The sequence below is a fragment of the Sus scrofa genome, chromosome X (genome assembly GCF_054392235.1).
Source record: "Sus scrofa isolate SSC_HxYL_T2T_F1_AM1 chromosome X, Sscrofa_HxYL_maternal_Yorkshire_Landrace_v2.0, whole genome shotgun sequence".
NCBI lineage: Eukaryota > Metazoa > Chordata > Mammalia > Artiodactyla > Suidae > Sus > Sus scrofa.
Genome location: NC_139401.1, coordinates 128,133,876 through 128,278,054, shown reverse-complemented (window position 1 = coordinate 128,278,054; position 144,179 = coordinate 128,133,876).

Here is a 144,179-nt window from a genome sequence, read left to right as displayed (position 1 = left end):
CTTGCCTAATTTGTTCTTGCTAAGAATTCCGGTAATATTTGAATAGGAATGGTAAGAGTGGGCAGTCTTTTCTTGTTCCTGATCTTAAAGTAAAAGTTTTCAAACTTTCATCACCGAGTATGATGTTAGCCACAGGCTTATCTTATATTGCTTTATTATGTTGAGGTATGTTTCTAAACAAGCCATCAGATTGTCACTATTAATCTGTTTAGATTCTATTTCTTCATGACTCAATTTTTGTAGGTTGTATGTTTCTAGGAATCTGTCCAGTTCTTCTAGGTTATTTGATTTGTTGGTATATAATTGTTTATAGTAATCTCATGATATTTTCTATTTCTGTGTTACCATTTAAAATGTCTCCTCTTTCATATTTGATTTTATTTTAGTTTTCTCTCTTTTGCTCCTTAATCTGGATAAAGGTCTGTCAATTTTGTCTTTTCCAAAAACCGCTCTTAGTTTTGTTGATCTTTTCTAATTTTTTTCTGGCCTTTATTTCATTTACTTCCACTCTGATCTTTGTTATTTCTTCCTTCTGCAAACTTCAGGCTTAGTTTGTTCTTTTTCTAGTTCTGAGAGGTGTAAAGTGAGATTATTTGAGGTCTTTATTTACTTAATGTAGACCTTTATTACTATGAACTTCCCTCTTTGAATGCTTTTGTTATATCTCATGAAATTTGGTATGTTGTATTTCCATTTTCATTTGTTTCAAGATATTTTTTTTATTTTGCTTTTGATTTCTTCTTTGACCTATTGCTTGTTCAGGAATGTGTTTTTTAATGTCCACGTATTTGTGAATTTTCAAATTTTTCTCCTATCACTGACTTCTTGTTTCATACCATTGTTGTTGGAAAAGAGGTGTATGATTTCAGTCTTCTTAAATTTGCTTATTTTGTGACCTAACATATACTCTATCCCAGAGAATGAATGAATCTCCATTTCTTTTTCTTTTTTTTTTTTTTGTCTTTTTAGGGCTGCACCTGCGGCATATGGAGGTTCCCAGGCTAGGGGTCAAATCAGAGCTGTAGCCACTGGCCTATGCCAGAGCCACAGCAACGCTGGATCCGAGCCGCGTCTGCAACCTACACCGCAAGCAGCTCACGGCAACACTGGATCGTTAACCCACTGAGCAAGGGCAGGGACCGAACCCGCAACCTCATGGTTCCTAGTCGGATTCGTTAACCACTGCACCACGACGGGATCTCCTGAATCTCCATTTCTTTGGGGTTATTTACTGAATGTTTATTGTGTTCCTTTGGTGGTGTCACATTTCCTGATTTCCTCATGATCCCTGTAGCATTATGTGGGTTTCTATACGTTAGAAGAACCAATCATCTCTTCCAGACCTTTTTGACTGACTTTGGTAAGGAAGGAACATCTGCAAGTGGAAGCAGGCTTGAGCCTGCTGTGATCTCAAGTCTAGTGATGTGATGTGCCACATTCAGGGACATAGGGAGGCCCTGGGCCAGGGGTGTGTTGTGTCTCATTGGCTCAGGCACTTGGGGTCCTACATCAACAAGTTTTGATCCTTGGTGAGAGCTATGGAGAATCTACAGTGGCTACAAGGGCTATTGGGGTCCTTAGCAGTGCCCTAAGGTCCAGCAACTTGGAATCAGTGCATGTGGTAGTGGTGGCTGGTGTGTGCACATGCTTTTCTGCACAGACAGCCTACAGGTACCTGCAAGGTGGTGGGGGCCAGTTGCAGACGGTCATGAAGTGGCATGGCCCAGGCCAGGGTCAACTGCGGGTGACTGAGTAGGGTCCTAATTTTCAAGTAGGAAATTTACTTGAATTTCTAATAGACATTTTAAATCTACCTGAAATTTTGATTTCCCATGTGCAACCTATTTGACCTTAAGTTTTCCCCGTCTCTGTCAATGGCAGTTTTATCCTCCCATTTGTTTGGACCAAAAACCTTGGAATCATCTGTTAAAATGAGAAATTTTTCCACTAGAGACAGGTTCTGTGATTGAAGGCCTAGAAATTGACTGAAATTGGTAGGTTAACAGGATAAAAGACCGAGTTTATTCATATGCATATGGCAGCACACAATTGAAATAGCTAGCTCGGTAATTAGAGTTAGGGGTTTATATACCTGACTTAATAGGGAAAATGAAACAGGGAGAAAAGACTTCTTTGAGAAGATCAAATGACTTCTTGGAAAAACAAGTGGGCTTTTAGAGAAACAAATGGCAGATAAGGTGGTTTGCAGTAATATTTGTTTACGCAGGTGTGAGTGGTGGTCTTTGTTTTTTCCTTAGCAAGAAAAATTATAAAGGATGGATTTATGTCAATTTTTATCCTCTGTCTCTTTCCTGGGAGTCATGCTACTCCAAAAGTGATGCAGTCTCACTCCCAGAAGTTTCTGCTTTAGTCAGATAAACTCTGGAAAGTTCCAGATAAACTCTGAAAAGTCTTCTTTCTATATCTGTATCTCCAATGTCTGCAATTAAAATAATCTTCATACTAACTCTTAGTGTCCAAGTGGTCCCCCCACATGTGTAATTCTTTTTTCTCTCATATTCCCTGTCTAATCTGTAAGCAAATCATGCTTGGTTTATCTTCAAAATGTATCCAAAACCTGAAAAACACTCACTAGCACAATTCTCGTCCGCAATGAAATCATCTTTCTTTCTAACTATTCCTCCTTATTTTGCCCTTGCCCTGTCCTCTTCCTACAAGTCTATACTCCATCCATAAATAAGAACAGTTATTTTAAAACATGATTATATCTTTTATTTCCTCACGATCTTCCAAAGGTTTCCCATCTTATTCTGAGTAAAATCCAAACTTCTTATGAGAACCTACTTGGCCCTATGTGATCTTTCCACAAATTACCTGTCTGACCTCATATCCCAGCATAGTTCTCTTGTATCACTTATTAATTATACTGGGCTCCTTGTTGTGGTCTGTCACTTGCTCTTTCCAGTACTCTAACTGCTCTTCTCCCAGATGGAAGGCTCCTTTCACTTATTTTCTTCAGGTTTCTGATAGACTGTGAAACATATTTTTCACACGAGAGAAAGATAAAATGATCCATAATATTTACACCTTCAGAGATGAATAAAGAAAAAAAAAACCAAACAAACCTGGAAATAGCCAAATAGGGAAATGAGTAAAGATATGAGCAGGAAGTTCAGATTTTTGAAAGTTCAAACAATATTATAACAATCTGTTCCACCTTTCTTGTAAATGTCTGTTAATGTGGAAAAATTTTCAAATTTAAATAATCATCCATAAAATTTAAATAATCACCTAAAATTAAATACTGTGCATCCATTTAATCAGATAATATAGATCTATTTAAATGTTCATAGGAGAACAATATGTGAAATATTCATTTATCTTAATAGGCCTTAAGTGCACATCTGTTTTGTTCATCATATTATGTTCCTCTGAGTTTTTTTCTATGGTGGTGTGAAATATCAAGATTCTTTTGATGGATGCAATTTGGGATTAGATTGGTTTTTTGCCCTTTGTGATCAGTCCTTGGGCCTACCATTTTGTTAGGATAAGGATTTATCAATCTTTATTTATTTGAAATTTATGCCCCAAAAGCTTTGTAAAGAACTTGTGGAAAGTTAAAATCAAATGTTTAAAGCAACTAATTTTTTTTTAAAGAATCAGAGAAAGAAAGGTCAGAATAGCATAGAGGCAAGAGATACAAAGTTGCACTTAGTTTTATACTTAACCATTCAGTTTATCTCTAGGCTTCCTGAAAGCCAAGGCAGAAGAGGAAATAAATTTTTAAAATAGAAACAAAATTTCCTGGAAAGCTTGTCTACCCAGTGGAATTGAGAGCCTCAATTGTAAGAATGGAAGGAAAAATGCTTTACACATTGTGAAGTTCCATATGAATATAAAGAATTGATTTGACTGAGTCTGAAAATTCTTAACTCATCTTTCTTTGGGAAACTACTAAATGGGCCTTCCATTGGTTATGAATTACCCTTTATGAACTTAATACAGTAAAGAAAATCTTTGTATAGTCTCTTGGGCTCATTCTTTTAGCTACTCACCAGATTCGCTTTGCTCTTTCAATCAGTAGCTATATGTCCAATTATATCAGGGACTAATTTGCACATTAAATAAAAAATCTTGAAAAAGATATCAGTGATTTGTATAGCCATTTAAATGAATCTAATTTATGGATGAAATTTGTCAAATTTAAAATTTAGTGATTATCCTCAAGTTGTTGGTTTTGACACTTAAAATTCTTACACCTTGTTAATATCATGGTGCTTATGACTTCACTTGTGGGTGGTATGCTTAGATATGTTGGAATCACTGAAGACTCTCAATTATGAAATTTGATTAGTAGAAGAGGAAAACCAGTTAGATCTTGACTTGATTTTTAGGCATTTTCTTCTTTCAACATGAGGCTCCCAAGAGGTGTTCTACAGTTTGGGAAGAATAATGTTAAACAATGTTTGAAGCAGTTAAGAGCTTTTCTTTAAACTGTGCACAGAAGTCATTAGAAAAGTTTGCCTGAATAGCATACTTTTATGAAAAGGCTGATTCTTTAGACTCCCTTCTCTTATTAACCAGCTGTGTGGGACCTTGAGTGAGGATATTATTAATTGCGAGTCAGTTCTGCTTAGGTAGAACTGAGACAATAATGGTCCAGCCTTAAAGGGTTGTTGTGAAGATTTAATGAGGTAATACCTATAAAGGGCTTGGGATGGTACCTGAATGCTCATATTCAATAAATATTAGCTGGTAATAATAGCAGTATCACATCAGTCAGAACACCACAGGCCATGCTGCAGGAGCCTTCTCTTTTATCAGCTTTGTGTGAGAACAGTTTTTGCCAAAGGAAGGCCTCCAAAGAAACTGGTGCCTGGAGTTGCTTTGCAAGTACAGAAAGAAAGAGTAAGAAAAGTCAGAGAGGTTTCTTAAAGATAGTCACTGAGGAAATAACAATCATTCAGTCCACAAGGACTTAAAATGGGAGTCGTTAAAAGCCAGGCAGAGGTAGAGTGGAATAGGGGTAAATATGAGAATTATGGGGTTGCCCTCACTATCACTTTAGAAGTGTTTAGCTCTACCTCCCAGGGCCTGGATGAGGCAGGTAGGCTTAAAAGTGTAGGGACAAATCTATTTCTTCTGATAGATGTTTTCTACATTTCTGTTTAATGGAAAAGAACAGCTAGTGGCCAGAGACTGAAAATGCCTAGAAAAAAGGATAACTGATAGCATAAGTTTCTAGAAGAGGCACAAATGAAGATATTCCAGGGTCAGGTGGAGAAATTGGTCTTAGAGTAAAAGCAGAACTGCTCTTGCTTTGAGATAATTGGGAAGAATAATAAAAATAAGTGAACATATAGGGAGATTGTGAATTAAGTGAGAAGATAATGGAGCTTACTCTGGATAGCTTCCATCTAAATAAGCAGCAATGTCAGCTCCTAGTGGGCTGGCAGGAACCTGGGGAGGTTTGGAACAACAACTGTGGAGAATGTTACACAAGGTCACCATGAGATAAGAAAAGGATGAGGGATTGTTGAGCATCAGGAAAGACCTAGTTGAAATTAAATCACAAGTCTAGTAGTCTAGTCAGGCTTCCAGTGGAATTCATGATTTTCTCCAACTCAGTATTTTGCAGTGGTTTGTGTTTATTAGCAGTTTTTCATATGGCTGATACAGAAATAAAAGTTAAGTAAATGGCTGTCGGAGTTTAAACTGCCAAGGAGAGGATAAAGAAAAATTGAGAGTAGAAAGTGAGAGTCCATAGGGGATAAGTTTAAGAACAGAAGTTAAGAGAGGAATTAAAAATCTTAATGACTATTTTGGCTTTCACTGATTATTTTATAGTGCAGTACTTTGGAAACTTAATTAGAATGCTTAAAAAGAAGAATTGCAAAAGGAATTAGCTTCTCAGATAGTTTACATGCTGAGGTATAACTTTTCCTTTAAAAAGGCAAATGATTGAGATAGGCCATCTGGTTAAACTTATTTTCTTATCAATTAAAGTAAGAATTAGTAAGTAGACTAACTGAGCCAGACTTACCAACAAATAGAGAATGATATACGAGTACTGTGAACAGAACTTAGATGGTGGAATTATTTAAACTGCAATAGATACTTTGGAAATAAATCAAACAAGTTTTAGTGAATTCTTTCAACAGTATATGTAAGATAACTATCTTTCCAAAAGATTTTACTTATACCGTACCCAGCTTTATTCTAATGGCTGCAGGTAATACAAAGATATTTTAAGGCTTAGACCCTGATGCTATGAGTTGACAGTGTAACTGGGAAGACAAAACCAATATGCATGTAGATCATGACCAACTAATATGTGACCTGTTATTAACAATAAATGCAATAGATATTAAAGAATGCCTTAGATGTTCACAATACTTAAAGAGTTGATAAACCTCTTTTATGTAATGATTTCATTTCTCCTTCCCAATAATCCTTAGAGGTGGTAATGTAGTTATTATTGCTGACTAATAAACTATCTTGCATCTTAATGGCATAAAACAACCATTTTATTACATTCAAGGATTCTGCGGGTCAGGAATTTGGACTGGGTTTGGCTACACATTTCTCATGCCTTGTGGGATCTCTTACACAGTTGCTATCACATGTTGTCTCATCAAGGCCCTATTGAGTTAGATGTCCAAAGTGGCTCACTTATATGGCTGGCAGTTTGATGTTGGCTACTGGCTGGAATCTCAGCTGAGGTTTAGACAGTGGGTCAATTAGACTGTATATGTGGCTTGTATGTCTTCACAGCATGGTGGCCTCAGGGTAGTCAGTATTCTAACATGGCAGCTCAGGGCTCAAGTTCAACTGAGCCAGCAGAGAGGGGAGAAGGTACAGGCCTTTTATGACTTAGTGTTGGATATCACACAGCATCCCTTCTGCTCTGCTCTCTGTTGAAGCAGTCACAAGCCTGCCCATATTCAAGGGGAGGGAGATAGACTCTATCTCTTAATGAGAAGAGTGTCAAAGAATTTGTAGCCTTTTTTTAAAAAGGAGCCACGGGTATTTATTATTACCTCTACTCACAGATGAAGTGAGCGACGCTCAGAAATGTTAAATAACTTGCCTAGTATCACACAGCAGTAAATGGCAAAGCCCAGACTTGAAGCCAGGCCCTTTGACGCTAAGTCCAGTACTCTTGCCGTTACAATATTCTTTATCCTGAGAAGTCAGTATTGGCAATAGCCATGAGAAAAGACTTTTTGGAGGATATGGGGCTTTGCCTATGACCTTAATACTGAGGCCTATCTGATTACCTAGAAGAAAGAATGAAAAGTATTTAAGAAAGAGAAGACAGTGAGAATATGATGACAGATAATTCAACCACCAAAGACCTAATATAATACATTCCTTGTAAACCTACTTCTTCCACTATATTTAGTGGCTCAAGGCAGAAACTAAAAGTCCTTTCCTCTTTTCTCTATTTTTCCCCCACATAATATCAATACCAAGTGTTGCTTATTTCAGTCTCTTCTTAGTTCTAAAATATGTCCTTGGTAATCCTTCTCTTTCTTAGTGTAGTCCTATTAAATCTTTCATCTAGACTAGGGGTTGGCAAACCATGGCCCGTGGATGAATGGTGACTCACCACCTCTTTTCCTATGTCCAGCAAGCGAAGAATAGTTTTTACGTTTTCAAATGCTTGAAAAAATTAAAATAAGAATAATATTTTTGATACATGAAAGTATGTAAAATTCATATTTCAGTGCCCATAAATGAAGTGTTATTGGAACATAGTAATGCATGTTCATTAATATATTGTCTATGGCTGCTTTTCTACTACAAGGGAAGAATTGAGTAGTTGTGAAGAAAACTGTATGGCCTGAAATGGCTAAAATATTAACTTATTTGGCCCTCTACAGATATAATTTGTCCTTCCCAATTCCAAAGCACTATAAGAGTATCATAACCGGTTACCCCAACTATGGTCTTGTCCTCCTCTGAATCAGTCTCCGCAGTACAGCCATAGTGATCTATATGTAATAAGGTCATGCCTATGCATTAAAGACTTCACTGCCTTGACATTGCTTAAAGAATAAAGGCTGAAATATGACAGCTTTAGGATGGCACACAAGGCTTTCCTTGATACGATGCCTGCTTACTTTTTCAGCCTTATTTTTAGGTACATCTTTTGTGAAATGTTTTGTATTAATAAACTGATTGTCATTTCCTACACATCCTACCAAGTTTCATGCCTTCACTCATGGTATTCCCTCATCCTGGAACACCTTTCTTCTCCATCTTCAAGTTAATTCCTGTTAGCCATTTAAGATTCAGTTCAAGTCTTATCTCTTCGGGGAAAACATTTCTGAAACTATACCCTCACCCCATATACATTCAAGCAAGTGATTCCAGTTGAGAGGCTGTTGTTGTAAATATATTAAATAATAAAAGGCCTGAACAAAATGCTGAATGTTCTAATGGACAGTATTAGTTGAATGCAAAGGAAATTTTGAAAGAATAAATCATAGGTCTTATTAAAAAGGAATAGAAGACAAAGAATAGTGTGAAGATATATCCAAATTATCCAGCCTGGGAAACAGTAATGATAATGACACCATAATGACAAAGGAGCCTTCTAGCAATCAGCCATAGCACTGTGCCCAGAACAAGAGGATTTTCTGTAATGGCTGAATTCTTTTGAAGAGCAAATGGAAAGGGAAAGAAAAGCTATTTTCAAGGAAAAGATGAAATTCCTTTTGGATATATTGAGTGTGAAAATGTGGTAACCAAACAGATATGTCTTGTTGGGGTGGAAAATCATCATTCTAAATCGTGAATAAGAGGCTAAGTCCTCAAAGCTCCATGAGGACAAAAACTATATTTACCTTATCTAGGGGTGTTATTTTCAGAACTTACTTGAAGGTCACTTCCTAGGCCAGTGTTCTCAACCTCAGCAGGCAATGAGAAACACGTGTAGAAGTTTTTTTGTTGTTTGTTTTGTTTTAATATAGTTGTCTGGGTCTCATAGCAGACTTATTGTTTTAGAATTTTCAATGGTGGGGCTCAGAAATTTTTAGTTCTTGGAAACTCCACAGGTAATTATAATGCACAATGTTAAGAATCATTACAGTAGAAGTAATTTGAAAAAAAAAGAATCATTGTAGTAGGTGCTCAGTAAATATTTATTGAATACGTGGAAGATTAAATTCATTCATTCATTTTGCCTCTAGAATGGGATAAGAGGAAAAGATTTCTTTCTGATGTAGCTATAACATGAGAGAGTAGATCTAGATGAAAAGAATGACAAATACTATAAAAGGGGAATAAAATACCAGCCAAAATGAGAGAAAGATAATAGAGGAGATTTTAATAGTAGCCTCTTGTCTCATAGCTTATTTTTTAGTGAAAAGGTGATAAAACAAAACTTGTCTCTACTGTCCTTTCCTTTGACACACAGCAAGTCAAGCTTTAGGGTTGGAATGGAGCATCAAAATGCTATCACCATTACTGTAGGCTCCATTTAAAGTGCTTACCTTCTGTTCATGGGCCCCATATAACATCTTTATTATGTGTATGGTAAGGCAATTGTCTCCTACCTAATATCAGTAATCGCTTCCTGAAAATCAGGCATCCAACGTAAAACACTAACGAGAAGCCTAGTTCACAATATTTTTTCTTAGCTTTATTTATTTACTTATTTATTTTAGGGCTGCACCCATGGCATATATAGGTTCCCAGGCTAGGGGTCGAATCAGAACTGTAGCTGCAGGCCTACAGTACAGCCACAGCCACGCGGGATCCAAGCTGTGTCTGTGACCTATACCATAGTGCAACACCGGATCCGGATCCTTAAACCCCCTGAGTGAGGCCAGGGATCGAACCTGCATCCTCATGGATACTAGTTGGGTTTGTTAACTGATGAGCCCCGACAGGAACTCCAGCATAATTTATTTTTAATACTGAATTACTAAAAAATGCATACATATATCTTGACATTCAGTCCCTAAATATGTCATTGTATAACTCTTTACTCATTTGGTGAATGTTTAATGGAGGAAATATGATTTTTTATATATACTCTTTTAAAAATTGTTTTCCATTATGGTTTATTATAGGACATTGAATATAGTTCCCTGTGCTATACAGTAGGACTTGTTTTTCCCCTCCATGTATAATAGCTTACATCTGCTAACCCCAACCCCCCACTCCATCCCTCCCCCAAACCCCTCCCTCTTGGCAACCACAAGTTTCTTCTCTATGTCTGTGAGTATGTTTCTATTCTGTAGATAGGTTCGTTTGTGTCATATTTTAGATTCCACATATAAGTGATATCACATGGTATTTGTCTTTGTGACTTAGTATGAAATTTCTGGTTGAACAATGTGCAGCTCTTAAAACTAATAAAATATTATGAAGTCAGTTAACACTGTAACACCCAAAAATTAATAATAATTTTCTAGTATCATCTAATAATCACCCCGTCTTTAAATTTACTACTTTTTGCAAAAAGTTCTTTATAGCCAGGATCTTATTCAAGAGCACATATTTTATCTGCATGCTATGTTTTTTAATCCCTTTAATACTAGAGCAATGACACAAATAGCTAAAGGAATCTGTTCTGCTGTACATGCCAATTCCTGAATTTGTGCCCTTGAGGTGTTGTTTTTTTTTTTTTTTTTTAATGTTTAACAGCTTTGTCATGATAAAGTTGACATACATTAAAGGGAACTTTGTTTGAAGTGCACAACTTGATGAATTTGGACATAAATACACATCAATGATCAAGATAAGGAATATATTCATTGGAATTCCCATTGTGGTTCAGTGGATTGAGAACCCGACTAGTATCCATGAATATTTAGGTTCGATCCCTGGCCTTGCTCAGTGGGTTAAGGATCTGGGTTTGCCGCGAGCTGTGGTGTAGGTAGCAGACGTGGATCGGATCCCATGTTCCTGTGGCTGTGGTATAGATTGGCAGCTGCAGCTCTAATTGGACCCTTAGTCTGGGAACTTCCATATGCTGCAGGTGCGGCCATAAAAAGAAAAATAATGATAATAATAAAGAATATATGCACCATCCCTCAATTACTCATGTTCCTTTGTTATCCTTCTCTCTTGCCTGTCTCTGATCCTGCCTGGTTCCCAGGCAGTCACTGATGAACCTGCTTTCTGTCACCATTGATTAGTTTGCATTTTCTAAAATTTTATATCATGGAATCATGAGTTAAATATGATTTTTTGGTATAGTTCCTATTATTCAGCAGAATTATTTGGAGGTCCATCCATTTCATTGTGTACAACAGTTCATTGCTTTTTGTTGATGAGAAGTACACTGATGCATAAATACATCATAATGTGTTTATCCATCAACCTGTTGATGTACATTTGGTTGTTTCCAATTTTTTACTATTACAGAGAAAGCTGCTGTGAACATTCTTGTACAAGTCTGTAAATGTGTGTTTTTGTTTTTCTTAGATAGATAGCTAAAAGAGAAATTTATGGGTCATATGCAATCTGTGTTTGACTTTTTTAAAACCACCAAACTATTTTGCAGAGAGGCTGTATCATTTCACACTGTCACTAGTAGCACATGAGAGCTCCCCTTGCTCCACATCCTTACCAACACCAACAGTAGATATAATCAGTCTTTCAAAATTTTATGCATTCTAGTGGGAATATAGGAGGATCTCAATGTGTTTTTCATTTAAATGTCCCTAAAGACAAATGATATCGAATATTTTTCATGTCCTTATTTAATATCAACCTATTTTTATTGAAATATCTGTTCAAATATTTTATCCATTTAAATTGGGTTGTATATATTCTAATTTTTATATATAGAGTGAGATATAAGTTATTTGTTGCAAAATGTTTTGCAGATATTTTCTCCTGTTTGGGAGTCACCTTTTCATTTTCATTTCAGTGTCTTGAAGATTAAAAAATCATATATTGATTAATTCCAATGTATTGATTTTTTTCCTTTTATGAAGCTTTCTTTGTGTTTTGTGTGGTACTTGAGAAATCTTTAGCAAACAAATTGACTATAATTTCCTTTTACATTTTCTTTTAGAAATTTCATTGTTTTGCTTTTACTTAGATACATGAATTATTTTGAGTTAGCTTTAGTACATGGTATGGAGTAAGGGTTGAGGTTCATCAATTTTTCGCATGGCAGTCAAATTGTCCCAGCATCATTTTTTGAAAATATTAACAATTCCCAACTGAATTAACTTGGCATCTTTGTTGAAAATCAATTGACTATGTGTGTGTGGATCTACTGCTGTACTCTCTATTATATTTCATATATATGTATGTATATATGTATCAATCTTTATGCCAGTGTGGTATTCCTTGATTAGTATAACTTTATTAATAAATATTGCAGTCTGATAAATTGAGCTCTTCAAATTTTTTCTTACTTTTCAAAATTATTTTGACTATTCTAGGTCCTGTGAATTTGCATACAAATTTTAGAATCATCTACCCAATTTTTTTTAAATGTGTGTTTGGATTTTGATCAGGATTATCAGGATTGTTTGAGTCCATAGATGAAGTTGAGGAAAATTGACATCCTAACATCACTGAGTCTTTCAGTTCATGAACACAGTCTGTCTCTCCTTTATTTAGATCTTACTTTGCTTCATGAATGTTTTATAGTTTTCATTGTACAGGTCTTGCATATTTTTGTCAAATTCATCCTTCAATATTTTTGTGCCATCGTTAATGGTCTAATTTATAAAATTTCAATTTCTGATTGTTTATTCTACTACATAGAAATGCTTTGTTCTGTAGTTGTTAGGATTTACTATAAAGATGATCATGCTATCAGAAAATGCAGTTTTATGGAGTTCTTGTTATGGCTCAGCAGTTAAAGAGCCTGACTAGTATCTATAAGGACGTGGGTTCAATCCCTGGCTTTGCTTAGTGGATTAAGGATCCCGCATTGCTGTGGCTGTGGTGTAGGCCGGCAGCTGTAGCTCCGATTCAACCCCTAGCCTGGGAATGTCCATATGCTGTGGGAATAGCCATAAAAAGACAAAATACAAAAAGAAAGAAAGAAAGAAAGAAAAGAAAGAAAGAAAGAAAGAAAGAAAGAAAGAAAGAAAGAAAGAAAGAAAGAAAATGGAGTTTTACTTATTTTCCAGTCATTATGCCTTTTATTTGTTTTTCTAACCTGATTTCACAGCCAGAACTTCAGTACAATGTTGAATAAAACTGGTCAGAATAGACATTCATGGTTTGTCTTTTTCTAGCCTTATGGCTAAGGGTATTAGTCAGGGCTTGTCAGAGAAACAGAACCAACAGATGTGGGGTGTGTGTGTGTGTGTGTCTGTGTATGTGTGTGGAGAGAGAGAGAGCATGCTATATATGTATATACATAGAGAGAGAGAGAGAGAGATTTAAAGAATTGTCTCATGCAATTGCATGGCCAGGAAAGTCCAAAATCTGCAGGGCATACTAGCAGACTGAAAATTCTAGCAGGAGTTGTTTCAGCTTGAGTGTGAAGACAGTTAGGGAGACAGGATTCCTCTTCCTTGGAGGACCTCAGGGATTTTTTTAAATCTTGAGGCCTTCAACTGATTGGATGAGGCCAAACCACATTATGGAAGGTAATCTCCTCTTCTCAGAATCTACTGATTTGAATGTTAATCATACACACACCCCTTCACAGTGACACCTAGGTTGGTGTTTGAGTAAACAACTAGGCCACATGGATGAGCCAAGTTAACTCATAAAATAAAGCATTCTGCTTTTTATAATATTAATTATAGTTTTTCATAGATGCTGTTTATCTGGTTAAGGAAGTTCTTATCAAGTTCCTTCAAGTTGGCTTAGAATTTGTTCTAAGAATGTCTGTTTGATTTTCATGTGGTTTTTATAAATCTTTTTATATAATCATATGATTTTTCTTCTTAGTCTAAAAATATGGTGAGTTATATAAACTGATTTTTAAATCAGTTTTTAAACATTATAATCCTGGAATAAACCCCATTTATTCATGATGGCATTATCCTTTTTATATATTGGTGGATTCCATTTGCTAAAACTTTGTCAAATATTTTTCTGTCTATATTCCTAAATAGTATTTGTCTGTAGTTTTTTTTTTTCTTTTAAATGTCTTTTTTTCTGGTCTTGGTAACAGGTTAATGTTGACTTCAAGGAACATGTTCTTCCTCTTTAACTCTCAGGCAATGTTTTCTTTAGAATTGGCATTATTTCTTTGTTAAATATTTGGTAGAATTCCCCAGTGAAGCCAAATGTGCTTTTTTTTTTTTTTCCATCTTTTAAAAAATACTTTATTTTTAAGAGCAGTTTTAGTTAGCAAAATTGAGAGGAAGTTACAGAGATTTCCCATATATACCCTTCCCCCTTCAAAAATGCAAAATCTCCCTCATTATCAGTATCACTCACCTGAATGGTTCTTTTCTTTTAAACCAAGGACGAACTTTTACACTGATAGTATACTACCGTGTGGGATATTGTAATGGGGAATACACAGCATTAAGAATTTGTCAAAACTCATAGAAGTTTACAGAAGTTGGAGTGAGTGAACATTAATATATATAAATTTTGAAAGTCAGTTAGGAGATTGGAAGATCCCAAAATGAAATGTGTAATGTGACCAAAAAATCTAAATGTGTTACAAATATATGACGCAACCTTACTGAATGGGCTGGTTGGAAGAATAAGCTGTAAGTGATTTTAGAAGTAAGTGGATTCTGTAAGTCTAAAGGTAAAAGGAACTGTACATAAGAATTGTATTTGAAAAAATCCTATTTGATAAAGTTGGTTCCCATTCTGGTACATGTAGCAATTCTGAAACCAATTTACATGTTTACTGCAAATGAAAAATTAAGTAGATGGATGGTTGATGTTGGGATTCTGATTTTTTAATGTTAGAGTAGTAGGTTAGCAATAAGCAAGGGAAGGAGGCTACAATCATCCATTTGGTAGAATATTACAGTTGGAGCCATCAATATGGACTCATGTTTAGCTTAATATATATACAGATGATTACATACCAAAGTATTTATAGATGTGTATGTATACATGTATTAGTATACACAGTTACACCTTGTTTTGTCTGTTGAAGGCCTTTGATGCCTTTAGTAGCAGTGAGCACATCTAGTTCACCTAGTTGCCAAGATCTTGGTTTCTGATAGTATTCTCAAAAAAAAAAAAAAAATGATCTAGGGTTCCTTAGAGAAAAGGCTGATTCTAGGACTGTTCCAAGGAATATACAAGATGAACCTGGGACATATTATAGTGGCAGAAATAAAGAATGCGCTAAAAAAAGAACAACACAATGAATGATGGGGATATGTCAAAGGGACACAGGAGCCAAATGAAATGGCCAAAGCTGGAACAACTTCAGAAATGAATAAATTAGTATTGAATTATAACCCAAAATATAAAATAAATACCTATGAGTCTATATTTACATAAATGAGTGGTTTGAATAAATGCATTTGGGGGGGAAAAAGACAAATCTCTCATGCAGAAGAATTCCAAATAATTTATGTAGATTATCTGCCTTTAAGGATTTGGCCGTAACTCCATACTCTTTATTTTATTTATTTATTTATTTTTTTTGTCTTTTTGCTATTTCTTAGGCCGCTCCCGCGGCATATGGAGGTTCCCAGGCTAGGGGTCGAATCGGAGCTGTAGCCACCGGCCTACACCAGAGCCACAGCAACGCGGGATCCGAGCCACGTCTGCAACCTACACCACAGCTCACGGCAACGCCGGATCGTTAACCCACTGAGCAAGGGCAGGGACCGAACCCGCAACCTCATGGTTCCTAGTTGGATTCGTTAACCACTGCGCCACGACGGGAACTCCTTTATTTTTTTTTTTAAGTTTTATTGAAGTATAGTTAATTTACAAGGCTATGATAATTTCTGCTATACAACAAAGTGGCCCATTCATACATATACACATATCCAGCCTCTCTGATTCTTTTCCCACATAGATTATCACAGAATACTGGGTAGAGTTCTCTGTGCTAAACTCCATACTCTTTAAATGTGAGTTGTGCATAGTGACTTTCTTCTGAAGATTGCATCATGTAAAGGAATAAAAAAAGGGAATCATTTTACAATGGAGAATACTTATAAGCCATACCTCATCCAGGTGATCAAGGTTAACCTCAACATTAAGTCATGTTGCTAGTATATACCCATGATATGATGTGGTGAGAATGGCAATTTGCCTCTGTGGTTGAACTCTCCAAAATGCATTACCTAAGTTTAATCATGAGGGAGACACCAGACAAATAGTGATTGAAGGACATTTTACCGAGTATTTAAACAGTACTCCTCAAAACTGTCAAGGTCGTCAAAAAACATGGAAAGTCTGAGAAACTGCCACAGCACAAGAAGCCTAAGAAGGTATGACCAGTAAATGCAATGTGGCATCCTGATGGGATTCTAGGGAAAACAGAAAGTCTGAGTAAAGTATAAACTTTAGTTGATAATAATGTATTAATACTGGTTCATTAATTTTGACAAATATTCCATACTAATGTAAACCTAGAAATCCCACTTCTGGGTATTATACTAAGTGAAATAAGTCAGTCACAAGAAAGACAAATTCTGCATGATTCCACGTATATGCAGTATCTAAAGTGATCAAACTCATGAAAACAGAATAGTGGTTGCCAAAGGCTAGGAGAGGAGGAGAAATGGAGAGTTGCTATCCAATAAGTGTAAATATCAATCATGCAAGATGAAAAATTTCTAGAGATCTTTTGTACAAGTGTACATACAGTTAACAATACTGTAATGGACACTTACAAAGTATTAACAGATTTATATTATGTATTTGTATGAATAGAAAAGCAAATATGGTTTAATTCACTTTAAAAATGGATACATGTGCTATTATTTTTAATGGGAGAATGGGATGATACTGTGTTTTCAAAGCAAATAAAAAATAGACAGGAGTTCCCATTGTGGCTCAGCAGTTAATGAACCTGACTAGCATCCATAAGGATGAGGGTTTGATCCCTGGGCTCGCTCAGTGGGTTAAGAATCCGGCGTTGCCATGAGCTGTGGTGTAGGTTGCAGACGCGGCTCGGATCCCACGTTGCTGTGGCTCTGGTGTAGGCCAGTGGCTACAGCTCCGATTGTTCCCCTAGCCTGGGAACCTCCATATGCCGCAGTGCGGCCCTAAAAAGACAAAAAAAAAAAAAAAAAAAAAAAGCAATCTGAAGTCAGTCATTCGGTATTTTTTTACTATTTTACATGAATTAGGTTCTATATATATAAATGATAAAAAGTCCAGTACCTACCCTGGAAGTGTAGTCTAGTGGGGAAGACATATAAGGAGAAAACAGTACCATGTGTTAAGTGCTGTGAGAGAGGGATGCAGCATGATGTACTGGGAGTGAAGAGAAGGGCATCCTGACCAGACTTAGGGAAAAGCAGGAAACACTTTCCAGAGGAGGTGATACTTAAGTTGAATCTTAAATAATGAGTATTTTCAGGTGGGAAATGATAGAATGCAGTGCCAGACAGTGGGACAGCGCGTGTGAAGCCACAGAGGCGTGAAATACCATTAGAAATCAGATGAACTGAAATATGTGTCAGAGAGTATGTAGAGAATGAGTCCAGAGACATGCAGAAAAAGGGTGGATTATGGGAAACTCTGAAAAAGATTGGTAGTTTTTTTCCATAGGGGTGACTTCTGAGGATAACAGCTAGAAATTATGACCTAGTTAGAGAAACACTGAGGTTAAGATGTCTATGTTTATGACACATCTAAAAAATCATAGTTACATATCTCTGTAACCATGTAAATAGAATTAACATACTACCAAGCATAGGATCATAATAAGGATGTTTAATTTAACTCTGTGCCCTGTGGAAGGAGCTCAAAATGTTCATTAAATATGAGTGGGACTAAGAAATGTACACAGAGGCAGAAGGGAAATTTTTTTATAAGAGAAATGGAATCGTGTTGGATAACAAAAAGCAAATGGTGATTTATGCTAGTTACCAGTGAGTATTTTGGAAAGGAAAAGCAGAGAAAAGATGACAAAGTGAAATTGTAAGATTTTAAACATTCAGAGATGAAGACAGAATGGTTATAATAGAAATTAAGATAGACAATGATTTTAAAATACTCTCAGGCAAGGTTAGGAGAGGAGGCAACAGGGACTCAAAGAGCTGAAAAAATATTAATAGAATGTAAAGGATGGATGTCCTGGATGGATACATTTTATTCTTTGTGCAGAAGTAGAGGATGGCTGGATATCATAAAAAGATAAATTTGCTAAGCTGAGGAGAAATAGATATGGATCAAAAGAATAGAAAACCAGAAGGGTAAAGCAATCATATAAAAAATTGTTTTGTGATACGTGTTTAAAGCAAAATTACTTCCTTCATTAAGGTGTTGAGTTGAAATAGTGTTTGAATAATTAAGTATACTCTAATAATTATTTTGAGCTTGATCGACATACTCTGTTCTGGCAGAGAGAGTATATGTTTGAGTCCAACATATCAGCAAATCGTGTGAACATCACTGATTAAAATCTTCAGTTTGAAGTAAAAACAAAAATCTCTCTTTAAGCAAAGAGGATTTCAACTGTTCAGTGTTAAATAGAAAGTAGATATGGAAAATGATCATTGAAATTTACTTTAAACTGTGTTGGAATACCACAAACACTAGATTTAATTACATTGTAAAAAGTGTTTTGTATTATTTACTCTTTAAAAGTCAAGTTTTAGGAATTCCTGCTGTGGCACAGTGGGTTAATGATCTGATGTTATCTCTATGGCAGCACAGGTTCAATCCCCAGACCAGTGCAGTGGGTTAAGGATCTGGCATTGCTGCAGCTATGGTGTAGGTCACAATTGTGGCTTGAATTCAATCCCCCTGGCCTGGGAACTTCCATATGTTGCAGGTGCGGCCAAAAAAAGAAAAATGAAAATTTAAAAAAAATCAATTTTACCTTAAATTTGAGATTAAACTCAGAGTGAAATCTTACTTGTAGATCATTATACAATTATTTTGATGTTGTATCTAATATTTTAAGGGCATAACATTTGAGTCTAAGTAGCTTTCCTATTGTTTAATAGCGCCACCATGTAGGAAAATACAGTTGTTGAACTTAGATTAATAATAAAGGAAATAAAAGTTACAGGTTTTTAATGCTATCAGTAATTTCAGGGGAGTTCCTGCTGTGGTGCAGTGGGTTAAGAATCTAACTGCAGCAGCTCAGGTCACTGATGAGGCATGGGTTTGAGCCCCGGCCTGGCACAGTGGATTTAAGGATCCAGTTTTGCCACAGCTGTGACATAGGTCACAGCTGCAGCTAGAATTCAATCCCTGCCACAGAAACTTCCATATGCTATGGGTGTGGTCAAAACAAAAACAAAAGAAAACAATTTTAGACCTCAATATCTCAAAGGAAAATCAATGAAAAGTTCACCTGAAGAGATACATTTAACTGTTTATGACATATGTCATTGGTTCCCCCCCCCACCTTTTTTTTATTTGCTTTTTAGGGCTGTACCCATGGCATATGGAGGTTCCCAGGCCAGGGGTCAAATCAGAGCTACAGCTTCCAGCCTAAGCCATAGCCACAGCCACAGCCACAGCTACGGGATCCGAGCCACATCTGTGACCCACACCACAGCCCACGGCAACGCAGGATCCTTAACCCACTGAGCAAGGTAAGGGATGGAATCCACATCCTCATAGAGACTAGCTAAGATCTTAACCCACTAAGCTACAGGGGAAACTCCTCAATGAAATATTTTGAACATTGCTTTGTGGAAGTGGATGTATAGAGCTGTACATTGCTGAATTTGTCCAGGTCAGTAAGCATTAATTAGGTTAGTGCAGAAACAGATAAACCCCCAAACAGTGACTTAGCATAATAGTTTATTTCTTATTCACATTATAGTCTGATTCACGTTAAAATCTGATTCACACTGGCCTCCATCACTGGCCAGTATGGCCTCTAAGGTTGCATTGACGTGGAAAGAGAAGTCTGGGTTTTAACCATCTCAGCCTGGAAATGACACATTCGCTTAGACTCACAGTCCATTAGGCCAGAATTATTTCTGTGTTTCCCAACTAAATGCAAAGAGGGTGGAAATTGTAGCGGAGCTTATGAAATATTTGGTAAGCACTAACTCTCTCCAGCTTCCAATCTTGGAGACTGGACGGACCCCCTCAAAATCAGTTTGGATGTCAGAACTAATGATGTCAGCCACCGTGGGCATGTGAAAACATTTATTACTCACATGTTTCTGAAGAGAGCAGGGCAGGCACCCATGCAGGTCTGAGAATGGCTTGAGTGGCTTGAGAAAGAGTGGGAGCAAGTGGCCCTGACTATTATTGTGACAAAGGAGGGAGCCAGCGTGGGGCAGAAAGAGAATAAGGAGGTGGGGCTTGAAAGCTGTTAGCAGTCAAACGACATGAATGGAGTAAGGCTCTTTATTACACCAGGGAATGAATTACTTCATTATTTCTCCCAGTTGTTAACTTTAATCCAGTTCTAAAAGCATTCTAAGCACATTTTATGTGCTGTGCTAGGCACTCTCAGTATATGATTATCATTCGGATAAATCTTCTACATTTAAATAATTAAAACTTTATTTTTCCGTTGCTGCCTTCTTTTATCCTTCTCAGCAAGAGCCATCAGTGGTCTTTACATGCAAGATAATTTTCTAAACCAATCCCAGCCAGGGAACAGAGTATATCAGTTAACTTCAGAATTTGGAGGAATCACAATTAGTCATCCCATCTTAGATCCAGCATTCGGTTTGTCAGGAACAACACTTGGTACCCACAGGTTCACTGAATCACCACATTTCTCCATTTCCTACTTTCTAAAGAGTTTGTGGTTTTGGTAACCCGTCTCAGTCTCTAGTGTTACTGTCCTTTCATCTTTTGTCTAGACTCCAGCAACAACTCTGACTCCTTGCCCGGTCCATTCTCTACATAGCTAAGCTCTCTGGCCACATCTCACTCCACCACCCCTTCCAGATCTCGTCCTAAGCCATGCTGACCTTTCCCTAGTTCTCAAAGACTCGGTCCTCTCCCTCCTCAGGGCCTTGGTACATGTTACTCCCTCTTACTAGAATGTTCTTTTTTCTCCTCTCTTCACTTGAGAAACTCTTCTCATCTTTTAATCTCAACTCCAATATCAGTTATTTAAGGAAATACTCCCTGACCTCCTATTGCCCTAGCCAGTCCCCCTTCTCACCATCTCTTACTACTCCCATTACTTCTTCATCATACTTGCATTGTATTGTATTTTTCTCTTTACTTGTCTGTCTTCTCTTCTATAGTGTGAGCTCCAGGATGCAGGGAGTCTAGGGCTTTAGCTATTTTATTCATCTTATATCCTCAGCACATAGACAACATCATAAGGTATACAATAATAGTAATTCAGTCCCCTGCTGGGACTGTATCCCTGCTCCAAACAAAGATGTGCCTTATATTTGAATTACTAATAACCATCACAAAATCTTGGACAGCATAAGTACACCATGAATATTTGCTCAATTGAACATCAATCTGTACTCTGCTGGGTTGTCTTCAGAAGCCTCAAATATCGTGTTTAGGAATTTGGTCTTTGTCCTAGAGAATTATTAAGGAGTCAGTGTATTTTAATAGAAGGGTGGTGTAGGCAAGCATGCACTTTAGAGAAACTACTCTGGTAGCAGTTGGAGGGAGGGGGTGACTGATCAAGTTAGCACAGAAGAGATGATGGGCTGAATATGAGCACTACCATGAGAATGTGACAGGAGAGGGCACAACTGAATTTTAGAAGCAGAATTTCTTCCAAATTAATTTGAGAAATCATATGAGGGTTATAGAACAACTTCAGAGTTCTTAATGTAACTAGGATGATAATATTTCCAAACTTTAGAAGAAAAATAATGCTACTAGACAAATTCTCATTATGCTTCTTCTTTGACTATTTTGCTAGGTAGATATAAACACTGATCTGCTTTCTTTTGTAATTGGTGTGGTCAGGTCAGTGTCTCTCCAGCACTCTAATGATGTTGGGGAATATTTTGTTGCCGCATGAAACTCCATGATCTAAAATATAGTTCAGAGAAAAAAAAGCAAGTTGTATTTCTCAGTGAGGCAAAATGGACAAAATCTGTTTCTTTTGAGAAGTTTTCTTTTTTTAAACCACTGTTAGTATCTCTGTATCACTAGAATGAAAATAGTGCAATTGTTCTTTGATTTAAGAGTTTTAATGCTCCTTTCATGGTAATTGTTAAAGAGATTCTAATATAAAGAAAAATGTATTATTTTTAAAATAGGGCTGCACCTGTGGCATATGAAACTTCCCAGGCTAGGGGTCAAATCGGAGCTGCAGCTGCTAGCCTGTGCCACAGCAATGAAGCATCTGAGGCGCATCTGTGACCTACACCACAGCTCATGACAACACCAGATCCTTAACCCTCTGAGCGAGGCCAGGGATTGAACCCACAACCTCATGGTTCCTAGTCAGATTCTCAACTCACGGAGCCACGATGGAAACTCCATATTTTAAAAAAATACTTAAATAACTTATGAAAATATCATAAACATGTTAAAGGAAAACAACTCAGTTATGTGAAATGGAAACCTATTTCTTCACAGTCATGGTTCATATTAGATGTAGGATTTTTTTTTTATAGATAATCAGCTTTCAGTGGAAATAAGGGGACTGAAAGAAAGACTGTAGACTTCCAGGTTAAGATTGTAGATTGACCATTAAAACGATAATAAAGGTATTTAAAGAATACAAATGCACATACTCAACAACAAAGATACCAAAGGAGGGAACATCAGAGGGCAGGTAACTTGGACACATTTTGGAGAAATAGAAAGCAGATGGAAGAGAAGTGATGTGTAGAAGAGACCTCAAGGAACAAGAGCCAATTTATTCCATGGAGGCCAGGAGAGACTTAGCATTTAGTGGTACCAGGAAAGAAATAGTCGTAGAAAAAAAGGGCAATAGACTGAAAATCTACATGCCTAACAGTTGACTTCTATCCTCACCCCCGCATAGAAGGGTCATTAGTAATGAAGCCAGTTCTAAGACCAGGCCATATATTTCCAAAGGTTATGTGCTTATCATCATACTTAGTGTCTTTCAGTATTCCTGAAGTATTTTATTTATTGAGGATATTTAATTAGACATCTTATTCTAGCCTCTGTTCTGTATCTCTAAGGTGCAGATAATAACTGTATCTTTTGTATTGTATTTTCATGAAGAATAAATGAGTTAATATGTATGAAACCAGTGTCTAGCATATAGGACATGATATATGATAGGCTACTTTTTAAATTATATGCTTCCATAAAGCAAGAAGATGCTATTAAAAAGAATAGAACAAAGTAAAGATCTTGAAAATGTGATAAATGAAATGTTTCAAATGAAATTCAATGGAAGAATTGAAGAGAATGCCAAGGATTCTTCCAGAAAGTAAAACAAAGACAAAGGCATGGGAAATAGGAAAGAAAATGTAAGAATCAGTTCAGTCAGTCTAACATCCAAGTAATAGGGGTTCCATAAAGAGACAACACAAAAAAATGGAAAAACAGAAATTATTAAGATATATAATATATAAATTACTAAAAAATTTGTATGTATGTAAATATACATGCATATATATATGCACATATATATAAATTGCTCATGCTTAAGTCTCGAGATTGAGAGAGCCTATTGAATACCCAGCAAATGAAAGAAAGAACCATATCAAGTCTCATGGTAAAATTTCCATACCCTGGGAAAAAAATTATGAGAAGACAGAAAAGAAGGTGATATCACAAAGATAGGCATCAAATGTTACCATACTTCTAAGCAATTCTAGATGCTAGTAAACAAGGATGTCGATGCCTCCAAGGTTCTGAGGAAAAATGAAATTCAATTTAGATTTCTGAACTCATCCAATGTAATATTCAAGTATGAAAGCCAACAAAAAAGTTTCAGAAATTAAAGGATTGCATTCACCTCCCCTGCACCCTTTCTTAAGAAGGAGCTAGAAGATGTGCTCTGGTATGCCAGGGGAGTCAAGCAAGGAGAAGATATGGATTCATGCACAGGGGACACAGTAGGGAATATTATGTGAGAAGCCCAGAATGACCACTGTGTCAGACAGAGGGCAGCCAGGCCAGACTAGAGCAAATGCTGGCAGATTCTAGGAATCTAGCCAAACGCAGATAACAGATGCACTGGTGATACAATAGAGAAGCTCAGAAATTTCCAGCACCAGCACATATGGCACATCAGAGTGCTAGATCTACCCCAGAGAAGGTAGCACCATTAAAAAGATCTACATTATTCAGTAGCCTCTAAAATGCTAAGCTTGGAAGTAAAACATAGAGGCCCATGACATTTAACAGCTAGGGACTCTCCTATTATACGTCTTAGCACAAAAGTCCCAAACTTTACACAGACATAAGTACAGTGGTTTGGGAAATAAACTCCCTGAGTGTCTTCCATTATGGCATTGGATAATAAAACACATGTGATTGTTAGAGAAAAACAGATAAGAAAGAAAGACAAACTGTTTTGGTGGAATAAGAAATCTAGTTTCAAGTACATGATTTGAAGTCATTAAGGTGACTTAAGAGAAAGTATTTTACTGAGAAACATCAGAAGGGAAGGTAAAAGATATGTAAGTGCTAAACTTCATTTGTCATTCTAGGAAGTTGATGGAAGATGTTTAAAGTTGATATATCAGGAGTTCCCACCGTGGCTCAGAGGCTGCAGATCCAATCCCTGGCCTTGCTAAGGATCCAGCTTTGCCATGAGCTGTGATGTAGGTCACAGATGTGGCTTGGATCCCACGCTGCTATGGCTGTGGTGTAGGCCAGCAGCTGCAACTCCAGTTAGACCCTCAGCCTGTGAACCACCATATGCCGTGGGTGTGGCCCTAAAAAGACAAATAATAATAATAAAGTTGATATATCAGTAAATATTATTTTAAGTCATATTTTGAGATAATAGAGGTAACACCAAAAAATTTTTTTCTTAATAGTTTACAATTAGTTGCCTCTGGAGAATAGAGCTGTGGATGGCAAAACCTTGGAAAGGGGACTCTTGCTCTTTATTCATTGAAAAGCTTTTTTGTACAGTTTGATTTTTTTACCCTGGCATGTAGTACTGGATGAAAATTAAAATGTCTGTTATACCTTATGGTAACAAATTTATAACTATATTCAGTATTTAAAATGTGAAAAATACAGAAAAATTAAAAAGAAAAACATTAACATATAGATGTATGTTATATGTTGAATTGTGTCCTCCCAAAATTCCTATGTTGAAGTTCTAACTCCCAGTATCTCAGTTTTTTTTTTTTTTTTTTTTTGTCTTTTTGCTATTTCTTGGGCCGCTCCCGCGGCATATGGAGGTTCCCAGGCTAGGGGTTGAATCGGAGCCGTAGCCACCGGCCTACACCAGAGCCACAGCAACGCGGGATCCGAGCCACGTCTGCAACCTACACCACAGCTCACGGCAATGCCAGATCGTTAACCCAGTGAGCAAGGGCAGGGACCGAACCTGCAACCTCATGGTTCCTAGTCGGATTCGTTAACCACTGCACCACGACGGGAACACTCCCAGTATCTCAGAATGTAACCCTACTTGCAGATAGGGCCTTTACAGAGGGAATCAAAGTCATTAGAGTGAGCCCTAATACCATATGGTTTATGTCATTATAAAAAAGGGGAAAATTGGGCACAGAGACAGACATTCAAGGAAGATAATGTGAAGAGACACAGGTAGAAGGCAGCCATGTATAAGTCAAGAGGAGAGGCCTAGAACAGAGTCTTCCTTCAGAACCTTCAGAAAGAACCAACCCTGCCCAGATGTTGATTTAAGATTTCTGACCTCCAGAATGATAAGTCAGTAAGTTTCTGAGTTTAAGCCATTCAGCTGTGGTACTTTGTAATGGCCATCCATGAAAATAAATACAATGTATGTCCTTTCATTCATTCAACAAATATTTATTGAACACATACAAATGTGTCAGGTACTGTTCTTGGCATTGGAGATGTAGAATTAACAAAACCAACAAAAGCCTTTCCCTTGTGGAGTTTGTATTAATATGGGATGGAAATAGATAATAAACAAGTAAAATATATAGTTTTCCAGATGGTTTCAATTGCTTTGGTAAAAATTAAAACAAAGAAGAGGATTGGGAACGTGGCAGTGTATGTGGAGAAAGTGGCGGTTTTAAATAGAGTTTCTCAAACAGGAACTTATGGAGAAGGTGACATTAGGCAAAAACTAGAAGGAGGTTAGGGATGAAGATATGAGGCTTTCTGGGGAAGAGTCCCTCCAGTCTTTGTTTCGATTGTATAGGTTTGTTTACGCAATCATTTGTAGTAAAGATGTGTTCCTATGTTTGAAACTTAAAACAATTCAAGGAATTCTTAAAAATTGTTTCCTTTGCAATGCAACACTCCAGACCCATTCCCCAATCTATCTTCAACAGTATAATTTTTTTTTTTGGCCACCCCTGTGGCTGTGGAAGTTACCAGGCCAGAGATCAAATCAGTGCCACAACAGTAGCCAGAGCCACAGCAGTGACAATGTTGACTCCTTAGCTGATTATTAGAATATCAACTATGAATATATGAAACTAATATATAGAAATGAACATATTTGTTATTGGGGAAAAAAGCCAAAATATTATAAACAATTTTCCTTGTCAATAATAGTTGTTCTTCTAAAATAGAATATGAATTAGCTAAATATTTGAACATGTAATAGTTCCAAGATTTTTTTAAATTATGAGCTGCTGTAGGAGTTCCCTAGTAGCCTAGTGGTTAAGGATCTGGCATTGTCACTGTTGTGGCTTGGATTACTGCTGTGGTACTTGTTCAGTCCCTTGCCTGGGAACTTCAACTTCTGCATGCCACAGTCATGACAAAAAAAAAAAAAAAAAAAAAAAAAAAAAAAAAAAGTGCTATGGAGTTAATTGTATCCTTCCAAAATCCACACACATTTTGAAGCTCTACCCCCCAATGTGATCCTATTTGGAGATGGGCCTTTGGGAGATAATTAGGGTTAGATGAGGTCACAAGGGTGGGGACCCCATGATGGGATTAGTTCCCTTATACAAAAGCAGGAGAGACACTAGAGGTTCTCTCTCTCTCTCTCTCTCTCTCTGCATGTATACATCTAGGAAAGGCCATGTAAGTACTTGCTGAGAAAGTGACCTGCTATACCATGGGAAAATAGTTTTCACCAGGAAACAAATCAAGCTGGCACCTTGATCTTGAGTTTCCAGCTGCCAGAACCATGAGAAATGAATTTCTTTTGTTTGATTATTTTGTGATGTCAGCCCCAGCTATATAAGACAAAAAGCCATGATGGGAATTTTTCTATTTTTTAACTTATTGGATTTGTTTTAGTATAAATTATTAGAAGTAAAAATGATATGTGTTAATATTTCTAGGGCTTTTAGACAAAGTACATTGCCAACTTTCCCTCCAAATAGTACCTTATATACTCTCAGCACAAACATATGCCTTTATGGTTCCACTGCTGATTTAAATTTGTCATTCTGTTTATATTTGAGAGGAGGTTAGTAAGTTAAATGCCTTATTTGAACATGTTCTTGGGTAATCATTTATTCACTGTCTATGATCAATATAACCCCCAAAATGTATTTATGTAAACCATCTTTAGACAGTGTCAGGAAAATCTGAACTAATGAGGAAGACACCCCATCACATTTTGTTTTTGTCTTTTTAGAGCCACATCCGCAGCATATGGAGGTCCCGGGCTAGAGGTCAAAGCAGAACTGTAGCTGCTGGTCTATGCCACAGCCATTGCAGTATAGATCTGAGCCACGTCTGCAACCTACACCACAGCTCAGGGCAATGCCCAGAAGCCATATTTGATAACCACAAAAATTTACATTTAGGCCAGATTAGTTATAATTGTGATTAGGATTCATCAAGTTCTATGTTCTCATTCTAGGAAAATGAGAGAGAGAATATAGTATGCAATCTAGAAGAAATATTGCCAAATTTTCCTGGCTTGTAAAATTGGTGCCAGAGTTCCCATCGTGGCTCAGCCGAAATGAACCCGACTAGTATCCATGAGGATGTGGGTTCAATCCCCGGACTTGCTCAGTGGGTTAAGGATCCAGGGTTGCCGAGAACTGCAGTGTAGGTCCCAGACATGGCTCAGATCCTGCTTTGCTGCGGTTGTGGCATAGGCCAGCAGCTGTAGCACTGATTCAGCCCCTAGACTGGAAACTGCCATATGCTGTGAGTATGGCCCTTAAAAAAAAAAAAATGGTGCCTCATTCAAATTTAATATGTTCTAATTGCCAACAACTATCTTACTAATGGGATGGGATTCTATGCATGAAGTAGGTGTGGAAAAGTACAGATGCCCTAAGAGTACAGAAGCAGGAGCCAATTGTTGTCAATTTGAGGATAGATCATTGAGAAACACAATGTATAACCTTTGGTAAGTCATTTCACTGCTTTAGGACTCAAGTCTCACCATTCATTAGTTCACTGCTTCCAAGCTTTTCCTAACCCTTCATAAGAAGATGTAGTGAGCAGTAAAACAATTGACAATTTCAGCCTTTTCTTCTACAAAAGTAAGACTACTAAAAATAATAGCAGGGAGTTCCCACTGTGGCTCAATGGGATCTGCAGCATCTTCGGAATGCTGGGACCCAGTTTCATTCCTCGGCACAGCACAGTGGGTTAAAAATCTGGCAGTGCCACAGCTGTGGCTTAGGTCCTAACTGTGGCTCAGCTCTGATTCCTGGCCCAGGGACTCCATATACTGCTGGGCGGCCAAAAAAATAAAATAAAATGATAGCAGAAGGCACTACTAATATGTCAAAAGTACAAAACAGGTTTGTTTGTGGGTTTTTTTGGTCTTTTTGCTATTTCTTGGGCCACTCCCGCGGCATATGGAGGTTCCCAGGCTAGGGGTCAAATCAGAGCTGTAGCCGCCGGCCTATGCCAGAGCCACAGCAACGTGGGATCCGAGCCGCGTCTGCAACCTACACCACAGCTCACGGCAACGCTGGATCCTTAACCCACTGAGCGAGGCCAGGGACCGAACCTGCAACCTCATGGTTCCTAGTCAGATTCGTTAACCACTGCGCCACAAGGGGAACTCCCAAAACAGGTTTTTTAAAGTATTCGAATTTGGCTACTAATAGTATAAATATCACTATTGTTGATCTTCCTACAGAAATTAATTCTGGATATAGCATCACATTAGGTTTTAATGTCTATACAGATCTACTACAAGCTAGAAAAAAAAAATGCCTCCTTAAATCGTTTTACCTAGACATCAAGTGCTACCAATAAATAGCTGTTTTCACCTCTGCAGATTATACCAGATTTAAACTTGTTGTATTCTTGAATTGTAAAATCTAGACCTTAATTAGCTAGAAATTTAAAATCTATTTTCTTATTCTGTGTATGTACCTGAGTTTTTATGTATTTCATATATGAAGAGTGTAAATAGTTCAGAGATTAAGGTTTGAAGTTACTGACTTGGTATGAAAACCCAGCTCTGTCACTTACTAGCTTTGTGACCGTGGACAAATTTCATAAACCCTATTTGGCTTAGCTTCTCATTTTTTAAAAAAAGAATAATAATATCAGTGACTGCTTTTTAAGGCTTCAGACAAGTATATTAATATATATGTAAGGTTCTAGGAATAATGCTTGGAACATTATATAAGTTTAGCTATCATTATTGTTGCTATTATTATCAGTATCTGTTTTTTTAAATAAAAAGCAAAGATTTAATCTTTTTGACCTTGGAAATCACATTTGAAAGTGTATAATTCTTCATTATAAAGATAATTGCACTGCTTGTAATAGTTCTCTCATTGGGAAAGCACACATCTGGGAAGCTTTAAAAGATGCAGTTTACAGGTCTAGATATGCCCATAGATATTTGTTTCAATATGGTCTTGGGTGGGTCCTCAACACTGGTGCTCTTATCAGCTCTGCAGGCCATATCAGTGTGCAGGCATAGCACAGCATTGCTGGTTCTAGGTGTTAGTTAAGTGAAAAGATCAGAGACCTAGTCTGTACTGTGATCAACATACAGGATGTCATAGACCCAATTCATTATCCCTTCCCTTCTGTAGTAATCCCAGTTGGGGATGGGAAATGTCTTAGGAAAACAGTGTCTCTTCAGATGTCAATATGTGTTCTTTAGAACAGAGAAAAGGTTCTGTGCACAATAAGTTTGGGAATGCGGAGGCAACAAAATTAAGATTTTATTTTTAAATCACAGAGATTCTTAGAGCTTTGAATATATTATTGTACACAGTAAAGTTTTAGAAGGGATGTTATATGCAGTGTTCCCAAATGTATTTGGAATTCTCAAGGAGCAAATAATCCTCTACCCTTCTAGGTTCATCTGGCTGGTCTAAGAATTAAATTAACATGAGACAGATGAAAAGGAGAAAGTCACACAGAAGTTGAATAACATGTATACTTAGGTGAGACCCAGGAAGACTGAATAACTCAACAAAGTTGCCAAAGCCATCAACTTAAATATCATCTTTAGCTAACGACAAAAGAGAATGTTGGGGTTAGTGGTTTAGGGCCTCAGAGGGGGAGGAAGGCAATTCACATGGAGATGGAAAAGCAAATATTTGGTAAATAAATGTTTGCTTGGTCGTCCAGAGAGGTTGGGACACAGAGAGAAATTTAACAAACCGACTTTGCTGAGTTCCTCAGTGTCTGCACACCTGGTTCATACTACAGTTATCCATGGCAATGCTTCTTTCCTGAAACAGGTCTTCTATCTACCCTACATTTTCTAGGCAGTTACAGGGAAGGGCAAAGCTTCTTCCTGAGTCTTTTGGGCCTTGATTGATTTCAGCTCAAATAATCCACATACCAAGGAGACATTTTGGGGTGGCAGATTTTGCTCCGCTACAGTATTAAACTATTTAGGAAGTGCCATGGGTAGAAAATGGGTCCCAGTCATTTAGAGTCTCATGGTATCTGAAGCCTTCCATAACTGTAATTATATTCTAGTATCAGTTGATTAAAAAAATAGTTAACAGAAAGATATGACTCAAATAATATGGTTAAATTTACTTGTATTTCCACCAAAATATCTGTGTCCATTTTAAACGTAGTGGTATCAGTTTTGTGTGTGTGATTCACATGATTCATTCATTTTACAGACCTGTTTCTTAGACACTTCATAGAATTTTGGATTTCTGCCAATAACTTCATGGTCCAAGTTCAGTAAACCAATATTTCTCAACTATCACTATACATTTAGAGCCACCTGGGAAGCTTTAAAAGATGCAGTTTACAGGTCTAGATATGCCCATAGATATTTGTTTCAATATGGTCTTGGGTGGGTCCTCAACACTGGTGCTCTTATCAGCTCTGCAGGCCATATCAGTGTGCAGGCATAGCACAGCATTGCTGGTTCTAGGTGTTAGTTAAGTGAAAAGATCAGAGACCTAGTCTGTACTGTGATCAACATACAGAATATCATAGACCCAATTCAGATGTTAAAAGTTGCTATAATATATGGTCTTACCTAGATGGCTTCTACTGCAGAATTTTGAGGAGAAAGGAAGAAGCTCAGGGATAAAATTGTATCAATGATAATCCAAAAGCATACTTTGTGAATTCAGAGATCTGCTGGATCAGAGAACTGTGACAACTTGCCTATGATTCACAAGACGAATCCTAAGTAAACCACAATATCCATAGCCCTCCAGGCATCACTTTTAAATTATGTTGTCTTATAGATGTATTAGAAAGGGCATTTTTGCTCTGCACCCTGTGTTGCCTAGCTCTACAGAGGTTTATAAACGTGTCCTAGTTGCCTTTGTGTAGGGAACATTCTTTAATTCTTATTTTCACATTTTTGTGCTATTTGTTCTTGTAAGTCAACTTATTTTTTAGCTATTTTATTAAGGTAAAATTGACCTACAATGAACTAAACATACTTAAAATGTGTAATTTGATAAGTAGGACTATGTCTATATTTGTGAACTTTTTCCTTCCTTGGCTTCCTTGAAACAGCGTTCTAATTTTTCTTCCCTATTCACTTCCAGTAAATCATTAAATCCTATGGATTCTACTTATGCTTTTTCTTTTTTTTGGCTGCACCTGTGGCGTGTGGAAGTTCCCAGGCCAGGGAACAAACCCAGGCCACAGCTGAGGCAACACTGGATCGTTAACCCACTGCACTGCAAGGGAACTTCCTACTTACACTTTTAAATCCATCTTCACCATACCATCCGCACTTCCTGCTGATCCTCATGTACCTTTGCTTTTAGGCAAATTGGTTGACTACAAGGTCCAGCAGGGATCTGTTAATGAGTAATTGAGATTGTGCATTCCAGCAAGGCACATCGATAAATAGTTCTAGACTCTAAATGAGTATATGATAATATGACAGTGATACTAAAATTTGATTGGTAATGACTAACATTTATCGAATACTCATGATGTGCCAAATATTGCACTAGGTACTTTACAAACTAATAAACAACTCTTTAAGTTGAGTGGCATCTCGGTTTTGAAGAATGAAATCAAGCCTAGAAAGGTTAAACAATTTGCAAAAGTTATACAGCTAGTACATCAAAGCTGGGATTTAAAGCCAGATCACCTCGATTTTGAATCCCATTCACCACACAAGAAATCTACCATGCTTAGTTATCACTACTTATAAAATGTTACTAATGGGGAAAAAATTTCCTTGCCAATGGAAAAACTAAAAAGTTTGTTTCATTTTAATACTATGATATATTATTATAATTCTAGAAAGGCAGTAATTTTTTTTCTGATTTAAGCCATGATTATTCTATCTACCCTATAGAAAACTGCAATCTTAAATTTAGCCAATGATGCAGTATGAAGGTAATTTACAAGATGGATAATTTCATAATAGATATATCAGCTTAAGTGCCTTAAAATTGGAAATTAGTTTTCCCATGGTAGAGGAATCAAAATGGAGTATAATATACATAGATGAGGAATAGCAGCTCACAGCCAAGCATCCCCAACTTTATTGAGAATAGTTTTCCCTTAAATTACTCTTGCAAAAGTCAGTAATAGAAGCCATTTGTTGCCAGAAATATATTTAGAGAAACTGCCATTTATTATAATTAAAGTGATTTATTTGCTTACTAGTTTATTTGGCTGAAGATTTTCTTGAAATTGAGGACAAACTGGAAATGTAATTTACCAATCTATACAGTATTACATCATATTTCATATTCTGAGGCTTTTAAAAATGTTTTTCAGATATCAGTGGTAAAAGAGCCTTCTTTATGCTAGTTATTGAAAATGTGGGTTATTTAAAGCAGGGCCTGGATGTCAGAATTCGTTCTAAAGCCATTGGTTCAGGATAGCCCTAGGAAATTTAATACTTATCACTCATGAAAGGATCAATGAGGAACTAAATTCCATGGCTCATCAAGTATTTTTCTATGTTGGTCACTTATCAACTTGAAGAAGGAAATTCCGAGATAGATGTTACACTGTACATGCTTCATAAGCAGAGGGATCAAGTTTGTTTGCTTGTTTGTTTTTTCATGATGGATTCATGAAGTTTCTAGGATCCCTGAGTTTGAAACTGGATGAAGCCATTTGTTAGCTATATGAGCTTGGGGAAATAATTTACTTCTCTTGGATGGAGGCTATCTCCTCACCTATAAAAAGAGCATAATAATAAACTCTCTTACAGGTTTGTTGTGAGGAAAAAAATGACTTGACTGCACATAGATTGCTTAGCAGAATATCTGACATATTTTAGTTGCCCGATAAAGAGTTGGTCTTGCCTACTGTAGTCGCTGGTATTTATCTACTCATCAATTATCTATCTTTTTCCTTGCTGGAGGAACTCCAACTTAGCTGCCATGTGCCCAGCTCCAGAGAATGAATTGTGATTAGCCTAAGCTGGTGTTCCTCAGTGGGGATGTTATTGGCATTTTTGAGTGGTTCCTTGTGTGGTTCTTTCCCCAGTATTACAGAATGTTGCACATTCCTGACACCAGGGCAATGCATACCAGTGTCGTTTTTCTATTGATACTGCTTTTTCTCTTCATGCTTTCCAATAAGAATATTGTATTAGGAGCAGTATAAGCTATCTTACAACCTTGAGGAGAAGGACAAAAGACAGACTGACCCAAGGTTCTGATATCTTATAACCACCAAACCAATGCTGTCTACCTATTCAAGAATATCACACTGTCTTAATTATGATACCTTTTATTATTTGAATTACTTTAAGCACTATACCTTTAATCCTCCCAATTTTTCTTCTTTGTGTTTGTCATAGTTATGCTTTCCCGTTCAACTTTCATATAAAGTTTAGATTACTTTTGTTAAGTTCCATTAAAAACCCAGTTAGACTTTTGATTTGAATTAATTGAAATTACAGATTAATTTAAGGAGAAGCAACATCCTTAAAATATTTTCTTCCAATCTATGAACATGATATCTCCTTCATTAAATTTGGCATGCTTTAATATCTTCCAATAAGGTTGTTTTTTATTTTTAGGTTTTGCGCATATTTAGATAAATCCCTGAATATCTTCATTTCTTCTGCTTTGTAAAAAAAACTTTTATTATCATTATGAAACATTTCAAATATATACAAAAGTAGAGATAATAACATGACTCACATGTATTTATCACCCAGCTTCAGTAAGTATCAAGTCCTTGTTTTTCATCTTTTGAATTATTCCTCTTCCAGTTGAATTATTTTGAAGCAAATTTCAGATCAGATAATTGAACATCAAGAAGAAGAAATCCAATGTATTGAAACATTCTAATTGCATTTTTTTGTTGTTGTTTGCTGCACCCACGACATGTAGAAGTTCCCACGCTAGGGAACAAACCCACACTACAGCATGGAACTTAGCCACTATAGTGACAACACCAGATCCCTAACCCATTGGACCACAAGGAAACTCCTCTAATTACTTTATTTGACAAGATTATTTCATAGGTAGTATTTTGTAATTCCGTAAATAGGCACATAGTATTTGATTTTCCAGGAGAGAGGATCAAGACGGTAGAGGAGTAAGACATGGCACTCACCTTGCTCCACAAACACATCCAAAAAACCACCTATATGTAGAACAATTCACTCAGAATATCTACTGAAAGATGGCAGAAGACCTGAATCCTCCAAAAGGGGTAAGAAACCCTCCACATAACTGGATAGAACAAAAGGGAAAAAAAGAGAGAAAAGAGAAAACAAAGGAATCAGGACAGGACCAGCACTCCTGAGAAGGAGCTGTGAAAGAGGAAAGGAATCTGCACCCTGGGAGGCCACATAACTGACAGGGAGATCATCTGAGACTGAGCAGGAACCTCAAGGCTTGGAGAAAAGTGCAGCAGCTGGATTGAGGAGGGCAAAGCAGAGAAAGAGCCACACGGACCATTGATACCACCACCCCAAGGCACCACAAACTGAGATGCTTGGGTAGGGGCTGGGCACTGAGATTCAAGCTCTGGAGGTCAGTTCCAGGGAGAGAACAAGGATTGGCTCTGGAGAGACAGCCTGAGGGGCTAGGGAGCGGTGCACCATGGGCTGGGGAATGGAGTGCCACAGCCGAGATAGCATGGGATGAGACCTGGGCCCACAGAGGCAAAGCACCATTGTCAGGGAGGTTGAGAAGAGGAAGGGTGGAACAACCATTAGAATATTGTTCTCTGCACATGGGCAGGTGCTCAGGTGGTGGAGAGTCTCTTGCGCAGGATGCAGGCAGTGGGGCAACTCTTCCATGGGCTACAGGCAGTGGGGGCAAACCACCACAGCCATCTCAGACTGCAGAGATGGGCATGGCCAGCTACCACTAGGGGTCCATAAAAAGTCACCACCTGCAGCACCAGTCACCTTAGACATAGGTGCAAAGGAGGGCACTGCAATCAAGCGCCACCTGTTGTTACTCTCATTCCAGTGGGAATGCATAAGTCATGCTGTTACCACAGCCACAGGCTCTGGGTGACACCTACACCTGCCTGAGGGTCACTGCCACTTCCCAGGACCCTGCACCAGGAGTAGCCTGTGCTACCTCCCCACAGATCCTTGCCACTTTAAAGGTCCCAGCATCCAGGCACTGGCTACAAACCCTGCCCACTGACTCCATCTCCCTGAAAACACATGCAGGCTGTAGATCAGCACACCATCTATCCAGAGGATAACAGCCTACACTCAACTGAGGAGAGAGAGAATAAGCATCCAAACCCAAAGCAGCCCTCATGCAAAAAGAAAGAAAGAAAGGAAGGAAGGAAGGAAGGAAGGAAGGAAGGAAGAAAGGAAGAAAGGAAGAAAGAAAGAAAGAAAGAAAGAAAGAAAGAAAGAAAGAAAGAAAGAAAGAAAGAAAGAAAGAAAGAAAGAAAGAAAGAAAAAATTAGTAAGCCCTCAAACTACCTGGGGCACTCTCACATATAAATAGCCCTCCAAGACTACAGTAGTTGTTTTCCCTAAACTCACAGAATAAGAAAAATATGAGCAAAATGAAAAAACTCAGGAACCATTCCCAGTTAAAAGAACAGGAGAATTCCCCTGAAGGAGCAAACAATGAAACAGACTTCTGCAGTCTAACAGACTCCAAGTTCAAAAAGGAGATTGTGACAATTCTGAAGGGATTAAGAGTGGATATGAAGGAATTAAGAGCAGATATGAACAGTAATGCAGATTACTTTAGGAAGGAACTAGAAAATATAAGGAGGAGTGAAGAAAAATTAGAAAATTCAGTTTCAGAGATGCAAACTGAGTTAAAGGCATTGAAGAGGAGAATGAATAATGCAGAGGAACAAATTAGTGACTTGGAAGATAGAATAATGGAAATTACAAAATCAGGACAGCAGATCAAAAACCAAATGAAAAAAACACGAAAGCAGGAGTTCTCGTCATGGCACAGTGGAAACAAATCCGACTAGAAACCATGAAGTTGCAGGTTCAGTCCCTGGTCTCGCTCAGTGGGTTAAGGATCCAGTGTTGCTGTGAGCTGTGGTGTAGGTCACAAACATGGCTTGGATCTGGCATTGCTGTGGCTGTGGTGTAGGCTGGAGGCTGCAGCTCCAATTGGACCCCTAGCCTGGGAACCTCCATATGCTACAGGTATAGCCCTAAAAAGATAAAAGACAAAAAAAAAAAAAAGAAAGTAATATAAGAGATCTACAAGATAATATTAAGTGGGACAGTCTGTGCATAAGGGATTCCAGAGGGAGAAAAAAGGAAAAGGGCATTGAAAATATCCTTGAAGAAATTATAGCTGAAAACTTTCCAAATCTAAAGGAAACAGATATCAAGATACAGGAAGCACAGAGTGCCCCAAACAAGTTGAACCCAAAAAGACCCACACAAAGACATATAACAATAGCAAAAGCTGTGAGTTCCTGTTGTGGCATAGTGGAAATAAGTCCGACTAGAAACCATGTGGTTGCAGGTTTGATCCCTGGCACCACTCAGTGGGTTAAGGATCCAGTGTTGCCATGAGCTGTGGTGTAGGTCACAGACGGGGCTCAGATCTGGTGTTGCTGTGGGTGTGGCACAGGCTGGCAGCTGTAGCTCTGATTAGACCCCTAGCCTGAGAACCTCCATATGCCACAGGTGTGGCCATAAAGTAAAATAAAATAAAATAAAAATGGCAAAAGTTAAAGGAGGGGATTCTAAAAGTAGCAGGAGAAAAACAAAGAGTTAATTAAAAGGGAACCCCCATAAGACTATCAGCTGATTTCTCTACAGTAACACTATAGACCAGAAGAGAGTGGCAAGATATATTCAAATTCCTAAAAGGGAAGAATTTGCAGCCTAGGATACTCTACCCACCAATAACATCATTTAAAATAGAAGGAGAAATAAATAATTTTTCTAACAAACCAAATCTGAAAGAGTACAGTAATACTAAACCCATCCTAAAAGAAATACTAAAGGGTCTCCTCTAAATAGGAAAGAAATAAGAAGATATAGGATGAAGGAAATCATAATTGGAAACTACTCACTTAAATAAGATAGTGTACAAATATAAAAGGAAAAAAATCTGTTTATAAAAGTGATGATAAACACAAGGGACAGCAAAAAGATAAACATGAAGATGTAAAAAGGACATCAAAATCATAAAATGTGGGGAAGGAAAATAAAACGTAGAAAGTCTTTTTTTTTTTTTTTTTTTTTTTTTTTAATGTGTTTGAGCCTGTATCAGGCTAAAGCAAGCAGATATAGGAAGGATTAACATACTTGAAAAACAGGGCAACCACAAATCAAAACCAAACAGTACAGGGAGTTCCCATTGTGGCTCAGTGGTAATGAACCAGACTAGTGACCTTGAGGACATGGGTTCGATCCCTGTCCTCGCTCAGTGAGTTTAGGATCTGATGTTGCCATGAGCTGTGGTGTAGGTTGCAGATAAGACTCAGATCTGGTATTGCTGTGGCTATGGCATAGGCCGGCAGCTGTAGCTCCGATTTGACCCCTAGCCTGGGAATTTCCATATGCCACAGGTGCAGCCCTAAGAAGACAAAAACAAACAAACAAACAAAAAAGCAAAAGTTAACAATAAATTCACAAAAAACTAAAAAGAATAGGATACAAGAGCCTACAATATGCTGCCCATAAGAGGGTCACCTTAGGTCAAAGGACACATAAAAATTGTAAGTGAGGGGATGGGAAAAGATGTTTCATGTGAAAGGGAATGACAGGAAAGCAGGAGTCACAATACTCATATCAGATAAAATAGACTTTAAAATTAAGCCCATAAAGAAAGACAAAGAACGACACTATTTAATGGTTAAAGGATTCATTCAAGAAAAGGATGTTACATTTGTCAATATATATGCCCCTAATACAGGAGCACCCAAATACATACAATAAATACTAACAGACATAAAAGGAGAAATTGATGGGAATACAATTATAGTAGGAGATTTTAACACTCCACTCACATCAATGTACCGATCTTCTAGACAGAAAATCAATAAGGCAACAGAGATCCTAAATAACACAACAGAAAAGTTAGACTTAATTGACATTTTCAGGGCATTACATCCAAAAAAATGAGAATATACATTCTTCTCAAGTGCACATGGAACATTCTCAAGGGTCGATCACATGATGGGGCACAAAGCTAACCTCAACAAATTTAAGAGTATAGAAATTATTTCAGGTATCTTCTCTGACCACAATGGCAAGAAACTAGAAATCAACTGCAGGAAAAGAAATGAGAAAAAACCTACTACATGGAGACTAAACAACATGCTACTAAAAAACCAGTGGGTCAATAAGGAAATTAAAAAATACCTCAAGACAAATGATAATGAAGACACAACCATTCAAAATATATGGGATGCCGCAAAAAGCAATGCTCAGAGGGAAATTCTTAGCAATACAGGCTTTCCTAAAAAAGAGGAAAAATCTCAACTCGATAACTTAACCCACCACCTAAATGAATTAGAAAAAGAAGAACAGACAACACCTAAAGTCAGCAGAAGGAAGGAAATCATAAAGATCAGAGAGGAAATCAATAAAATAGAGATTCAAAAAACAACGGAAAAAAATCAATAAATCCAAGAGCTGGTTCTTTGAAAGGGTAAACACAATTGACAAACCTCTGGCCAGACTCACAAAGAAGAGAGTGAGAACCCCCAAAACAAATAAGAAATGAAAAAGGATAAATCTCAACAAATACTACAAAATACAAAAAACCATAAGAGAATACTGTAAACAATTACATGCCAACAAATTTGACAACCAGGAAGAAATGGACAGCTTTCTGGAGGCCTGCAGCCTGCCAAAACTGAATCAAGAAGAAATAGATCATTTGAACAGACTGATCACTAGAAATAAAGTTGAATGTGTAATGAAAACACTCCTTACAAACAAAAGCCCAGGACTAGATGGTTTCACGGGTGAATTCTACCAAACATACAAAGAAGAACTTATATCCATCTTTCAGGAACCTTTCCAAAAGGTTAAAGAAGAAGGAACACTCCCACTTTCTATGAAGCCACCATCACTCTAATACCAAAACCAGACAAAGATAATACCAAAAATAGATGTATAGGCAAATATCTTTGATGAATATAGATGCAAAAATTCTCAATAATATTTTAGTGAACCAAATCCAACAAAACATAAAAAAGATCAGACACCACGACCAAGTGGAGTCTATCCCAAGTTCACAAGGATGGTTCAGCATACACAAATCAATCCATGTCATACACCATATTAACAAAAAAAAGTCAGAAACTTCATGTTCATCTCAATAAATGTAGAAAATGCATTTGACAAAATCCAACATCCATTCATGATAAAAACTCTTACCAAAGTGGGTAATATACCTTTAACATAATAAAAACAATTTGTGACAAACTCACAGCAAATATACTCAACAGAGAAAAGCCAAAAGTCTTCCCACTAAAAATATGTAACAAGACAAGGATTTCCACTCTCACCACTTTTATTCAAATAGTATTGGAATTCCTAGCCACAGCAATCAGACAAACAAAAAAAATAAAAGGTATTCAAATTGGAAGAGAAGTAAAGTTACCACTATGTGCAGATGACATGATACCATATATAGAAAACCCTAAGGACTCCACACAAAAACTACTTGAGCTGACCTATGAATTCAGTAAATTAGCAGAATATAAGATTAACATTCAGAAAGTGGTTGCATTTCTGTATACTAACAATGAGATATTAGAAAGGGAAGATAAAAATACAATACCTTTTAAAATCACACTCCAAAAAATTAAATACCTAGGAATAAACCTGACCAAGGGGGTGAAAGATTTATATGCTGAGAACTACCAAACATTAATCAAGGAAATTAAAGAGGATTGAAAGAAATGGAAAGATAATTCCATGCTCCTGAATTGGAAGAATTAATATTGTTGGCTTTACTACCCAGTGCAATCTACAGAGTCAAGGCAATCCCTATCAAATTACCTGTGGCGTTTTTCACAGAACTAGAACAAATAATCCAAAAATTTGTATGAAACCATAAAGACCCAGAATTGCCAAAGCAATCCTGAGAAACAAAAACCAAGCAGGAGGCATAACCCTCCCAGACTTCAGAAAATATTACAAAGCTACAGTAATCAAGACAGTGTGGTGCTGGTACCAAAACAGACATACAGACCAATGGAACAGAATAGAGACCAAGAAATAAACCCAGGCACCTATAGTCAGTTAATCTTCAACAAAGGAGACAAGAATATAAAATGGGAAAAAGTCTTTTCAGCAAATGAATGTAAATCAGTGTAACTATAACATATAAATCAGTGAAACTAGAACACACCATCACACCACCCACAAAAATAAATTCAGAATAACTTAAAGACTTAAACATAAGACAAGACACCATCAAACTCCTAGAAGAGAACATAGGCAAAACATTCTCTGACATCAACTGTATAAATGTTTTCTTAGACCAGTCTTGCAAGGCAACAGAAATAAAAACAAAAACAAACCAATGGGACCTAATCAAACTGACAAGCTTTTGCACAGCAAAGGAAACCTTAAAAAAAAAAAAAAAAAAAAAAAAAAAGACAGTCTATGGAATGGGAGAAAATACTTACCAATGATACAACTGACAAGGCCTTAATTTCCAAAATATGCAAACATATACAACTCAACAGCAAAAATCAAACAAAGCAATGGGTAAAAGACCTGAATAGACATTTTTCCAAAGAAGCCATACAGATGGCTAACAGGCACATGAAAAAATGATCAATATCACTATTTATTAGAGAAATGCAAATCAAAACTATAAGGTACCACCTCACACTGGTCAGAATGACTACCATTAATAAGTCTACAAATAACAAATGCTGGAGAGGGTGTGGAGAAAAGAGAACCCTCTCGCACTGTTGGTGGGAATGTAAATTTGTATAGCCACTATGGAAAACAGTATGGAGGTTCCTCAGAAAACTAAATATAGAACTACCATACAATCCCAAAATCCCACTCCTGAGTGTATATCTGGACATAAAAATTCATTCAAAAATATACATGCACCCTATGTTGATCACAACACTATTCACAATAGCCAGGACCTGGAAACAACCTAAATGTCCATCGACAGATAAACGGATTAAGAAGATGTGGTACATTTACACAGTGGAATACTACTCAGCCATAAAAAAGAACAAAATAATGCAGTTTGCAGCAACCTCGATGGAACTAGAGGTTCTCATATTAAGTGAACTAAGTAATAAAGAGAAAGACAAATACCATATGATATCGCTTACATGTAGAATCTAAAATATGGCACACATGAACCCATCTATAGAACAGAAACAATCTCATGAACATAGAGAACAGACTTGTGCCTGCCAAGAGGGAGGGAGAGAGAGTGGGATGGACTGGGAGGTTGGGGTTAGTAGGTGCAAACGATTACATTTAGAATCGATAAGCAATGACGTCCTGCTGTATAGCACAGGGAAGTATATCCAATCACTTGTGATGGAATATGATGGAAGATAATATGAGAAAAAGTCTGTGTGTGTGTGTGTGTGTATATATATGTATGTATGTATAACTGGGTCACTTTACTGTATGGCAGAAATTGACAGGACATTGTAAATCAAGTATAATAAAAATTTTTTTAATTTGATTTTCTGTTTTTTGTGATGTTAGCAGCTGTTGATTAGATTCATTACTTCTTTAAGGGTTGTGCAATGCTGATATTTAAATGTTTTCATTCATTCTACATTTATGAAGGGGATAACATTTTTAAAAAGAAACATTGTCTCATCATCTGCTTGTCAAGCAGGAGAGATTTGACCAGTGAAGAGATAATGATCCTTTTATAGATTCAGATACTCCATTACTTGGACAGGAAAAGTAGGATCAGCAAGTGTGTCAGCTCCCCACTTACCATCTTCCATGGGACAACACTGAAACAAAGGGACCAGATGACAGAACAAGTGATGGGACATCCAGTTGCCATCAGTCAATTTCACGCTGCAGCGAATGAGTTTATAGTCTGAAACTTAACTTTGATTTATAATTTTTTGACTTTTATACTGAAAATATTATTCTTAATATAACAATTTGCTTTATACATGTGTATATGTGTGTGTCTGAATATACATATGTATGTACACATACATATATAATTTGTCAGTATAAATACCAATACCAGTATCATTACTGAAAATGTCATTATTGCAAACATATAAAAATGAGTTGACAGTCTTTATTCTTAGGCTATATTCTACTAGGGATATAAATTCAAATTATTGTGTGGTTAAGTAACTGTCTCAATATGGACTTAGGTTATTTTTTTATGTTGCTCTTTACTTTTGATAATCATACTTTTCCCTTACTCATCTTTATATAATATTATTTTAGAATAGTTGAAACAAGTACACTCTTCCAAAGTCAAATATGCAAACTAAGATAATGAGAAAAGTGAACCTTCCATTCCAGATCTCTCCACCCTATTTCCTCTATTCCCTTATATGTAATTAACTTCTTTGATTATTTTTATACTGAGAGGGTTATTAATATAATATAGCTATTAGCGATGAGATCCTGCTATGTAGCACTGAGAACTATGTCTAGTCACTTATGATGGAGCATGATAATGTGAGAAAAAAGAATGTATACATGTATGTGTAACTGGGTCACCATGCTATATAGTAGAAAAAAAATGTATTAGGGAAATAAAAAAATACATAAAATATATATATAATATAGCTGTTAATATTCATATGCATGTTATAGTGGTTAACTTATACTATAACACTTTTTCTACCTTGCTTTTTTCAATTTACAGTATATCCTAGGAACCAATCCACAGTACTCTAGATGCATATTACTTATTCGTTTTTAGAGCTGGGTAATATTCCGTTATATGAGTGTACTATATGTAACCAATAATTTATGGGTTTTATTGATATTGTTAGTAGTATATTTTGAAGAATCATTATATTGCTTATGTAGCTTTAATGTCTAGAAATACAACAGACTTTTTTCCTTTAACAATATAGTCATATACCATGACACTTAATTTGTTCAAATATTCTTTTTAGTTTTCTATAGCCATCCCTTAGTATATGGAGAGGACTGGTTCCAGGACTCTAGGAGATACCAAAATCTATGGATATTCAAATCTCTTATATAAAATGGCACAGTGCAATGAATGCAGTCGTCCCTCCACATCTGTGGATGAAAAATCCATGGATGCAGAGGGTCAACTGTATATATATAATCCTATATGGCAACTTTACTTTTTTTTTTCAACATTTGTATTTCAAGGGTCCAGCAATTATATGAAAATGATAACATTGAATTTTGTGAGGAATGGAATTGGATCTGTGAGAATGTAACAAAGTTAGAATCCTCAAAGGGTTACAAGCTCAGTGAAATTGTGAAAAATAAGCAAAACTCTGTTTATATTCAAAGGGAGATGGGAAGGGTATTTGTATAGCTCAGCTTGGGCTAAGAGTAGAAAAACCTTCCCCTATGAATTTGTAACCATGGGCCTTTCCACATATTAACTCAAGTTTGAATTTTTACTACCTATTTCATCTGGGAACTACCCAGATAAATTAACATTAAAAACTTGCCCAAGTCCAGTGATGCTTCTAGGCAGAAGCAAAAGCAAAAGCAAAACTTCTCCGGAGGGATGCACATTCGTATGAGAACTCCCAAGATTTATCTTCTGAAGAGAGGTTACAACCTAAATGTCAGGGCATGTGAGGAAATATTTTACCACTGGGGAAGAGTCAGTAGTCACAACAAAGAGAAAAAATTAAACTCACAAGAACTTCAAATAATACATTTATCAGGTAGAAGTATAACATAAGCATGTTTAAAATGACACACAAAAAAGAAGTTGTCAGTACATTTCAAAATAATATATATGAGAGAGAGAGGAAGAGACCTTAATCATATTGATATGAAAAGATACTAATAGCACTTCTCAAAATAATTTTTGCAATTTTAGGTATAGCCATTTAAAAAACTGAATAGATGTTTTAAGGCAGCAGATTAACAAAAGATAAGGAAATAATTTTTTTAAATAGAAAGTTCATTCTGAAGAAATTCTCCAAAATAATATACAGGAGGTTAAAGAAACTCCAGCTATGGAGTAGAGATTTAAAGATTCTGAAAAAAGAATAATCTCTTCTGATATATATTCACTAGGGCTTCAAATATGATGAATATTTGAGGATATCAAATTTGAGATTGTGAATGTTTTCAACAATTGAAAACATTCTCAGATTCAAAAATATATCAAGTTCCATATAGTATTATATAAAAATAAATCCACACCTAGACACACTAAAATTAAATTACAGAATTATAAAAATCTAAGAGATAATCTTAAAACATAAACTCTTACCAAAGAACGGAAAAATGGAAATTAGACTAATAGTTGCCTCTCAATATCAATAATTTTAGCCAGATGACCATGAAACAGTATCTTCAAAATGTTAGGACCAAATAACTGTTGATCTAGAATTTTATACATATATAAAATATTGATCATAATTGGGAGCAAAATTAATACTTTTTAAGCTAAGGACTGAGAAAATTTTCTATTAACACACTATCGCTGAAATACTAAAAAGTGCACTTCATGAAGGAGAAAACTGAAGCCTGAAATAAATGAGACACAAGAAGAAATGATTAACAGAGAAAATTATCATTTTTTAATCTAAAGAAGCATTGACTCACCATTAATACTAAAAATGACTGAAATAGTCTATAGAAGTAATATGTCAAATATAAGGGTCACTTAAAGATTCAAATGATTTGAGTTGGCTTTGGTTGGAAACAACCAATTACTTTACTAAAAGAGCCTTAAACAGTTGGAAATAATTATTATTTTGCACATCAAGAAGTTCCAGAGGTCAGTAGTCCACAAGTTGGTGTAGCAGCTCAATTATACAACTGAGGACATAAGCTCCCTTCCTGATTGTGCTCTTTCTTTTATAGTAAGTCTCTGCTATTTCTTCTCATGGTTATAAGATAATTAGAACAACTCAAGTACAATGTCCTCACACGTACATTCACAAACAGAAAGGAAAAAGGCAGTGAAAAATATGTTCTCTTATATTTCCATCTTTTTATCAGGTTAGGACATTTTTGCCATTATCTTGAAAGTAGACTCCTGATAATCTGTTGGCCACAACTGATGCACATATCCCATTGGCTACAACCAATCATTGGCCAGAGGGGAATGTAATGTTCCTGTTTGACTCAGATCTATCACGATTTATCACTTTGTGATAGTCTCACCATCTTTGAACTTATTTTTTTTTCTCAATATGTGAACAAAACTGTGGTTCTGCTAGCAAGGAAGATGAGAAAAGAATGCCTGTTGTTTAGGCAGCCAAAATTCCCTGCCCAAGCATTCTTAGGCCCTTATAGTGTTCCAGAGGAGAAAAGAGAGGTGTTGGCTACCTTTAGACTTTAGATTAATCAGGCATGCTAAAAATGTAGAGATTCATGTTACAAAGAGAAATAGAACATTTAATTTTCAATCCATGGGAGAATAAAAAAGAAGAAGAAAAATTAGTTTAATCTAATAGAAAGGAGTTAAAGCTTTATAGACTAGAAACAGTTTTGTTGACTAGCTCAGTCACCAACTGGCTGCTCACTGGAAAGTAACTTCTCTTTGGTTCTGAGCTTTTCTGAATGACTTGGTCTAAATGACTTTTAAGGTGTCTTCCAGTTCTAATAGTCTGTGAAGCAAAAACACATTTTTTGAAAGTATTAGTTTGTATACACTAAAGAATATCATCATCACTTCTTTCGACTCCACATATATGTGGTATCTTCGTTAGCACATATGCACATGAAAATTTCAGCAGCATCCAGGAACAGAAAACATTGCTTTAAGGCTGCTTAATTTTAATCCCATACATGGTATGCTTTAATAAAGTTACTGTCTTTTACCCCTTCTCCTCTTCCAAATTATTTCCTGTTGCAAAACAAATCTGTCTCAAAAATTATTTCAGGGAGTTCCTGTTGTCCTCAGTGGTAATGAACCCGACGAGTATCCATTAGGATGCAGGTTTGATCCCTGGCCTTGCTCAGGCATTGCTGTGAGCTCTGGTGTATGTCACAAACGCAGCTCGGATCTGGTGTGGCTGTGGCTGTGGCCAGCAGCTACAACTCCAATTTGACCCCTAGCCTGGGAACTTCCACATGTTGCAGGTACAGCCCTAAAAAGAAAATTATTTCATTATTGCGTTGCATTTAAATCAAGGGAATTAATATAATTTATAGAATGAAGACCTGGTTTAGGAAATCCTGAAAGGTCCTCTGCTTTCCCAAAATTGCCCTTATGCATTTCGTCTTTGCTCCATTGTTGGCAAAAGCTCTTTATTTTAGCTAACCCCTAAGCTCACCTGTACCTTCTTAAGCCATTCCATGAGTGGAGACTTCTTTAAGTTTTTACCCTTTGGAGCACTTCCCCTTTGCGCATAATCAAAGAATAAATAGTGTGAGTTGTCAACAAAACAGCCAATTAAAACAATGCTTGTTTGGAGTTCCCTTGTGGTGCAGCAGGTTAAGGATCTGATATTGTCACTGCAGTGGGCCTAGGTTGATGTTGTAACACGGGTTCAGTCCCTAGCCTAGGAACTTTCACATGCTGTGGGCACAGCCAAAAAAAAAAAAACAAAAAAACCCACAAGCCCTGTTAACCATTAAAAGACGATTTTGCTAGGCAAGTAATACAGTAGAAAATGCAAGTGTTAGCCCTCAAAATGAAATAATTTATCAGCCTTTACCTGCGAATTAACTATACCAAATATGTACAGAGAAGGTACTACACAATGATACAAAGGCATTGTAATCTTATTAAAATAAAGAGCTCAGAAGTAAACCTACACATACATGGTCAGCTAATCTTGAAAAGGATGCCAAGAACATACGACATGGAAAGGATAGTCTCTTCAATAAATGTCAATAAATGGCACTGGGAAAACTGGACATCCACATGCAAAATAATGAAATTGGACCCCTATCTTATACCATACAAAAAAATGAACTCAAAATGGATTAGACTTAACTATAGTACCTGAAATCATGAAACTCCTAAAAGAAAACTTAGGGGAAATGTTCCTTGACACCAGCCTTTAGCAGTGATTTTTTTTCCCCCGTTTTTGGCTGTCCCAAAGTTCATGAAGTTCCCAGGCCAGGAATCAGATCCAAGTCAGAAGCTGCAGCTATGCCACAGCTGCAGCAACGCCAGATCCTTTAACCCACTCTGCTAGACTGGGGATTGAACTCGAGTTCTGGTGCAGCAGGGATGCAGCCAATCCTGTTGCACTACCATGGGAACTCCTTGGCAATGGGTTTTTCGAAACAACACCAAAGGCACAGTCAATAAAAGCAAAATTAAACAAGTGGGAATTCATCAAAACAAAAAGCTGTGTAGCAAAGGAAACAACAAAATGAAAAGCCAGCATATGGAATGGGAGAACATATTTGCAAACTGCATATCCAATAAGGTGTTAATATCCAAAAATATAAAGAATTCCTACAACTTTAATAGCAAAAATAATAAAACAAGTTATGCAATTAAAAATGGATAAAGGACTTGAATAGACATCTCCCCATGGAAGACATACAAATGGCCAACATTACTATGTGATGTGAAAAGGTCACTAATTATGAGGAAAATGCAAATCAAAACCATAATTCAATATCACACACCTGTCAGAATGGCTATTATCAATAAGACAAGAGATAACAAGTCTTGGTGAGGATGTGGAGAAAAGGTACTCCTTGTGCCCCGTGGAAATGTAAACTGTTATAGCCACTACGGAAAACAGTATAGAGGTTCCTCGGAAAATTTAAAATAGAACTACCATATGATCCAATATTCCCATTTCTGGATATATATTCAAAGGAAATGAAATTAGTATCTCAAAGAGATAGCTGCACTGCTGTTTGCCATATATAGGGCAAAACCTAAGTGCTTATTGATGGATGAATGGATAAAGAAAATAAGGTCTATTTGTAGAGGAATACTATTCAGCCTTTTTTTTTTTTGGTCTTTTTGCTATTTTCTTGGGCCGCTCCCGTGGCATATGGAGGTACCCAGGCTAGGGATCGAATCGGAGCTGTAGCTGCCAGCCTATGCCAGATCCACAGCAACACAGGATCTGAGCCGTGTCTGCAACCTACACCACAGCTCACGGCAACGCTGGATCGTTAACCCACTGAGCAAGGCCAGGGATCGAACCTGCAACCTCATGGTTTCTAGTCGGATTCATTAACCACTGAGCCACGACGGGAACTCCCCATTCAGCCTTTAAAAAGGAGTTCCTGTCATTTATGACAACACTGATGAATCTGGAGGACATTATGCTAATAAACCAGGTGCAGAAAGATAAATAATGATATCACTTACATGTGCAATCTAAAAAAAGTCAAACTCATAAAACCAGAGAGTAAATTGGTGGTTATCAAGGGCTGAGGAAGTTAAATGATGTTGAATGTTGGTCAAAGTGTATAAACTTTTAATTATAGGCTTAGTAAGTTCTGATGATCTCATGTACAGCATGGTGATGATATTGTGTTATATACTAGAAATTGACTAAGAAAGTAAGCTTTCAGTTAGCACACAGAGAAAGCATGGTAACTGTGAAGTGACAGATATATTAACTTCATGCAATCATTTCACAATGTATACCTATATTAAATAATCACATTCTACCCCTTAAATATATACAGTTTTAATGTCATTTATATCTCAGTAAATCTGGAAACATTTAAATAACATGTTTATGATACAAAGCTAATTTATTTTGAAACCAGATTTTTAACATATATTTGTTTATCTGAAGAATATGACCCAGACACTTACGGTCAGTTACCCAGACACCTACAGTCAATTACCCAGACACCTACAGTCAATTAATCTTTGACAAAGGAGGCAAGACCATAAAATAGGAAAAAAGACAGTCTCTTCAGCAAGTATTGCAGGGAAACCTGGACAGCTGCATGCAAATCAATGAAACTAGAACACACCCTCACACCATGCACGAAAATAAACTCAAAATGGCTTAAAGACTTAAATATAAGACAAGACACCATCAAACTCCTAGAAGAGAACATAGGCAAAACATTCTCTGACATCAACCTTACAAATGTTTTCTCAGGTCGGTCTCCCAAAGCAACAGAAATAAAAGCAAAAATAAACCAGTGGGACCTAATCAAATTGACAAGCTTTTGCACAGCAAAGGAAACCAAAAAGAAACCAAAAAGACAACTTACAGAATAGTTTCCAATGATGCAACTGACAAGGCCTTAATCTCTAAAATATACAAGCAACTTATATAACTCAACAGCAAAAAAAAAGCCAACAACCCAACTGAAAAATGGGCGAAAGACCTGAATAGACATTTCTCCAAGGAAGATATACAGATGGCCAGCAAACACATGAAAAAATGCTCAACATCATTGATTATAAGAGAAATGCAAATCTAAACTACCATGAGATAGCACCTCACACCAGTCAGAATGGCCATCATTAATAAGTCCACAAATAACAAATGCTGGTAGGGGTGTGGAGAAAAGGGAACCCTCCTGCACTGTTGGTGGGAATGTAAGCTGGTACAACCACTATGGAGATCAGTATGGAGGCACCTTAGAAAACTATACATAGAACTACCATATGACCCAGCAATCCCTCTCTTGTGCATATATCTGGACAAAACTCTACTTAAAAGAGACTCATGTAGCCACATGTTCATTGCAGCACTATTCACAATAGCCAAGACATGGAAACAACCCAAGTGCCCATAGAGAGATGATTGCATTAGGAAGAAGTGGTATATATACACAATGGAATACTACTCAGCCATAAAAAAGAACAAAATAATGCCATTTGCAGCAACATGGATGGAATGAGAGACTCTCATCCTGAGTGAAGTAAGTCAGAAAGAGAAAGACAAATACCATATGATATCACTTATATCTGGAGTCTAATATAAGGCACAAATGAACGTTTCCACAGAAAAGAAAATCATGGACTTGGAGATCAGACTTGTGGTTGCCAAGGGGAAGGGGGAGGGAGTGGGATTGATTGGGAACTTGGGGTTAATAGATGCAGACTATTGCCTTTGGAATTGATAAGCAATGAAATCCTGCTGTGTAGCACTGGGAACTGTATCTAGTCATTTATGATGGAGCATGATAATGTGAGAAAAAAATCTATACATGTATGTGTAACTGGGTCACCATGCTGTACAGTAGAAAATTGACAGGACACTGTAAACCAACTACAATGAAAAAAAAATCATTATCTATAAAATAAAAAAAAAAAGAATATGACCTCATTTCAATTCACTGTACTAATATTCAGTTATAGTGCATGAAGAGTATAATGGGAAATAAGGTTGAAAATATAGCAAGCACTTGTGAAATGACTTGATTTATAAATAATGATGATAATAATAGCAATAATAATAATATCAATCTTGTCATAAGAGGAATTGGAAACTCCTGTGTTGAGAAGCTCTGAATCAAACAAAATGTTAATATTGAAATTTGTACTTAGAGTAGCCAGGCAATAAAATGGCTCCCAGTGGTCCCTGCCTCTTGGTATCCAAATCCTTGTGTACCCTTGGGTATTCTCCTAGAATTGGTCTCTGTGATCAATATAATATGGCAGAAATGATGGCATGTCCCTTCTGAGATTGTTATTGAAAAGACAATATAGCTTCTCTCTCTCTGTCTTACTTTCATTACTAACTCTGGGGAGAGTCATGCCTTGTAGTAAATAATTGAATGAAAGGTCTATTTCTTGAGGAACCCAAGAATCTTTCTTGACAATATCCATGTCCATAGGCTTAGAAGTGAATTCTCCTGACTCAATGAAACCTTCAGATGACTGGATGGGACTTTTTTTTTTTTTTTTTTTTTTGGCTGTACCAACGGCACACAGACATTCCTGGGCCAGAGATCAAATCTGTGCCACAGCAGTGACAATGCTGGATCCTTAACCCCTAGGTCACCAGGGAACTCCTGTATTAGACTTCTTGACTGCAACCTCATAAGAGACCTGAGCCAGAATTTCCTAGCCAAGCTGCTCCGAGATTATTGATACTCAGGTACTGTATGATATGATAAATGTTTGTTGTCTTTCAGATAATTAGGGGTTAATTCGTTACGTAACAATAGATAACCAATTCAGATTTTGGTAACTGGAAATAGAGTGATGGTGTTACACACACCTGAAATACATGATTTGCTTTGGAAAAATATTAGTGTTTTCCAGAGATCTGTTTCCAGTTCAGATGTTCATATTTTACACGTTCTTCTCTGCATGATCTCACCTACTCTCACGAACTTAACTTCTATCAATATATGGATGGATCTCACCTACTCTCACGAACTTAACTTCTATCAATATATGGATGGATCTCACCTACTCTCACGAACTTAACTTCTATCAATATATGGATGACTCTGAAACCTGTATTTCCAGAGTAGATATTTTTTCTGAATTTAGTGCTTATTGCCAACTTCCTACCTACTATTTCAATAAGCACCTATAACTAAACATGTCATTTATGGAGCTTATCATTTTAAACTTCTCAAATTAACTCCTTGTTTTATATGCTTTATCTCAGATTGTGACACCCCATCCTTCTCAGCCACCCATTCTAGGAACTGAGGAGTTATCCTTATGTTCCACATTCAGTCATCTTATCCTGCCAATTTAAACTCTTAAGAGTTTCCTAGATTTGCACCATTTCTATATCCCTTCCAACTCTTCTCTCCTTTCTCCTCCGAATTATTGCAACTATCACCTAACTGGACTCACTAGCTCCAAGCTTTCCCTATAAAATCCATTTTCCACACAGTAGCTGGTATTATATTTCTAAATTGCAAATATGACCATCTTTATCCTTTGCTTAAAATTTATGTCCCTCCAGATAACGTCCACATTCCTCCCTGTTTAAACAGTTTCTATGATCTTGCCCTTAACTACGTCTCTAGATTTATTTCTTGCTTCTCTATCTCTCAAGGGTGGTTTTTATATTTCTCCAAGCACAAGCCTTTTTTTTATTTTTATTTTTTTACCGTTTTACCTTTGCACATATTTCTCCTACTTGGAATGTCATTGCTTTACCTTTTAGTCTAGTTCATTTCTCTTCTTTTAGAAATAAGGTTTATCAATATCCTCTGGGTAACTGCCATACATTTCTTCCTCAGAATTCTTTAGGGAACCCTCCTTACCCTCCCATTGTCCCTAGAGCACATCTTGTCGTAATAAAAACTTTATTATATTAAAATTGTCTGTTTTCATGAATAGCTCCATAACAAGGCTATACTCATATCCCTAGTGCCCAACACTGTGACTGGTTCAATATAATTTTGTTTCTTGAATAATACCATCAGGAATTAACCACTGTTTGGAGCATATAAACTGGGGGAAAAGCTAAGGAAGCTTTAAAAGATGATTTAAGAAGGAATGGGAGACAGTGTTTCACAAACTTTATTGTTAAAAGAATCAACTAGTAAACTTGTTAAAATTCAGATACCCTAACCTCACCCCTACATATTCTAATTCCATAAGTCTAAAATAGGTCCAAGGTATCTACACTTTTAGCAAACACCCAACTTATTCTGATGCAGAGGTTTTCTGTACAACAGTTTGGGAAACATTGGTTTAAAAAATGAGTTTCAAAGTAATTTGGCATTCTATAGTTTAGCGTGTATGTCCATTTTTCTTATTATATTTTATTTCAGGTTTTGCGGTATGTAAGATAAACTTTATTGTATTTAAACACTGTTCTGTCATTTTAAATATTATATATAAAATCAAACTCCACCGTCCACGAGGATTTTTAAAACAAAGTAGGTTTCAACTTTTCTGACTGAATAAGTCTGCAATTCACAAATAAGTCATGAGGAAATAATATTGTCATAAACATATGTTGAGGAAATCAAATTCAGATGATCAATAGTAATTCATATGTTTGAGTATTAGCCTCTTTGCTATGCTGCCAGAATTACTTAAAATAATAAGACTAAATCCCCTTCAAAGAAGGTCAAGTCACACATGGATTTTCTTCCAAGTTTTTTTTTTTCTTTTTCACTTTTTGCTTTTTAGGGCCACACCCAAGGCACATGAAAGTTCCCAGGCTAGGGGTCTAATCGGAGCTGTAGCTGCTGGCCTACACTACAGCCACAGTGACACCAGATCCAAGTCCCGTCTGCAGCCTACGTCACAGCTCATGCCAACGCCGGATCCTTAACCCACTGAGCGAGGCCAAGGGTCAAACCCGCAACCTCATGGTTCCTAGTCGGATTCCTTTATGCTGTGCCACGACGGGAACTCCGAAAAGATGATTTAAATTATAGCTGCATTTTATTTATTAACATGCAAAATACAGATACATGAATATAATATAAAATACTAACACTTGAATTTAGCAATATGTTGAAAATAATAGGTATTGGCCTTGGAATGTTTATTCCGATTAAGAGAATCGTTCAGGATTTGTAATACCATTCATATGATTCATAACATCAATAACAGATAAAAAATAACATCAATATAATAGATACTGAAAAGATATCAGGTAGAGGAAGTTCCCTAGTTAGCTGAATATTTTTATCATTAATCCCAGAGCTAACATTATACTTAATGTTGAAAGATTAAAAGTTTTTTCTCTAAGTTCAGGAATAAGACAAGGATGACTATTCTTACCTCTCTGATTCTACATTGTGCTTGAAGGCTTTAGCCAGGGAAATTAGGTAATAAAATGAAATAAAATGTATCCAGTTAGGAAAGGAAGAAGTAAAACTATTCTGCTTGAAGCTGAGATGATCTTATACATAGTATACCCTAAGTAACATACACATACACTATTAGAGGAGGTTATCAAGACCTCAGGATATAGGGTCAAAATATAAAAATCAATGTTATTTCTACACACATACAATGACCAATCAGAAAAGAAAATTAAGGACCACATTTTAAAAGGCATCAATAAGAATCATAGCATTAGTAATAAATTTAACCAAAGAAGTGTAACACTTGTACACTGAATATTATAAAATGTTATTGAACAGAACTGAATAAAAGATCTAAATGAATGGAAAGACACTCCATATTCATGTATAGAAACACTTAGTATTGACAAAATGACAGTGCTCCTCAAATTGATCTACAGATGCAATGCAACCTCTATTAAAATTTCACTTCCTTTTTTCTTTATAGAAATTGACAAGCCAGCCCTAAAATGTATATGAAATTCCAGGGAGCCAGAATAGCCAAAATAATGTTAAAAATGAACAACTTAGAGGATTCACACTTTTAACTTTCAAAAACTACCAGAAAGCTATAGTAATAAAAATAATCCTAAACTGAAATCAGAGTAGACATATAGCTCAATGGAATAGAATTGAAAGTACAGAAGTAAACCCTCACATTGGTTTTTAACAAGGGTTCCAAGACCATTCAGTCGGAAATAAGTCTTTCAATAAATGTTGCTGGGACAACTACATATCTACATGCAAAAGTATGAATTTGGACACAGTATTCACACCATATACAAAAACCAAGTCAAAAAGGATAAAAGGCCTACATGTAAAAGCTTAAACTATAAAACTCTTTGAAGCAAACATAGATGTACATTTTCATGACCTTTGGTTAGGCAAAGATTTCTTAGATATTACATCAAAAGGACAAGGGATAGATGAAAAGAGATTGGATTTAATCAAAACTGAAAACTTTTCTTCAAAGGACATCATGAAGAAAGTGAGTTCCCCTATGGCACAGTGGGTTAAGGATACAGCATTTGCACTGCAGGCTTGGGTCACTATTGTGGCACAGATTTGATCTTTGTCCCTAGAAACTTCTACATGCCACTGGTGTGGCCAAATGTAAATAAATAAAGATTGGTGGCATTTCCACTTCAAACAAAATGAAAAGACCACCTTCAGAATTGTGGAAAATATTCACGATCCCAAATCTGATAAGGGACTCTTTAAATCCAGAATATATGACTCAATAATAAAAACATAAATAAATGTTAGAACTCAATAATAAAAGCATAAAGAACTTGCTTAAAAATTGGCAAAGAATATAAACAGATATTTCTCCAAAGGAGATATACGAATATGTAACAAGTACATAAAAAGATGCTCAAAATCATTAGTCATTAGGGAAATGCACAATGAGACAACACTTCATATCTATTAAGATAGTGATATGCAAAAAGATAACAAGTGTTGGTGAGGATGTGGACAAATGGCAACTCACATATACTGCTTGTGGGGATGTAATATGGTGAAGCTGCTGTGGAAAACAGTTTGGTCATTCCTCAGTGAGTTCAATACAGTATCATATGATACAGCAGTTTCACTCCTAAGTATATATCCAAAGAATTGAAAACCTATGTTCCATTAAAAACTTATACAAGAATGTTCATAATAACATTATTCATAGTATTCCAAAAAGTGAAAATAATTCACGTCTATCAACTGATGAATGGTTAAAAAAAAAAAAGTGGTATATTGATACAATGAGATATCATTTGACAATAAAAAGGAATAAAAAGGAAGGAATGATATAATGTGGATAAACCTTGGAAACATGATGCTTAGTGAAGGAAGTCAGAGGTTCAATCCCCAGCTCAGCACAGTAGGTTAAGTTTAAGAATCCGGAGTTGCTACAGCTACTGCATAGGTCGCAGCTGTGGCTGGGATTCAGTTCCTGGCCCAGGACCTTACATATGCCATGCATGCAGTCTTAAAAAAAAAAAAAAAAAAAAATAGGTTAATGGTTTCCAGATGTTGGAAGGAGGTGAGAATGGGAAGTGATTGCTAATGGATATGAGGTTTCTTTGGGGGATGATTAAAATATCCTAAAACTGATCATGGTGATGATTTCACAACTGTGAATATACTTAAAATCATTGAATTATAGGTTTTAAATGGGTAAATTTGATGGTATGAGAATTTTATTTCAATAAGGCTGTTAAAAATAACATAATTAATGTGTAAGGACATCTTATCATCAGATGTTCTTTAAAACAATTAATGGTTTCCTAACGTCCCTATTATATAGATTAATAGCATTTATTTAACTACTTACATGCTGTTGAATACTTAAGTTGTTGTGATTTTTTTCGATATTATAATCAGTGTTTAAGTGAGCATTGCTAGAGTTAAAGCTTTGCATGTAACCTTTCTTATTTCCCTAGGATAAATTCCTGGAAGAATTGCTGGCCCAAACATTATGCTCATCTTTTACTTTGGACAGACATGACAAATCACTTCCACAATGGTTGTCTCACTTATGGCCATGCCCCATGCCCCATGCCAGATATTTTGTTCTACTACTATTTTTTATTTCCATCCCCTTTGGGCTTCCTCCTCATCTCCATTCTTTGTAAAATTTTTAAAAATATGTATTTCTCTCAGGTATTCTCTCTAGTATTAATTATTGAATCAGTGGTGACTTTAGAAACTTCTTCAGTGACATGCTGTAGGACTTAATCTTAACATAGCTCCTTTTCAACATGATATTCAGAACACTGATAAAGTCATATAAGACTGGCTTATCACATTTTCAGATGGCTTGCAACAAAGAGGAACAGCTGTCTATCAGACAGCCTGTGTTTGTTTGCTGCTTTAGTCTTCACGACATCTTTACATGGCAGCATCATTATCACTTAACAAGGAGAGACTTGATAACTCAAAGAGGTTAAGCCATTCAATCAGGGAGACATAGTTTTAATTAGTAGAGCAAGAGTTCAAACTTAAGTGTGTTTGGTTCCAAAGCATAGATATTTCTGGTATATGGTATTTGTTGTTCAGTTTAACAAGTATATATTGAGAACCTACTATGCACTAGGTACTATGCTAGTGACAGGGGATATAGTGTTGTACAAAATTGACATGGTCACTATTCCCATGGACCTTTTAATCTAATGGGAATGCGTAGCATTAACAAGTCAACAAGTGAAAAACATGATCAATTTAAATAGTGCTACGGGATATGAAGAAAACAGAACAAGAGAACAAGTTAGTGACAGTAAGTGGGGAAGAACATTGGATAAAGTGTTCAGATGCACCTCTCTGAGAAGATTGGAGCTGAAATTTGAATAATGTGAAAGAGTTAGCCTTGTGAAAAGATGAGGAAGGATGTTCCAGGAAAAGGAACTAATCTCAGGTACAAAGGCCTTGACACAGGAATAAATGGCATAATCTAGAAAGAGAACAAAATTACCGCATGAAACTATTTCTGAAGATGATGTTGACTGTTATTAAAAGGGAACAAAGGCGATGCAGACACTTGCTATTTGTTCTGGTAACACAGTATCTTGAACCCTTTTCTTTGTTTTGAGAACTCTCCTCTTTACTTCACTTCAGAGGACACAAAGTGCGCCTCTTTCTTCAAGAGAGTAAATACTAAGTATTTGCCTTTCTAGCCTTCCTTGCAAATAAGGTGTAGGAATGTGCCCCAGGCTCCACCAGACAAGGTTTGAAATTTTGACCCAGGAATTAGCGTCACAAGAGGGAGAAGAAGGAGCTCTTTTTCTCTTTGGTGGTCATAATGGCCCTGCGCAGTTAGGGCCCGGGCCCAGACCTGGAGTGGTCCACACCTATTGCTCCAGAGCCGTAATGGTCGAAATTACCGCACGAGACTATTTCTGAAGATGATTTTGACTGTTATTTCTGGGAAAATAGCCTGGAGTCTGAGTCTCTAACCCTTCCAACAAGTTTTTTGTTTTTTTTTAATTCATTTGAATAAGCTCTTTTTCTCATTAATTATTCAGCATAAGCCTCTGTTGTTTCTAATTTAGAACCCTAAATGATATAGCTAGTATGACTGAAGCATACTGAGAATGGAAATTAGTTGTAGGAGATTGCAGCAGGCAAAATCATGGCTTCAGAAAACAGGTACACGTCCTAATCCCCAGAACCTGCAAATATGTTACCTTACTGGCAAAAGGGACTTTGCAGATATGATTAAGCTAAGACTCGAGATGAAAAGATAATCATGGATTATCCAGGTGGTGCAAAGTAATTACAATAGAACTTATAAGAGCGAAGTAAGGATCATGCATGGGTCAGAGTAAGGAGGAAAGGTGATGATGGAAGCAGAGGTCCATGAGCCAAGGAATTGAGGCAACCTCTAGAAGCTAGAAAAGGGAAGGAACTGATTCCCTTCTAGAGCGTCTGGAAGGAATGCAGCCCTGCCAACCTATTTTAGATTCCTGACCTCCAGAACCCTAAGAAAATAAATGTTCGTTGTTTTAAATCACCACTACACATTTGTTGCAAATTGTTACAGCAGCCACAGGAAGTCAGAGAGGAAAAGCACAAGCTACATCATACTTGGTCTTTTAAGTCATAATAGAATGTTTGGATTTTACGTATTATGTGTAACAATTGAATGATTTTTAGGTAGGTAAATCACATTATTTGATACATGATATCAAAACATGACTTGTTTCTCTATGGGGAGATTTACAAGAATGGGACAAGACGAAAGTGAATGAGGATATACCACTTAGGAAGGCTATTGCTACAGTCAGAGTGAGAGATGATGATAGCTTGGACTTGGACATTGGTAATAGAGATGGAAATATTGAGAGGGAGAAAATAAATACATAAAACCTGAAAGGGAGACTGAGTGATGCAAAGCTCTCAGGAAAGAGACAGACGGACCCAAATACTGGTAGAGACATTAGCTTCAGTTGAGAGGTACAGTTTCTTTATTTTAATAGTAAGAGAGAAATAAGAAGGGACGTGTGTGAATATGTATGTTTGATATTGAAAATATCCCATCTGATGGGTTTAGGATGTCATATTCTCAAAGTGAAGACAATTAGCATAAAATATCTTCTCACCCTAGATACAGATATAAAATATTATACTTAGATTAAGTAATATCCATCTTGGGTTTAATCTGTCATTGAATATTAAGAATTGGCTATATAGTCCAAATCCTGGCCTGAAGTTATCAAATGGTATTTGGAACAGGATAAATGACTGAGCCCTGATTTCCAACACGAAGAGACAAACAAAACAGCTCATTTGTGCTTAGTTTGTGCTACTAGGAATATAATATACCAACTGAAAATAAGTCTAATTTTATTGAACTATATACGCTATTCCAACTGCATCGAAACTACTATGGATATTTCTAAAAACCACGGTGTTAGGAGGATATCAACAAACTATATAGTACATTCAAAATAGAACAAACAAGATTATGGAATGTCTAGAAACCGTTTCATGAGAAACAATTGGAGAAAATTGGGACCTGACCCCCTTGCTGTACAGTGGGAAAATAAAAAAATTATAAAAAAAAAGAAAATTTGGGATAATTAGCCAATACTATTTTCATATATTTTTAAAAAGGCTGTTATATGAAAGAGTGAAAAAAGCATAGCCATTGAAGTTGTTTAAATATACCATATCCTGCCTGGTTAGGTAGTGAGGTCACTACCATTGAAGGAGCCCAGGCAGAGGACAGACTTTGTGCCAGGATGATTCAGGGGATATTCCCATCTTGAGTGAAAGTTAGGTGATTGTAAGGGTCACATGTGTAACCAAGAATCTAGAATAGTTACACTTTAATATAGTCTTGAGAGTTATTAGCTGGGGGAACAAAAGAAACCTTTTAGTGCTGTTGTGATAGCCATTAATTCTGTTTGCCAATATGTTGGGGTTTTTTCTGAGCACATGGTAGAATTGTGGTTGTGTAGGGTGTCTTGTTCTGCCTGATGAGTGTGAACAGAGGTGACTATGTCACTTCCTTGGTGGATCATTCGATTAATAATGCAAGACCTTTACACAATCCTCTCTTCCCTCTGGAATAGTAATAAGCAATGTTACAAGATAAGGGCTGATTCTGACAACTTGAGGGAGTGAGTAACTGTAATAATAGAGCCCCCCCCCCCCCCGTGGAACAGTGATGGATGTGAAGTCGCACACCTGGATGGGACTCAAATCCAGTCTTCCAACTGAAATAGCACAACTTGTCCCAGGACTTACTGGAGTCCAGGTTCTTTATGTCTTGGCACAAAAAGAATTCAGTGAGAGGCAAAGTGATAGGTAAGAAATAGATTTATTGAGAGAGACACACACTCTGTAGACAGAGTGTGGACCATCTAAGAAGGTGAGAATGGCCTGGAAATACGGAGTGCTTAGTTTTCATGGGCTGGGTAATTTCCTAGGCTAACGACCTAATTCTGACTATCTAGGGGAAGGGGCTGGGACTTTCAGGAATTGGGCCACTGCCCATTTTTGGCCCTTTTATGGTTGGCCTCAGAACTGACATGGTGCCTGTGGGCATGTCACTTAGCTAATTTATTACCATGAACATGTAATGAGGCTCAGGGTCTACTGGAAGTGGAATCTTTTGCCATCTTGGCCCAAGTAGGTTCTAACCAGTTTTTGTCATGTCCTCAAGGGCTGTGTCATTCTTTTAAAGGTTGCCTCCTTCCCTCTTGTTTCATATGTGTCATCTGAGTAAGAAATGAACTTGTTTTAAGTCACTGGAATCTGAGGGTTTCTTGTTATTGCAGCATAGTCTAGCCTACTTTGATGGATACGACCGCATTGAATTCCAAATGTCTTTAGCGACTTGCATAAGCCTGGGTCTAACATATAGGAGATGAGTTAGCAGACCCAAATAAGAGTTGAAATAGGAGTTCCCATCGTGGCGCAGTGGTTAAGGAATCGGACTAGGAACCATGAGGTTACGGGTTCGATCCCTGCCCTTGCTCAGTGGGTTAACGATCCTGCGTTGCCGTGAGCTGTGGTGTAGGTCGCAGACGCGGCTCGGAAACCGTGTTGCTGTGGCTCTGGTGTAGGCTGGCAGCTACAGCTCCGATTCGACCCCTGGCCTGGGAACCTCCATATGCCACAGGAGTGGCCCAAGAAATGGCAAAAAAAAAAAAAAAAAAAATTGGAATAATTAACATTTTTATACATCTGGTACAGATAACATTTTTCGCTCTCACTTTTCCAATTCTATAGTTGAGCAAGGGCAGGGATCGAACCCCCATTTCCTGCTACCCCTAGCTCCAGCATCAGATGAATGATAGAAGTGCAGGAATTGGTGCAGCCACTATGGAAAATGGTATGGAAATTCCTAAAAAAATAGAACTCCCATATGATCCAGCAGTCTCACTTCTGGATATATATCCAAAGGGATTGAAATCAGGATCTCCTAGAGATAGCTGTATTCTCAAGAGATAAGATTACTTAGAATTCTTTTGACTTGTTCATTGTACAAATGCTATCATTACCTATTACTGCCCCACAGTCTCCTTCAGATCTCATCTTGACAGATAAGATTACTTTTTATGTCTCAAATTATATATTTCTCTTGTCTCCCTGAAAGCTCTTTGCGGGTAAAGCCACCTACTACCAACTCTGCCATTAAACTGCTTTATTACCTTAAAAATCTCATATTTTTCTTGCTTGGTCTGGATTTCCTGATCTGTAAAAAAAAAAAAAAAAAAAAAAGGTGGGGATGGGGAGTGAATTAGGTGATATTTTCAACCTCTTATTAAAAATGTGAGGAAGATGGAGTTCCCATTGTGGCTCAGTGGGTTAAGAACCCAACCAGTATCCATGAGGATGTGGGTTTGATCCCTGGCCTCATTCAGTGGTTTAAGGATCTGGCATTGCCACAAGCTGTGCCATAGGTCACAGATGTGGCTCGGATCTGGATCCAGTGTTGCCGTGGCTGTGGTGTAGGCTGGCAGTTGCAGCTCCAATCGTACCCCTACCCTGGGAACTTCCATATGCCACAGGTGCGATCATAAAAAGTTCTCATGGTGCAGCATTGTCACGGAAGCAGCTCAGGTGGGTGCTGTGGCGCAGATTCAAACCCTGGCCTGGGAATGTCCATATGCTGCTGGTGCAGTCAAAAAAGAAAAAAAAAAATGTGATTCAAATACATTTTTTTCCTCAGGAATTAGGAGAGTGCTGCTACTTTTTTTTTTTTTTTTTTTGAGGAGCAAATTTTTAAAGAAAGCAATGATTCTTTTATAAAATAAAGGTACTGAAAAGAAAACCAAAGGAAGTAGTTAAGAGCTAAATATCCTTGAGGATCTGTAGATGAGGGCTGATGATAGGCTCAGAAGAAAATTAGGTGCTATAGGATTATATTTACTTCTCAGGAAACAGCAGGAATCATTTAGCATATAGCAAATGCCAGCTAACAACTGTTATTAATGAGGCCTTAGCTGTTAAGTTTTCATATTTTTTTATAAAGGAAAGGTTACGGCTTAATAAGATACCATGCCTATGGAATTACCTAACAGAAGTTATCAGCTCCACTGTTAATCAAATTGTATAGAAATGCCTCACAATATTATGACACTAGGAGAGCAAGAACCACCTCCAGAGATTTTAACTGCTCTGTGCCGGTACCTCTTGCCTCTTTCATTTTATCCCCATGGAGAGACCTTGCAGAATGATATGTAGAGGAAGCAATATCAGGTTGCCCAAAGGAGATATTCTTTTTCTAAACTAGAATGGCTCAGGCATTTTAGAAAATGGGGCTCAAATATCAGCTGTACCAATTACCAGCTGTATAAACTTTAGCAGGAAAATTTACCTCACTGAGCTTTAATATCCTTATTTGTAAAATTAGGATAACATTAATCTACCATATTTGTGGAAATTTTATGTATATGTATACTGGAGGGGAGCAGAATTAGCTTCCTCAAAATATGTCTTTTTGGCATAAGAATCATTTTAGGCTTATTATTTTTGAGAAACAGCACTCGCAAAAAAAGCTCTGAAAACTGAGAAGTTACCCTTTTATAAGAGTGATTTACATTTATAAGGGAAATCTCCATTTGTAAGGATGTCTCTCTCTGTCCTTGAAAGAGGAGGGTGACTCTAAATGTCTAGAAACTGTTTAATGGAGAAGACAGTGATTAAATCTGCATAGCAACCTTACCCTGGTTTACTGTGCTTTTCCTGAAAACCTCCCGTAACTGACCCCCACCCACCCCAAGGGGCTTCTTTTGTCTTTAGCTGGATATGTTGCTTAAGGTGGTGTCTTGGGCCATTTCAGAGAGTTACTCAGTTTTCCTGGGTCTCTCCTATGTGTATAGGAGGGATCCATGTTATTAAACTTCTGTTTGTTTTCTTCTGTTAATCTGTATTTTTATTACAAGGGGTGTCTCAGCCAAGAACCTAAAAGAATAGAGGGAAAATTGTTTTACAGATACATATATATGAAAACTATCTCTATCTGTATCTATAATCTATCTATATAAATCACCTAACATGATGGATATAGCAGATACAGATGTCTTGATCTGTATCTCCTTATCACCTTATCCACCTATGAGTTCGTTGCAGGTGCTGGCTCTCACTATTTTTCTACCACAGTGATAGCCAAGGGTGAGAGGAGTCTAGAATGAATAGCAGAGAAGAGAGTGAGGTACCAGTTGCAACCCCAAGATCAACTACAGTGATGATTGTCTACTAAACTCTTGCTTCTCAGTTTCCCCTCAAGAAGAAAGAGCCATGGGCATCATGGAGAGTGCTCTCAAAACCTGCTTGGAGAAGTGGATTGATGGATGGGGGCGGGGGATTATGAAAATGTGCCACTCAGATCTTATGCTTCAGGGACCATGATAGACTGATGGCTCCAGTCAGTGCCCTCCTGGACCTGTCACTACATGCGTGCCAAAGGCTTACTGAGCATGGCCAAGGTACTAAGGCAGGCCCATTGTGGTGGGACGTGGAGCTCAGACTTTGCCTTGAGCTCTTTACACTGACTGGGCCAAATCACCCTGTACTCTAATCTAAGCCCTGGAATCTAAGCCTTTTTCTATCCTCTTTCATGCCTCCTTCCTTCCTCTTTCCTTCCAGAGGTGTAAGACCATAATCAGTTTAAAGGCTCTCTTCACCTCTGCTCCTTTTCCAAATAATCCTTCTGCATACCTAATTTTGTCTCAGGATTTGGTTCTTAGTACAAGAAACTAATGCAGAAGTAAAGATCATAAATACAGGAACATAGATAATCTCAAGGACAGCTTTCAAAAAATGGGGTTGAGTAAGAGGACAAAGACTCTATCTTCTCATATTTTGGAGGGACAGTTTTGAAATATATGGAGCAGTTGTGTTCCAAGTGTGGTCCATAGACACCCAGGGTTCCCTGTAAAACTTTCAGGGTGCCTGTGCGGTATGAATTATTTCTTTGCACGATGTTGATATTTTTCTTAATAGTGTAACATCAACTGTGGTTAAAATGCTAGTCATATGTTTCACTGCTATGCACTGTCAGTTTTTCTTTTTCTTTTTAAATTTTTTTGTCTTTTGTCCTTTTAGGGCCGCACCCATGGCATATGGAGGTTCCCAGGCTAGGCTTTGAATCAGAGCTTTTGCATCTGTGACCTACACCACAGCTCACGGCAATGCCGGATCCTTAACCCACTGAGCGAGGCCAGGGATGGAACCCGCAACCTCATGGTTCCTAGTTGGATTCGTTAACCACTGAGCCATGACGGGAACTCCAAAAAGTCCAGTTTCATTTAGGAAAGTTCTTTATTAAACAGTAAAGATTATTGATTTAATGAATTCTCTACCTGTCAGGGAGGAAGACATTTTCTTCTACCCTTTTAGGTGCATCTGGCTGGTCTAAGAATTAAATTGACATGAGACAGATTAACAGGAGAAAAACAAACCAAAGTTTAAAAGCATGTATTCATGGGAGAGACCCAGGAGAACGGAGTAACTGGCCAAAATGACTGAAACCCTCACCTTAAATGTCACCTTCAGCTAAAGACAAAAGAGGATGTTGAAAGGTAGGTATTGGAACCTCAGAGGGGAGGAGGGCAATTAACATGGCAATGGAAAAGCAAATGTTTGGTAAATACACACTTACTGGGCCAGGACAATGGGGCACCGAGTGAACTCTGCTGTCTAGGCCCAGGGCCACCACACCTGGCCCATGTTCTTTGTAGAAATCTCTGGAGATAGCTCTATTCTGGAGCAGGCCTTTTATCTAAATTCTTCAGGCCACTCAGGGAAGGTAAAAAGAAAGACTTACCGAGTCTTGTGTTTCTTAAAAATAATCAGCCTAAATTAATCCTCACACCAGAGAGACATATTTGAGCATAGCAAATCTTGGTCCTCTACACACCCTTGAACACGTGCTTTTCATGTGCAGCATGACAAAATGGGAGGTACACACGAAGCTCGTCTGAAAGCACCTGCTGAAGTCAGATCATTGTCTTGAACTGAAACCTGTTTTTTACATGAGACTGAGAGGGAAAAAACCTGATTATTTGGACTTGGTTAGTTTGAAGACGTTTCTTCAAAAATAAATGAAATGAGCCTGCCACTTCAAAGAAAACACATGACAGTACTTGCTGACAATGATAATATTTGACAATTCAGATGAAAAATAGACTTTTGGAAATTTTGTAATCACCACCATGAGTTTCATAGCTTCCCAATACTGAAAGCTTTTTCTGATGATAGGGACAGTGACATTAAGAAATGTGAAGTAGGGGAGTTCCCACTGTGGCGCAGAGGAAACGAATCCGACTAGGAACCATGAAGTTTCGGGTTCCATCCCTGGCCTCACTCAGTGGGTTAAGGATCTGGTGTTGCCGTGAGCTGTGGTGTAGGTCACAGACGGGGCTCAGATCCCGCGTTGCTGTGGCTGTGGTGTAGGCCGGCACCTGTAGCTCTGATCTGACCCCTAGCCTGGGAACCTCCATGTGCTGCAGGAACAGGCCTAGAAAAGACAAAAAAAAAAAAGAAGTAGGAGTTCCCAATGTGGCACAGCAGGATCAGCAGTGTCTCTGGAGCTCTGGGACACGTTTGATCCCCAGCCTGGCACACTGGGTTAGGGATCTGGCATTGCCACAGCTGCAGCGTAGGCCGCAACTGTGGCTCAGATCTGTGGCGCAGATCAGATCCCTGGCCCAGGAACGCCATATGCTATGGGGTGGCCAAAAAAGAAAAAACAAAACAAGCAAACCAACAAAAGAAATGTGAAGTAGTATTTTTCAAATGGCTTTGCAGACATTACAAAGCCATCCGTGTGAAAATTCATTCAACATGCAAAATGTTCCTTGATATGGTACCAGATTTCACATTGCAATTATCTTTAAGAAATCTTACTTACTTGGGTTTTATAGTAGTATCAGAGAATATCCAAATTATTTGGAAAGGTCATTAAAACACTCCTTGCTTTTCCAGCGAGATCTTTGAGTGAGGCTGAATATTCTTCATGTTTCAACCAAAACAACATATCATTACAGATTAAATGCAGACACAGATTTGAGAATCCCGTTGTCTTCTATTACATTAGAAATTAAAGTGGTTTGCAAAAATGTAAAACAATGACACTTTTTATGCTACATTATGTTTTACTTATATTTAAGTGAATTAATACATATTTTACAGGTTTTTTTTTTTGGTTTAATTTCTAATGCGGAGAATAGCAAATGAAAAAACCAAACAAAAACTCTTTAGAGTCTTTAGGATCTTTAATAATTATTAAAAATGCAAAGTGGTCCTAAGGCCAAATTGTTTGAAAATTATTTATCTAGAATTTTGCTTTTAATTATTACATATTATTAGAAAGCATGTTGTTTAACCATTTTTTCATTTGTGCCTATTTAGGGTATCTCTCATATTTGCACAATGGCGAGCATTATTTTTATTCCTATTGTGTCTCCTGACTAGATAATCTCTGACATGACTTTATGTATTTTATGCCCGATCTTAGGAATGTCTCTTCTAAGGATTTTCCATTTCAAGCCCCACTTACCTTTACTACAAGACTCAATTCCATCACCACCTGGATAGTTAAACCCACATAAACAAAACTTTTTGGGCTCTCAAAATTTTAAATGTATGGGGGTCCCTGAGGTCTACTGTTTTGAGAATTGCTTTGCTACATGGTTCCTCATACTGCATCCTTTATTCTCTTTTTATTTTTCCCTGTCTCGTCATTCCCTACCCACTGGTGTACTTCTGCTTCCTAGAATAGCCTACCACAGTTTCATCTCATGCCTCCCGTAGTGGAAATCCAGACCAAGATTGTACCTGACTCATAGTAAGTACTCACTAAACATTAGGTTATATTTTTTTTTTGGCCACGCCCATGGCATGTGGAAGTTCTGGGGCCAAGGATTGAACTTGTACCACAGCAGTGACATCAGATCCTTACCACATTGAGCCACCAGGGAACTCCTTAAATGGTAGATTATTATTAGCTTTTTTATTTCCTAGCTTCAAAATCAAGGGCAAGTTATGTAGTTATTTTTAGATGGTCTGTCGCACACCACTAAGTCACCTAAATTGTGAGTAAGATTTAATTGCTAAAATGAGTTACTTTAAAGTACTTCTCTGTGTTACAGGTCTGTGGCTGGTCTTGTGTTCCCCCTACTTCTGTGTTTCAGAAGGAATTTGAGCTCTGACCCCAGAATAAGACTGTCCAGTATATCATTGCTTCCACTTCAGAGGTCTCCTGGAATTGCCTGAGGGTAGACGGTAGGATTTCTGTGAACTACAAGGATTCATTATATAACTGGTTTTGTATCTGTCTTTTCATTAATATAGGTTTGATACAAAGGAAGCATAGCCCTTACCTACCTCTAACTGTGGAAAACTAAGATACTTACCAAAAGAACACAGTAATTGCTGACCAGCTAGATTGTCATAGGTCAATAGGTAGCACTGTATCTTTAAACCAACAGATTCAAGAGGTTAAATGTAAAAGCATATCTTCTTTTGATAGCATAAACACAAAACATCAAACTTTATCTACAGAGGAAAATGTAATAAATATAGCTAGTTGGTTGAAGACTATAGACCAGAATTTCTCATTTATTTTCAATGACAGCCATAATACTAATTCTGAAAATCTTTTTCCTTAAAAAAAAAAGCAGCTTTAGTGAGATATCCTTCATATATTATACAGTTCACCCATTTAAAGTATACCATTCAATGGGTTTGTTATATCATTCATTTTTTGTTATGTATAACATTAAAAATTGACATTTTAAACTGTAATTCAGTGACATTGTTCACATTCACGATATGTGCAACCAACACATGTAACCTTTTATCACTTTTTTTTTTTTGTCTTTTGTCTTAGGGCTGCATCTGCGACATGTGGACGTTCCCAGGCTAGGGGTCTAATCAGAGCTGTAGCCGCCAGCCTACACCAGAATCACAGCAACGTGGGATCGGAGCCACATCTGCGACCTACACCTCAGCTCACGGCAATGCCAGATCCGTAACCCATTGAGCGAGGCCAGGGATCGAACCTGCAGCCTCATGGTTCCTAGTCAGATTCGTTTCTGCTGCGCCACGACAGGAACTCCTTTATCACCTCTTTAAAAAAAAGTGCGTGTTTTTTAAATTTAAAAATTGCTTTTTTTAATTTAAAAAATAGTAGTATTTTTTTAAATTTCTGCATAAATGTTATCAGGTTGTATATAATAAACCTTTTGATCCACAACTAAATTGGCTTCCACACAAACCAAGGAATATTTTGAAAAAAATATTTTCAGCAAATATTCTAAAATCTAACTCATAAAATTTAAAATAGCATCTGAAACAGCCCCCAACAGGCAATACCTTACCCTGATCTGTGCTCCAGTTTCCTTCTTCCTCTATAAAATGTGGAGACAAGTTTAGATGAGTGCTAAGATCCCTTTCAGCCCTTCCTTCTCTAAAATCAAGCATCTGAACAAACATCTGTTATCTAGGGGGCAGTGCAAGATGCTGGGAATACAAAGATTATTTCTTAAGATTACTGTTCTTGGAGTTCCCTAGTGGCCCTGCAGTTAAGGACTCGGCATTGTCACTGCTGTGGCTTAAGTTTGATCCTTGGCCAGGTAACTTCCAGATGTTGTAGGTGTGGCCAAAAAAAAATAAAATAAAATAAAAGATTCCCTCTGTTTTTAGGGGAAGTCTCACCAAGGGCTCGTGGTCGGCCTTGAATACTTAAATGCCTTTATATATGAGGAAAATTGAAGAGACTTGGCAGCTTGTTGGCCAGTGATATTTGAAGGGAACAGTTAGAAACAGACTTGGAAGGAATCAGATCATGGATGGTTCAGAAGGCCAAGTTCAGGAATTTAGATGATATTCTTTTGGACAAGGAAAAGTCAATACTAAGGCCCACTATGGCTGGATAAAGCAGAACGGCACAAACTATATTGAAAGAGAAATTGAAAAGACAGGTGGGGGGGTCAATTTAGGAGAGCTCAGAATAGCATGCCAAAGGATTTGGATGTTACTTTGTGAGCAAAGGAAGCTTTAAAGATTCTTAAAGAATAGGGTCTCGTGATCTGAACTGCTCTTTTGGAACCAAAAATCCAAATGACTTTAGCTACATTTTTTTTTTTTTTTTTTTTTTTTTTTTTTTTTTTTTTGGCCACTCCCGTGGCATGCAGAAGTTCCTGGACCAGGGACAGAACCCATGTTGCAGTTGTAATCTGCGCCACAGCTGTGGCAATGCCAGATCCTTAACCCACTTAGCACCACATGGGAACTGCCTTAATAAATCTTTAAAGGTACAATACAGTATTGTTAACTTTAAGCATGATGTTGCACAGTAGATCTCTAGAACTTACCTTGCTTAACTGAAATAATAACAACACCTCATTTCTCCCACCATCATCTTCCTCCCACGTCAGCTCCTGACACACACTCTTCTACTTTCTGCTTTCTTGACTATTTTAGACACCTTCCTTTTTAAGTCTGAGTAATATTCCACTGTAGGAATATACCACATTTTGTTTACTCATTCATCCATGGATAGACACTTGGGTTGCTTCTACTTTTTAACTATTGTGAATAGTAGCTGTTACAAACATGGTTGTAAAAATGGCTTTTAAGACCCTACTTTCAATTGTTTTAGGTCTATGCCCTGAAGTAGATTACTGGATTATTTGGCATGTATATTTTCCATTTTTTGAGGACCCTTAATACTGTTTTCCACAGTGGCTATACCATTTTACACCCCGCCAGTGGTGAACAAGGGTTCTAATATCTCCATATCCTCACCACATTTTTTATTTTCTTTTATCTTTTTTTTTTTGAGAGTAGCCATCTTAACAATTGTTGGAAATGAACACTGATTTTTGAATGAATTAATGCTTGAAAAAAATTTTAATATTTCCAGCCCAAATTATGCTATTTCCATTTCTTTAATCTAGTTCATTTTTTTTTTTTCTGGATAGCTATGGACTCTCTATTCATTCCGTTATGTCTTTTGAACTATGCTTTGCTTAGGCTATGTGAAATACCAGTGAAAGTTCCCACTTAAATGTCATTTTAGATATCAGAACTGTTCTTCTCTTCTCAGTAAGCATTCCACAAATATTACCTTTCTCACAGTCAACTCATGGCATTTCTCACAGTCAACTCATGGCATTTTTGGGTAGTATAGAAATTTCATTCTGGCTCTGGACCCAGTTTTTCATATGTAGGTGGTTCTACCTCACTGGATTTTAAGAATATACTTAATAAAAGCTATGGATATGATTCATTTTATGGCTTTGTTAAAACAGTCAAATTTTGTTTGTTGTATATGCGTTACAAAATAAAAATTCAGAAAAACTTTATATATAGATGTTTTCTTTAGAAGAAATGAAAATATTGCTTGAGGTAAGCCATATAGGATATAAAATTTGGCGATACTGATTTTAAATTTCAAGCGGAAAATTACCTAAGGTGGTATATAGTATGGTTTGCTTGCTTTTTTACTAAGGAGCAGCATAAGTAAAAATTTTAGTCTGAAGTGCATTTGCAAAATCAAATTAAAAAGCCTCCCATAAATATATGCTCATCTGGTAATTTCTACTACCAGAAGAAAAAGAGTGCCCCAGTTACATGTTATACCTGTATCCTCTTAGATCTACTGTTTAGAAGGACTGTATTGAATTTTTAGTGGAAAATTTATTTTTTTGTTTTCATTTCTAGAAAATAAATTCGTTTCCAAATAAAACATATATATAGGATGATGTGATATATATATGAGATACTGATGAGGTTTAACAGATGACTTGTTCCTGTTCTAAACATTCAGAAAGAAATAACTTGGGGTATGGTGAAGCTAATAGAAAATGTAGGAGAAAGTTAATTTTAAAACAGTTGAAAAATTATGAATTATGTGCCACTTTGGAATAAATTATTTCATAAAACTTTAGAGTACACATAATACCAATTCACTCTTGTTACTTTTTCCTTAGGATTCTTCTTTAATTGTTTAGATGGAAATTGGTACTATTTAAAAGTGAGTTTTTATTTTTCATTAATGTGACAAATATCTTAAAAATAAAAAGCTAAGACTTTTTAAAGAGAAAGGTGCTTATTTTTCTTGAACAGATTATGCAGATGTAATCATGGTTATGCATTTACTGAATGTGTCGGTTCACGTTCAGTTTGGCTTAGTTAATAGTCTTACGAGTTCACTTTGCTCAGTCAGGACTCACTGAGTGTTTATTATATGCAAGGCATGGGGCTAAGGCTAGGGGAACATAAAAATGAACAAATAAAATACTCTCCCTGCTCCTAAGGAGCTCACAGTTTAGTACAGACAAGGCAATTAAATTTTTAAAAGTTCCGGAGTTCCCGTGGTGGTGCAGTGGTTAACGAATCCGACTAGGAACCATGAGATTGCGGGTTCGATCCCTGTGCTTGCTCAGTGGGTTGACGATCCGGCGTTGCCGTGGGCTGTGGTGTAGGTCGCAGATGCGGCTCGGATCCCGCGTTGCTGTGGTTCTGGCGTAGGCTGGTGGCTATGGCTCCGATTGGACCCCTAGCCTGGGAACCTCCATATGCCGCGAAAGCAGCCCATGAAATGGCAAAAAGACAAAAAAAAAAATAAATAAATTTTTAAAAGTTTAACAGAAGATGAGGAATACATGCCATGAAAAGTACAGAAAACACAGAGTTGCAAATAGACCTAAATTACATTGGCTTTTCACAACTGGTAGGTGCTTTTGCCAAGTAAGGGTCATAGGTCTCTTCTCCCATGACCTTTACTACAGAGCAGTATGTTACAATGCAAGCAAAATTTCTTCTGCATTTTAGCACATAGACATTTTTTTGGAGCCAGTTCCCATAACAGTCATTCAACCTGTTCTGTAAGCTGGATGAAACCCAGGTCTCTGATACCCCACAAGCATCTTACATGAGAGGTTCATTCAAACCACTTTCAAACCAGATATGGCAAAATGTAGTGTAGAATTCAGCTATACTTCTAGTGGTTTCAGGCAACAGCATCTCATGAAAACATGATGGAGGCTTTGGCTGAGGGAGTGACTGCAAAGGACATAAATTACTGGGCCTACTCTTTTATTTTACCCTATTTATGCAAAGGCAGTGAGGTCTATAAAATAGTTCCAAGCCATTCATATATCTGGGGTGTTATTTATTTCACTGATGAAAACTCATCTCTAAAACTTATTATGCTGATTAGCACTCCCTCTATTACAGACCTAATTCAATTGTTAACTAATTTAACAAATTAGATTAATACTAAATAATTAACTAATAAGTGAAATAACTAATTGGTAATACTATGCATTCACAAGCATAAGTATATGTGTATCTCTCTATTTAAAATAACTATAAATAATATAATGAATTATTTCTAAATGAGCAGGTTCTCATTCAAAATATCTTACTAACATTCATATGTTTCAGGAGCCTTTTAAAACTGGTAACTTTGATGCCTTATAAACTATATTAAGGATGCTATCATTTCTTGACACATATTCAGAGTAATATTTATGGAGATTTTTTAGAATCATGTTTCAACCAATGATGATAAAATTACTCACTGGACTTTATACCCTCATAATACCCCCTTTTCAGCATATGCAGCCCAAATATTTATTCTACTGCAAGGAAGCCAAATATATAATCAAAGACAGAAACTTGTCACTATGAACTTATGATTCAGTCACTATGAACTTCTGATTCAGGATTGAACACATTTCTTTGGTCTACATTGCCTTATAAAACTGTGAAAATGCTATTTAATAAATATCTATAGTTATTTATGAGCCAAGGATTATTCTAGAAAGTGAACAAAACAGAATTAAACAAGCAGGCAAAAATACTTACCATCAAAATGTTTCCATTGTGGTGGAGGTTTTGTTTTGTTTTTTTTTAAGTAAAAATCCCAGTAGTCCCTCTTTTCTAAACTCCAGACTGACATCTCTAACTGCCTGCATTAGGCAACTTTAAATTAACATCTCCAAAACAAGCTCTTGATCATTCCCCTCCCCACCTACCCAGTCTGCTCCATTTGATATCTCCTCCCCTCTTTTCAAATAAAACCAATTCCATCCATTCAGTTGCTCACAACAACACCCATAGGTCATCACTGTCATATCTTCTTCACAATTCTAGTGTCCCACCATACCTCACCCTCCAGTGCTACCAGGTTTGTCCAAATCATATCACACTTGAATATCCTCCTAACTGACCTAACCGCTTCTTCCCTGCCTCAACGATTTTGAGTACAGAAGCCAGAGAGATCATGGTGGAACAACAGCAAGATGGCAAAATAGGAAGCCCAAGACCCTCTGTCTTCCCATGGAGACATGAATTTAACAACAATATATGGACCAGTTCCCTTTGTGAGAAATCCAGAAACCATTCAAGAGGCTCTTGCATCCAAGGTAAGTGTAAAACCAACCACATCAGAGCCAGTAGGAAAATTCTTGGCACCCTCTCTTCATAGTCCCTCTTTCTGGACTTTGCCACACAATTGGGAGGGAACTCCCAGCTCCTGGATTCCCTACATGGAAGAAAAGAGAAGATTAGACCATAATCCAACATTCTGACTTCTCAGGGGATCTGCCTGATGGACTGGCTTCTGTCTTGCCTGTCTCAGGGTGCTAATGGGATATGGCATCCTCTAGATGCCTGGAGGCCACTGAGAACAAAAAAGAGCAGGACCCGTGGTACAGCTGACAGAGGCTGATACATTTTGGCAGCCTCTCCTTCAGGGCAAAGGAGTGGAACATGCAGCCAGCATCCCAGCTTATCTGGGGACCTTCCTGAGGGACTGGTTTCTGACTCGCCTGTCTCAGAGTACTGATGAGAACTGGCACACTCTAGATGCCTAGGGCCTCTGAGAACAAAACAAAAATCATGTGGCTTGCTGCTGCTCCATAGGACCCATGGCATAGCAGGGGCCGAGAGATGCTTTCAACCAAGTATCTTATATCTGGAAAGAAGACCTTTCAAAAATAAGGCAGAAAGTAATAGTTCCAAATAAACAAAAACTGAGGGAAGATCTTGCCAGCAGATCTAGCTCACAAAAAGTAGTAAAGGAAGTTCTTGAAGGCTGAAAGCAAGTGACACCAGATAGAAATTTGAATCCGCACAAAATATAACAACTGATGAAGGTAAATGTGTAATTATAAAAGACATTATAAAGGCATATTCCCTCTTTATCTGTTATGTGATTTTTAAAAACTGTACAAAATAATATGTATATAAGTGTATTTTTGGTCCTATACCATATATAAAAGTAATATATTTGATAAGAATAGCGCAAATGAGGAGGTCAGTGCAAAACTGTATTGGAATAAGGAATTGAGACCAGATGAGACCTCAGATCCACAGGAAAAAAGGAAAAAAACAGAGATGATAAATAAGGTTAATATAATACACCCTATAAATACATTACTTTTTCTTTTCTCTATGCTTTTTTATATTGCATAAAATTATATAAAGTAATAATTATTCTTAAGTTTGTAACGTGTAGATTTATTAATAGCTATCATTAATAGCACAAAAAGGGAGAAATATAATAAAGCAGTATAATTATATAGAGATCATACAGTTATAACATTTTTCACTAGAATTAACCTAGTATAAGTTTGAAATGGATTATGATAAGTTAAAATGAATATAGTAAACCCTAGATCAATCACTAAGAAAATAGTAAACGTTGTGGAAAAAAAAAGTCATTTAAGGGACTTCTTGCTATGGTGCAGCAGGTTAAGGATCTAGTGTTGACTCTGCAGTGGCTTGGGTCACTGCTGAGATGTGGGTTTGGTCCCCAGCCTGGAGCAGTGGGTTAAGGATCCAGTGCTGCCACAGCTGTGATGTAGGTCGCAGCTGCAGCTCAGATATGATCCCTGGCCCAGGAACTTCCATATGCTGCAGGTACAGCTGAAAAAAAGATCGTTTAAGGAATTGAAATATTACAGTAGAGAGAACATTCACTTAATGCAAAAATACACTTAATATATTCCTAGATAAGACAAGGTATAACATTTCATACCAACTAAAAATAAGTTTTCTCTAAAAAGGAACATTCAGACTAATAAATACTATAAATTAAATATATGAGAGCATGAATTTTTAAAGAATCAATATGTAATATGGGATATAAATTTGAGGAAATGTTCCAGAAATTAAAACAAAAAGAAATATAAAGTATAAAATGACTTTTTAAAAATAACCTAGAAGATCATTTCAACATGTCTAAAATCAGGATAGTGAGAGTTCCAAAGAGAGAGTAAAGAAAAGAGAGAGGGAATTTTTTTTTTTTCTCCATCTATGGCATGTGAAAGTTCCCAGGCCAGGGATCAAACCCACACCACAGTTGCAGCTTGCACCACAGCTGTGGCAATGCTGGATCCTTAGCGAGAGAGGGAATTTTTGAAGTAAATAAATCTATAGAGCTCAATGATTTTCTAGATTGAAAGGGCCCTGCAGAATGAAGAGGGAAAAGACGGTCATGATACCATGAAATTTTTTAATGCCAGGGATAAAGGGAAAAATGAAAAGCATACAGAGCTACTTCTGGCTATGATGGTAAAAATTCTGAGAGTAGCTCTTTCACCATAACAATAATGAAAGTGGACAAATTATATGAGGCAACTGTTTTTAGGCACTTGACAATAGGCAACACAAACTGCAGTCTCTGAGGGAGGCAAGAGTCGAGAGTTGAGCCCGAGGATTACTGTAGTTCTCTGCCTGTGGATACATTGTGGACCACAGCACAGCATGCTGGAGGCCGTGGCAGTCGCCCTGAACTGATGACGCAGAGATCCAGGAGGCGTGGCGGCGGAAGCAGTCAGAACCCAGGAAGCAGAAAATGGAGAGGAAAATCCTGAGCAGAGGGGTGGCTCTAGAAGTCTGTTAGGGGATCCCCTGTGAGTTAGTTGCTAAGGTTTTGTTTTAACCTACGCAGAATGAGACTATCCAATGTTTACCAAAAAGCAGCTTCCATGGGGTTAAACCAGAATGGAAATACCGAAGGTTCCGTAGTGCTAAGGGACATTAGAACTCCAGTCCAGCCAGACCAGAAAGACCACATAATCACTTCCATAACCCTCTAAAATGGATAATATTAAAAAGAAATCAATACCTACTGCTGTTGAAGATACAGAATATTTAGAATTCTCATACATTGCAGGTGAGAATGTGAAATCATCCAACATCTTTGGTAAGCATTTTGGTAGTTTCTTATAAAATTAAATATACACTTCCAAGATGACTTAGCCAGCTTGCCTCTAAGTATTTACACAAGAGGAATAAAAATTCTTGTGTATGCAGAGACTTCTACACCAATGTTTATAGCACACTTTTGTCATAATAACCAAAAACTGGAAATAAATTTTCATCAATAGGTGAATGGAATAAAATGTGATATATCCATGTAATAGCATACTACTCAGTAAACAAACAAAAAAAAGAGTAACAAAGAAAAACTATGAATATACATAACAATATGCATGAATCTCAAAAATACTATGTTGACCTAAACAAGTCAGACATAAAAGAGAACATACGCTATCGTTTTATTTATGTAAAACTCTAGAAAAATGAAATATACTCTATACAAACAATGTAGATTAGTAGTTGCTTGAAGACAAGGGAGTGAATGAAGACAGACTTACTGGGAAGAAGCATAAAAGGTACATTTTATGGTGATAGAAATATTCTGTTATCTTGATTGTGAAGGTAGTTACACAGATGCATATATTTGTAAAAAGTACCCTAATTTTACACTTCAAAGTTTATTTAAAATAATCCTAGATATGAAAGCAAATAGGAAAATGCAGTCCATGTTCATGAAAAAAGCAGTCAACAGAAACTAAACTCCAAATGACCCAGATGTTAGATTTAGCAGTCAAACTCCTTAAAGAAGATATATTAAATATCTTTAAAGTTTTAAAAGATAAATATGTCAAAAGAATGGAAAGACAATGACTGAGGTAGAGGATTTCTGCAGAAGGACATGGAAATCTGTGAAAAGGATCAAATGGAAAAACTAGAACTGAACAGTACAATGCTGAATTGTAAAATCCATTGGTTGTGTTTGCTAGCAGATTGGAGATGCCAGAAGAGAGAATCGGTGTATTTGAATACGGATCAATAGTAACTACCTAACTTGAAGAACCAAGATAATATGAATCTTGTGCCACAAGGTCATACATTTATTTGGAGTCCCAGAAGGAGCAGAGTGAGAATGAGAATTAATTTGAAGAATTAATGCCTGAAAATTTCCCAAATTTGATCAAAGTAGCCTTCAGAATTTTAAAAGCATAATTCTAAAGCCTCTTTCTTTTTTTGTATGTGACTTAGGGATTTTCCCCAATATTCCTCTCTTTCAAGGAATTTTTGTCTTTATCGATTAGTTAACTATTTCTCATGTTCTACGTTTCTTACTGTTGATCGCATCATCTAATATAGAAGTCTGGTTGACTATTTTTCTTTAGGCTCTTTAAAGATGACAGTCAAGGGAGTTCCCGTCGTGGCGCAGTGGTTAACGAATCCGACTAGGAACCATGAGGTTGCGGGTTCGATCCCTGCCCTTGCTCAGTGGGTTGACGATCCGGCGTTGCTGTGAGCTGTGGTGTAGGTTGCAGACTTGGCTCGGATCCTGCGTTGCTGTGGCTCTGGCGTAGGCTGGCAGCTACAGCTCCGATTAGACCCCTAGCCTGGGAACCTCCATATGCCGTGGGAGCGGCCCAAGAAATGGCAAAAAATAAAAGACAAAAAAAAAAAAAAAAGATGACAGTCAATTGTCTTATGGTCTCAATTGTTGCTGAAGGGAAGTCAGCTCATTTGTATCTTTGTTCTGCTGTATTTAATGTCTTTTTTTTTTTTTTTTTTTTTCACTGACTAAAGGTTTTTCTATCTTTGGTATTTAGTAGTCTGGGTAGATAAAATTCTGAAGGGAGATAATTTCCTACATAATATGATATATTTAGCCAAACCAATAATTGATTATAAGAGTTGAATAATCTCAGGTTCAGATATTTGAAATTCTTTTCCTGCACTCTTTCTCAGGAACCTGCTGAATGATGTGTTCCACTAAAACAAGGGTGTGAAACAAGAAAATAGGAAAAGCAATATCCAGAAACAGAGGCTCAACCACTGGCGAGAGGTAAAAGGAATACCAAGAGCCATTCTCAAGAATTATGATCCAGGGGATTGGGAGTGAGGCCCACACAGTTGTATTTTTCATAACCACCAGGTAATTCTGATGCAAAGCCTGATAGAGGAACTGCAGATACATATTTCCTTGTTTGATTTTATAATAACCTTGTGAATTAGGCTGATCAAATATTATTATCCTCATTCTAAAAATTGAATCAAGGTCATACATGGAATAATAGCAAAACTAGGATTAGAACATCTGCATTTTGAGATATTTTTCTCTCTGCTGAAATAGTGTTTCTTCACCTATTGTTCACAGACCGCCAGCATCAGAACCTGCTGGGATACTTGTTTAAGTTGTGAATTCTGGGCCCCATCCAACTGAGAGAGCAGTTTAAGAGGTCTGTGAGTGGGCCCACAGATATGAATTATAGCATCTGCCCCAGGCTCTCCGAGGCTGGAGAAGCCTGATCTGTAACTACTCTAAAAGGTGAGTACTTACAAAGGGAATAGGGTGAGGAACCACAGCCAGCACATATGATACCTTTGTGTAAATACAGAAAGACTCCTCTGTCTGAAAGGATTATAAACACATGCCTTTTTTGGCTCTAACCAGAGTCAGGACTCGGAAGAAGTGGAGGAACAATGGGATTTCAGGCATCAATTATCTCCTGGGCCAGATGTGTCTATGATGGCAAAATCAAGGAAAATTTGGGGAGGGGAATAATATATATATTTGGCATTCAAGTTAACATTGATATTGATGATTCAATGGCTATTTTTATTTACATTTCATTGTAAGCTGGTGGTTAACCATACAATTTGAACTCGGTCATGTTAGAATATGGTCAAACCTCACAAAGAAACAAAGAACAAGACCGGGTTAGCAGAAGCTTTCTAGTGCTTCGTGACCCTTGTTAATCCCTCCTTTCACTACTTCCTTGTTATATTTTGGAATTACTGATATTCCCTTTCTTAAATAGTCCAGTATTCCCAAAACTATATTAAAACGGTACCCACCCACTCAATTAACTGGAAGCCTATCGGATGTAAATCTCTTCACTTGGTATTCTTTCATTTTTAAAAAAAATATTATTCAAGTATAGTTGACTTACAGTGTTGTGTTAATTTCTGGTGTAAGTGACTCAGTTATACATACATACATTCTTTTTGATGTTAATTTCCATTATGGCTTATCAAAGAATAGTGAATATAGTTCCCTGTGCTCTATGTAGGACTTTGTTGTTTATCCATTCTATATACACTAGTTTGCCTCTGCTAATCCCAAACTCCCAATCCTTCTCTCCCCCATTCCCCTCCCCTTGGCAACCACAAGTCTGTTCTCTATGTCTATGAGTCTGTTTCTGTTTGTAAATAAGTTTATATGTATCTTTTTGTAGATTCCACATGTAAGTGATGATATATGATATTTGTCTTTCTCCATCTGATTTACTTCACTTAGTATTATAATCCCTAGGTCCATCCATGTTGCTGCAAATGTCATTATTTCTTTCTTTTTACAGCTGAGTAGCATTCCATTGTGTATATTTACCACATCTTCTTAATCCGTTCATATATCAATGGACATTTGGGTTGTTTCCATGTCCTGGCTATTGTGAATAGTGCTGCAATGAACATGCGGGTGCACGTGTCTTTTTCAAGGAAAGTTTTTTCTGGATATAGACCCAGGAGTGGGATTGCTGGGTCATATAGTACTTCTAAGTTTTCCGAGGTACCTCCATACTGTTTCTGGCTGTGGCTCCTCGCCCCATTCTCTTTGTTTTCCATAGTGGTTGTACTGCTTTATGTTCACACTAACACTGTAGGAGGGTTCCCTTTTCTCCATACCGTCTCCAGCATTTATTATCTGTAGACTTATTAGTGATAGCCATTCTGACTGGTTTAAGGTGGTACTGCATTGTAGTTTTGATGTACATTTCTCTAATAATTAATGATGTTGAGCATCTTTTCATGTGCTTGTTGGCCATATGTGTGTCTTATTTAGTAAATGTCTATTAGGTCTTCTGCCCATTTTTTGATTGAGTTATTTGTTTTTTTCTTATTGAGTTGTAGGTATTCCCTCATTTTCACATACCATGTATACCTGTGACTTTTTTTTTTTTTTTGTCTTTTTTTTTGCTATTTCTTGGGCCGCTCCCGCGGCATATGGAGGTTCCCAGGCTAGGGGTCGAATTGGTGCTGTAGCCACCGGCCTACGCCAGAGCCACAGCAACGCGGGATCCGAGCCCCATCCGAGCTGCGTCTGCAACCTACACCACAGCTCACGGCAACGCCGGATCTTTAACCCACTGAGCAAGCGCAGGGACCGAACCTGCAACCTCATGGTTCCTAGTCGGATTCGTTAACCACTGCGCCACAATGGGAACTCCCCTGTGACTTTTTGACACTGAATCTGATTTTAGCAGGAAAAAAAAACACCCACATATTGATATTGCTGTGCATGTTTTCTCATTCGCATTATGTTCTTGCAGTCTTTACATTTTAATGTCCTAGTAGTTGCTTTCCCTTCAGTTACCCTATATGGTTCTAGGACATATATTTCAATGTGTAGTCAATGAAAATACAGGCTTGAACTAATAGTATAAAAGGCAGAAGGAGTTCCCTGGTGGCCTAGTGGTTAGGACTCAGCACTTTCACTACTGTAGCCTGGGTTCAATCCCTGATCTGGGATTTGAGACCCCACATCAAGCTGCTGCATGCTTCAGCCAAAAAAAAAAAAAAAAAAGAAAAGAAAAGGAAGGGGAGGGGGCAGGAAAGAAAATGCCAGGGGTATAGCTCCTCTTAGAAAATTGTAGGTACATTAGGGTATTTGTAGAATAGATTTTTTTTCCCAAAAAATCCTTTGGTAAGGTTTAAGAGTGAGTGCCTGAGCATGAGAAACACTTGTAGTGTTAGAGTTTCACATGAGAAATAATTTCCTGTATTTGCTCAATCTTCAAAATACAGCCACAGTCTGACCACTTCTTGTAATCGTCACTGCTACAGTCCTTCCACCCTGATCTGAGTCACTGTCACCTCTCACCCAGATCACCTCTACAGCCTGCACACTGACCTCCCAGTTTCCATCCTTGTTGCTTTTCCGTTGGTCCTCAGCAGAACAGCCACATTGATCCCATTAAAGCATGTATCAAATCATATTCTTCTCTGCTCATAAAATTTTGGTGGCTTCTCACCTCATTTGAAGTAAAGAGCAACATTTATTTGGGGGCCTGTGTGTCTCCAAGAACTCTCCCCACTCCCTTACCTCTCTGGTCTCAACCCTTACTGCTCTTCCTCTCCCTCACTCCAGTCATTCTGGCTTCCTTGTATACCCTCGCATGCCCCTGCCTCACTCATGGCCTTTGCATTGCAGATCCCTCTGCCCACATGCTCTTCCCTTGGGTAGTTTCATGGATAATGCCATCATCTACAGGTCTCTGCAGAAACTTCAACCCTTACTTCTACCACCAGTCTTCCTATCACTTCTCCTTACTTCATTATTTCCATAGCCTTTTCACCAATTAACATATTATATACCTCTCTTATTTATTTCTTTGTCTGAATTCTTCTCACTGCACACCCCCCTTCCTTCCCCTACTCCATGAAGGTAGGAACTTTTGTCTCTTTATTCACTGCTTTATCCCCAAAGCCTAGAGTGATGTTCGTTATATACTCGAGATGATTTGTTAATTGGCTAGACAATTGAATGGATGAATGGACTGATGGATGAATGATATATCAGGATTCTGCCTTTCAGAATATGACCAATAGAACATTTTATACATGCCTCTAAATTGTCTTTCTAAAAACTGTTAGAAGTCTGCATCAAAGGCCTTAGTTATACTTCTGAGTTTCCCCTCCATCTGACCCTCAAAAATACTTTCACCTCACTCCCTTTTTAATATCGGAAAACAAATACAGCACAGGTCTACTGGAAAGGGGTCCCCTGCTATCTTCATCTCTCCATACTTGCCCATACCAACAAAACCTTGAACTTAACAATTACGGTTATGGGAATTTCTATTTCTGTTGTACATCCTAACCCTCACAGAGAGTGTTTAATCAACTATAATTTAGAGAGCAATTAATCATTTTTGCAATAAAATTTCCTGAGAAATAGTGGAATTTAAAATAGAACCAAGTGTTATTTCAACCAAAATTAGAAGTGTAAGAAAACAGCACAAAACCATGATTGAAGGGAACACTGCTTCTTGATTGTAGCAAAGCCTTTGCTTTTGATCACTTAGCAGAAGTTTTTGCATGTGTTCACTTAATTATATTCTTTTATGGAATGCATAGTATGGCAGTGCCCTTGGGATGAAGATGCCAGTTTTGTTTCTATCTGACCTCAAAAACTTTGTTCACTGTTGCTAAAATAAATTTAATTAAGAAGAGACAAATCGTTCAGTTCAGGAACTATGGAAATATGGAGGTAGAATACATTCATATATGACTTTGCAGTGATAAAACATATAGGAACAACAAATATTATAACTGAGCTCTCATCTAGTGGAACCTCCTCATTTGAAAATAGTTAAGCTTGAGGCCCAGAGATAGGAACTGTTTGGCCCAAGATCTTTCATATGGGTTCTCTCATTTGATGATCACAGTAACCCTATTAGTTATGCCAAGCTGGTCTGTTTAGTCTTAATTTACATATAAGGATTTTGAGGCTTAAGGAATGAACATGACTTGTGGAAATAACATCAGTCTTCAAGCAGCGAACTGTGTTCTGTATTTCTGACTCTACCTTCTAGCCTTTCTGCACAATCTTAGCCAAATCCCTTCCCCATTACTGATTTCAATTTCATCATCTGTATACTAAAAAAGTGAAAATGAATGACTTTGTCATCCTCTCGTGTTATGATTCTACAACTTTGTCACTGTAACATAGTCAAGGCTTGACTCCATTTCTATTTGACCTCAAACCCACACAGTTCACTCTTCAAACTGCCTCTTTGTGCCTTGGAGCAAGACAATCCTTATTCTCTTGGGGGAGTGAATCAAATTGGGGTACTGCTGAGACTTGCGCCTGAAGACTCTTGAGTCAAGCTTGGCACCATATGATTTCAGAATTGGTAACCAACAAACTCTTCTTCGTTTTCAGTGGAATCAAACAGTCATCTTCAGACACGTTGTCCTTGACCTAGATGCAAGGAGCAGATGGTACAAATCCCTCTTTGCAATAGAGTAGGGAATACAGCATTTTCCTCTTCAAAGGAAGAGGCCATTATTTCAGCTCCTTATCTAAAGAGAGAAATTTCACCCTTAGCTTTTTGTTTGCAGAATGTAAAGCATGTGGCCTATTGTCCTTCTTGGTCTTATTGGGAAAAAAGCACCGAGATAGAGATGAGACCATCATTGAAGTATAATTTCTACATGGGAAGACTTTGTAGAGAGCATTGGGATCATACTAGCATCACATGGTTGAGGAGAAATGAAGGATCCTTGCTGACCAGTGTGAAGAGGGCATCACCATGCCTTTGGAGGCAAGCTTCATGGGTCCATATTCTGGGTTGACCTTTTGTAATTTGTGTTTCCTTGCACAATTATTTACCTCCGTGCTTCCCAGTATATAAGGAGAGTCTAGCATAGAATCGACACTGCATACATGTCAGAGGAATAAAGTAAGTTAGCTTTTCTTCCTGGTTCCCTAACTTTATATATTAAAAATATATAGTGATTATGTCTGACAGTGCTGTTGTGAATATTACATGAGAAAATGTATATTAAGTCCCTGTATTAGTTTCCCAGGGTTTCTGTAATAAATTATCAAAAATGCAGTGGCTTAAAATAACAGAAATTTATTCACTCATAGTTCCATGAGGCCAAAAGCATGAAATCAAGGTGTCAGTGGGGTTGGTTCCTTCTGGAGACTCTGAGGAAGAAACCATACGGACAGAAGTGTAATAACATGTATTCCTCCTGTATACCTGGTGGAGACCCAGGAAAACTGAATAACTCTGCAAAATGACCTAAGCCACCACCTTAAATACCATCTTCAGCTAAAGACAAATGATATGGAAGTGGATGGAGCCAGGTTTTCAGACAAAGCACAATAAGAAGGCTAAGGTTGTCATGCAGATTGAAGTCACTGAACTGATCAGTTCTAGATTTAGTAGTTCTTCCTTTTCCTACTACAGAGAGGGAGACACTCCCACAAATGGAGATTTCCCTTATAAATGTAAATTGCTCTGACAAAAAGGCAACTAACTTCTACTTCGTTTTCAGAGTTTCTCTTACATCTGCTGTTTTTGCCTTTTTTTTTTTTTTTAAATAAATAGCCTAAAGTAATCTTTATGCCAGAGAGACATATTTTGGGCTGACAAATTATGCTCCCTTTCACTTCTTTCATACCCTTGCATCTGCTTAGCCTATCTCCTTCATTGTTTTAACTTTGGGGGATTCTTTTTGGTGTTTAATATCAGTTAGAATTTGATTCAGTTGTCTAACACAGAAAATCCAAACTACCACTGGCTTAAGCAATAGAGAAATTTATCTTCTGTCTCAATTAAAGTAATTCCAGGACTGGACATCTAAGGCTGGTAGCGTAATTTTAAAGCTGCCAGGAATAGAAATTCCTTCCCTTTTTATGTTCCACCCTCCTAATGTGGCCTAAGATGACTGCTGAAACTCCAGCCATTGCATCCGTGTTCCATGCATTAGTAGGAAGAAGGGAGGTTAGGCAGTGGAGTGAGTTAATCTTTAAGGAGCCTTCCTGAATGTCCCACACAACACTCTCACTTATATTACATTGGCCAAAACTTAGTTCTCTCATTTGTTTTCTCTGCAAGGGAGGCTCATAAATGCAGTCATTTAGTCAAGCATGTTGACACAAGAGAAAAGGTTGTGGTTCTATTATTGAGGAATGAAAAAACAAGGATATTGGGTTAGTAACTAGCAGTCTTTACTACCTCATTAATAAAGGAACTTGAGAAAAGTAGAAAGAGAATTTTAAAAATGTCCAAAGAACGGCTGGAAGTAAGACTTTAGTTATGCCTTTCTTGAAAGTCCTTTTTCCACACCAGGCATATTTCAGACCAGTGGGTTTGTACACCTACCTCTGAAATTAAAAAAAAAAAAGTTACTTGATAGTAAAACATAATGATTTCCACATTCATGAACATTTGACACTTGTGGTAATAACCTGACATCTCTCTGCCCTTGAATTAACTGATGACCTTAATACATTTAAACATAAGTGGAAAAGAAATGGAGACTAGATAGCTGAGTCTGTAGTTTGTGAGCTTTGTTGAGTCATGGCTTTATAATCCAATCTGTTCCCTTTTTGCCACTGCTCATTCTTATGATGTATAAATGAGAAGCGACTGCTTACAAACAAAGAAAACAAGGGTTTAAACATAGCCTATTCTGAAACACTTGAGCATTGCATTGCAGCATACAAGTTGTTCCCTTTCCTTGGAAAAGGGTTATTTTACTTATTTTGCTTTAGTATTTATGACTGAGGCATTGTGCCACTTTTTGGGAGATGTTAACAATGTGCTGATGCATAGATAGGTAGCAAATTCCTAAGATATTAATGAAGAATCCACGTTGGAGTCTCAGAATGCTTGAACTTTTACAGCAGCAAATAGTGAAACTAGTTTCAAAGCCTACTCATGTGTAGCCATATCCATTTTTGTTGGTCAAGACAGGATACCCACACCACTTAGAATCATGCCCCTGTAAGAAGCAGAATATCAGAGTTCTCTTGTGGTGCAGTAGGTTAAAGATCCAGCATTGTCACTGCAGTGGCTTAGGTCACTAATGTGGCAGGGGTTCGATCCCCAGCCCAGGAACTTCCACATGCCATGGCTGTGCCCCCTCCCCCCAAAAAAGAAACAGAGTAGCTAGTGAGCTGTAAATAAATAACACTGACATTTGGATGTAGATTTTTCTATTTGAAATTGTCTTCGTCTTTACCTGCTCTCTCTGTATTAGCAGTTGTATTAAAATCATTGTTCTTTCTAAGAATGAGAATCATATTTCTTTACTGATACTCTTCCACTCTAGACTTACTAAACACATCTTAAATTCCAAAGAGATCTTGAAGTCTTTTTTTTTTTTTTTTTTTTGGTCTTTTTTTGCCTTTTTCAAGGGCTGCTCCTATGGCATATGGAGGTTCCCAGGCTAGGGGTCTAATCGGACCTGTAGCCGCCGGCCTACGCCAGAGCCACGGCAATGCGGGATCTGAGCCATGTCTGCGACCTACACCACAGCTCAAGGCAACGCCAGATCCTTAACCCACTGAGCAAGGCCAGGGATCGAACCTGCAACCTCATGGTTCCTAGTCAGATTCATTAACCACTGTGCCACGACAGGAACTCCAAAGAGATCTTGAACTCTTATACCCCATCATCTCTTATATTTAAAAACTAAATACAGCTTATTGTTTATATTCAGAAATAGCCTAAAGTTGTAGGGAGATTCAGAGAACCCAGAGAACTTTCCTGAAATTCTTCTCTGTTAAGGAAAATAACGATTGTATGGATTCATTAAAAATAAACCCTATGCCTAAAAGCAAAACTAAGCAAACTAGAGTAGTGTGCCCCTAAAATAGCACGCATCCTATGAGCAACTTAGTCAGGAGAGGCCACTCCAAAGGCTGTGCCAGCTCTTTTAGCAAGGAAGCAGAATTTTCACAGCTTGCCTTGCCCAGCTGTGAATTCCTCCTTCAAAATACCAAAGTTTTTGATGCAGCTTTTCCCTTATATAACCCATTCACTTTGCTTTTACCAGATTTGAACTGGGTGGCAGACCATAGCTTCTCAGATCTAGAGTATTCACTGTGTGGAGGCTGGATTGGGATGGATTCTGCACAGCTAGTATTTATTCATCCACTGATCTAGTCACACATATGGTACCGCATTTACTATTCTTTGCTCATTGTTGCAGGTGATGGCTCTTGGGATCTAATTAGTGTCGTGGTTTCTTCTGTAAGAGGTGTTAATCCCATGCATTGTATCTGGCATCAATAGGACTTCAGTGCAATATCTAAATGCAAACGTTTCTATTTCCTATTTAGATACAGCTGGAGGTCAAGATTTAATTGTATGGAGAGCAGGTAACAACCTAACTCTTCATTACTTGCTTTGCACCATGGTCTGTCTTTTACCCCAAAGCCACTAATGTTACTTCTAGCTCTCAGGTTGGCATGTGGTCTTTCATGGCTCATGTCAAGATTGAAGAGATCAGAGTGATTTGCTCATCTGTGGTTCCTGGAGAAATCCTCAGAGACTCTGTTGATGCCGTCACTGACAACTCCAAAGTACAGAGGAGGTGACTGACAATTTCTACAGATAGCAGGGTATTTCTGGATATATAGCATAATTTGAGATGGAAATATTTGGAAGGACTTGTTACCCAAAGAGACAACTTGAAAGAACGTTTCCTCCAATTGCTTATTGCTCATTCATTCATTCATTCATTCACTCATTCAACAAACATTTATTGAATGCCTATTACATGTCAGGTGCTGAGGACACGGCAGGGAGCAAGAAGCAAGGTCCAGGCATTCATAGAACTCATATTTCTGTGTGGGAGATGCAATAAACAAGGCCAAAAGAATTTCAGATTGTAATAAGTGCTATAAAGACAACAAAACAGATGAAGACTACACAAATGGTAAAAGTATGACTTCTGACATTGTTTAAATGTACTTATCAGGGCCTTTAAGCACATGGAAGGGGTGTTCTGGTATAATTCACTTGGAAAATGAGAAAGCAGGTACAAACACAGTCATGTCCCTAGTCTCAGTGTATGCCCTCAATCCCTATGGAAAACCAAGGATAAGGTAGAAACCAGTTGTGTCAGGGCAGACACAATCTGTTCCCTTGCTCTTTTTTTTTTTTTGCTGCCCTCGTGCCGTCCATGCGGAAGTTCCCAGGCCAGGGATTGAACACCCGCATCAGAGCAGTGACAACACTGGATCCTTAACCTGCCGAACCACCAGGGAACTGCTGCACTTGCTCTTTGTTGCTAGTCACAGTGACAGGGAAATGCCTTTGCCAAACAAGTCTGACCTTATATTAGTAACCTAGATTGCTGCTGTCAGTGACCACCGCATGCAGGTTTACTAGGGGTGACTCTTTCTGCAGGGAGGGAAATAGGCCATTTGAGATGAGGAGAGCCACCTCAGGTGGTGTCAGTGTGGGGACCTCTCTTGTTGCTGGGGCCATGTGTATAATTTGCCCCCTGCACTGATTCATTCTCTCAGCTTCTGGCAAAGTCCTGTGTGATGACTCTTTCCTATGTTTGCAAAAGATTTATTGCACTTGATTTTCTGTTTGCTTTTCTGACTTTCTACCACACTGCTGTCCTGACTCGTATTTTATTTGCAGTCTGATCTCCGAGTTCCAGCTTTTCTCCTAGTCTCCTTGCCCTCTGGATACACATTGTACAGCCCATACACTGGCCCCGTCACTATGATGTATGTACACGCCTATCTGCAGGTGACCTATGGGCCGTGATTAATTATATTTTTTTAAAGTCTTCTCAGAGAAGTGATTTTTAAAATCTGCTTAGTTCTGAAAAGTTCCTGTTTTTGTTTGCTCTTCTTAGATCAAGTTAGAAAAAAAAAATCTACCATTTGCATTACAGTCATCTTACTCAGTTTCCACCCTAATTTTTGATTGTCTGTATGAAATTTAAAACTGTTAATTTTCCTTTTCCACTAGTTTGAGACATAGAATAATATTCAGATCTTAGCTCAGACATCGATACAGAGTTATCCACTCAGTTTGTCCCCCGGGGGATATTTGGCAATGCCTAGGGACATTTTTGGTTGTCACAACCTGGGGAAAGTTGCTACTGGCATCTAGTAGGTGAATGCTGGGTAGACACCACAGATTCTGCTAAACACCTAACAGGGAAAGCCCTACAACATGACATGAGATAGATTAACAAGAGAAAGTTACACAAAGCTTAGTAACTGTATCCATGGGAGAGACCCAGGAGAACTGAGTACCTTAGCCAAATGGCCAAAGCCCTCCCTCTAAATACCATCTTCAGCTAAAGACAAGAGAGGATGCTGGACTAGTGGTTTGGGACCTCTAAGGGGAAAAAAGACAATTCATATGGAGATGGAAAAGCAAATGTTTGGTAAATAAACATTCGTTGGGCCCTGCAGAGACCATGGGACATAGAGAAAAACTTAACAGTCTTGGCCAAGTTCCTCCATGTCTACACACCTGGTTCATACTGTAGTTATCTGTGGTGATGCTTCTTTCCTGGAACAGGTCCTCTATCCACATTCTTTATGCAGTCAAGGGAAAAGTCGAAACTTCTTCCTGTGTCTTTTGGACCTTGATTGTTTTCAGCTCAAAATAATCTGCGTGCCCAAGAGGGATTTTAGGGTGGCAGATGTTGCTCCCCCACAGAAGCATCTGGCTTCAATCATCAATAGTGCCAATGCTGAGAAACCCTGATATAGACTGAAGCAGGTTGATATAGGATTTTATTCTTCTGCAGGTACCACATAAAGCTTGCTCTCATCTTAGAAACATATATTTTATGGATATCTTGAGGAGTGAACATGGTAAAGTGTGTTTTTAATGAGGACTTGTGCATGAGGAGAAAAGTTTTTAAAAATTGATATATAGGTAAAATATGGAAAGTATGTAAATGTCATAGTTGTGTCATACCACATCAATAAATTTACAGTGTATTATATACTTAAATTTTGTAAATTAAGATGTTACTTATGTTGCTAAAATTCAGCCTCTGTCCACCGGTGCCAAAAAGAAATGCAGAGACAAGAGTTTGGGGTGAAGGAGAAAAAGATAGCTTTTATCGCTTTGCCAGGCAAAGGAGGCCATAGCAGGCTAATGCCTTAAAGACTGTGCCAGTCCATTTGGAAGAATTGTGGGGAGTTTTATAGTAAAAAGGAGAAAAACAGGATTTCAGATCACAATCAGGATTGGGGCAGACATATATTCTTTCTTTAGGGGAATCTGAGTCATCAAAGCTGGTGTCAGGAGATTTTGGCATGATCCTGGTGGTGCTTTCTGCGTTATTGCCTAAAATAAGTTTCTTTTGAAAAGGGCATATTGACCAGAGATTAGTACAAACTAGGAAACTCCCTGAAAAACATGTGCTTATCATCTTTAACAGATAGGGAGTTGTGCTCAGGGTGCCTAATCTTTAACTTACGGGTGATCATGTTTAAGGTGCAGTTAAGCCAGGGAGAAGGACAAGGAAGGACTCTAAACTGTTCAGTTTTAAGGTGTTCATTTCTAAAAGAATCATAAGGAACATAACTTTTCTCTTAGGTGTATAAGATGCCTATATTATTATGTGTATCCCTTGAAAGGGAACCAGGACTCTGCCCCAAGGCTGCACTGTCGTTGCTTGACTGCTCCTCCCTGGTCTCTGCATCCTCTCCCTTCCCTGCTTTGCAACTATCCGAACCTGCCCCTTGCAACTCAGGGAAGGCCATGGTGGCTGAATGAGGCCCATTTCCTAATAACAAGAAATGGGGGACACAGAAAGGCTTTCGTGCCCAGGAGCTCTGCAGGGCCCTGCTCGATTAGACTCTCACCTCCAAATCTTTCATGAAACTATTTAGAACTTGCTTGTATAAACTTCATTTTATGGCATTTCTTCTTGCCTGAAATATATTACCTAGGTAGACAAGTAACAAAATTTGTGTTATAAGGCTTAGTGGCACAGACAGAGAAATGATTACTCATTGCATTACATTTTCAAGAATTAAAAGGAAGTAATAGCTGACTTGATGTTTTTACTTTATTCTGCTATTTCATGGCATTTAACATAGTCCCCCAGTGCTAAACTCATGGTGTACAACTAAAGGTTTTGGGGTGGAAGTCAGGATAAAATAGTTAAGAGACTTGATGTCAGGCAAACCTAGTTTCAGATCCACTATCTACTAACCTCAGTCCTTTTGGCAAGTTGTCAAGCTTCTCAGGTAGTACCGCCAAAACACAGGTGCTCTGTGAAGGCGTTATTAGAGGGCTAAAATATTATTCTCCCCAGTCTTAGGGCAGCCAGAACCTGGCAGCCTGTGGCCTCTGGCCATGAGCAGCTGTATTTGGTTACCTCCAGGGGTTCTATAGATATTATCAATTGCTAAATTTGTCATGTGATAAAAAATGTTGGGAAGTTGATAATGACGGGGAGCGGATTTTGCCACTCTGAAATATGTGTTGCTGGCATAAAGGTTATTTTTGAGCTAAAGGCAATCAAAACCCAGCAGATTCAAGAAATGTTCTTTACATTACCCTCAGCTGCCTAAATTCCCATTGGAAAGGGGGCCTGTAGCAGGAAGAGAGCTCTTGCCAGAGATGCCTTTTTACCCAAGGAACTTACCTGCCAGTGCAGCCTTAACAGTGCAACCTTTGTTTTCCAAACATCTCCTCTCCCTAACTGTGAATAGCCTTCCTTCTCCTTAGCTCAGGATGGTATGTAAGCCTCAATTACCTGGCCACCCTTTGAGTCTTCATATCCTCATGGGACTCCTGTATGTATGTAATTAAATTCGTGTTGCTCCCGTTAATTGGTCTTATACCGATTTAATTATTAGGCCAGCCAAAGAACCTAGAATGGAAGAAGGAGAATTTTTTTCTGATCCTACAGTAGTGTCTGCATCTCCATTTTTTTCTATAAAAGATGGCATTTCTCTTAGAATTAGGTTAGATTAATATTCTGTCAACTACATAGTGAGAGCTCAATACTTGTTATATATTATTAGTAGTAGTCGAAGGGGAGCAGAATTTGCTACTCCAAAACATGCCTCTTTGGCATAAGGATTACTTTAGGCTGATTATTTTTAAGAAAAGCTGTAAAAACTGACTAGGAATTATCCTTTTGTAAGAGACATTTACATTTATAAGAGAAATCTCCAACTCTTTACTGTTGCTGAAATCCGGCCTCTGTCTACCAGTGCCAAACTGAAACACAGAGACAGAGTTTGGGGTAAAGGAGAAAAAGATAGATTTATTATTAAAGTATGGTTGATTTACAGTGTTTCAGCAAGTTCCGTTGTACAACAAAGTGACCCAATCACACACATTTCCCTGTGCTGTACAGTGGGATCCCACTGCCCATCCATTCCTAATATAACAGTTTGCATCCAAAAAAACCCCCAAATGCCCATCCATCCCACTCCCTCCCCTTTCTCCTTTGGGAACCCAAGTCTGCTCTTCTTGGCCATTGCTTTGCCAGGCAAAGTGGGGTCACAGCAGACTAACACCTTAAAGACTGTGCCCCCCCATTGGAAAGAACTGCAAGGAGTTTTATAATAAAACAGATTTTCAGATGGGAATCAGGATTGGGACAAACATGTATTCTTTCTTTGGGGGGATCGTAGTCATCAAAGCTGGAGTCAGGAGATCGTGGCATGATCATGATCTCTCCATGATCAGAATGGTGGTCTTCTGGGTTATTGCCTAAAATAAGAGTATTTGCAAAAAGGGCATATTGATCAGAGATTAGAACAAACTAGGAAAGTTCATGAAAAACATCACGTGGTAATCATTTTTAACCCACAGGCAATTATGCTCAGGCTGCCTAATCTTTAGCTTATAGGTGATTGTGTTTAGGGTGCAATTAAGTCAGGGAAAAGGACCAGGAAGGACTCTAAGCTGCTCAATTTTGAATTATTCATGTCTAGTAAGAGAGGCTACAACCCTATTATCTGTAAAAAGGTCACCACACCAAAAACCTATAAAAATGAAAAGACAGAGAACGATAACTCAGACGAGGGAGAAAGGAAAAACCCCAGAAAATCAGCTAAGCGATGAGGACATTCTTAGCCTCCAGGAAAAAGACTTTAGACTGTTGATGCCGAAGATGCTGCAAGACATTGGACATAAACTGGAGGCAAAGATGGATACACCAAGCAAAGAGATACAAGATATAAAACTTAACCAAGAAGAGATGCAAAATACAATAACTGAAATAAAAAACTTACTAGAAGCAGCTAACAGCAGAATGCAGGAGGCAGAAGAATGAATAAGCGAGGTGGAGGACAGATTCGTGGAAATTACGGATGCAGAACAGAAAAGAGAAAAAAGATTGAAAACAAATGAAGAGAGTCTCAGAGAACTCTGGGACAACGTTAAACGCTCCAACATCCGTATTATAGGGGTGCCAGAAGGACAAGAGAGAGAGAAGGGGACAGAAAAAATATTCCAAGAGATAATAGCCAAAAACTTCCCTCACATGGGAAAGGAACCACTCACTCAAATCCAGGAAGCACAACGAGTACCATATAAAATAAGCCCAAGGGGGAATACACCAAGACACATATTAATCAAACTAACCAAAATTCAAGACAGAGAAAATCTTGAAAGCAGCTAGGGAAAAGAAACAAGTAACACACAAGGGAACCCCAATAAGGTTATCGGCAGATTTTTCAGCAGAAACTCTGCAGGCCAGAAGGCAGTGGCAGGATATACTCAACGTGATGAAAGGAAAAAACCTCCAACCAAGATTACTTTGCCCAGCAAGGCTCTCATTCAGATTTGAAGGAGAAATGAAAACCTTCACAGATAAGCAAAAGCTGAGAGAATTCAGCAACACTAAACCAGCCTTACAACAAATACTAAGGGAACTTCTCTAGGCAGAAAAGACAGCAACAGGAAACAAAAATTCCACAAATGACAAGGCTCACCAGTAAAGGTATATATACAGTAAAGATACAAAATCATCCATGCACGATTATACCACCAAAATCAGAAATCATGAGAAGAGGTGGGTACAAATGCAGGGCACTGGAGATGAACTTGCAATTAAGAGAACAACAGCTTAAAACCATCTCATATACGTATAGACTCTTATATCAAAACTTCAGAATAACTGCAAACCAAAAATACAATTGACACACAAACAAGGAATCTCCGAAGAAGAAATATATCTCATAGTAAATAAGTGCATAATCCACCATGAAGGGGGTCATTTGACATCATTCTTGGAATGCTGAAGTCTTCTTAGGTCTGATTCTGATTTCCTCTCCATCAAAGAATTTATGATAATTATAATTAAATAATGCAACTGTATGATTAAATAATATAGTTCTACAATTGTATTATTAATAACCATTTCTCTCCATGGTACCATGTAAGGTCTATAATGTCTTGTTTATCACATCACCTAGAATGGTGTAATGCATATATTGAAGAATCAGTAAGATGTAACAAATTGTGAGGACATATTTATATAGTTACACTGTTTTTTAACCAATTTATGCATTTTATATTTTACTTATTTTCAGAGGGTGTATTATTTTTGTTATTCTTACCAGTTAAGTTATTCTTTTTATTATACTATATAAAATATTTAATGGTATAAAGGCTTTCTTCTTTATAAATTTTAGTTGCATAATATACACAATTTTAATATAATGCTAATTTTTAAAGAAAAATTGAAATGTAATAGATAATACTAAATAGTAAAGATGAAAGCCATACAAAATGGGATAAAGTATAGAATAAATTTCCTATTTGTCTCAGCATATTTTCCATTCCACTTCTCCAGAGGGAGTCACTTAATCTGTTTCTTAAGATCCATGATATAATAATCTGTGTGAATGTAATTGTGTTTAAATATATGTATTTTATTTTGTAAAAAAAATAACAAAATTTCACACAAAAAATAAATAAATGAAGTATTCATTTCTAAAAGAAGCATAAGGAATATAACTTTTCTCTTAGGTGTATAAGATGCCTATATTATTATGTGCATCCATTGAAAGATACACATAGAATCTTTCCCAAGGATCCTGCCCCAAGGCTGTACTATTGTTGCTTGACTGTGCCTCCCTTCCCTGATCAGTAACTATGTGAACCTGTCCCTAGAAACTCAGGGAAGGTCTTGGAGGCTGAATGAGGCTTATTCCCTAAGAACAAGAAATGGGGGACACAGAAAGGCTTTTGTGCCCAGGAGCCCCACAGAGCCCTGCTCAATTACAGTACCAGGAAGAAAAGGATGACTAAAACTCTAGAAACCCTTATCAATGGAGAAGGCATGGATTTAACATTGCATCATAACTTTGCCCTTGTTTCCTGGGCTTTGCCTGAAAACCTGGCTTTACTAGTTCCAACATCTTTTGTGTTTAGCTGTAGATGGTATTTAAGCTGGTGGCTTGGACCATTTTGGGGAGTTACTCAGTTTTGCTGGGTCTTTCCCATATGTACAGAGGGATATATGTTATTAAAATGCTATTGTTTTCTTCCTGTCAATCTGTCTTTTATTACAGGAGTCTCAGCCAAGAACCTGGGAGGATAGAAGGAAAATTATTTTTCATCTCCCATATAGTAAAGGGTCAAAATATGTAATGAATGTATAAGAACTGATTTTTAAAAATATAAACCTTCATACAAAATGAAAAGGGCAGGGGAAGGAGAATTATCTTAACCAGATAATTTTGCTGTGATTTAATTCATTTGTATCATGTGCATATATTACTTTTTTAAAAAAAAAAACTAGTGCCTTTTTCAAAAAGGATCTTAGCCTTCAGTGTTTTCTGTCAAGGGACTCTCCATAAGGATTTATTCTTTCTTTTCTTTGTTTTCACTTTCTCCCCTGTGGTGCCTCATCCATGTTTTGAAGTTAACCAGAGCATTTCCAATGTTGAGTGAGCAGCTGTCAGAGGAAGACAATTCGTTTTGTTCAGTGGTAGTTGTTTATTCTTTCTGACCAGAAGCTGTATATGGCATGCTTCTTCACTAGCTGATCAACTTTTTCATTAACTCTGGCTGTAAATTTGACAACTTCCTGGGCTTCATTTTGTTGTCTGTCAGAAAAGCATTTACTTGGTTCTGAGCCTGCCACTGGCCTTCACTTGCTAACTTTTTTCTAATCATCACTTGGAAAATCTTGCAACAGGAGCTACACCCTCTGCGCTTACTTGACAGATCCCTTACCTACTTTTGAGTCCATATCGGGCCTGCCCATATGGCCTGCTATAATTTTCCAAGTTTTGCAGATGGAAGTTAGACTAAAGACTAAAGGCGATATACCTGGAATTCCCTTGTGGCTCAGCACATTAAGGATCTGGCATTGTCATTGCTGTGGCTCTGGTCACTGGTGTGACATTGGGTTCGATCCCTGGCCCAGGAATGTCCACAAGCTGTGGCAAGTGGCCAAAAAAAAAAAAAAAGAATAAAAAATAAAATAAAGGGGATATACCTGGTCTTAGTCAAAAGCTTGGGCACCATTGGAGACGAGAGAAAGGAGAGACAATTTCATCCCGCTACCTAAAATCTAGAATTCGAAGATATTTTCCCAAGATATTCTGTATTAAGTTTAATTTTATTCATTAAAAAGTATTCATCTTCTACTGTGTGCCAGGCACTATGCCTGAGACAGAATAAGAGTGGAATTCCATGTGTCTGTGACACAAAGGAGCTCACAATTTAGCCTGTACCAGAATCATCTGGGAAGCTTGTGAAAAAGTACACATTCTAAATCTCCAACTGCAGTAGGTCTGAGTTGTGGACTTGGATCTGCATGATTTACAGTCATCTCCAGTGATTCTGATATAGGTGACCTTTGGATGGTACTTTCAGGAACACAGCCTAGTAGGAGACACAGCCAGATAAAGCAAGACGAAAAGCTTGTAGTTGCGAATGATTATAATGTTGGTGGAGCGTGAAGAGGTACCTTGACTGGAGAACTGGGTGGCTCTCACCCAATTGTGGGATGAGAGTACACAGGCAAGGTCAGGCCAGAACATGCAAAAGCTTGAATATCAGTCTGAAAAGGCTGAACTAATTCCAGATATCATAGCATTTGAACTATACCCAATAGGTCATTGAAGAACCACTGAATATTTTGAATGAAAGACATTTTAGTGGGATTTATGTTTTAGGCAAGTTATTCTGGCAACCAGGTCTAAGATGAATTGGAACAAAAGGAACTTGAGGGTTTCTAAAGCCAGGAAGCATCTTGTAATTGTCCATGTGCGAGGTGACAAGGATTCAGACTAGGTGGTAGCAGTGAAGAGATATAGAAGGCATGCATCGGGAAGATTACCAAGGGACCAAAGGGTTGCAGAGGATAAGGGCAAAAACGATTCAGAAAGGGCCCTAAGTTTTGGTACTTGGACATATAGAAGATTGAGGATGACATTGATTGACATAGGAAGGTGAAAAAGAGAACAGATGTCCTGGGAGGACGAACAGTCGACATTTGGACACACTTGATCAGAAATGAGAGGAGAAATATTCAAGCGGAAGTCTCCCGCTGGCAATTAGAGATGATGACTACAGACTAGGAAAAATGTAGACTTACAGATCCTGATAATGGTGACCTGACTGCAAACTGTGTTTTCCCTATTGGGTTTAGTAAGAACAAATTATTAATACATTGTGAATGATTTTATTCTCTATTTTTAAATCGTATTTATCACTTATAGCAGAATAGAAACTTTTCTTATTTCCTCTAAAACTGTCTATTACAATGTCAGTGTGGGTGTTCCTTTAAGGACCAGGATTGTGCTTTTGGAGGAGGTGTTTGGGCTGACAGTGTGTGGATTTTGTTTTGGTGCAGAAGGTAGTTCAGGTACACTCCCAGTGGCTGACCAAATAAAAACCTCTGCCACGTCAAGGACTTAAAAGTGTTCAGACTTTCCAAGGGCAGGAGCAGACGCTGAGGAAATCGGTAATAGTGAAAAATGGAGAGGCTGAAGTTGGTTGATTTATAAATAGCTAACGCTGTTCACATTGTATTTTGAAACTTTATGGAGAAAAAAAAGCAACCCTAGTTCATTGTAATCAGGAAGTTCTAGCAAAGGAAACAAGCACATATGTTTTAAATAACATACAGACATACAAGCCAAAGTATTTATCTCTGCCATACTTCATAAGACATATTAAATCAAAATTTTTGAATCTCTCAAGAGGTTTTTCAGATGTTCATTATATCTGTAAAGAAGCTACATACTAATTGCTTTTGACTATCCAGGGACCTATAAGCATGATATGGGCTACTTATCATTTAAAGATACTGGAGTTCCTGTTGTGGCTCAGTAGGTTAAGGACCCAACTTTGTCTCCATGAGGATGTGGGTTCAGTCGCTGGCCTGGCTCAGTGTATTAAGGATCCGGTATAGGTTAGGAAAGGACTATGTTGACAGGTAAATTTTCAACCTCAAATAGCAGAAGGCAAATAGAATTTGTCTTGGTTATGGAAAAGCTGTTATCCCTTTCTGCCACAGTGACAAGGTTTCCAAGGTGATACTGGAAAATCCTCTAAAGGCTGTTATACTCCCCACTAAAAACTTTGTAATGTTTTCTGGATGATAGTTGGGTAAACTTTACATAGTCTTGGTAGACCTCACTATAATATTTTGAGTAATTATTTAATTGGGTATTTGTTAGAGAAGGCAGTTCTGGGGCCCAACACTCAGTGAGGTCAAACAAACCAAAATATCAGTTTGGAGTAGAAAATGGTTTATTGCAGGGGTCATGCAAGGAGACGGCACATGATTGTGCCCCCAAAACCCCAAATTCAGAGTTTTCTTGTGGTGCAGCAGGTTAAGGATCGGGTGTTGTCACTGCAAGGGCTTAGGTCCTAAGTTTGATCCCTGACCTGGGAACTTCTGCAATCCTCAGGCGTGGCCAAAAAACAAAACAAAACAAAAACCCCAAACTCACCGAAGGGTTTCAGCAAAGCATTTTTAGAGGCCAGGTGATGAAGGAGGGTTGCAGGGTATGTGATCAGCTGGTGCACAGTTCTCTGATTGGTTGATGGTGACGTAACAGGGCAGGGTCACAGGGGTTAACATTATCAAGCCTTAGGCTCCAGGAGGCCTGGGGCTATGTGCTCAGGTCGTCAAGTAGTTAACATCTTCTATTTGGTTGGAGGTTGAGGAGCAGGATTTTCACATCTGTGGAACAATTTAGGAAATATGGATTAAATACTGTTATCTAGGTAATTCAGATTAGAACTAAAGCCCAGGACACAGGAGAAGGGCCTGCACCCCCTCCCCCAAGGCCTCATAGGGTCCTCCTCGATTACACACTGGTAGAAATTAAATATTCAAATGTAATGAGCTTAATTATTACAAAATATTTCTTTAAAGATGATGCAGTCATAACTAGTGTTGCATTTACTCTTTGGTACTTGGGCAGTGAAGATACTTTACCATTTGAGTTGTGTTGGCTGGAAGAAAGTGCATTTAAAATACATGAGAAGTGGAGTTCCCAAGTCACACAGTGGGTTAAGAATCTGGCATTGTCAGAGTTCCCGTCGTGGCGCAGTGGGTAACGAATCTGACTAGGAACCATGAGGTTGTGGGTTCGATCTCTGCCCTTGCTCAGTGGGTTAAGGATCTGGCATTGCTGTGAGCTGTAGTGTAGGTTGCAGACGCTGCTCGGATCCCGCGTTGCTGTGGCTCTGGTGTAGGCCGGTGGCTACGGCTCCAATTCGACCCCTAGCCTGGGAACCTCCATATGCCGCAGGAGCGGCCCTAGAAAAGGCAAAAAGACAAAAAAAAAAAAAAGAATCTGGCATTGTCACTGCATTGGCTCAGGTTTGTTGCAGGGCTTACATACAGAGAAACGAGACACCAAGGCTTTTTACCAGGAAGCAGCGTTTATTTGTGAAGACACTGGCTCAGCAGATTAATATCCAGAGGCTGAATCCTGAACACAGCGGGGCGTTGCCTTATATACCCTGTTAGTTTTCCTGCTAAATCTAAATTTCTTTGTCCCCCTTATAAGATGTTCTATAAGTTTTGAGCCTTTATAGATGTGCTTGGGTTCATGGATACAGGTTATGCTACATTGTTGCAGAACTGAGCATGTGCGCACAGATGCTGGTGTTGCATTTGCCTTCCCTTTGTTCTGGGAGGGCCCTTCCCCCTCCCCACTACAAGTTGCTGCTGTGGCATGGGTTTGATCACTGGCATGGGAACGTCCACATGCCACAGGCACAGCCCCCCCAAAAAAAAGAGTATATAAAAAATAATAAAGTATGTGAGAAGCGATTAGCTTCCTTTGTAGTCCATATGCAAAGCATTCATGGCTTTAAAAGCACCACAAAATGAGGCCACCCGATCTGCCAAGGTAGTGTAGCCCTTCATTCAATCTCCATTATTCTTCCAGGCAACATAGCCAGGCATAACTTGGGGATCTAAGGGGTGTGAAAACAGATATGAGTAGAACTATCTACTGCCTTTGTCTGTGTGGCAACCAGTTCTGTTATCATAAGGGGCTACATATTGAAGAGGACCCAGGGGACAAAGGAAGCATGCAAAGCCCAAAACAGAAAGGTAAGATACATATCAAACCTCTTTCACACATCTTTAAAAACAAACCCAGTATAAATTCTAACACCTCTGTGAACTTGCATAATCTCTTTCCCATCTGATATTTACTGACATAAATCACTGCTTTTTCTACTCTTCTGGATAATCCTAGAATAAGTCTCTGCAACTCCACGTGATAGTTACACCACTGTGTTGTGTTCTGCTGTTTTACCAATAGTAATGGGTCCTTTCGATGTTTTGTAGTGGGGAAAAATACGTGCCTCTAAAAGATAGCTGTTAGAATGTAAATTCCATCGAGCACAGATTTTGTGTTCATTCTGCTCACTTATACATAGCCACAGTATCTGGCACTTATTCCAAATGAATCAATGAGATAATTATTGAGTAAATTAATTAAAAACTGTATGTTTAAAATATGAACAAAATGACAACTATATAAAAAAAGTAAAGCTACTGTAACAACAAATTAGTTTCTGAAGCAAAGCTTAGAATTGTTCACTGAGACTAATCATGCCACTTGGTATATGTTCTCTGTTATCTACAAATTAGTATTAGCGCCTCAGATCCTAAAGATTCTCCTTTCAGGACATTGATCATTATTATCATTTCAGTAGCTCCTAGCAGAGATTCTGCTTTGCACTTTTATTTCCAGTGCTGTGTAGTAGGAGCTTCAGCCTATCTAAAATTTTGCGTCTATCAGTACCCTTATATTGAGCATCAGGAATTCTCTAGTGGGTCACCTCATTGTGGTCGGGGGTAGCTTTCTCTTCTGTAAAGGTAGCCAACCAGATTTCCCATTAGAGCGTGAATCCTGACTTCTCTCATGATATTGAACAGGCACATGTACCTTTTCATGCTTTGTCTCTATTGGTCGTATTTGCTGCTTAGAAGTCAAATTACATATGACTGGTCAACACGGTGCAGCCACACAATGAAATTAAAGCTAGGAAAGGTCTTGATTTATTGCAGTTTTCCCCAATCTCTTGGAACTTTTAACACATGGCTCACTTCTTTCATTAAGTATTTTACTGACAGTTTTAACAAAATGCCTTTCCTCCTTGTACATTTGAATTAAGAGTAAAATGACAAGCAGCATGAAGAATGCAATAGAAACTGCTGTCATTCCATCATCTGATAAAGCCAAATCTACCTCTTGCCTTACAATCTATTACTGACACTAAAATATATATATACTTTGAAAATTCTAACATCTCTATTATCTCTCAAATTTTGTAGCTTATACAACGTAAGTAGAACTTCAGTGCCCTATTCTTTAAGAATTTAATGCTCACAAGAGGAGCCCTCATTATTAAATATTTGACATGCAATTGAATATAAACCTCATATATGACTAATGTACAGAATTTCATAATTTCCTCCATTGGCATGTAGTAGTCATCTTTTAAAATTCACTGTTTCTGGAGTTCCCTGGTGGCCTAATGGTTAAGGATCTAGTGTTGTCACTGCTGTGGCTCAGGTTTGATCCCTGGTCTAGGAATTTCCACATATTGTGGGCATGGCCAAAAATAAAAAAATAAAAATAAATAAAATACACTCTTCCTTTTATTTCTCCACAACTCTTCAATATATATAACCTTTTCTATATAATCAACAATAATCTGCATATAATTTCACTGTTGTACTCATTCAGCATATTCTTTACTCTCATCTTTGTCCTCAGGAAAATGATTTCAGGGAGGGTATGAATGTTGGTATAAAGACACTTTAAAAAAATTGTCCAAAGAAAATAATCTCCCCAATCCTCAAGAAAAACACACACAAAAATGTTGAGTACAGCAGTGTGTGTCCTGGTTAAAAATGGAACCAGGAGTTCCTGCTGTGACACAGTGGGTTAAGGATCTGGCGTTGTCTCCGTCGCAGCTATGGCTCAGATTCAATCCCTGGCCGGGGAACTTCCATATGCAGTGGGTGCTGCCAAAAAAAAAGAAAGAAAAAAGGAGCCAACGTAAATGTCTAATCATATAAAATCAAGAAAATCATGTTGTTACATCCGTGCTGTGGAATATACTGTAGCCATTAAAACAAAAATTATGACTATTATATAGTTACCTAAATAATGGTGTAAAAAGTCAAATGTAAATTTAATCTATATTATGATTACTGGTATGTCAAAACAAGGTATATGTGTATATGTATGTGCGTGGGGGCTGGAAAATAGCAAGGCACAGTGAAAACAGATAAGCTGTTTGAGGAGTAGAATAGGAAATTTTTACTTTAAAAATGCTCTCGCTGTTACTGTTATGAAAGTGTTTTATTTTTTTAATGTGATCTGAAGTTTCCATGTAACCACATTTCCCCTAACCAAGTGCTGATGATAATAGACTGTAATTAATGCAGTGTTTTATCCTGTTTAGCCTTTGGTGTTGAACTCGGGCAGCATTCATGGGCTGTTAAGTTTTATGACTCAATAATGACAGAACAGCTTCTTAAAGCCTAAGTGACCTCCAAATAGCTAAAAGATATGTTTAGATTCTCTGCTATTAAAGAATAAATAATCCAGCCCATTTTTTCAGGAGGGGAGTTTATTTGGGCAACTAAAACGTGTAAAAAAGAATTATCTACATGCTATTCATTGTTCTATATCACATAGATGGAATGGGAGCTAAATATTTTACATGAGTTTGACAAAATAAGTGCGAGATTAATTGGCATACGTATTGCTTCTGTCACAAAATTCTAACTGAATCCAGCTCATTCAGGTTTAGTTCCATGGAACTTAATGTTTTCAGCCTTCTAGCCTCTGTCATTGGCATTATTCCAAACCTAGCTCGTATACAAATATTATCAGTTGTTCTACACGGCAGCTCCATGCACAAGGACACAGAACTTGATGAATTAGTTTATTAGTATACCTTTTTTCCTAACTACAGTAGGGGAGCCAAATTTGCCACCCTAAAATAAGTCTCTTTGGCATGAGGATTATTTTAGACTGATTATTGTTAAGAAACAGAAGACTCAAGAAGTTTTTTCTTTTTGCCTTCCCCTTAACTGCCTAGAAGAATTTAGATAGGGAGCCTGTAGCAGGAAGAGAGCTATTAGCAGAGATAATTTTGTTTTACATAAGAAAGACTTCTCCAATTGGCATGGCAAACATTTCTTTACCAAACTTTTGTTTTTCCCCATCTTGTGAATTTTCCTCCTCCCCTTTGAAGTCTCATACCCCTACTCCTCCTTAGTTCAGGGTAGCATATAAACCTCAATTGCCTGACTGCCTGTGGGTCTCAAATTCTTTGTGGGGCCCCTGTACATTCAATTTTCTCCTGCTAATCTTTCTCACCTCAGTTTAATTGTTAGACCAGCCAGAAGAACCTAGAAGCGAAGAAGAAAAATTTTCCTCCCTAGCACTACATAGAAAATAACAAATGACCTTGGAAAGATGCCCACAGACTAATGCTAGGAACCTGTACCTGTGTTACCTTATGTGGCACAAGGGACTTTGCAGATATGATCAATTTATGGATCCTGAAATGGGGAGACCATCCTGGATTATTTGGGTAGGCTGAATGTACACAGAAGTGCTTATAAAAGCAGGGCGAGAAGGTCTCAGAAGGAGATGCGAGGATACTTGTATAATCAGAGGAAAGAGATTTGAAGATGCCATGTTCCATGAGAAAAGTAATGTAGATGACTTCAAGAGGCTGAGTAAGGTGAGGGGACGCATTTTTCCCTAAACTCTCCAGAAGGAATACAGCCTGGTTGATGAGCTGATATTAGCCCAGGGAGACACATTTCAGACTTCTGACCTTCTAAACTGTAAGAGAATACATTCGCGTGCTTTTTTGTTTGTTTTTTCTATTTTGGTCACCCATGGCATATGGAGTTCCTAGACCAGGAATCAGATCCTAGCTGCAGTCGCAGCCTATGCCACAGAAGTGGCAGTGTTGATACTTAACCCACTGTGCCGGATCGGGGATTGAACCTACATCCCAGCTGTCCAAAGATCCCACTGATCCCATTGCACCCCAGCGGGAGCTCCTACATTTGTGGGTTTTATGTGATGATAATTTATTACAGCAGCAATAGGAATCTAATACAATGTGTTTCATAATGTGTTGCTGAAAAGATCATGCCAATTAAAGGTTTGAAAGTTAACTGTTCCTTTTTAAGCATGCTGGGGAAATTCACTATTTCAAGGAAGGTCAAGAGTGGATCCAATTTAAAGCAGACTCCTTTCCCATTGTGAAAATTTACCCAATACTCGTGTTTTATGTAAGTACATTGTTCTTTGCCACATTTTTCTAACACATAAAATGTTAAAATATCCCACAAATGTTGCCTAGACCGCATAGAAAATGGATTTGTAGGCCTAGCATATGGGTTGAATATTGCATTTTCCGGAGTCGCTGGAATATTAGTGGTGGTGGCTGTTGTGTGTGTGTATGTGTGTTTCTTGTGCTTCTCCTTCATAAGGAAATCGTATCCCTTGTGTGCAGAAAGACCTGCCTAGTTTTGCCTCTAGATCTAAAAGCTTGACTCTGGCATGGAATTCCTAAGGACCAGGCAAATATGAATGAGATGGGGCTCTCATTTGAATTACTGCCGCTTTCTGAATAAAAGGACCAGCTTTCCCCACCCCACACCCCATCATGGGAGCAGAAGTGCTGATTAAGAAGCATAGGTGGCTCTTTCTAGCAGTTAGAGTCCAACTTCTTTTTTCTTTTTTCTTTTTTTTGTCTTTTTGCCTTTTCTAGAGCCGCTCCTGCGGCATATGGAGGTTCCCAGGCTAGGGGTCTAATCAGAGCTATAGACGCTGGCCTACGCCAGAGCTACAGCAACATGGGATCCGAGTCACATCTGTGATCTACACCACAGCTCACGGCAACACCAGATCCTTAACCCATTGAGCAAGACCAGGGGTCAAACCTGCAACCTCATGGTTCCTAGTCGGATTCGTTAACCACTGCGCCAGGACGAGAACTCCCAACTTCTTTTTTCAATGTAGCCTGGGGACATTTTCAACTGTGACCTCCCCCATTACTCTCTAAGGAAACAAAATAAAAATCTTTCCATAGCTCTAGGCTTCTATCCCACACTGTAGCAAAGGCGGGAGTTTACTGTCACTCTAGCTAGTTTCATGAAAATAATTTTGGCTCACTATATAGGAGGCAGCCTCCAATTTGTGCTGCTGTTGCACTGTAAAAGAAATGAGTGAGAAGACTCGCAGAACATTCAACATGTACTTTTTATGGATTCCATTTTACACAAAAAGTGCCCAACACGTGGAGTCAAATCAGAATTAGTAAAAGTGGGGAACAAACTGAACAAAGTTTAAAACCCTGAAATATAGAACTATTTTAGTTGTTCTGTTTTCTCCTACTGCTGTTAATTGAGTTGTTAGAGTTCTCATTGTGGCTCAGCAGGTTAAGAACCAGACTAGTATCCATGAGCTTGCGGATTCCATCCCTGGCCTGTCTCAGTGCGGTAAGGATCTGGCATTGCTGAGTAGGTTGCAGATGCGGCTCAGATCTGGCGTGGCTGTGGCTGGCAGCTGCAGCTCTGATTTGACCCCTAGCCTGGGAACTTCCATATGCCACAGGCGTGGCCCTAAAAAGACAGATAATTCATTAATTAAAAAATAAAAATTGAGCTGTTAAGCGCATATCTGCAACTCTTCCTGAGCTGAATTTGGTCATTTATCTAACACTCGATTTTCTAGTATCTCAGAGGATACACCATGTAGCTAGCTCATGATTCTTCAGAAGTTCATTTCGAGCAATTGGCAAGTGAGGTTTTGTGGACCATGTCATGAATGTGTGCCAGGCCAGGAATCTGGAGAAGGGCCAAGCATCTCGTACTGATCAGTGTGTACGACTTGTTGGGGCCACTGGGGAGCATGACTTATAGGTACAGACTAAGGCGGCAGCATAAACAGATTTGTCTGCTGCTCTGTCAGATTCAGCCCCATAATATAGTCTGTTTATTCATTTTTGTCTGCAAATGAAGATATGTTGACCCATTGTTTGCTGCTGGTAGAAAATATCTCAGGTTAACTATTGTTATAATCTCACATTCTTTTTTTTTTTTAATGAACATTTTCTTATTGTAATTTTTAAATCGTTTATTGCATTATAATTCATATATAATAAAATGTACCCATTTCAAGGGTTCGGTTTAATGAGTTTTGACAAATATATATAGTCATGTAACTGTCTCAACAAGATGTAAAACATTTCCATGACCCAAAACGTTTTATCCTGCCCCTTTGAAATCAATTCTCCTTCTCCCACAGTGTTTGAGACCCACCTGCTTTTTGTCACCATAGATTAGATTTAACTTTTCCGGTTAAAACAATTTGTTTGGGAGTTCCCGTCGTGGCGCAGTGGTTAACGAATCCGACTAGGAACCATGAGATTGCGGGTTCAACACCTGGCCTTGCTCAGTGGGTTAAGGATCCGGCGTTGCCGTGAGCTGTGGTGTAGGTTGCAGACGTGGCTCGGATCCCATATTGCTGTGGCTCTGGCGTAGGCCGGTGGCTACGGCTCCAATTCGACCCCTAGCCTGGGAACCTCCATATGCCGCAGGAGCGGCTCTAGAAAAGGCAAAAAGACAAAAAAAGACAAAAAAACAAAAAAAGCAATTTGTTCATTGATTCACCAGCTGAAGGACATTTAGATGTTTCCGGATTTGGGCTATTGTGAATAAAGCTGCTGTGAACATTCGTATGCAGGTTTTTGTGTAATGTGTTTTTATTTCTCTTGGGTTACATGCCTAGGAGTGGAATTTGGGGTCATATATTAAATATATGTTTAGCTGTAAGAAACTGCCAAATTGTTTTCCAAAGTGGATGTACCATTTGCAGTTCCACCAGCAGTCATGAGAATTCCAAGCTGTTCCATATTCTCACTAATACTTCCTATCATCATTCTTGTTTTTTTTAACCACTCTAGTGTGAATGTAGTGGTGTCTTTTGTGGTTTTAATGGACATTCCCTGTTGATTAATGATGTTGAGTATCATTTCATGTTCTTATTGGTCATTGATATATATTCTTTGGTAAGAGTGTACACATTTTTGTGTGGTTTTTAATTGAGTTTATTAACTTTTTACATTCAGTTGGAGATATAGTTTATATATTCTGGATAATAATCTTTATTAGATATATGCATTGTAAATATTTTTTCTTTGTCTATAGCTTGTCTTTTCATTTTCCTCATGATGTAGAATGACTCATTCATCTAGGTATTTGCTACAAACATGTCTAGGTGAAGTGATCAATGTTGCTTTTCATCCTGCCTATGTGACAAAAGACTCAAAAACCTAAGACTCTTACATTTTAGAGTAATAAAATCTAGTTGAGTGACATTTACAGGAACTCATGAAAATAGTGACACAAAGGTAATATTAACATTTTTGACTTGACTTAATTAAAACTCTCTTTGCAAGAGTATAGAATCAGAGATCTATACCTAGAGTACTGTCCTCATGCAATTGTTTATTATACTGTTTAGATTTTTCTTTTGAAATTAAAGAGGCATGTTGAGTTCATATTTTAAGTACAAAGACTTTTTTTGTGTGTTCAGAGAGTCGGAATTCTATGCATTAACACAGATTATTGAAGAGACCTATTTCAGTTACTAACATTTGAAATATTATATGATGTTAATGATGCCTTTTTAACATGTGGTTTATGGGTACATATATAGAGAAGAAAGTATTGCAAAGTCAAATGGGTTTCCACTAATAAATCATGTAGATACAAGAAAAAAGATAAACCTCATAATAGCACTATAATATCTATGGAACTAATGGAAAGGATAATTCAATCAGTAAAAATAATAAAAAAGACATGTCATGGTAAAAAATTTAATTATAAAGATAAAAATTAAAAATTAAAAACTTATACACACACCTATTAAAAATAAAGTCACTTTGTCTACAAATGTTAGACTTCCTCTCAGACTTTTCCTTTGCATACTAAATGTAGGAAAACAGCTTATATACTATATATATATTACTTTTTTATATACTATATATATACTTTGCATACTAAATATAGGAAAACAGCTTATATACTACACACACACACACACACACACATATATATGTTATGCAGTATAACAGATGTGAAGTCGGCTACCCTTGAAGGATCTTGATCTAGCTTTCAAGGTTAAGTGAGAAACAGAGGTTGGCCTTTTGGGTAAAAACAAATATCTAGAAGGTTATTCCCATATTAAATAAGAAAGGCCATGGGGCAGTGTAAGTATGATTGAACTCTCTGCTAATCTGGGCAGGTAGAATTTTGAGTGTTAAATTTTCAGATACTTCTGGGTATGAGGGAAGCTTATTCATACCAGAGTATTAAAAAGGAAACCCATTGTATCTAAACAAATTTAAACTACTATCATTCAAATTTATATATTTTTAACTATTAGGGTAGTAAGCATATTTTTTAATGGGAATTATATACATAGAAAACATGAAAACCAATGTTCTAGACAATTTGGTGGAAAAAGGGTTTTATCCAAGTATTTTAAATCTAGTCAAATTGCTGTTCAAATTATGAAGGCAAGGCATGACTGGAAATTATGTCACTCAAGTTCTTATTTTAGAAAAAGTGTTTGAATAATATTCAGGATTACTAAGAGCTAAAACAAAATTAAAATATATGTGTAAGAAAGTTGGTTGTTGAGAACTAGCAGTGTGCAGTCCAGTTAAACATAGAGTGATGTCAGAATAATTGTAAATATGATTACAAAACTCAGTGCAGATGTCAAAAAACCAAATTTGACAATGGAAGCAATAGTAATTTTATAACAATAACCTGGATTTAAATCTCAAATTATTAACAAAACTTGAAAGAGTAAAGAGGAGAAGCAAAAGTGTTAATTTCTTCATTTTTCATAAAAGACAGTCAAAAATATAATTTCATTTTGTACTCTGATAAATATGTACATGCTAAGGATTGGTAATTACTAATAAAAGTTAAAATGGATATAATATTTTCTAAACCACTGAAGAAGATGAAAGCAAACAGAAGACCAAGGACTTATGAAGAAGGAGAGCAGTCATGGAAGAAACAAAATAACAACAAATAAAATAAGATAAATGAAAAAAATGAGACTGAATACATATGACAAAAAAGATAAATGGTTTTTATTTCATTTCAATGTTGTTGACCTACCCGGTTATCATTCTCTTTGTTTCTTGCAAACACAATGCATCTGTCACATGGAGCTTAAAAGTGCATCAAACTCTTTCTGATGAAACATTCTGGACAACAAGCTACAAGGAGAAATGCAGTGATTTTTTTTTAACCAATTATGTGCTCTGTTCAAGAGATGGATCTAAAGCAAAGTGACACTAATGAGCTGAACATAAAATACAAAAAATCAAAAACAAAATCAAAATGTATATAAGTCATATCCCACTAAGGCTATACTATTAGAGAAAAGGTTAGGAGAAATTCAGGATATTGTCATGTGTTATCTTGCTCTTGTGGCCTTCAATAGGATCTTGTGTGTGAGAAAGAGAAATTTACGTTCAAGATGACATTTGTGAAATCCGTCTGGCAAGAAGATAGGGTTCACTAAAAAGTTTTGAGAAAATAGGCTGGACACTTTTTGGAGTTAAGTACTGCAATGCAAGCAAAGTTGGATCTGAAGAACATCTGCTAAGGTTGGAGGGAAAAGAGGACAAAGAAGAGAAATAGGTAAAGCATTGTCTGCCCCTATACCAGGTTCCTAGTTAGACTAACCTACCTATGGTTAGAGCAGTAATCCAAACAAGGTTTGATGGGGGAAAGGAGAGAGAAGATCTGTAAAAACATATGAAGTACAGAATATCACCTATGATTTATTTTTACCAATTTTTTTTACATGAATTTAACTAATAAAAAGACTCAAAAAAAAAAAAAAATGGAGTTCCTGTGGCGGCTCAGCAGAAACAAGAATCTGACTAGTATCCATGAGGACCCAGGTTCCATCCATGGCCTCATTCAGTAGGTTAAGGATCCAGAGTTGCCATGAGCTACAGTGTAGGTCGCACATGTGGCTAGGATCCCATGTTGCTGTGGCTCTGGTGTAGGTCAGTGGCTATAGCTCTGATTTGGCCTGGAAACCTCCATGTGCCGCAGGTGCAGCTCTAAAAAAACAAAAAAACAAAAAAACAAACAAAAAAAAAGACTCACCTTTCAGTTTAGAATAAAACAACAACAATTTATATGAAACCAAGAGGAAGCAGTCAGATAAATTCAGAATGTGGGAGATTATACTAAGTAAACGGCCTAATTTTTTTGAATGTCAATATCATGAAAAAGTCAATATTTTACATTAAATGAGACTAAGGATATGTAATGACCAAATGCAATGAGTAAAACTTCATTGGATTCTGGCTTAGAAAAATATGTTAAAGATATTTTAGGATACAGTGGTGAAATTTTATAAAGGACTATATACTAGAGGGTATTCAGAAATTGTTGATTATCCTAGGATAATAGTGGTTTTGTGTTATATAGGGAAATGTTTTCAATTTTGTAAAAGGCATGCTGGAGTTTTGGGGATGAAGAGTCATGCTTCTTGGGACTTAATTTCAAATGACTCAAGAAAAAAAAAGCACACAATATCCATAAACATGAATTCATACACAGTTGACCCTTGAACAATGCAGTTTTGTAAGGGTCCACTTATACATGAATAGTTTTCAGTAATAATTACTACAGTACTATGCAGACTGTGGTTGGTTGATTCTATGGATGCTGAGGAACTGCTAATATAGAGGACTAACTATAACTAAATAACCCGAATTGTTCAAGGATCAACTATATATGCATATCTAGATAAATCAAATGCTGCAAAATGTTACTAATTGTTGAATACCCATGGTGAGTTATGCCAGGCAGTAGTGACTGCCTGGCTAAAAATGTGGAGTTTGCTGTGAAACCCTATGTTCATTTGTAATACTCCAGTATCATAACATTTTGGACTTATACTTTTCTTAAAATATTCAGTGTAATTTTGAAGGAAAAATAGCAACTAAATTGCACAGCACTTTAATTAAGGGTAAGGCAGAGATTACCAGATAAGGAAACACTAGAGTTAAAATCAGGAGCTACATTGTCACAAATATATCTTACATTGCATACACTCCTTTGGCTTATAAAAGTGAGCCACGTTTGTATTTTTTCTTCATTTTGGTTTTGTTTTTGTAAATATTCATCTGCTTTCTTTATTCATTTTTAATTGAAGGAAATTGACACTTGAATCACAATTCCTGAATATCTCACAGCTATTATACTTATATTCGAAAGAATATGGACCTGTTCCCAAACTGGCAATGGTTAGTACAGCTCTCCCTGATCTGCTAGACAGTACACGAAACTAATCAAGCTTGTTTCTTGTTTATTGCACAGCAGGTCTATCCATCACCCAAAGCATCTCCAAACATGTAATTGGAACTTGAAGAAAGAGATGTTTTGCTAACTGCATCTTATACCTATATCTTATGGAAATGCAAGTGAGATAAACTGTCTCCTGGATGGCCAGGCATTTATTTTACTACAACAAAAGTGATTGATTTATGGATGCCTTTTAAGAAGTAAATTTAGTGGCCATCTATAAAATACATCTTCTGAAAATACAGATTTGTTATCACAGAACCTGATCTCTGTTCTGTTGTAGCTAGAAGTAGAATCTGCCATTCACAAATTTTCATGTTCCTTTGAAAGTATATTCAGTGTCAATCAAGTTTTAGTTTCCAATTTGAAGACTCCTCCAGAAAACTATTAGGATTAATAAACAAATGCAGTAAATTGCAGAATATAAAATGAATATACAGAAATGTGTTGTGTTTCTATACACTAAAAACAATCAAAAAGAAAAATGAAGAAAACATCCCATTTACAATTGCATCAAGAAGAATAAAAAATCTAGGGGTAAACTTACCTAAGGATGTCAAAGATGTGTACTTGGCAAACTGTAAGACATTGATGAATGAAACTGAAGATAGCACAAACAGATTGAAAGATACACTGTATTCTTGGGTTGAAAGAATCAATATTGTTAAAATGACCATACTACCCAAAACAATCTACTGATTCAATGCAATCCCTATTAAAATACCAACGGCATTTTTCACAGAATTAGAAAAATTTATATGAAACCGCAAAAGACCTCAATAGCCAAAGCAATCTTAAAAAAGAAGGATAAAGCTGGAGGTGTCATACTCCCAGAATCAAAACTATATTACAAAGCTATGGTGATCAAAACAGTATGGTACTTGCACAAGAACAGCCCCAGACATCAATGGAACAGATCAAAGAGCCCAGAAATAAACCCACACTTATGTGGTCAATTAATCTACAACAAAGGAAGCAAGAATATTTAATGGGAAAAATATAGTGTCATCAATAAATGGTGTTTGGAAAACTGGATAAGCACATTCAAAGGAATGAAACTGGACCACTTTCTTGAACCATATACAAAAATAAACCCAAAGTGGATTAAAGATTTAAATGTAAGACCTGGGAGTTCCCTGGTGATGCAGCAAGTTAAGGATTCGGTGTTGTCACTGTTGTGGCTCAGGTCATCGCTATGGCACAGGTCACTGTTGTGGTGCAGGTTCGATCCTTGGCCTAGGCACTTCCACATGCCACAGGCATGGCCAAAAAAAAAAAAAGGAAAAACTTGTAAGACCTGAAGCAATCACACTTGTAGAAGAAAACTTAGCCAGCATGCTCTCTAACATTGGTCTTTGCAATATGTTTTGGATATATCTCCTTGAGCAAGGGCAACAGAGGCAAAAATAAACAAATGGGTCTACATAAAATGAAAAATCTTTTGCACAGCAAAGGAAACCACCAGCAAAACATAAAGGCAACTTAATGAATGGGAGATGTTTGTAAATAGTGTGTCCACTGAGTCAATATCTAAAATATACAAATCACCCATACAACTCAATATCAAAAAAGAAACAATTCGATTAAAAAGTGGGCAGAGGACCTGATAAGACATTTGCCAAAGAACACATATAAATGGCAAACAGACAAATGAAAAAGTGCTTAACATCACTAATCATCATGGAAATGCAAATCAAAATCACAATGAGGAGTTCCCTGGTGGCCTAGTAGTTAAGGATCCAGCATCATCACTGCTGTGGCTTGGGTCACTGCTAGGTGTGGATACAAATCCTGGCCCAGGAATTTCTACACACCATGGTTGGAGCCAAAACAAAAACCAAACCAAACCAAAACAAAACCCACAAAACCTCACACCTGACACAGTGGTGATTATCACAAAGACCAGAAATAACAAGTGTTGGCAAGGATGTGGAGAAAAGTGAACCCTCATGTCCTGTGAGTGGGAGTACTCATGTACTGGAGAACAGTATGGAGGTTCCTCAGAAAACTAAGTATAGAACTACCATATGATCCAGCAATCCCATTCCTGGGCATATATCCAGACAAAACATTCATTCAAAAAGATATATGCACTCCTATGTTCATTGCAGCACTATTCACAATAGCCAAGACATGGAAACAACCTAAATGTCCATCGACAGATAAACGGATAAAGAAGATGTAGTACATGTATACAATGGAATAGTACTCAGCCATAAAAAATGAAATATTGACATTTGTGACAACATAGATGGACCCAGAGATTATCATACTGAGTGAAGTAAGTCAGACATAGACAAATACTGTATGATTTCACTCGTGGAATGTGAAAAACAAAACAAATGAAATATAACGAAAAACAGAGGCAGGTACACAGATACAGAGAAGAAACTCATGGTTGCCAGAGGTAAGGGTGGTGACAGGTAAAGAGGATTAAGTGGTATATACTCACAGCTATAAAATAAATAAGTTGCACTGATGAAATATATACATAGGGAACATAGTCAATAATTATTGTAACAAATATTTATGGTGAACAGATAGTACCTAGAGTTATGGTGGTGATTATTTTATAATGTGCAAAAATACTGAATCACCGTGTTACATACCTGAATCTAATATCATATGTCTAGTGTAATTTAATGACAAGAAAAGGAAAAAGAAATTACTAAGCTGTTAAGGAAGTCAAAAAAGTCCAGAGGTCCTGTCATGGCACTGAGGTATAAGAGAGAAAAAGATTCCTAATTCTTTCTTGGGGGCCAAAGAGGTGCATTCTATATCTTTATTTTTGGATCTAAGGCTTTTGGCAGGTCACATTTCTTCTTGGGGTCTCAGTGCCTGCATATCTAAAATGAGTGAAGTGTTTTAATCTTAGGGGACTGTTTTGAAAATTGAGATAGTCAGTGAAAGTACTCTAGAAATTTTAAAAGGCCCAGGCGTGTGGAAAATTACTACTATTATCATGGTTGAGTCTTTGTGAACAGAAAGGTTTGGAGAAATTTTTCAACTATATTAACCACTTCCCTGACTTGACTTGAAAGCAAAGAATTAAGAGTTAAAATAAAATACTTGGATGACATGTGTTAGCAAAATTGTTTCTTACAGGATGCATTTTGTATTCAGTTAGTCCTTCGGGCATTTCAACCCTGAGAAATTCTTCACTTTGTAAATCCCTAATCTAGAAGAATCCCTTTATTTGTCCCTAATGTTCCATCCTCATTTCATTCTGCTGATATTTACAAGGTCAGCTGTCTGCCTAGTTTATTGTGTTATGCCATCTCTTTTGCTTAGTCCTCAATCATTGTGCAGTTTTTACCATCTATAGGCACTCTGGTAAAGAATATATAATAATATAGTTGGCTTTTATTTTTAACATACACATTTCTGTCCCCCAAACTAGATTGTCAATCCTCAAAAATACTCTTAGTCCTCTCCACAATATCTAGTCCTCACATATGCATTCATTTATTCATCCAGTTAGCATTTACTAAGCATTCATTGTAAGCTAAGAAATTAAGCTAAACACTTAATTACCTAATTTGACCTGTATAATAACCATTTAAGTAGGCACTTTCATTATCCCCATTTTACACATGAAAAACTGAGGCTGTGTAGGGAAAGAAGAATAATAATTTTATCTCTACCCATCTTGGTTCTTGGCTAAGATACACACACACCCACACCCATCCCCACGTAATAAAAGACAGACTAACAGAAGAAAAAAAACAGAAGTTTAATACCATGGGCCCTCCTGTGTACATGGGAGAGATGCTGAAATGGGCCAAGCCACCGCCTTAAATACTATCTCCAGCTAAAGACAAAAGAAAGGTGTTGGAGGGGGACTAGTCAGTTATGGGAGGTTTTCAGGAAAAGCGAAGTAAACAAAGGTAAGGTTATTATGCAGATTTACATTCAAGACTTTTCCTTTGACAAAAGAGAGTTCCTAGAGATTTAGTCCTTTTCTTCCTGGGAACAGAGAGGGAGACACCCTTACAAATGGAGATTTCACTTACAAATGTAAACGTCCCTTACAAAAGGTAACTTCTAAAGTTTTTCAGAGCTTCACCTGTGTCTGCTGCTTCTTTAAAGATAACCAGCTCAAAATAAACAATATGGCAGAGGGGCACTTTCTTGTGGTTAAAAATTCTGCTTTCCTTTAACCCCCTTCATCCAGCACAATTCTGCTGGTATTTTGCTAAGGCCAAAACAAAGCTTTAACATTAAAGTAACATTTTTGTCACTCAGTGCATCATTTTATGATTTATCCTTCTCATACATTTTTCTCTTTCCATAGAAATTAATAATCATGTTACATGAAGCTAGTCTTTAAGGGATATGAGAATTAATATTAGGAAGTTTTAAGTTTGGGAGAAATGTTTCAAGGAGAACATTGAGCTTTTCATTTTTGATAAAGATGATCATATGCTGTTAAAATCCAGATGCTCTGGATGGACAGACATGTTTCCATTTTTTCCATTTTTACTTTGTTTCATTTCCTGACCAAAGAGCAAGAGAGGTGAAAAAGGAAAAATGATCAACCACAGGTTTAACTATATTTCCCTCATAATTTATTTTCATGGCTGATGTTGAAGAAAAAGTTAAATGAAAATTAAGACTCTTCCTCCTCTAAAAAATATTAATAAAGTTGTATTCCAATGTCATAAGATAAAAAGAGAAAAATTTAATATCAACTTGTTTTCTACATATATTTGTGAGTGAAGATGAAATATTGCTTGGAGAGTTGAAATTCTCAACATTGCAGCATTCATACTTCTGATCATTAATTTCTGAAGCAGAGCATGCACAATTTGTGATACATTTTGCCTAGAGAAGTATCCCCAAAACCCCACAGAGAAAACCCAAAATATAGCCAGATTCATCAAATAGGACTACTGTTTTCCATTCAGATCTTTCCATGTTTCATTTTTCAGTGATTCCTGAAGCAGTCTCTCAAATTCCAAAGCAGGCTTAATGAATTCTTTGAACATTGGCACAAATTAATATTAATAGGATGAGTTCATTTGTGTTTCAGTAGTGGACAACTTCATTTCAGTTATTAAAGATGCCTGGTACCATTCTGAGCGTAAGAAGAAAACATTAAGGGTCACTGGAATGCTGGACTGGGGAGGGTACCCAACATTTAGGCTCATTTAGTAAACCTTCCCTTAGGTTACCTCTATTTGCATTTAAGGAGGATGTAATGTAGAAGTCCCTGCACTCTTAGCCAAACCAATTAAAATCCGAATCCTGGAGTTCCCGTCTCTTTTCTTAACTGGAGACATGGTTATCTTACTCACTTCTGAATCCCTGACATCTCACTCAGGGCCCGGTACTTGATTCTGACGAGTAAGAATGTGTTAACTAGGAGTTCCCGTCGTGGCGCAGTGGTTAGTTAACGAATCCGACTAGGAACCATGAGGTTGCGGGTTCGATCCCTGGCCTTGCTCAGTGGGTTAATGATCCAGCGTTGCCGTGAGCTGTGGTGTAGGTTGCAGACGCAGCTCGGATCCCGAGTTGCTGTGGCTCTGGTGTAGGCCGGCGGCTACAGCTCCAATTCGACCCCTAGCCTGGGAACCTCTGTATGCTGTGGGAGTGGCCCTAGAAAAGGCAAAAAAAAAAAAAAAAAAAAAAAAAATTAAAAAATCAGAATCCTGGCTCTGCAAATCACTACCTTGCTGAGCTTTAGTTTCCTGATCTGTAGAATGGAGATGGCAACATGTGCTTCACATAATAGTGAGGACACAATGAGATAATGCATGTGAAGATATCTAGCCAATAGTGGGGGTTATGTTAGATATAAATTGAACATAAATTTGGATTTAACCAAAATAAATTTAACCTAGTGACAGTTTTTTTTTTTTTTTTTTTTTTTGACATCGCAGAGATTTACTTTGCTTCAAGTCAGAGCTAGAAAGGACCTCAGAAGTCACCTTGCCTAACCCTTACTTGAAATATGTGCCTGGGGAACAACTGCTGAGACTGGTAGTAGATTATGATCTGCTTGGATACTCCAGTTATGGGGAAGCCACTGCCCTGGGGGATTCCACTCCTTTGTTTAATACCTTCTCTTAGAAGCAATTCCCACTTCATTCATCTGTTCAACAAATATTTATTATGCATCTACTATACGCCAGGCATTATGGATAAAAAGCTAAGTCAACCTTTGCTCTTCTGGAGCTCACAGCTTTATGAGGATAACGGATGTATAAACAGTTACGCAAACGTGACGAGTATTGTGATGGGCAGGCATAGGGGGCTGCACAAGTACAGAGAAGGGCATTAGTATGGCCTTGCATGGGAGGTGAAGGGCGAGAAGAGGTTCCCTGGAGCAGAGACTTGAAGGATGGTTAAGTTCTCCTTGGAAAGAACAGGGGAGTGGGTGCTGTATTCCAAGCAGTGAAGTAACAGGAACGGAGGTGTGAGAGAGAAGGTGGCTTGTGTGGAAAACCGCAGGTGTGACCAGAACTGAGTATGAGACTGAGTATGAGGGGCGTTGTAAAGGCGAGGAATCACAGGCGCCCGATTCTGAAAGGGAACGCTGGATGCACTGACAAGGGAGGCTTTATCGTGAGGGCACTGGGGACTCATTAGAATGTTCCAAGGAGTGGAGTTGCTCCACAACTTTTTTTGCAAGAAATGTCACAGAATTTAGTATTTATTTATTTTTAGGGCTGCACGCACAGCATATGGAAGTTCCCAGGCTAGGGGTCAAATCAGAGCTACAGCTGCCGGCCTATACCACAGCCACAGCAATGTGGGATCTGGGCCTTCTCTTCGACCTACACCACAGCTCATGGCAATGCCAGATCCTTAACCCACTGAGCGGGGCCAGGGATCAAACCTGGGTCCTCATGGATACTAGTCAGGTTCATTACTGCTGAGCCACAGCGGAACTCCCCAAATGGCACAGAATTTAGTTTCAACTAAAATGAAATTAAATCTGGATTGAGCACCCCTCCCCCATTGTCAGGATGGTAAGAATTTAATATTTCTCATGTTTTAGGAATTTTTGGTCTTCTTTCTAACTTGTATAGATTCTTCATCTGTTTTTTATTTAAGTTATTGTTAAGCTATGGTTTCAGGGTGAACTCAGGGTGATTTTTTTACCCTTGTGTTTTATTATGCTCGTAATATCAAATTGTGCTTCTCTAATTAATACTGAAGAAAATTTCATAGGCAATTGTAGACCTACAGAGTTCAAAATCTATTTGAAAAAGCAACTCCGTAAAGTTTCCAAAAGGAAATCATTTCTCCTGTGGTTGATTTTGATCTCCATGTGTATAAATTGTACCTTACTTAATATCCTATATAGTGTTCTGTGGAGTAGGCTACACAAGAAAGAATGACCTGCTTGTCTCCTCCTTCTTTCTAAAAGGGCTCACACTCTGCCGGGTTAAAGGGCTTTGATCTCCTCACCACCAGTCTCAGTGGACACACATTTGAGAAGGAAAGCCTTTGTGTGTCTTCCAGGTGTTCTGTCACTTTGGATTTTGAATCCAGCGGATACAGGGACAAAATTGTTCTTAGATAAAGAAGCTGTGGGAGAGGTAAACAAATTTTCCCTCTACCTTCTAGGTTCTTCTCCAATATCCCTCTTGTAATAAAAGACAGATTAACAGAAGAAAAACAAACACGTTTAATAACATGAATACCTCCTGTATATGTGGGAGAGACCTACGAAAGTGGAAAAACTAAAAGTGGTCCAAGCCACGACCTTAAGTACCACCTCTAGCTAAAGACCAGAGAAAGATGTTGGGGGGAAGGAAGCCAGTTATGGGAGGTGATCGGGAAAAGCACAGTTAAATAAGGGTAAGGTTTTTAGGATGATTTAGGCAATCTCCTTCTCCACTGATAAGTTTCTAGAGATTAGAGTCCTCCTCTTCTGACCGTCTTACAAACAGAGATTTTCCTCATACATGTAAATGCTCCTTACGAAAGGATAATTTCTACCTGGTTCTCAGAGCTTCTTCTGTGTCTGAAGTTTCTCAAAATAAGCTGCTAAAATAATCCCTACACCAAAGAGGCATGTTTTGGGGTGTCAAATTCTGCTCCCCTTTAAAGCAAACAGCAAAAACTCAGAGAGTTTGATTGCCTTCTTGTGTTGGGGGAGGAAAGTGTATATGTTCCCCTGATATGGAGCAGAAAATTATACCCCAAAATGTGCCACTTTGGTGTGCAGGTTGCTTTGAGTCGAATGCAGTTTCCCGTTGTGGCTCAGAGGAAACGAATCTGACTAACATCCACGAAGACGCAGGTTCGATCCCTGGCCTCACTCAGTAGGTTAAGGATCTGGCATTGCTGTGAACTGTAGTGTAGGTCACAGAGGCCTCTCAGATGTGGTGTTGCTGTGGCTGTGGCTTAGGCCGGCAGCCGTAGCTCCAATTCGACCCCTATCCTGGGAACCTCCATATGCCACAGGTGCCGCTCTAAAAAGACCGAAAAAAAAAAAAAACAAACAAAAAACCACCCAGCAGACTCAGGGAAGGCTTTACCTCTCTCTTAACTGCCTAAAAGAATTTAGATTAGAGGGCCTGTACTGGGAAGAGAGTTATTACCAGAGATAACTTTCTGTTTCTGCAAGACTTACCTGCATGGCATCACCAACATTTAGTAAATATTACTAAACTTTAACTCTTCTCAACTTCCTATGAATTGTTTTCCTCCCCTTTGAAAGCCCAGAACTCTATCCCCTTCTCCTTAGCTCAGAATGTCATATAAGTCTTAATTGCCTAGCTGCCTTGAGTCTTCATGGTTCTTCGGATCTCCTCTATGTGTGTAATCAAATTTATTTTGCTCCTGTTAATCTGTCAGTTTGGTTGTTAGGACAGCCAAAGAATCTGGGAGAGAAGAAGGGAAAAGTTTCCACCCCTACACCCCACTGTTTGGAAAGTACTTCATCAACAATAAGAAAATACAAAGCAAAATCCTAACAAATTATCTAAGCACTCTTGCTTTAAAGAAAGTTCAGTATCGTATTCAAAAAGAGTATTGGAGGACTGTGACTTGAAACAGGCTGGAAGCTTTATAAACTATTCAGGAAATTCACTCGGTCGTTTATCTAGTACCTCAGTAATATTTGCTGCTCTATGCCAAGCGCTGATCTAGGCACTGATGGTACAGAAGTGAATGAGTGAAATATGGATCCTCGCCCTCATGGAGCGCTCAGTACTTGAGGATGAAAGCAAATAAAACAAATTAGTTCAACACATAGTATGGCAGATAGTGATAAGTGCTATGGACAAAACGAAGCCAAAATGGGAAAGAAGAGACACTGCGTTTTGTGTAGGGCAGTCAGGAAAGGCCTCACCGAGCAAATGACGTGTGAGTGTAGGACCTGAAGATGCTATGAGAAGAAGCTGCCAAGATAAGAACGTGGAGCGGGCCTTCCAGACATAGGGAAGAGTATGTGTGAGAGCTTTGAGGTGAGGTGGAAGCTGGTCTCCTGGGCTTGTACTCTTCGTTCCATAAGTGATTCTCTCTCTGCCAGTATCACACTGCCTTCATAGCTATACCGTAATAGTGAATTGTGTGCACAGCCACCTTACTTTGCTTCTTTAGTAAGGCTTTAAATAATCCTTAGTAGGGCCTTAGGTAATCTTTGTCTTTTTTTTATTCATACAGATTTTAGAATCAGACTGCCAATTTTCTTTCTCTGATTTTTTTTTTTTTGGCCTCACCAGTAGCATGCAGAAGTCCCTGGGCCAGGGATGGAACAGATCAGTTTGGGGAGAAAACCTTTATGATACTGAATCATCTTGTCTATGAACATGGTGCCTGTCTCTAATTATGTAATTCTTATTAATGTATTTCCATACATTTTACAATTCTCTCTATACAAGTCTTAGTTATCTTTTGATAGATTTATTCTGAGGAAGTTTCTATTTTGTTGATATTATAGAACACTTCTTTTAAAAATATTTTTTCCTAATTTTGCTTTCAAGTATGTTGCAGTGGTGATTAAATATAACGTGTGGTCACTGGAAGTAGCTCACCTAGGTGTGACTCCTGGCTCTGCCACTATTATTGTGTAAATTTGTTTGATTTAATGTAATTCTCTGTGCCTCAGTTTCCTAAAGTTTAAAATGGGTATAATATTTTGTTGAGTTGTTATGACATCACCAGACTCAGAATAAATACTATGTAAACGCATATACTTCTTGTTACTATTACCTATTGCTTTTACCTAATGTCTCCATACTAAGTTCTCATTATTTCTCATAATTTGAGGGGATTTTTGCTTTTCTTTGTAGACAGAAAACCATGTCATTTGCAAACAATGACAGTTTTGTTTCTTCCTCTTTATTTTTTTGTCTTTAAACATTTAGCCAGCTCTTTATTTTTTTAATTTAATGATTTTTATTTTTTTCCATTATAGCTGGTTTATGTTTCTTCCTCTTTAATTCTTATACCTGTGATTATTGTTGTCCCTTGTCGAACTGCTGGATCCTGCAGTACAAGTTAGAGTAAGAGTGCTGATGGTTAACCTCTTTGTGTCTTTTTAGACTTTAAGGAGAGTGCTTCCAATGTTACATCATGGAAGATTCGCTCTTCTCTTGGTGGAAAATTAGAATAGAACAATCCAGTTCAACTTTAAGAATCTGTTACTCAGTGTTTTCAGGAACTGTGGTCAACTGCTTAGATAATTTCTGAATTATTAATCTAGCTGCCATAATAGCTAGTTTTACCCTGAAGCTTCATAAGAACAAAACACATGGTAACAAAATTCTTAGACCTGTGCAAGGGGGTTCAGTTAGGGGAGACAGCAGAAGGTTCTTGTTACATGCCAGGTTTTAGCAAGGCTCCTGTGCAGTGTTTAAATATGAGAATGCACTTGGAGGTACTTGGTGAAGCTGCATTATGAATTAATAATGTTCTCTGGTGACCAGGCATTTTGCTACATTTCTGCAAAAACTAACAACTCATAATAGTGGCTTTGCCTAGAACTAAATGCCATACACAGTAAAAATAAGATTGGGGAGCATCATTGTAAAGACAAGTTTATACAAAGGAAATAGCTATTATGCTTTCTTAAAGTTTTATTTATCCAATTAGATTCTGAATTTTAACAACTGTTTACTTTTAAGAAAATAATGCAATTATGTTCAGAGCAGTTTTTTTTTTACCAGACAATAAAACTATAGGAGATTAGAAAATTCTCTCTTGTGATTCACAGAAAACAAGGATGAGAACATATACTAAAGGGAAAATGAAAAAAGATAGAAGTTAATGTGTTAGAGGCTGCCAAGGGAGTCAAAACAGCATTAAATATCAATGGGGAATAGAGTTGACTTGTTTTCTTTCTAAATTACTTTTCAATTCCCATCCCAAATGTTGCATGTCAATATTTTAGCTGGTGCCGTTTTAAAATTCATCAAAGTACATACATATGGCACAGACCCAGTTCATCTGGAATCCACAAAGTTCAAAGGCTTCGTATTATTATCTGAAAAATGCTGGGATGAAGAGAGCAAAAAAAAATATGTTTTGAAAATGTGGTCCTTTACATCAAGCACCCCGGGCTCAGCAGTATTAGGGGAGTTGTTTTGAATAGTTTGCTTATAAATTTGCAAAACTTCTTTTCCTATAAATTACAACAGAGGACTAGGGTATTCAGTAGACCTCATTTGATGATTAAGCATATGGTGAGTACCCATATGTGAGGGTCAGTGATGAATCAGTGAAAATCGATGTCTGGTAGAACTCCCTGTACGTTAGGAATGACGACTAAACAGAAAAGTACATTGTAGTATAAATGCTCGTAAAGGTAAGCATTGAAAATTGTGAAAATGTTGAGGGAGACACAGCTATCTTCCCGCTCAGCATTTGGAATGGGGGTAGGGAAAGCTTCAGAGAAGCATAGGCTTGTGAATAGGAGGTTAGAAAAAGAAGCCCCCCTGCTTACCAGAGAGCAGGGCCAGCTTCCTGGGTGTGTCACGTGCGTAGTTATACGTGGCCCCGTGCATAGAAGGGTCCCATGCTTGATTGAAATTCCTCTGTTGCCATCTTGAATTTCCTATTTTCACATTTTCATTTTACCTTAAACCTTGGAAATTACTTAGCTAGTCCCTCAGAGTAAACAGGGGACTAAAACAAAAACAAAAACAAAAAACTATAGTCTCCCTCTTAAAGGGGCTAACAGATTGGGATGGGAGTAAGTGGCTCAGATTAAGCAAGAAAGAAAGTTGTATAATACAACAGATGAAATATCAAGGCAAGTCAGAGGAAACATAAGTGAATTTTTCCTGAGCTGGGATGGGATGGAGAAGGGGGTACTGCAGTACCTTACAGAAGAAACAATTGAGTTACACCTTGAAAAATGCTTGGCCTATTTCGCCAAAGATGAAGAAAGACATTTTAGTCTGAGAAAAAAACATTCGAAGAAAGGAAAGTATCCACTCACTGAACAAATATTTACTGACTGCCTGTTGTGCTCCAGGCACTATTCCAGGTACTTGGGGATAGAGTCATGAACAAACGAAAGTCCCTTCCCTGATAGAGCTTGCGTTTTAGCATGAGAACTGGACCATAAAAAAATTAAAAAGTGATAAACTTAAAATGTCAGATGATAGTACTGTGAAGAAAAATCAAGCAAAGTAATTGGATAGAGAATGGGGAGGAGGCTGTTAAAATGCAGTTTCTGAGGTGGTGACATTTAAGCAGAGACATAAATGAAGTAAGAGAGCAAACAGTGCAGAGTGAACAGCCAGCAAGTTCAAGGTCCTGAGGCAGGAATCGCATTAAGATCTAAGACAATGTGGATGCCAGTGTGAGTGGAGCTCAGTTAGGAGGGGAGAGGGTGGAAGGCAGTGACATCAGAGTTTAGACAGGGATCAGACCAGGGAGGGCCTTACAGACCATGATAAGGATGTTAGGTTTTATTCAAAGTGAGGTAGTTGCTAGTAGAGGGTTAAGAGCACTGCTAAGCTGTGTTGGCGAAGGTTACCTTGACTGCGCTGTGGCTAACAGACTGTAGCAGGGCAAGAGGAGTGGAAGCAGGCAGGTGGTGGCGGTGGTGACATCGTCCAGAGTAGTCTCGGTGGAGGCATTGAGATATGGTGAGATTCGGGTTGAATGCAAAGGCAGCGTGGTTTTTGCTGGTTAGATGTGGGGTGTGCCAAAGGATGCTTCCAAGGTGCATGGATGGCCTGAGAAAATGGAAGAACGGAGTTTCCGTTTACTCTGGGGAAATCTTGTGCACATTATGCTCAGGGGGGCGGGGGGGCAGGGGGGCTTAGGTGATGAGAAATGGAGTTTACAAAGTGGGTAAGTAAAGGGACAGAAATGTGGCTGAAAAGAGAGGTGAAAACTACCTCAAGTTGGGTTTCATAGATTAGGAGAAGGAGTTTGGACATTACCCTCAGAATTAAAGTCACAAAATAGCATAATAAATCCTCTTCAGAAGGATTATTTTGCCTGTCCTGAAGAAACACTCTTTTGAAGAATTAGGAGGGGAATCCATTAGGAAAACATTATAATAGTCCATAGGGAGATGGTGAAGGTGCTGGCAGTTGATTTAGAAAAGGGATGAATTTGAGCAGAAAGTCATGGATTCTTTTATACATTGAATTTTTTTTTTTTTTTTGGCCAAGCCATGTCAAGGATCCCTAGGCCAAGGATCGAACCCGTGCCACAGTAGAGACAATGCCAGGTCCTTAACCTGCTGAGCCACCAGGGAACTCCTATATTGAAATTTTTTTTGGTCTTTTTGCCTTTTCTAGGGCCGCTTCTGTGGCATATGGAGGTTCCCAGGCCCTAGCTGGGAACCTAATCGGAGCTGTAGCTGCCAGCCTACGCCAGAGCCACAGCAACGCAGGATCCGAGCCGTGTCTGCAACCTACACCACAGCTCATGAAAACGCTGGATCCTTAACCCACTCAGTGAGGCCAGGGGTCAATCTGCAACCTCATGGTTCCTAGTCAGATCCGTTAACCACTGAGCCATGACGGGAACTCCATACATTGAATATTTTTGCGCACCTGCTTGCTAGGCATCCTTCTTGGGGCTTGATGATATACCAGTGAATAACACATAATAATTTATGCCCTCATGAGACTTACATTCTAATGAGAGGAGAAAGAGCACAAAATAAATAAATAATATATGAAGGAGTTAAGATCATGATAAGTTCCATGCAGAAGAAAATGTAGCTGAGGAGGGGGATAGGGTAGGAGAGGGGCTGCAATTCTGCATATGGAAATCACAGCCAGCTTTGTTGAGAAAGTGATGTTTGAAAGACCGTGATTTTGAATTCCTATAAATCCATTCATTTATTCCACAGATATTTATTGAATCTATATTGTGTCCCCAGACACTTTGTTATATATTGTCATTCTGCAGAGCTTTATTTTTATTTTTCCATAACATCTGGAAGTATAAACAATGCAAATTATATTCTTAAAAGGCCTTGGTAGTGTTTGCATTGTGGCTGTTGTGGCCCTTTGGGATGTTAGAAAGCTCTCGGATATCCTTTATGGAATGGCACCATGGAACGAGTGCCACAACTGGAATAGCAGTTGTAGGAGAGTAGGGGACAAATTAAAACATTTGGCTGCTGCAGTGAAGGACTATTACAAACGAAGGGGAAATAAACTGAGGTCTAATCTGATGACAGTGCTCTTTGAAAATGCCTGCATAATTGAAATAATGTAGGAAATGACTTTGTATATTATACAGCCACACCTCATCAGAGAGACGCTCCCTGACAACCGTATCAAAAATAGCAGCATCCCCACAAACACCACTTTCTCCCTCACTTTCCTGCTTCATTTTTCTCTACATCACTTATCACCAGCTGACTTATTATCTCTTTCACTAAATTAATTGTTTTTCTGTTGGTTTTTCTTTCTCTTCAACCAGAATGTAAGCTCCATGAGGTCAGGGATTTTCTATTGTTTGGAATTTTCAACATTTAGTACAATGCCTGGAATATACTATAAATTTTTATTCTTAAAAAAAAAGTTAAATTTTTAAATACATAGGTTTTTGTTTTTGTTTTGTTTTGTTTTGTTTTTTGTTTTTATTTTGCCTTTTTGTCTTCTTGGGCCGCTCCTGCAGCATATGGAGGTTCCCAGGCTAGGGGTCTAATCAGAGCTGTAGCCATTGGCCTACACCACAGCCACAGCAACGCAGGGTCTGAGCTGCATCTGCGACCTACACCACAGCTCACGGCAAAGCAAGATCCTTAACGCACTGAGTGAGGCCAGGGATCAGATCAGCAACCTCATGGTTCCCAGTCGGATTTGTTTCCTCTGCGCCATGACGGGAACTCCAAATAAATAGATTTTAAGCAGGAAGAAGAAAAGGAGGCGGTGAGGAGGACGTCCAGAGAAGCAAGCCTAGGAGGATGATGTTATAAGCTCCTGACCCAGAGGAAGCTGTCCCTGGCCCAAGGCTTTTCCCAAGACATGGGACTTTCAGTGTTAAAACCGAGAAAGTTTTTGGCAGACCTGGAGCACTGGTCACCCTCTGGTCATGGGTATGGGTGCCATTTGAGAATGCAAAATGTGACCAAGGTAGCAGGATGTTAGCCTTCATATTCCAGCTCTTCTACCTATTCATTCTTTTGAATTTGGCAATCCTTTCCCACCATGAGGCCTCTATTTTCAACATCTAGAGAGTAAGGATTGGGGCTAGCTGGTTTCTAACGGCCCTCCCAGCTCTATCGGTCTGCTTCTTATTGTCACGCATAGGAATTGAACCCATTATACTGATCTACCGCAGTCACTGCATCACCCCTCTCCAGCCCTGCCCAGCACTGCACCTAGAGGATTCTATTTGGTTCTACAGTATGCTTGCTAACCCTCACAAGTTTGGCTTTGTGTCAACTGAAATTTCTATAAACTTGAATCACATATTTATTTTCAGAATGTTTCATTTTTCTGCAGACAAAGCAATATTCATAATTTTCCTCAGAGGAAAAATGTGTTTCTGAGTCACAGAAACTGACAGCTTCTGAGGGGGACTGTGTTCTAAGTAAGCTCTGGGGTCTTGATTTATTTGTGTGGAGACACTAGAGTTTGAGGCACATGCTAAAGAAAGGTGTTGAAGGTTCAGAACGAGGCAACCCTTGATCCAGGATGGGCCTCTAGTCCTGAAGTGAACAGCGAGCAGTTAATCTGCTCTTCTTGAGCTTCACCTCAGACGACCTCTGTGTTCACAACCAACCCTGACTTCACTGTGCAATCACGTGGGGAGGTTTAAAAAATAACGCCTGTAAGGATTTGATTCGTTTGGTCTGGAGTCAAGCCTGGATGCGGACTTTGAAAAATTAGTCTCTGACATGAATGTAATGTGTAGGAGGGGTTGATTGAGAAACACTGAAATAGGGACTTTCAGGGACTTCGACATTTAGCTGAGTGGGATGGGACCCACGACAGGGTTGAGCCATGGAGTGGTGTGATCTGACTTCCAGGTTAATAGGCTAACTGGTTTCCCTGTTGAGAAGAGAATAAGATTTGTGACGCGAAAGAGATGCAGACAAAGTGCTGGAAGCATTCGCAGAAATGAGAGCTCACTACTCTGGACTGATTAGGGAGTCTTCACAGAGGAGCAGGCTGCGTGTGAAGTAGATTTTGAAGCCCGGCAAGGAGAAGCATGAGAGAAATTCCAAGCCTATGAAGTGGCATGAACAATGTGGGAACATGTGCAGAATGGCAAGGACTCGCGGCGAGTAACTTTGTCAGTCAGGTACAGGAAGACAGGTAGGCTGGGGCCAACTCTTTATCAGTCGTGAATGCCAGGCTCAGTGTTTTCAACTCACTACTATAAGACAAACAAAAGCACTAGAGAGCTTTCAAGCAGGAAAATTACACTGCTAAAGCTATCTGTGACCCATTCCTCTCAACTGTCTTCCCCACATCCAATTACTTATTAAAATCACGATCACTTGGGATGGAAAATGATGGAAGATAATGTGAAAAAAAGCATACGTATAAATGTATAACTGGGTCACTTTGCTCTACAGCAGAAATTGACAGAACATTGTAAATCAACTATAACAACAACAACAACAACAAAAAACCAGAACAAAATATCGCAATTGCACAGCAAATCAAAATATACTTCAGTTTTTTAAAAATCACACAAAAAATCATGATTGTATCTCTGACTTTTCTCCCAAATTCATCCTCTCTTCTTCATGACTACTATCCCACCCCCTGGGCTGAAGTCCCCCCCATTCTCTAAATGAGCAGTGCCTGTCATCTCCTTACAGGCATGCCTATGTATGCTATGGTTTCTATCTAACCTACCGCCTACGGTATATTTTTAAAGCGTTAAGTGCGAGCATGTTGGTTGACTTCTTAAGTTTTGTCACTGGCTTCCTACTCTCTTGACTGTTGTTCTTCTTAAATAGTGTAACTGAGATCTTTTTCCCCATGAAAGAGTATGAACACATACTCCCATGAGCTCAGTGGTTGGATAGGCCTGCTTGTCTAAGCATGAATTTTCTTTGAAATTTCAAGATTTATCTTTGTGATGCATGTGGATTCTGCAGTCTTTATGTCAATTTAATATAAGCATTTTCATAATACTTTTCATATAAAATTGGTGTTTCTGCAAAATATATCAGATTTTCACATGGGCTTCAAATATACCACTGCACTATTTTCTTTTTGTATCCCCTTGTATTCAAGACCCTTTTAAGTCGGTTCTAAGACTCTTCACCAGCTTTCATCCTGCCCCCCAACACACATACACATAAACACACACACACCCTAACCTTCTTTTTCTCTTTGTCTTACCAGGCAGACAGAAATTCTAAGTTGTGTTCTATCACAAGTACTCCATGTTGCTATACTTTTCAAAGCCATGTTTTCAATGGTTTTATAATCATCGGATATCCTCTACTGTTGAACATTTAGGTCTTTACAATTTTGAGAAGTTTTAAATTATCTTCATGTGCATATTTTTTTAATGCCCTTAGGATAAATTTCCAGAAATGGAATTACTAGGTCAAAAGCAATAAAGAACTTTGTGATTATTCATACTTATTTCCAAATTGCCTTCCAAAAATAATGTCAAAGAGTGCCAGCTTCTTTGCCCCTTACCCTTCTCAAAGTTCTTACTAGTACTGTGGATTCGTGTTTAAATTAATAGATCATAACCTGTATCTCATCTTTGTTTTAATGTATTTCCTGACTCTTTGGGTCATAACATATGTTTGCTTGGTATTTGTTTTCTGCTTTTGAGAGGCTGTTTAATTTCCTTTGCCTATGAGGAGGAGTAGAATATGTGACCCAAAGGGTGCCTCTTTGGCATATGGATTGTTTTGAGCTGAAGACAATTAAGACCCAGCAGACTCAGGGAAAGCTTTTTACCTCTCCCTTAATTGCCTAAAAAAATTTAAATAGAGGGCTTGTACCAGGAAGATAGTGAATACCCATAATAACATTTAATATCAAGACTTATGTGTGCGACATGGCAAACATTTATTTATCAAATATTTGCTCTTTCATTCTCTGTAAATTGTTTTCTTCCCCTTTGAAGCCCCAGCCCTTCTCCTTAGCTCGGCATGGCCTATAAGCCTCAATTTCTTGACCGTCTTGGAGCCTCATGTCTTTGTTTTTCACTTGTTAATCTGTTTTATATCAATTTGATTATTAGAGCAGCCAAAGAACCTAAATGGGAGGAAGGAAGACATTTTCTTCCCCTACAGTTTGGCACCCATTGTGGGGCTCTCCACCAGCTGGATGCTGCTTGCACTGGGGCTGCTGACAGATCCTGGGACCTCCCACAGGAACCAAGAGGAATTAAGATTCTTACCATGACCGTCTCTGCGATCTCTGCCTGCAGAGTCTGGAGGAAGCCAGGGTGGTAAGACCCTTTTTCTCTTTCCAAATTTAGGTTAGCACGATATGTGTGAATTAATATCTGAGGTATAGGGACCCTGGTAAAGATTTATTATGAATACTCTTATTTCCTCTTGTTCCCTGTCCTGACAGAGATGGCCATTGTTTTTCTTTGTCTCTCTCTTCTGTGCCATCTGTCATAAGGAGGCAAACCATAGGACAGAACACAGGCATAGATTCTGCAAGCCTGTTGTTCAAGCTGGCCTCACGGACTGGTAAGTTCATGGTTCTCATGTTTGTTTAGACAAACTTTGCTGTAGGTTCCCTGTGTGAAACCGGATGAGATTTTCATTTTGTTCTATGTCCTGAGAGCTTGGCTCTATGACGAGTGAGTATATTGTGTTCGTCTCCACCAGCCAGAGATGCAAGTACCAACTTGCACTGTGGTGGCCAGTCGAATAGACGGGGATTCTGAGACGTGAAGTCACAGCAGCATTCTTCTTGTTCGACTATGCCAGCTCTCAGGGGAACTTGTCATAAGGGGTCTTGGTCCACAGGGGGCCTTTGTTGTCTCAACCTTCCTTTTCTTGTTAGTGCCTGAAAAGTCCCATTCCTGTAGCATCCAAACGGTGTCATAGATGAGTGGAGTGGGTCTGTGATTGGAGGCATCTCACATTCTCATGGGGAACTGGAGACACTATTTGCACATATCCTGGGCCTTGCTTTCTTTGGCTAACTCTGGGAGTGAACTTTCTGGATCTCATGAGGGCTGCATCATTTGTACTTTCCTTTAAGGTGAGTCTTGGGTGCATGGTTAAGCTATACAAAGGTTTATTGATTTGAGTCACTATTGAGATTCATATATGGTCCTACCTGTCAGTGGCCAGGCTAGGATGCCTTGAATTGGCTATATTAGAAAGGAAAATATTGTTTATAGAGAGTTCTCATCCTAAGTAAGTGTCTATTGGTACCTGTGGAAAGGCCAAATTAAAAAGGGGATGTAAAGGAATATAATGGCTACTCTTGGAACTTTTTAAATTTCTTAAAGATGAAAGAACAGAAATTAAAACAAAAAATAAAGTTCACATCCAACTCAAATTCTCCTTCTTAAAATCCAACCCCATTTCCTTAGCAAATTCCCTTAGCTCCCAAACTCCTCCAACTTCCCCAGAATATCTCTTAAACATCCAGCTGCCGGGAGTTCCTGCTGTGCCGTAGTGAGTTAATGATCTGGCTTCTCTCTGTGGATACACCAGTTCCATCCCCAGCCCAGAACAGTAGGTTATGGATCCAGCATTGCTGCAGCTGTGGTGTAGGTCACACCTCCAGCTCGGATTCAATCCCTGGTCCAGGAACTTCCATATGCAGTGGGGGTGACTGAAAAGGAAAAAAAAGACAAAACCCAGCTGCCTGTTTTAGCTTCCCCTTCGCTACAAGATTTACAGAGAAACACTCCAGCCTAATCTCTAAGCCCAGAGTATACAGTTTACTCATGTAAAAGCTGAAAGCCAGCAAGTAAATCTAGCAAAAGCACAGGGATGGACAGTAACAGTCAGGTTCTCTGGCAGCTTCAGGCCTTGCTGTGCAGTGTTCCTGGATTCCCCACCACAAAGAGTTCCCATGCCCTGGACAGCAGCCGGTCTTCTAAATCATAAAGCCCCTTTGCCTTCACTCTTAGAAGATCTTAGCAAGTTTAGAGAGGAATTAGAAATATTAGTGGCCATTCACAACCCCGCTCATTGGGACCTTAACTGGCTGCTGAAGGATGTTTTCCCACTCATAATTACACTGTAGTTAACAGACAAGCAAGACAGCTCCCTGGGGAAAACATTTCTCACAGAGGAAGTGGAAAATCAGAAATTCTCCCAGGCCCTCCTACAAATGATCAGGAAATGGATCAGCTGGAAACCAGTTTTCAGGGGCTGGTAGGAGAAATAATAAAGGCTTCCTCCCCATCTATGGTGAATTGATCAAAGATTAAATTATACACTCTCATCTGAGTGTATAATTGCCATTTGGCGGGGGGGGGGGGCTGTGGCATGTGGAAGTTCCTGGGCCAGGGATCAAACCCATGCCACAGCAGTGACCAGAGCCACAGCAGTGGCAATGCTGGATCCTTAACATGCTGTGCCATGCAGGAACTCCTAACCATTGCCATTTCAAAATCTTTTGTCATTTACAGTTATTGTTTTACACTGATAATTTTGCAAAAGTGTTCCAGTAAAAGTGCTTCATTTTCAGAGAAATTCATGGAAAGGGCTCTGACAAGTACTGTGAAATACAATTTTCTGATGCCTTTCTGATTATACCACTGAACTGGGTAAGAAATTACAGAACTCTAATGAAAAAAAAAAAAAAATCACAGGAGATCCCAGCAAGTTAGGGATCTAGTGTTGTCACTGCAGTGGCTTAGGTCACTGCAGTGGCGTGGGTTCAATCCCTGACCTAAGAATTTCTGCATGACATGGGCACAGCCAAAACAACAACAACAAAAATGATGGCTTCATAAAACTGCTAACAAAAGATCAAGATCAACAAGAGTTATTTATATGTAACTGAATGAATTGGTTATAAGTTTTATGATTTTTATTTAAAGCATTCTTTATTCATTAATGTTTTGTTTTGTTTTTTTTTTTGTTTTCCAGATAAAGGAAATACTTCCTCTTAAGCGATCTATAACTTAAAGAAACTTAGTAAAATTTTTTCTCATACGTTTCCTCATACATTTTTCTCCTTACTTGATTCCTCCAGAATTTGAAAACTCTTAATGAGTATTCTTATTTTCATGGCAATATAGTTATTTGCATAAGTTCAGTAAGAATCTGTTCTCCTTATAACAGGATTCAATTGGAAACATTGATGACATTACCAAGGCTTTGACTGGAATAGCTTTTTTTCTTTTTAGGGCCCCACCCATGGGATATGGAAGTTCCCAGGCTGGGGGTCAAATCAGAGTTGTAGCTGCTGGCCTACACCACAGCCACAGCAACCCAGGATCTGAGCCGCCTCTGTGACCTCATGGCAATTCTGGATCCTTAACCCACTGAGCAAGGCTAAGGATCAAACCCGCGTCCTCATGGATACTAGTCGGGTTCACTACCACTGAACTACAATGGGAACTCCCTGGAATATCTTATATGGGAGGGATATGCATGGACTCAGATATGACCAGCCAGAAACTAAAGGTTAACTTTATGGAGTGAATAAAGACTTTTGGAAAAATCAGGCCTGAGACCTTGCTGCAGGGTTCCCAGCAGCCTTGCCAGGTTAGTAAGGTCACCTTCGAGCAAGCTCAGGAACCTCAGGATATTTGAAGGACCTTATGAAGATAGGAATTGACCCAGAGTTACAGGTATTTCAGGCTAAATGTGATGGGAATGCTTGGTTTGACTTTCTAGCCCAAGAGGATTTTAAGAGTTCAATAGGAGATTCCTTATGAAAAGTTCTAGCAAAGCAGATTAAAAAGAACCTATAAAGTTAATCGCTATTATTGCTGCACTTAGGTAAATAATCAGGCCAAGTTTAGTAAAACTAAACTTGCAATCAAATTAGTCTTATTGTGGTTATCTTTAATAGAAATGTGGCGATTGAAGAGAGAAAACATTTAATAATACACCTTTATAGATACCAGATTCCAGTGCTCTTAATTATCGTTGAGGCTTTGTTTTCCACCCATAAACTAACTGGATCCTGGATTCTTCTAGTTTCTCCCACATTTTGCTACAAGTCTTCAAACTAATATTTCTAATTTTCTCTCACCCTTCTGACCTGGAATCACTGAAAACTGTAACTGCCCTTTTTCCCAAAGCCTTGCAAGCTAAAGTGGGAGAACAAGATAGAAACTTCAGAGAAATCACCACAACAGCTCAATCTTTGTGTCTGCTGCTAGATGGCCACTCAGAAAGAACACCAGAGACACTTAAACCACAACCAGGAAAACTGGTCGGATTACCATTGCCTGTTGCTTGCCCTCATTCCATCTGAAGATGCTTCAAGCCTGACATCTAGAAATCTTGACTGGCTGCCTTCAGAACTCAGAAACTGGGATTACAGATTTTTTGTTTTGTTTTGGTTTTTGGTTTTTTTCCTAGTCATTAACCATTTGCTTTTATTTCTATAGAAATGCCTCCTATTAATGACTTGATTGCTTGTACACCATGGGTCTAACTTTGGGAGCCTGCCTGCATTACCACCTCCTGAAAAGAGCTTAACTGAACTGACCTATTGTCAGGACTAAGTCTGGTTCAGTGAGATGGAGCAAATTAGCAACTCAAATTCTGGACTGTTAAACTTCTTGGGGAGGTTTTGGAGACAGGGCTGAGGGGAAGCAGAATATATGACCCCAATATGTGCCACTTTGGCTTGTGGGTTATTTTGAGCTGAAGGCAGTTGAGACCCAGCAGACTCAGCAAGAGCTTTATATCTGTCCCTTAACTACCCAAAAGAGTTTAGAGGGCCTATACCAGGAAGAGAGCTATTACCAGAGATAACATTTGTATCAGAAAGACTTACTTGCCTGACATTGCCAATATTTGTTTACCAAACTTTTGCTCTTTTCATCTTCCTCCCCTTTCGAAGCTCCAGCCCCCTACCCCCTTTTTCCTTAGCTCAGAATGAAAGATAAGCCTCAACTGTTTGACTGTCTTTGGGTCTCTATGTCTATGGGAATCATGAAGTTAAATTTGTTTTTATCGTGTTAATCTGTCCTATGTCAATTTAATTATTGGACCAGCCAAAGAACCTAGAAGGGAAGAAAGGGAAGGTTTTCCTCCCTTGTATCATTTATCTACTTGGGTCTTTAATGGTTTTGATAATAGCTCTGTATACTTAGGATGTTAATCCTTTGCTCTTTGATTTCATAGACTTATGCATGTGGCCAAAAGAAGTAGCAAAGCTCTAGACTATACTTAGAAATGCCAAACATCACAGTTTCCTAGGGAAAGAACTTCTGGGACAATGGTCCTGGGGGAATGTGTGGTGTATTGGTGTAGCTGACACATTTTCAGGAGCCATACTGTAATTTCTCACACACAAACATTTCTCACTGGCGAGGACATTGTGATACCAAAGCCAGAACTTACCTTATGTTTAATTTATTGTTCTTCCCCCACTTTTCTCTGTTATGCAAATTTAGTCATAATACTAGTCTCAAGATTTTGCTTTTAGCTCAGCACCTTTTGCCAAATCAATAACACTAACTCACCCAAACAGCTCAGGTCTTTGTGAACACAGATCATGTGGTGAACAATTACTCATATGTATTTTCTGATCATTCATTCAGATAATGATTATGAAGGATGTTTACGCCCAAAGTGAATTATTATAAAAATTGTCAGAAAGTCATCTTCCATCATTAATTTATGGTTCAGTTAAGCTAAAAAGTACAATAATAATATCTTTGATTACTAAAGTCACAATAATATTCCTTTGGGAACAAGCACCACAGTGTCACTAGATATGTTGCTATACCTTTCTGGAGCCCATACACAAATCTTGTCTCCAGGTCACAAGGGAGCAGAGGAGGAGATATCTAAATTTTGTGCTCTATGTGAACTGAAGTTTGGCACTTGCCATCAGCCTCTGCATGGAGTAAAACACGAGCCGCTGCAGCCACCAACCCGCAGCACCCCCTGAGTGAGGAGTGAGGCACTCTGTACTCTGGGAAAACTGGGAGAATGGGCCTTCAGATAGTTCGATATTTATTTTAGGGAGAAGATTTTACGAGCCCAATTCTTGCATCTCCTCATATCTAGAAAAACACTAAAATCTGTCAATGATGACTAATGTCTGTGACTAGTAGTCACCTTCACGAGACCAGCAGAAAACATCTATAAAACGTGTGCCTGGCTGCATGCACCTCCCCCTCACCTTTATGACTTGATACTCTCCCTTTCCTCTTTGGGGCAGTATTTCAAAGCTATCTGAAATACTGCCTCCTGGACTGCAGTTAGTGGGCAAAACAAAAGATGTCATGGTCACCTGTGAGGACAGCCACTCCCAAAGGTGGGCCAATGAGCCCTGAGAGAACTCAGGAAGGGATATCAAAGGAGTGAGTTCTGTAAACCCAGACCTTGACATCTTCCCATAGGAATGGTTTTCTGTGAATCTGGTCATCTATAAATCTTTTCTTCCTAATACCTCTCCATTGTTGCAAAAACTCTTATATCCTAGCTTCACTCCTCGCCTCCTCACCTCCTCTGAGCAGTTTTCATGGGGCTACCTGAGATGCTGTCTCCTGGGCTTAAATCCTAATTTTGCCCCAAATAATTCTTAGCTTTCAACTTTCAGGTTGTATTTATTTTTTTTAGTCGACATCTAGTTGGCCAGGTTCCTTTGCTTTGTAGTTCTCTGATGTGCAGTTCTATCTCAAGGCTCCGCCTCCACCTCGCCCATGCTGGTCTAGACAGAACTGGAAACAATGGTGACTGTGGTGGCAGTGGTGGAGGCTGGGGGTAAAGGAGGCTGTTCATCTTCTCGGAGACAATTCTAATGATGGATCCTGGCATTCCCATAAACTCATACTATTTAGAGCAGAATCCGGGGCTTTTCTTCTTGGTAGCCCTCAAATCCACTAAAGCTGTACTTTGTTCATACATGATGGGTGCTCAGTAAATGTCTGGAATGTAAGCATGGAGTTAATAAATGTAAAGCATTATGGGATGTAAATAGTTTGGATGTGAAAGTGAAGAGGAGCGGAATGCATTACCCAAAGATATGCTTCTTTGGCACAAGGATAACTTTAGGCTGATTATTCTTAAGAAAGAACAGACTTTGTCTCAAGTTCTGAAAACTTTGTTTTAAGCTCTGAAAACTGAGTAGAAGTTACCCTTCTGTAAGAGACATTTACATTTCTAAGGGACATCTCCATTTGTCAAGGTGTTTCCTTCTGTTTATCAGCAGGAGGAGGGTAACTCTAAAACTCTGAAAACTCTTATCAAAGGAAACTTAAATCTGCAGAACAATATTACTCTTGTTTACTGTGCTTTTTTTTTTTTTTTTTAAAACCTCCCATAACTGGCTCCCCCAACCTCCAATATATTTCTTCTGTCTTTAGCTGGAGATGTTATTTAGGGTGGTGGCTTGGGTCGTTTTGGAGCGTTATTCAGCTTTCTTGACTCTTTTTTATACAGGAGGTAAACCTATTATTAAACTTGTTTTTTTTTTCCTATTAATCCATCTTTTTATTATAGGAAGTGTCTCAGCTAAAAAAGTGAAAGGCTAGTGGGAAACATTTTTATACCTCCTCAAAAGTGAACCTGAAACTCTTAAAAAATTTTTTTAATGATTTTTGTTTTTTTCCATTATAGCTGGCTTACAGTGTTCTATCAATTTTCTACTGTATAGCAAAGTAACCCAGTCACATACATATATGCATTCTTTTTTCTCACATTGTCATGCTCCATCATAAGTGACTATATATAGTTCCCAGTGCTGTAGCAGGATCTCATTACTTATCCATTCCAAAGGTAATAGTTTGCATCTGTTAGCCCCAAATTCCCTGTCCTTCCCACTCCCTCCCTCTCCCCCTTGGCAACCACAAGTCTATTCTCCAAGTCCATGATTTTCTTTTCTGTGGAAAGGTTCATTTGTGCCCTATATTACATTCCAGAGATAAGGGATATCATATGGTATTTGTCTTTCTCTTTCTGACTTACTTCACTCAGTATGAGAGTCTCTCATTCCATCCATGTTGCTGCAAATGGCATTAGTTTATTCTTTTTTTATGGCAAAGTAGTATTCCATTGTGTATATATACCACATGTTCTTAATCCATTCATCTGTCAATGGATATTTAGGTTGTTTCCATGTCTTGGCTATTGTGAATAGTGCTGCAATGATCATATGGGTGCATGTGTGTTTTTCAAGGAAAGTTGTGTTGACTTATTAATCAAAAATGAACCTGAAACTCTTCAGTAAAGCATATTTATAGAAACTAGCTAAAGAATAATGGGAAAGACAATGGAAAATTTAACATCAACTCTTGATCCAGCAAGGTTGTCGATTATCTGTACCTTATCCATAGGCTTGGGGGAGCTGTTTGAGAATCAACTTCCAGCATGGGGGGCATTTGGTAGTGATGTTGGTGGGTAGGGGAAATGTGGCATTTCTTTGGGTAGTGTACTCTTTCTACATTGAGAGGGGAGGAAAGAGAGAGAGAGAATTGTAATAATATTTCAGATGTATCTATACCCAAAATAGGTGAAATGAAATGGATGGGTGTTATCTACAAAACATTTAGGATGTGCAGTCTCACTGTAACTTTTGCCACCATAGCTTAAAATTTCTGATTCAGATTGGCTTTTAGAATGAAGTTCGTAGTTACCACTGTGAAAACTTCACCACCTTTTCCATAATTGCTAAGAGTTCTAGCTTTGCCCTGTTTGTTTTCTGGAATCAAGATTAAGTGGGTCCTCTCCTAGAACATTTTCAGGAAAATCAGGTTGATGTGTCTGATTGCTTTACCTGGTCTTCTGTTTCAGGTCAGCTATTAAGAAGCAAAGTAATATGGAGGTGGTACTCTTGCTCTCTGTCAGATGGAACTTTGCCATGCCACCTAAATTGTAGATATAATCATTTTGCTTCAGTTAAGTGATGGCTGTATCATCTGTCCGCTTTGTGTCTGCTATCCAGAATCTCAGATGATTTTTAATATTAAAAAGCACTGCTTCAGGAGAATATTTTATGACATTTAAAAATCACTTTTTTATATAGTGGAAAGTGCTCTGAATCACTGCAAGTCAAGGTTTTTGTCAAGAGGAGACTGAAGGGTGAATTATGATAAGTGAAACTGAGTGAGGTAAAAATGAAAAAAGAGGATGTTTGGAAAGTACAGAGAAAAGCCCCCACTCATGAGAGTCCCTTCCAAGGACTGTGTTCCTTACTCCCAAGCCATCTTCCTAAAGATCAGGGGCACTCAAAGCTTGTAGAGGGGGAGTCCTTGGGCTAGTTTCCATGAAATTGTTGAAAGGTTCTTGTAAATAAGGTAACATAGAGAAAAAGGCTGCAATGTTACCTGGTATATAACCATTATAAATAGAAGCTATTAAGTACAGCATATCAGAGTAGAAATCAATTTCAGCACTTCTTACCTCTGTTGGTCTTGGGCAAGTAACCTAATCTACCTGAACCTCAGCTTTCTTTTCACTCAGTGAGTGGGTTAAATCCTGTTCCAGGGGCTGGATATACTTTGAGCTGATTTAATCCTAACTACAACTCTGAGCTGATGTATTATCATTATCTCCATTTATAACTAAGATGACCATTGTTGGCATCATCGCTTGATTTCTCAGGAGTGTCTCTGCTGCAGTATCTTTTTCTAGCTAACCCCAGATTGTTTTTGCTACTGCATTGGTTTTTCACCATTCACCAAAGAATGGATTTGCCTGTTTGATGACTGTATGGTCAGGCCACCCAAGATGGCTGTCTTCCTGCTGTCCATACATCCTCTGCTCAACCAGTGCCTGCTTCACCCACAACCCATTCAACAGACTGACCTTCCTATATACTTTCCCCAGGCCCCAGCCAGTGCTGTTTCTCATCAAAGGGGTGGTGAGGGGCATGCCCCTCTCCTGGTTTCCCTGGTAACTAATGAGCTCACCTGAAGTCAATTCCCCTATAACTGGCCGTCTCCCCTCCCCCGAGAGTGAAGCCTGCTGCCAGGTCTTGCCTTCTGATTCCCACAGTGGGGTGTTGCTCCAGGACCTGGCTTCAGATGGGTAAGCTCCCCCATCCGTTAAATCACTAATGTCTCTGTTCTTGACACTGACTCTGGGCTCTTCCTTTTTGTCCTGAAGCTGGACCGGTGCGGGGCTTGGGGGCCTGCGGGATGTAGCCCAACAATGATCGTGATTGTGCTTGATCTCTTCTGAATTCACTATTAAAAAAATCAATTCAAACCCTCTCATTTTGTATGTGAGGAAACAGAGTCCAAATTCAGTTCCTTAGTCACCCTAGACATATTTCAAGTGGTCAATAGCTACCCATGGCTAGGGGCTACCGTGTTGGGTAGCGTAGATATGGAACCTTTCTCACATTGCAGACGGCTATTTTGGACAGCAAGGGTCTATAGCCTTCTCCCACTAAGAGTAGTCATCAGAAAACCCGGCTCCTAACAGGACCATGTCCTAGCTTGACTGCCTGCTCACTAGATGCAATGAACATAGAGTTTGCCCTCTTCTCTCTAGCTGTAGCCAAAAGGAAAAGACATTTTATTTCTATGATTATGTCTATATCTATGGATGATAAAGCCTTAATTTCCTTCACCATCTGTTAGAGGACCAGTCTCATAGAAAAAGAGCAAAAGGCTAGCATGCTGTCTGTGGTTATGGTACTTTCTGTTGCTTACACATAATAGTCCTTGGTCACCAGGAGGAAAGAACCACCACTGACTTATAGAGCAGCTATGCTGCTTTAATGGGAATGGCTATAAAGGTTTGTAAAAGAGCGTATTAAAATAAATTTTCATCAGTGTCTCAAAGAGGTATCTGCACAGTCATGTTCATTCCAGCATCATAAGAAGCTAAGATAGGAAACAACCTAAGTGTCCATCAATGGATGGATGGATAAAGAGGATGTGAGATATATGTATGTTTATATATGATGAAATATTGTTGCCTTTCACTTATTTGTGCATGTATAATTCCTGTGCTTCTAATTGGTGTTTTGGACATTTGATTAGCTACTTTTTTTTCCCCTGAAAATCATGGAAAAAAAGGAGATTGATCAGGAAATTAAAATTATACCTTAAGTTCTTCTATGAAATAATCTTTATTGAGGTCTTACTCTGTGCTAGGAACAACATGCTTAACTCTGGACCAAAAGGATGGGGAGTGAGAGAAAGGGAGATGCCAAGATTTGGACTTGCTGACTTAAGCACTAGGGTGATGCTTATCACTGAAATTTGGGAAACTTTGGCTGGGGACAGAGCAGTTTCCAACTCTGACCTTGATTCTCCTGCTCTGCTTTTCTATTCCTTAGATCGTTTTACTGGAAATCCGATAGATTTAGATTATCATCACAAATTCTCATGGAAGTTTCATTTCAGAAGGATGTTTCATTTCCATAAGATATAGATGGACAGAAACTGCCACGACCCTATATATCCTATTTCTCAGACCTTTTTCTAGTTTAAAGTAGTAGAGAGAGTATTGTTATTTTTTTTAATTATGGAAGTCGTAAATGCTTGTAAAAATTTTAGAACATACTAAAAGGTATAAAGAGATCATATTTGTGCTCCAAAAGAACATTATTAACATCTTGGTAAATTTTATTCATACAGCAGATATTTAATGGCATACCCGCTGTGTGCCAGGAATTGATTGGGTGATGGAGGTAGAGGAAGGAATAAAATAGACAGAACTCCTGCTCTCATGGAGCTTACATTTTAGAAGGGGATAAAAACAGTTATTAAGTAAAATAAATGAATATGTAAAATAATGTCAAGTAAGCACTGTGAAGAAAAATGTAGCAATGTAAGGGTGATAGTGATATTGATGCAATTATATAATTGTATGGATTTAATATTTTATTGTATTTGAGATTGTTAATGATAAATTTTGCTCCTTAAATGATTTCTGTTTCTTCTTTTTTTTATGTTGGTTTATTAATTCTATCTTTCCTTTGGAGAATTTTCTTAGATGTCTATTGTCCTTTGGACTCTATGTATTTAAGAATGAGGCGATAACAATATATTTGGAAATTCTGAGCAAATACATTGTGCTGTTGTCTGGTAGACTTCAGTGTGGTAAATGCCCACATGTCAGTACCTATAAGTCATTTATCTAGAAATGGATATTCTAATCTTTCCCCTTGGGATCTAGCCTAGATTCTGAGAACTGTGCTGGTGGAGGGAGATCAGAAATATATATTAACCTGTATTTTCTTATGTTCCTTAATGTCTTAATGTTTTACATATAACTCTTCGATCTATTTAGAATGCACGGTAATATAATACAACATAACATACATATCTTAACACAATCTAATCTAATACAACATAATATAAATCAGTTTCCATATATTTAGTCCAGTGGCCTCAGACACAGAGCCTGTGTTTGAATCTTGGCTCCACCACACACTAATATCATGACCTTTGCCAAGTTACTTATTCTGTCTGTAAAATGAGAACAATAATAGAATCTACTAGGCAGAGTTGTTGTGAGTACTACTATATGTTAATATATGTGAAAAAACTTAAAACAGTTCCTGGCATACAGTAAGCACTGTCTAATGATTAGTTTTCATTATTATTTACTTTATATTAGCACCAGAGTGTTGTAATATTACAATTATAGTGTTTTAAAATGTGTGGAAGGAGAATTAGACTTTTCTCTGTGGCTTCATCTGATGAAATTATGACTAAATAAAGGAAGCTTTGGGGAGATAAATTTTAGTCAAAATAAGGAAAAGAAGGGCTTTTCTAAACATTATAAGTGCCTAAGGATGGCATATACCACATCAAAAATGGGTTTCCTTTCAATGGAAATGTTCATGAGATTGTTTGTGAACCATTTTGCCACACGGCTGCCATTCCCGGTAGTAAAAGACTAATT